General features: G+C 35.5%; 1 protein-coding gene across 2 annotated transcripts; it reads right to left on the bottom strand.

Annotated features, from left to right (window-relative positions):
• Window positions 1-31019: 31019 nt before the first annotated feature.
• PRTFDC1 (phosphoribosyl transferase domain containing 1) lies at window positions 31020-125243 on the bottom strand. Of its 2 annotated transcripts, XM_031939855.1 has the most exons (9): window positions 124850-125243; window positions 111931-112037; window positions 108155-108338; window positions 50988-51053; window positions 39033-39050; window positions 36433-36515; window positions 35878-35924; window positions 32935-33011; window positions 31020-31196 (listed from the first exon to the last, which is right to left on the bottom strand). In XM_031939855.1, exons 1-9 carry the CDS (start codon window positions 125165-125167, stop codon window positions 31149-31151), a joined length of 948 nt encoding a protein of 315 aa, XP_031795715.1. In that variant the 5' UTR covers window positions 125168-125243; the 3' UTR covers window positions 31020-31148. The 2 variants fall into 2 exon arrangements, 1 of the variants encoding a protein (XP_031795715.1); XR_004229784.1 differs by lacking the exon at window positions 31020-31196 and having other exon boundaries at window positions 32999-33011; window positions 38983-39050.
• Between the last annotated feature and the right edge of the window lie 18936 nt (window positions 125244-144179).

Here is a 144179-nt window from a genome sequence, read left to right as displayed (position 1 = left end):
ATCAGATTGCTTGCTGTCTTAGGGAAGTCCCGAGGGAGAAAAAATTTGGAACTCAAAATCTTACAAAAATTAATGTTCAAAACCATTTTTACATGTAATTGGAAAATTAAAATGCAAAATGGAAAAAAAAAAAAAGAACTCCTCTTCTAGAGTAAAAAACAGGTGAGCTCCTGAACATCATATTGCCTGCAGAATGAAGAAGAATGCTCACTTGGTCCTAGCAGCAGCAGTAAAGACCTTGAAGTAATTCAGCGTGGGAACATTTGCTCCATATTTTGCTCCCCATTATTACACGGGGGATTCAGAATGGACAAGTATGTTAGAAAATGGGTTGGTTGCCTTTATAGCAGCCCCAAACTATATTTGTTTTTTCAATAAATCAATCAACAAATACTTATTAAGCACTAAACTTCAAAGGGTACTTTGAGTCTGGGAAGGACCATGGAGGATCCGTGGGTGAGTTAGGAATTCATTGGGATGTCAAAGTGTTGCCCTCTTGGCAATTCAGAATTGTGTTCCTTGTGGTTTCCATATCTATTTATGTGTACAGGTCACAAGCTAAACCTTTGAAGGGAAGACCTACATGAATGAGATTATAGAAACATAGAAGTATGGTCTCTGAATAAAAAGTGCCACTGAAAGTGGCAGTCTTTCAGCATGGTGTGCATAACTGTTCATCCAAAGGACCTGTCACCAAACCTGGGAAATCTAGCAAAGGGCTCCAGAGTCAGTCTTCAGAGGATTTCAGGAAATTCTTCTTGATGACGACGTGTCACTAGATTGTGTGCTACAAATAAAGTTCTGTGGGTGTGGAGAAGAGGATAATACCCCGTTTTACTTTGACAATTCCATTTATTCCTACCTTATAGCGTTTTAATGAGCGTATATTATCACTTAGACCAATATTAACTGGGTTCGAGGGATTTCTGAGCAGTGCAAGATGGGATTGGGGGAAACTCTGGGGAATGCTTCCATGTGCTGACTTGTCTGCTAAGGTCCAGAATGTTTCTTCAGCTCGGAGCTATTTCAGAACAGAACTGTTTTCTCCACTTCTTGGGAACAAACCAAACAGAACATGCTAGTGAATACAGAAAGTTCTTTTCAGCATGTGTTGTGTGCCAGGATCAACCTCCTACCTAATTTTAATTATGGGTGATGTTTTAGAAGTGGATCTTCATGTTTATAGCATGAAGTATTTACTAGGGGGATAGATTCTCCAATGGCTTCCCTGCTTCTTCCCATACCTTACCTTGGCTTTCTTTTTCAGAAGGCTTCAGGCAGAATTCTGCCCCAGGCTTTCAGTAAAAAAATTTGGCTTATCATCTGTACATTGGCACATATTATTTGCAGAAATCCAAATACTCTGAAAACATTAGTAAAATATGTTATTTAGTACCTTTCAATGAAAAAATGAGTTACGGTTATTAGGTCAACATTTCCCCAGATGTCTCTAAGATCAAAGATAAATCATCAGTAAGAATGTTTCCCTTCTGCACTTGAGGAAGGGTTTTGGGTACTATCTCTGGCCACTTGGGTACTTCTAGCTCTGGTCCTGGATCATTAGACTATTCCCAACTGGGACACTAATACACTGTTGGTGGAATTGTAAATCAATCCAGCCATTTTGGAGACCAATTTGGAACTATATTCGAATCTGAGTTCAAATCTAGTCTCAGACACTTAACACTTCCTAGCTGTGTGACCCTGGGTGAGTCACTTAACTCCAATTGCCTCACCAAAAAAAAAAAAAAAAGTTATTAAATTGTGCATACCCTTTGACCCAGCAATGTTTCTATTGGGCTTATATCTCAAAGAGATCTTAAAGAAGGGAAAGGGACCCACATGTGCAAAAATGTTTGTGGCAGCCCTTGTTGTAATAGCAAGAAACTGGAAACTGAGTGGAAACCAGTCATTGGAGAATGGCTGAATAAGTTATGATATATGAATGTTATAGAATATTATTGTTCTATAAGAAACGATCAGCAGGATGATTTCAGAGAGACCTGGAGAGACTTACATGAACTGATGCTAAGTGAAGTGAGCAGAACCAGGAAATCATTGTACCCAGTAATGGCAAGATTATATGATGGACATGACTCTTTCCAACAACGAGATGATTGAGGCCAGTTCCAATGACCTTGTGATGAAGAGGGCCATCTAACCCAGAGAGGACTGTAGGAACTGAGGGTGGTTCACAATATAGCATTCTCACTTTTTTTGTTATTATTCACTTGCATTTTGTTTTCTTTTTCATTTTCTTTCCTTTTTGATCTGATTTTTCTTATGCAGTAAGAAAATTGTATAAATGTTTACATATATTGGATTTAACATATATTTTAACATGTTTAACATATATTGGATTGTTTTCATCTAGGGGAGAGAATGGGAGGAAGGAGGGGAACATCTGAAACACAAGGCTATGCGAGGGTCAATGTTGAAAAATTATCCATGCATATGTTTTGAAAATAAAAGCTTAAAAAAAAAAAGACCATTCCATCTTAATTTGAGGAATTTAGATTATCATTCAACTTGTAACTTACTTCCACTAAGTTGCTCCTCTATTAAATAATCAAGTTGAAGTATTACTTTCTAGTTCCCTTTTCACAAAGAAGGAAATGCAGTTCATGTGGTCTGTGTTGGAAGTAGGGTTAACTTCTAATGAGACCTCAAAGCCTCAGGTGGTTTCTAAATGACTGCTGAGTTTCTGTAAGTCATTGATTGAGAGATTCCAGAATGCTGAGAACTGTTAATAAAATTTTCATTTTGTTGAGTATATTTGGAGGGGATTGTTATCATTTTGAGGTTTGCAAAGCACTTTCCTCACAATAGTATTATGAAGTAGGGAGTATAAGTACAATCATGCCCATTTTGAGAGGAGAAAAGCTCAGAGGATTATGGGACTTTCTCAGGTTCACAGAGCCAGTGTATGTCCACAGTAAGATCTGAATCCAGGTCTTCTAATGTTAAAACTACTGTGTTTTCCATTTTATTAGGATGGTCTTCAATTAATTTGTCTACTTTGTTAGACATGTTAAACATGTCTAATGAGTACATGTTGTTTTTTCCCTTAGTTTGCAATAAAAAATTAGCTTGCACCTCTGTCCCTGGGAACCTTAGAGCCTGAAGTTTAACTATCATAGTCATAATGACTCAGGTCAGTTTTTTTCATCATCTGATAGGAAGCAAAAGCTCAGAATTGTCAGGACATGTGCCAAGTTTGGCTGTAGGTTCCTGATCATGTGATGAGAGAGAATACTTTATTACTTTGTTTTTAAAAAATACCATTCAGTTAAAAAATTTTTTAATGTGAGAAAAAAAGCACAATCTCTCTCTCTATTTTCAAAGGGTCTAGGTTAGCAAGTAAGAGATATTTAATATTTATTAAGCAAAATGATTTTTAAAACAACTCTGCATTATAAAGATCAGTTGGGACTAAACAACAGCAAATGACTTAAAGAACTTGGCTGTCAAGAGAACTCTCTTCTGACTGGGGAAAAAAAAAGATAATTATTGGCTAGGCATGGTTAAGCATGGCTGTAATCCCTGCTACTGAAGAGGAGAAGGCTTTTCTGAACATTGAAATTCTGAGTTCTTGAAGGGCTAAAGTTCATGTGGGGTTCCCCCCAAAAAATCCAGCATCAATATGGTGAGTCTTTTTTTTTCCCTGAGGCAATTGGGGTTAAGTCATTTGGCTAAAAAGCATTAAGTGTCTGAGGTCAAATTTGAACTTAGATCCTCCTGAGTTCAGGGCTGGTGCTCTATCCACTGAGCCATCTAGCTGCCCCATGATGAGTCTTCTGAAGTGTGGAGGTTACCTAAAGAGAGGTGAACCTGTCCAGGTCCAGCAGATGAAAGCTCCCATGCCATGAATCGCATAGGTTAAATAGAGACCAAGCTTTAAATGAAATAAAAAAGGATTATGGAAGAATGTATTGCAAATATTAATAATCTTTCCCACTGTCTTTATAGGAGGCAGCACAAAGGCTAGAAACAAGTGGTATATGCTGGAGAAGTAGTTAACTTCAGACAAAGAAGATACAAGTATTTTTAAGTATTTGGGATTATAAACCAAACACAAGGTCCTTTTGGGAAGGCAGTTAGAATTACTAGAAGGATAATTAATTTTGACAGTAAAAAAATGTTGTAAATTCTCTTAATGCCAAAGTAACAACAGAGAAGGTGAACTCTGAGCCAGAGCTAAGTCCTAGAAGGCTTTCGACTCTAAGAAAAAGCTTAGTGGTGAGTGAATATTTGAAAAAATTCATTCTTGGTAAGGAAAATCAGAGTTAAATTAAGTGCTATTAATAGTAGGAGTACCTATGATTTCATATTTCTTTAAATCTTGCTCTAAATTTTATCTTTATCTAAATTAAGTAAAACAAAATGTTTTGTTAATTATTTGGATATTTAACAGCAAAATCATAACTGGCTGGTGGTCAGGCATTTTGCTATCCATGCCTAGAGAAAGCTCAAGATCCAACTGTTCACCTGCTGTCAGGTACATAAATCGCAGGATTTTATCTAATGGGAAAGAGGCCTTTATAGGTTTGGTTTTGCAAATCCTACTGTTAAAGTGATGATAAATGTCAGCACCAAAGTGTGTAGTGCTGTCAGTAGCAGAACATTGGAATAGATATTTGTTAATAATATAACACTAGTGTTACCAGTAGGAACTTGGAAGCAAGAAATTTTAACCTTGGTCAAACTATTTCTATTATTGCAGATGGGTAAAGTAAAACCTGTTGGTTTTTTTTTTTTTTTTCCCCACTCCTTCATGCCTGGAATTTTTCCTCCTCTTCCTTTCCTTTTATAAGAAGTCTTTTCTAATTCTCCTTAACAAGGTTATTTTCTTTTTCTTTCTTTCTTTCTTTCTTTCTTTCTTTCTTTCTTTCTTTCTTTCTTTCTTTCTTTCTTTCTTTCTTTCTTTCTTTCTCTCTCTCTCTCTCTTTCTTTCTCTCTTTCTTTCCTTCTTTCTTTCTTTCTTTCTTTCTTTCTTTCTTTCTTTCTTTCTTTCTTTCTTTCTTTCTTTCTTTCTTTCTTTCTTTCTTTCTTTCTTTCTTTCTTTCTCTCTATCTCTTTCTTCTTTCTTTCTTCTGAGGCATTTGGGGTTAAGTGACTTGCCCAGGGTCAGACAGTTAAGAAATATTAGGTGTCTGAGGCCAGATTTGACTTCAGGTCCTCTTGACTTCAGGGTTGGTGCTCCAGCTGCTTCTCAATAGACTTTTAAGGAGTTAAATTGATAAATGAGCTGCCATCTTTGCTTTGACTGAAAGTAGGATGCAGCCTGGATTCTTAAGTCAGTAGTTAGTAGTAGGTTATCACTTTAAGAGGAAGACTAGTATATGTCATGTATCCCAAGAGACACCCTCCCAGCTCTGGGCCAAAAAAATAGTGAATGGAGATTCCATATGGAAACTGGGGGTTATATCCCAGAGCCACACCCTGGGAAGCTAGGAGGTAACACAACATCAAAGCAAAACTCAGTTTGCCTGTTTTCGTTGGCCAGGAGAGGAATGTCAGGGAGCCCAGGACGTTCCCGGAGAAATGTAAGGAACTGACTTGGGATAATGTTCAAAAATTCCTTTCTCAGTTAATTCCATTGCAGATAAACTGGCTCTCACACAAGTGTTCACAGCTGCGTGTAGGATGTTGAAGAGTACATAATGGCCGCTGTGTTTGCTAGAGTACAAACAGTCCCACAAAGGCATGTACCTCCTAACTTGGAGCAGCCTGAGAAACAATGCAAGAGCACATATACCAACAGCACCTCAGGCCGACACATCCGTGTCCTGGAATCATATTGAGCTCAAGGAGGCTCAGTCAGACAGCTCCTTTGGGGGCCCCGTGTTCATCAATCATAGAAAGCTCTGGCGCAGGAATGGTGGTGAGCTTTTGGTTTCTCTGTTCCAGAACAAGGTATAATTACAAGCATGCTCTTTTTTCTTTTCTTAAACACTGGGTTAAAAATACCGTGGTGGAGTCGTCCGAGGTATCAGAACAGTAAGTCTTTCTGACGCTAAATGCCCATGATTCACTGTCGCTGATAAAAATACAGGCAATCCGTGCCCAGGGCTTCCCTGCGGTTGTCTGCCAAGCATCTCTCACCTAAGCTCACCTGGCTTCGCACCTCAGGTGATCAACAGTTCTGATGTCAGTAGATTTCAGATCACCTCCTTAAGCCATCTTTCAACAGAAACTCTGATTTTCCTTCTCTTGCCTTTTGCCCCATGTTTCTTCCCCCTCCCTCTTTCCCAAACCCCCTTTTCTAGCAGAACATAGATCCTACGCAAAAACATGAACATCATCACCTGCCTCTGCTGCCAGATTACCCATAAAGTCTCTTCTCTCCGCCCTTCAGGCCTCCAGCTGCTTGGGCAGCCTTTGCTGCTCCAAGGGCCAAGCCAAACAATTCTCTTCGTACTGTTGCCAGGTCCAAGGCTGTAAGTCACATTGGCCAGAGTCTGCTCAAGCCCAGCCAGCGAAGCCCTCTGATGAATCCCTTCCCTGGGCCACACTTCTAGGCAATCTCTATTGATAATCTGTTATGAAAATGGTGCAGACATTCATCCCACAAGAGAGGGACAATTTGAGGGTGTGTTGAGCCAATCAGTTTAGTTTACAGGGGATGAAGTAGCAACTAGAGACAAAAGCCTTGGAGGGGCTCTCCCAGCCCAGAAGCTTAGGTGGACAGCAGGCGCAGCCATAGGGGAGCTTCTTACTGGCTCTGAAGAAAGTTGAGCTCTCCCATCTTTACTTCTACTTATACAACCCCTTTCCCATTATTCCTCACTATGCAGACTTTTTACTTTGGCTGACAATAAGATACCAGTCCTTCTCAAATACCTGTTCTAATTTAATAAGCATTTATTAAGTATTTAATTATAAGATTAAATAGTATCTGCTAGGTATTTTTGAAAAGTCCAAAAGGAAAAACAGTCCCTAACACACTAGAATGCTATTTCTGAGCTTTGAACTGTTCAAACCATTATAGGAAATAATATGAAGTTTAGGGTATCCCTAAAGTAGTCAAATTCTGCATACCCTTTGACCCAGCAATGCAACTACTGGAGATATACCATAAAATAAAGGTTCTTAATCCTTTTTTTTTTTTGGCCTGGACTTCTTTGGAAACAGTTTAGTAAAGCCTATAGACCTTTCTCAGAATAATACTTTTAAATACACAAAATAAAATGCATAGTATTACAAAGGATACCAGTTATATTGAAATGAAGCTATTAAAATACTAGAAAAACTCAAGATCATGGACCCAAGTTTAAGAACCCCTGCCCTAACGAGACAAAAGAAAGAGAGAAAGGATGTAGTTGTACAAAAAATATTAATAGCATAACTTATTGTTGTCACAAAACCCTGGAAACTAAAAAGGGGGGGGGGTTGTCAATTGGAGAAAGACTAAGTGACTGAAAAGAATAGAATACTATTGTGCTATGACAAATGATGAAAAGGCTTGAATTCGGAGAAATCTGGGAAGATTTGCATGAACTGATGCAAACTGAAATGAGCAGAATCAGGAGAACAATTTATATAATGACAGATTACCAATCTTTCCAAATTCTTATCACAACATTACTGGACAATTACTCCCCAGATGATCTATATTATATCACCCTCACTACCCTGCTAGAGTGCCAGGTAGTGCAAAATAGTAGAGCTCTCAGCCTGGAATCAAGAACTTATGTTCAGATCTCATACAGTAACTTAGCTGTGTAATACTAGACAAATCACATTCTCTGCCTCAGTTTCCTCATTTGTAAAATAAGAATGTTAATAAATAGGGATAAAAACAGCATACACTTCTTTGCAGAGTGCTTTGCCAACCTTAAAGTCCTATACAGAGGCTGGTTGTTATTATTATTTTGGAGGCACTTAATATGGCTCTTTATATTTTATAGAGGAAGAAAATATGGCTTAACCTAAACCAGTGAATTTAAAGTATCAATAAGATTAAAGTTATACATATGCTTTAATATATTTAACATGTATTGGTCAACTTGCCATCTGGGGGAGGGAGTGGGGGGAAGGAGGGAAAAAATTGGAACAAAAGGTTTGGCAATTGTCAATGCTGAAAAATCACCCATGCATATAAACTTGTAAATAAAAAGCTATAATAATAATAAAAAAAGATTAAGATTATAGTAGGGAATTTAACTTTAAGGAATAAAATAAATAGCTTTAAGGGACTTCTGGGGTTTAGTTCTACTTCCCTCTATCCAGAATGAAGTGGGATGGCTTCCATTGGCTTTGGGTTCCTGAAACTGGAGTTAGAATGATCAGGAGATTTTCCCCTCTGCCTGTCACTTTTTTTGCTTTGGTGCCAGACCAAAAGGCTTTTGTAAAAGAGAATTTCATATGAGCTTGTGAAACTGAACTGCCTACGCATGAGGAGGAATGTTTGGTGCTAAAAAGATATAGAGCTATTCTAACTCTCCTATTAAAAGTTGGAACTTCTTTCGAAAGCATTGGTTCCAATATGGAATGCCAAAACTAGGTGTTCTTCTCCCTTTTTATTTTATTTTATTTTTTCATTTTAAAGGTCATCTGTTGAAGAGTACGGAAGACTAGAAAGAAAATCAGGACAGTTTTAAAAGCTAGAAGTTGAACTAATGATACAATTGAAAAGCAAACTATCCATAAGGGATATCTTCGATCCTCTTTTTCTGTTTACTTTGTAATGACAATCATAGCATTTATGCAGCAATTTCAGTGATATAAATTATATAATAATAATCTTGGTAATACTTTCTAATAAACTTTAGTAGAAATCATAGCATTTATATAGTATTTCAAAATGTGCAAAACACAATAAATACTACCTTATCTGATCTTCACAACAGTCTTGTGAGATAGGTATTAATATTATTCCCATTTTATAAATGTTGAAACTAAGACAGAGTAAGTGACTTGCTTAGACTCACATAGGAAGTACATATCTGACACAAGAATTGTATTACAGTCTTTCTGGCTCCAAACCCAGCATTCTATCCACTGTGCCAACTGGCTGCCAAATGACCGTGTTATTTAGTGTTTATTAAGTTCAGGATAAAAATAAAATTAAAAAAAACTTTAAAAATAAAATTGTTCAAATGAGGACATTTCCATAATTTCTTTTAACTGGAGTTCCTATTCAGGCTTTTTTTTTTTTTTTTCAAAACAGATTTCTTCCTTTATCAGTCAGTCAATAATCAGTCAACAAATATTTATTGAGTACCTACTACATACCAAGCACTGTAATATTTGAGTTAAATGTTTTTCTTTAGTAGACCGATTTCCTTGTAGGCAGGGATTTTTGTCTTTGTATCTTTATAACCTAGGTTTCTAGGTTCCTGGATGCTTAGTCAAAGTTTACTGAATTGAAGTAGAATGAAATCAAGGATTAGGAAAAAAATATGTGATTGTGGAAATATTTGACAATTGTTTAATCTGTGAGGAGAATTGGGAATTCAAAAGGAATCTGGGCAGAATACTCTAAAATAGATGACAAATTAAGAGGACAATACTGTATATTAATGAAAATTGATCATTTAAAATAATTTATCTTTTAAGAATAAAATTTCATGTTTTTTTTCCTTTTCTTGTTCTATTCCCCATCCCTTCAACCTAGAACCCCGCTCCTCCCCATCTCACCTCCCATCCTCACCTTCTATATTTTTTCAGTGCTCACACACAAAGAGTGAGGATTGGAATTTAGATCACCTGATTCCTTGCCAGTTTTTTTCATTAAACATATCCCAAGGGTCATGGGATAGTCTTGGAATCATTGCTATATCTGAATACAGATATAACAATCCTATATCTGCTAAATGCTAAACGCAGCACCTGACTAGGAATCATCCTAGAACAGATTATTATTGAGAAACTGGCTTCTTTGCCACCGGGGATAGTACCAAGTACTTCTCAACACAGATTGCTTAGCAAATGTAAACAGAAAACACATTGCTTCCTAGGCTACCATCTAGTCAATTAATACACTGGGGAAAAGACTTAGAGACACATCTACCTACTGAGGGAAAATCTCCAGAAATCCATCCTACATAAACTATAACTTTCCTAATCCTACCCTTCAAGACTCTAACCTAAAGCTTGTGAACAATGTGTGTTCAGTTGTTTTTTGTGGTTTTCTTGGCAGAGGTACTGGAATGGTTTGCCATATCTTTCTCTGCCTTATTTTACAGTTGAGGAAACTGAGACAAACAGGGTTATCTAACTTGCCAAGGTCATATAGGTAGTAAGTGTCTGGAGTGGGATTTGAACTCAGGTCTTTCTCTGCATACAACAAAAGTGATCTAAAAGCAGCAAGGTTGGAGTTAACCTAATTATTCACCAGTAGTTGGTAGATGTACTTCTTCCTTAAATAAATATTCCAGTTACTTCTTCCTCTACTTGTTATAGAGTTAATTTGCCTGTAGTGAAGAGGAAGGACAGATACTTACAAAAACAGTCATTTGTGTTAGCAAGGATGTTTCTCATCAAGTATCACCATCTTTCTTTGTTTCTTTTAATAATTTGGGCAGTTAATTATCAGTTAATGACTCAAGACAACACACACACACACACATTTGGGAGCTATTCTACTTTAATCTTACAAATCCAGCAATTATTTGTGGAATTTTGTAACTACCAAAAAAAAAAAAAAATCAAAGAAATACCTTTAGGACCAGCTGCCTGCATTCTCTCCTCTCTTCATTCAATGTGACCAAATAAATCTTACTGAAGGACATATCACATCATATTACTCGGCTGTTCAAAAAATTTCATCAGTTCTTTGTAGTCTGCTACATAAATTCCAAATGCTTTAATATGTGATTCAAGGCACACTGTAGTCTGAGCTTTAGCCATGTCATTCTCCTGTTCCCATCTCTATAGCCTTGTTCAAATTTAAGGAAGCAAGGAAAGAAGGAGGGAGGAGGGTCTAAAGGAAGAAAGGAAGGAAGAGGAAGAAAGAAAGGACAAAAGAAAAGAAAAAAGAATTTATGGAGTACTTAACTATGTGCCAAGCACTGTTCAATACAATACAAATATAAGCAAAAAGAAAAACAGTCCTTGATCTCAGGAGGTTTTTTTTGATGTTATTTAGTCACATTAGTTATGTCTGACTCTTCATAAACCCATTTGGGGTTTCCTCAGCAAAGATACTAGAATGGTTTGCCATTTCCTTCCCTAGCTCTGGAAACTAAGGCTTTAGTGACTTGACATAAAGTATCTCAGGCTGGATTTGAACTCACAAAGATGAGTATTCGTGACTTTGAGTCTACTGTGCCACCTAGATGCTTTCTCCTATTCTTATTTTTAATTAGGTTGTATTATAGTCCAACCTAATTAAAATTAAAATTCTATAAAAATATAGAATTATGATCTTAACCAAAATTCGACTGAGATTACACATCTTTTATTGTTTATCTTTGAACATCCCTAGAACCTGACTTGATGTTTTGTACCTAAGGATATAATAATGATAATAATAATTGACATCTACATAGCATTTTAAGATTTGAAAAGTGTCCTATATATATTATCTCATGATATATAATAAGAGCATTATAATAATAATTATAGCATTATAAATGTTGAAAGTGTTGCATTTATGGTTTGGAGAATGTAGAAAGGCCGTTCTTTCAACTGAAGCAGAAGAACTCATTAATTGGTTGTTGCTGTTAGAAGGGTCAGCTCTAGAAATTTTGTTGGCCTTTATTGGGGTCATGATTAGGAGATTGCCTTAAAGCAATCTGGATCCTGCCCTTTGGTGGAATCATGGAAGTCCAACATCAGACCCAAAATGATTGTGGAACTAGCTTATACAACTGTATAAGGCCACTTCTTTAATACTTGAATATTTTAAATTGATTTGGTTTTGACTTCAATTGATTTAACTGCTTCCTTCCATGAAAGTAGCTTTTACTTCTTTCTTGCCTTGCAAGTTAATTTCATGAGCCTCAGTGTACAAGAAAATTATTCACTATTTTTAGTGAATAGTGAATTTAGTGAATTAGAAATTAGTGAATTAGATCAATGATCTAGGCTATTCCTTAGACAACATGATCTATTTCTGGTTTATTTTTAAATGTTTCAAATGCAATAGAGCTAGATGAAGGAAGCCTATAGTTTCCTTTCAATTTCCATTTTTGGTTCTTCTGGTTCTAGGATATCTGGACAGTTTTCCTTGATAATTTCTTGAAAGATGCTATCTAGATTTTTTTTTTTTTTTTTTTTTGATCATGGCTTTCAGGTAGACCAGTAATTTTAAAATTATCTCTCCTGTATCTGTTTTCCAGGTTAGTTATCTTTCCAATGAATGATCATATGAAAGTATCCCACCATGATTTTGGGCAATGGGATCACAAGAAAATTCTAGAGTTCTACAGGTCCAAGATGGTGGCAGATGTATGAATGAATAAATTATTTAAAAGACTTTTATTATAGATTTGTGCCAAGCACTGAATTTCTAAATAGCAAGACTATACAAGACAATACAAAAGACAGTCTCTGATTTCAAAGAGCTCACATTCAAATGGAAAAGACAATACATATAGAAAGGCTCTATAATCCTTAAGGTGCAGCAATAGAGCCTGTTGCAATGCATTGTTTTAAATGTCATTTTCCCAGATAATTGATGTTAGACCCTTCGATCATTCCAAAGATTTTGGTAACAAGAATTTTTTTCCCCAGGTTTTTAGTAGCTATGGCTATTGAGAAGGCAGGGGCTGTTACACCTGCAGAAGCTTCCTTCTATAGGTGCTCTCCCAGGATGATAGCTGCAATTGGTGTTGGTGGTACCAAGAAAAGTGGTACTCTTCTCCACAGTGATCTCTCCCCTCAGTTATATCCACAGAGCCTAGGAAGGAAGCAGGACTGATATCTCGGAGGTACTTCTATTTCCAGGTCTCTTGGGCTCAGTGTCCTGGGCTATCTCCACTGAAGTCTGAGAGAAGACAATGGTTAAATGAGGGTGGTATTTTGACTTGGTTGGTATTTTTTCCTCCTATTTCTCCCTCAGGGTGTCTTAGCGTTTCAGCCAGGTTGGCTTGTCTGCCCCGTGGTGAAAGCTGGTGAAAAGATACATTTTCTACAGAAAAATATATAATAAATAAGAAATGTGAGATCTCTGTGTGGTCTATTCAAAGGAAAATACTACTCATTTAGACTGTTTCCTGGAGAGCATAAGCAATAGGCAGCCTTTAGTTCTGGGGTACAAAGTCCCCCTATTTCTTGAAGGGAATTGAAAGAATATAAACAAGATTTTAGTGATGACAGACAGTTTCACCCAGTATTCACAGGCTGACCCAAACAGGAACCAATCAGTTTCCACAGTAACCAAAGTGTTCTGGGAGATGTATTTCTCTCTGAATGCCTTTGCTGGTGGAATCCATTATTCTCAAGCTGTAGTAGGAAGAAGCAAGAAGCTTAAAACTAAAACATATTGAGAACTGACATTGAGAGAGCACCTTAAGGTTCACAAAGTCCTTTGTGCACACTCTTAAATAATTACCACTGGTATTCTCATCTTTATTTTCTTTCAGATAAGGAAACTGAGGTTCAGAAAGTGTGATTTGTTCATAGATAAGCAGTTAACACCAAAAGTCTTAGTATAGTTTTGAACTTAAAAGTACTTTTCTAGATTTCAATTGATATGGGAAGAAATGAATGTCTATTTCTGAGTTAACATTAAAGGCATATTGTTTCATATTGAAGTGGAATTTCAAAGCACTTGGGGTATACATATAGATTGTTTTAGTGAGAGGACTTGATTTGAATCTCCTACTTTAATAGCACTTGGAACTTCTGGTATAGAACCTCCCTTTGACAATGTAGATTAACAATTTAACATAATAAGTAGCATTTATGTGGTACTTTAAAGGTTAGGGAAGTGCTTTTTAAGTGTGGTATCACTTGATCCTCACAACAAGCCGGGGAGGAAGTTGCTATTATGATTCTTATTTGATAGGGAGAGTAACATTCCCATTTTACAGAAGGAAACAGGCAGAAAGAGCTTAAAAGGTTTGCCTGAGGCAAAAATTGAGTTCAGGTTTTCCTGCCCAGTTGTGCTGCCTAACTGCCTTATGTGTAAGTTGTTTTAGAAATGCCTGTGGCACCATGATATGGAATGACTTGCATACAGTCACATAGACTTTCTCTCTGCCTGTCTGCCTATCTATCTGTCTGCCTGTCTATCTACCTATTTTTATTAATCCATCCATTCATCCATCTATCCAACCATCTCTCTCTGTTTATCTATATATATATCTGTTCCTCCATCTATGTATCTATGTATGTATATGTCTATCTATCTATATTTACCTATCTGTCTATCATCTGTGTCTATCCATCTCTCATTTATTTATCTATCTTCCTTCCTTTCTTTTTCTTTGTTCCTTCCTTCCTTTCTATCTATAGGTATATCATAGATAGATGTGTGTATTTACATGTCAAATAGATATAGATCTATAGATATAATTATAGATTATGTGTGTTTATATGTGTTTTTGTGTATTTATATGTGTATTTATATGTCAGAAGCAAGATTAGAACCCAGCTCCTCCTATGTTCTGGTCTATATTCATTATACTATGCTTCCTTCTACCCTGACAAATTTCTCCCTCTTACCCCCATAACACAAGTATGAAGGAAGGAAACAATACTCATTGGCTCATGGATGACATTTCATAGTAGATGCTTGTACCCTTTAGACATAGCTTTTGAGTTCTGATGCCAGTGTGAAACATTACAGAAAAGACAGAGTTGAGAAATAAAGGGTGAAATATCTTTGTTTTTTTGACAATCTAATACTATTTTATTTTTTTCCCAATTACATTTAAAGACAAATTTTAACATTTGTTTAAAATTTTTTTTGAGTTCTGAGATTTTCTCTCTTCAAGATAATAAGCAATTGATATAGGTTATATATGTGCAATCATGTATAGCACATGAAACGTCTAAAATTGAACAAGAAGAATTGATTTTTTTTTAAAATTCAAGAAAGGAAAGCCTTGATTTAAGAAAACAATCAGAATTCATGGGAAATTTTGGTTTGGGGAACTCATAAAATTTAAATGCAGTCAGGGAGCTCCTTGATTCTCAGTCCTACACCTACTCCCTCACAAGTAGGAAGAAATTCATCTGTCTGATTCGGGTATCTTGGCAGCAGGTGGGAAATTACTGAACTAACCAGATTTGTAAATGTTGTCTGTGGGTACATGTGAAAGGAGGGATTTTAGTCACTTTCCCTCTGCTCTAAACGCCCACAGAGCAAAGCTGGGCCCCAAAAGCATCAGCTGAGCATGACAAAAGGAAGAGACCCAGGAGAGTATCTAGCAAAGGGATAAATATATATTTGTGACTAGAAATGCACAAACAATTCTATTCTTTCTATGTTGCTTTCTCTTACAGCAAAAAAAAAAAATAATAATAATAATAATAATAAAAATTTTAAAAATCCAACACTTGTTCCCTACTTCCTGAAAACATTCTTTTCTCTGAGTGCATGCCAGTCACATTGCCAGATAGTTTAAATAAATATTATACATAATTTATTTTCTCATTCCTAAGCCAGAGTTCCCATGGTTTGCCAAACTAGATGTAAGAGCTCCTAGCATCTTGTCAGTATTCTGCATTCAGTAGGATTGATTAACATTTTTACTTGGTGTTGACAAGAAATAAATGTGTATATAATTTTTTAGGACATCTGAGACAACCAGCAGGTTGCCATAGATTCTCTCTATCACTGGAAATTCTAAAACAAAACAAATACCATAAATTAAAAACTCTTCCAATCAAATCATCAGTATTTAAATTAAGGCAATATGTTGCTGAGATGAACAAAAATTTAGTATCTTATTGTGAAGCTGGCTTATCAATACTTGGAATAAAGTACATCAAATTTTTTTAAACCTTTGCTTTTACATTAGTCATTTCTCCTCTTAATGTCCATTATAAAATCCTTTCACATAACAAAGAAAAACATTTCGGCAAAGCCAGTCAACAGAAAGATCTGCTGCTGTCTACTGAACAGAGGCAAGTGTCGAAATATCTTTATTGATTTTCCAAGCTCATAATATCCCTAAAGGTATACACACACACACACACACACACACACACACACACACGCTTTGCCTTCAAAAAGCAAATTACTTCATTTCAAATGACTATATTTTTTAAATTTGAGGGAATTTCAAGTGCCAAGAATCTGTCCTTAATAAAATACTCTGGTTCAGTAATAGTCCTTTGTAGTAAGATTTGAAAGAGGAAGTGGTGACATAGCTACTATTAAGAGGTCTCCAAGTTTTTAGGTTGACTTTTTGTAAGCAAGCAAAACACAAGTCTGACTATATCACTCACCATCCTCCAATGTCTCCCTAAATACTTAGGAACAAATATGAATTTTTCTATTTGGCATTTAAAGCCTTTTGCAACCTGATCCTAACCTTTCTTGCCTTATTATATGTGATCACTTTTCCTGAACTCTGACATTCAGCCAGATTGGTCTTCTTAACATTCCGCAGAAGATTTGCCATCTCTGTGCTTTTGAAATGGCAGACTGTGAGGCTGGCAATGCATTCTCATCACTTCTGACCACATAATATGTTTATATCTTATCTTTCTCTTTATATCATTGTTGTTTTCAGGCATTTCAATAGTGTCTATATATTTATCTGTCTGTTTGTCATGTCTATTGAGCCATCCATTCATCCATCAAATTTTCCAACCATTTCTTTATCTATTTATCTCTCTCTCTTTCTCTCTCTCTACCTACCTACCTATCTATCTATCTATCTATCTGTCTATCTGTTTTATTGATCCATCCATTCATCCATTTATCTATCCAACCATCTCTCTATTTATCTATCTATCAATCCATCCCATCCAATCATCTCTTTCTCTATCTATGTCTGTCTATTGATTCATCCATCCAACTGTCTCTTTCTCTATCATCTATTTATTTACATCTATCTATCTATTTATATCTATCTATCTATCTGTCTATGTATCTATGTATGTATGTATCTGTCTATCTTTCTGTCTGTCCTCATGACCCCATTTGGGATTTTCTTGGCAAAAATATCAAAGTGATTTGCCATTTCCTTCTACAGCTCATTTTACAGATGAGGAACTGAAGCAAACAGGGTTAAATGGCTTGCCCAGATACACACAGCTTGGCAAGTGGCTGGGGCCAGATTCAACTCCAGAGCTGGCACTCTACCTACTGTGTCACCTAGCTGCCCTTTTTATATCATACCTCATCTAAATATCTATATCATCTATCCATATATCATCAACATATTTCTGCCTCTATCTCATCTATATATCTATATCTAGATACATATCTCCATATTTTCTGTTTCTGTATCATTTATATCTATCTATATTTCTATTTTCTCTAAATTTATGTATGGACATAATGCCACAGATAGAATGTAACCTCCTTAAGGACAGATCACTGTTTCATTCTTGTCTGAATGTTCCCAGAACCTACCATAGTGTCAGGGATATAGAGGGTATTTTAATAAGTGCTTTTGGGGTGATTGATTGAGTGATTGACTGAAGCAGGAGAAGATGGCACAGTTCCATACAAAGCTAATGACAAACCCAATTTGATCTAACTGAACCATATATAATTCAATTAGGTAAGTTCATACAAAGCTCCACTACATGCCAGGCACTGTTCTAAGCAATGGCAGTACATAAACCAAAGAGAAATAGTCCTTGCCTTCATGGAGCTTATCTATATCATACTAAATTGCATTTTGGATGTCAATGTTGTCTTATCCTTAAACTGAAAATTAAATTAAGTGCTCTGTGTATCTGGTCTCAATTATAGTCTCAGGGGCTGCCAAGTTCGATTACAATATGGTTTTTTACTCACAGCATATCTTATCCAGAGAAATGAAAAAGCAGCAGATGTAGAGTGAGCGACTTGGAATAGCTTCATCCTTTTCCGCCTGAAGAAACAATAGCTCCAAATCACAAGAATCTGATCTGATTTAAACGGATGTAATTTCAGTTGCAGAACATGGTCTCTTTCTCTTTTTTGTTTTCAAATTTAAATTTTAATGTAAGAAAAGATATTAAAACAGAAACATTCAGAAACCTTAGGGCATGTTTTAAGAAGCTTTAGCAGTGTGAATATCATGCATATTTTATGCTGTCTGAAGAGCTGTGAGTCAGAGAGGATGTGAAAAACATCTGTGAAGAAAAAAAAAATGCTCCATGTCTAGAGATACATTTTGCAATATCTGATCCTTATCTTCTTTTCGGTGATTTATCAGAGGGTACTGAGGTTCTGTGGATTTTGCAATGTATAACCACCAAGGCAGTCTCGGGATCAAGATACAATGGGAAAAGTGTGGATTCTGGCACTAGAACCTTTGCCCTCAAGTCCTACTTCCTTATCTTTCTGATCTTGGACAAGTCACTCACTTAACTTATTGAAATCTTTGCTTTCCCACATGTAAAATGAGGGGGACCAGATGATCTAAATCAGGGGTCCTATTTATTATTTTGCTCTGTTAATACTCACAAATACTCCCTGTTTTGTTAAAGCAATACAGCAAAATTAACAGTGGAATTTAGAAACTGATAGTGAATTTAGCAGATTGATCACTGATCAAGTTTTTTAAAAATAAAATTGTGGATTAAATTCTCATATATGTGCATCTTTAGGACAGAGGAATACCACTACGAGTGTACGAAAGCAACTCTGAGAAAAATGGAAGGCAGCCAAATGCAGAAACATGTTGTCCAGAGAGATCACCAATTGTAAAGAACATCCTCTCTCCTTATATAAGCTACCAGATGTTGTTGAACTGATTTGGGGTGGGGGAGGGGAAGGAGAAAGCAAGCTTATGAGTCATAGGGTGCAACCACAGTTGAAAAAAGTTTATTGGTTCTTTTAATTAAAGCATGTTGTGGTATGTGAAATAAACAATGTTATAAATGAGGAGCTGTGGAGCTCTTCAAATAAAAATGCAGTTTTGCATATTTCAAACAATACTTCCAGCCATAAACCACGATAATCCCCGAAATGGATCTCCATTGACTAGACATTTGGTTAGGGAATATACACCTTGTGTGTGGGGGGTCAAAGCTATGAAAGTTATTAAATTAAACACAGTTTAAAATTTTAAAACTATTTTTTCAAAGTACCTACTACATGCCAGGTGCTGTTCTAGAAGCCAAGGGGGTCACAAAGACAAAATGAAATGTTCTCTGCTTTCAAGGAGTTTACATTGTATCAGGGGACGTGATTTGTACACATCAATGAACAAAATATTAAGTTCCTACTACGTGCCAGGAAGCGTGCTAGAAACTGGAGATCAAAAAACAGATTAAGCAGCTGTTAGAAACATTCTAGCTTTTTCATACCAGTATTTTCTGCAAACCAAAGGATGACCTTTCCTCTGCCCCCACCATGTGTCGTTATTTAAGGGTATAAGTGATTCGTGTGTACAGTTATAACCCAGGGAAGAGACGCTGGATATTGGGCATATTGAGGCAAGGCCTACAGGAATCGGATTACTGAATGATTGAATAATAGAGTTAGAAGGATTTCTCTATTCCCACCTTTAGTCAAGGCCAGATATCAAAGAACTAGATCTTCTTTTCTTTTCTTTTTTTTTAATTATAGCTTTTAATTTATAAGATATATGCATGGGTAATTTTTCAGCATTGACAATTGCAAAACCCTTTGTTCCAACTTTTTCCTTCCTTTCCCCCACCCACTCCCCTAGATGGCAGGTAGACCAATACATGTTAAATATGTTAAAGTTATATCTTATTTTCAAAAATATTTTAATTGTACCAAATATGTTTATATGTAGTAATTAACTATACTATTTATACAATACACATATATAGTATTTGCCATATACTAGATACACACACACATATATATATGTATAGTATTTAACTATACTATATATTTTTATATATTTCCCATATACTATATACACATATATACATATATATTGTATTTAAACATACTATCTTTATTTTATATATATTATTTGCTGAATACTATACACACATATATACTATGATAGTATAGTTAAATACTATACACACACAATACATATTATGTATATATGTATAGTATTTAACTATACTATATATTTTTATATATTTCCCATATACTATGTATATATATTGTATTTAAACATATTATACATTTTTATATATAGTATTTGCCATATACTATGCATATACATACACTATGATATGTATGCATATGTATATGGTATTGAACTATACTATATATTTTTATATATGTATTTCCCATATACTATACACACATATATATGTATATATATTGTATTTAAACATATTATATATTTTTATATATAGTATTTGCCATATACTATGCATATACATACACTATGATATGTATGCATATGTATAAATATAGGGTATTTAACTATACCATATATTTATATATATATATATATATTTCCCATATACTATATGTAGTTTATATGTAGTATTTGCCGTATACTATATACACATATACACTATGATAGTATAGTTAAATACTATACACACACACAATACATATTATGTGTATGTGTATAGTATTTAACTATACTATATATTTTTATATGTTTCCCATATACTATACACACACACATATATATAGTATTTAAACGTACTATATATTTTATATATACTATGCATATACATACACTATGATATGTATGCATATTGTATATGGTATTTAACTATACTATATATTTTTATATATATTTCCCATATACTATACACACACATATATATATATATATTTTGTATTTAAACATACTATATGTATTTTATGTGTAGTATTTGCCGTATACTATATACACATCTACACTATGATAGTATAGTTAAATACTATACACACATATATGTGTATAGTATTTAACTATACTATATATTTTTATATATTTCCCATATACTACATACACATATATATGTATATATAGTGTATTTAAACATACTATATATATTTTATATATAGTATTTGCCGTATACTATATATACATACACTATGATAGTATAGTTAAATACTATACACACACACACAATACATATTATGTGTATGTGTATAGTATTTAACTATACTATATATTTTTATATATTTCCCATATACTATACACACACAGATATATATTGTATTTAAACGTACTATATATTTTTATATATAGTATTTGCCGTATACTATAAACACATATACACTATGATAGTATAGTTAAATACTATACACACACATACATAATCTATGTGGACTTCATGTTTAGTGTTCTTTCAACTGTACTTACTGCACAAGGAATGGCATCCAAGAATAGGGCTCACCTGCTGGCTCTCCTGTTTGATCAATCCATCAACAAATATTTATAAAATACTTATTATGAAGTAAGTAAGGATTATTAACTTGGAATCTGTGCATTTGTCTTCTAAAAATACTTTGATAACTACATTTCAACATATTTGATTTCTTATGCAGTCCTATGTATTTTATTCATGCATTTAAAAACATTTTTATGAGATGGAATCCATAGGATGTACCACACTACCAATAGGACTCATGACATAAAGACTGGTAAAGGATCCCTATGCTAGATACTTTGCTAAGTGCTGGGGATAAAAAGAGAAGCAAAAACAGTCATTGCTCTTAAAAAGGTTATAATTGAATGGAAGAAACAATACGACATATGCAATATAATATAATAATACACACAACATAAATAACTATGTCTATATGTGCATGTCTACATATTTATCTATCTATCCTATCATCTATTTATTTATTTATCCTTCATCTCTCTCTGTCTCTGTTTCTGCCTATCTGCTGTCTGTCTCTCTCATTACAAGACTCATTCGGAGTAGAAAGGAACGGAATCTTAGGAGGAAAGATAGAAGTAGCACTGGAGAATGGCAAATGCCTCTTGCCAAAGGTGGCATTTTAATGAATATTGAGGGAAGTTGAGTATTATAAGTGAGAAGTGAAAGTGTTGCAAGTCTGAGAGATAACCAGGACAAATGCATGGAAGAGGGATGTGGAGGGGCAGTAAGCAGAACTACTACTGATGAAGAACTTGAAATGTCAAAGGAGTTTATATTTATTTATATTTATATATTTATATTTTATATTTGATCCTAGAAGTAATGGGTTAGTTAATTAGGGGAGATGATTGATATGTTCACATCTTATATTTTAGGAAAACCATTTTGGCAGGTGTGGGGGATGAACTGACATGCGAAGAGTTTCAGGATAGGGAAACTAATTAGAAGGCTACTGCTTAATAAGTGGGGAGGAGAGAAGAGAATTTGAAATTAAAAATTATTTTAAAAAATTAATGATAAAGTTGTTTTTACTTGTACTTGAAGAAAAATAAAACAAAAGCATTCTTTAAGAAAAAAAGGCTATTGCTACAGTCTAAATAAGAGGTGATCAACAACTGAACTAGAAAGTTATGAGTGAAGAGAAGAGGGCATATATGAGAGATGTTGGAGAGGTAGAAATCACATGATTTTGTAATGGATTGGATATTAATAGGTAAGTAAGTGAGAAGTTAAGAATATTACTGAGATTTCAAGCCTCAGAGCTTGAGAGGGGGTGAAAGGTAATCATGTCTTTGACAATAATGGGGAAGTAACATATATCCTTTTGATAATTGTTGTTTTTATATCACTTACATTTTCCAGTGTATCCCTCCCTTTCCCCTTTCTAGAGGTCCATCTTTCATAACAAAAAATTAAAAAAAAGGGAAAAAAAGTCCAGTAAAGCCAACCAACACTTTGAAAGGTCTGACATTATCTAAAACATTTCACATATGATCTGCCATTTCTGCAAAAAAAATGAGGGAGGGGAAGAATATCTTCTCATAGCTTTTTTGGGGGGGGAGGCAACATGACCATAATTTAATAGCAAGCAATTTAGATGTTTTTATTTTGATCTTTTCACTTATGTGGTTAGAGTAATCAGGCTTTTTGCTATCTCTGCCTCCTTCTTCCTTCCTGGCTCTGTGATATTTCCCTGATTCTACTTACTTAATTTTGCATCAGTTCATGTTTTTATATATTAATTTATAATTTCATCACAGTGACATTGTACCATGCAGAATTTATTGATGTGAAATGATGAATTTGTTTCAAGGGCTTTGTTATTGCAAAAAAAATGTTGCTTTCTCTCTCTCTCTCTCTATGTATATGTATGTATATATACATACACATATATATATATATAATGTGTATGTGTGTGTATATAGGTATCTAGCTATGAAATTTTTGGGTCAAAGGGTAAGGACATTTTAATCACCTTCTTAGCATAATTCTGAATTACTTTCTAACCATTCATAAAACCTTAACTGACGCAGAGTCCAGAATAGAAAATTTCAAAATGCCATTTGTCACATTCCTATGCGTTCTCATGTTGCTGTATGCATACCAGCGCCACTAGTGTAATCATCAGGATTGATACAAGGGAGGTAAATAATCTCCTTCTGGGAAAAGAGAGTATTGTTTGAATGGAGATCTAAGGGAGAGTAAAACCAAAGTCCATCCTAAACCTGGAACCTCGGATTCTCTGGATAGCCAAAATCTAAGGAGTTGAGATCAATAAGAAGCCTTGTGAGAAAGTGGAAATTTAAGCCAAAGGCGTACACATGGGATCAAAAAAATCAAGCTAGAGAGAGCTGATTGATTCAATCTGTTCTCCCCAAAGCTTTAGTCTTTTAGAGTAGGTGACTATATCCCCTAGCCCTGCCCTATGCTGATTCATGGGTTAATGTAGGCAAAGGACAAAGGTGACATACTTTCTTATGACTCAGTTATACTAATAAATCAGAGGTTCAATCATACCTATTTTCTAGGCCCCTTGTTTTTGATATAGATATATTATATTTCCTTCTATTTTTTTCAGTCTTTTGGTCTTGTTTTAATTTTTTTTTATTGTCTCATGAAGTCATTACTCTTTGTTAGGACTATTCTAATCTTCAGAGAGTCTACTTCTGGGGTAAGTTTTAAGATTTGTCATAAGCTATTTATTCTCGTTTTCTTTCCTTCCTAGCATTTAACTCTACAATCTGTCTCTTGCTTAAATTCTTCTAGCTTCTTTTATAGTCCTGCTGCATCATCTTTTTCTGATGCTTTAATTGAACTCCTTATGGTGTTACTCCCTTCTCAGTTTACCTCTTAAGCTTCTCTCTATATCAATAGTACTTCTTCCTTGTGTTTTGGGTGATTTCTTCTGCTTACGTACATCTCCACCTCCCATTTGTGGATTGGGAGTCAATTCTGTTTCCTCCTGTATTGCTAGTTGGAATGGGCTGGCCCTGCTTTATCTTGGAAGAGATGATTAAGTTTAGGTCCACCCTCTATAGGAATTTCTTGATTTTAGATGAATCTCAATGACTCAACTTAGGTTTTAACCTTAATCCCTTTTCTATCCCTTTTTTCTTGAACAGAAGTTGATTCCATTCCTTACTGTGACTTTGATGAACCCCACCATATATTATCAATTGTGTGAATCTCCTGAAAGATCTCAGGTGCTTCCTTTCACCATGTTTTTTTTTTTTTTTTTTTTTTTTTTTTTTTTCTGGCTGTGGAAAATATATGGGCTGCTGCAACTATTTTTTTCTGTGGTGAGAATGAAAGCTTTCTGGGTAATAGGTTAGGCATAGGCTGCTTAGGTCTGAACTCACCCAGCCAGAATTTTGATCAAGCTACCAGATTGGTTGCCAAGATTCTGGTCTAGTCTAATTTTTTGTTATGATTCTAAGTTACCAAGTCTTCCATCTTACTCAAGCTTGTGTACACTTAGAGTCTCTGTAGATATCTGTACATCTTTTCATGTAGTCCTTGACTTGATGGAGAAGTTTATGGGGTTTTCTCTTAGGTTTTCTTTATCATTGTTTCTTCTGGTGAATTCTGAGTTTTCCTAGAGTTTTGTGGGGTAATCTACCTTCTTCTAGGTTTTGCCATGATATAATATTACCTGGAAATCAGGATGATCAGTTTATTTAGGTGAATGAAATTACTGAGTGATTATTGTAGAGACTTAGTGATACAGTGCTACAGTGAACATAGGCAGTTAGGTGGTACATTGGATAGAGTACTTTTCTGGAAGTCACGAAGACCTGACTTCAAATCATGTTTCCTGTACTTCCCAGTTTTGTGAGTTTGGACAAGTCAGAATTTCTGTCTGCCTCAGTTTCTTTCTCTATAAAATAGGAATAAAAATTAGCATCACCTTCACAGATTCATTGTAAGGTTCATATGAGATAACCTACGTTAAGTACTTTATAACTTTAAAATGCTATGTAAATGCTAGTTATCATAATGACAAGTCCTCAAAGGTGGGTAGAATTTTGATGAGTGGAGATTCAGAGTTATATAAAGAGATCATTCCAAGGTTGTGTGTGTGTGTGTGTGTGTGTGTGTGTGTATGTGTATATATGTATGTGTAGAAGGTTCAGTAAGAATAGGAACATGGAGACAGAAAAGTAGGTCTAGATTATGCAAAATGGTGGACTTGATAGATTTAGAGACAGGTTGAAGCTATATGGCAAGCTGAAAGGATGTCTCTGGAGGAGCACTATAGGGCTCTGTCCTTGGTCCTGTTGCCAAAAAATTTTCTTAATGACTTAGAAAGAGAATTACTTGTCAAATTTGCAGATACCCCAAAACTGGGAAAGGGAGCTGTGTTAACAAGGGATAACAGAATCAGATAAAAAAAAATTAGCTAGAACAAAGGATCAAATTTCTTCAGCTGAAATATAATAAAGAGAGATAGATGTTTGATGGCTTGGATTTATAATATAGGATAGGAGAAGACAGGAATAGGCAGCTGTTCATGTGAAAAGGATCTACAGGCAAGATCATTTAAGCCGCATTAATAGAAACAGAAAAATACAAGTTATTTCTCTTCTTTGCTCATGTCAGATTATATCTAGAATATTGTGCTCAGTTCTAGGCATCATGTTTTAGGAAAGATATTGTTAAACTGGAATACCATTGTAGTAAGTTAAACAGGATGATGAGAGAACTCTAAGCCATACCACACTTTCATTAGGTGAATGAACTGATCATTCTTAGCTTGGAAAAGAGAACACTTACTGGGAACATGTCTTCACATATCTGAAGGATTGTTATATGAAAGAAGAGTTAGCATTATTCTGCTTGGCCCTGGAGGACAGAACTAGAAATGGGGCAAGTTAGAAAGGCAGATATTTGCTTGATGTAACTGTCCAATAGTGAAATGTCTTACCCCAGGAGACAGTGAGCTCCCTATTACTATAGTTCTTTAAGAGAAGGCTGGATGAATACTTCTCAGAGAATCTTACTCAGTTATAAGCAGACTAGCTAATTTATCAATCAAGTAACATCTAAGATTCTTTTTTAAAGATCCAGGATTTTACTCTTTTCCTTAAAAAAATGAAAAAGAACCCCATTCTTATTAGCTTTGGACAACCCAATTTAACACTTCAGTTCTTCCATTCAAAAAAAGGCCTCTATTTGCATCTTCTACTAGAATTCATCTTGGTAGAATATTCTAAACACACCCGTTTGCTTAACCACTTAAGCATAATAGTATATACGTAATTAAATAGGTATGTGCATACTTTGTATAGTTTTACTACTTCATAATCAGCTTGTTAATGAGATGTGCAGAAACTTATTACAAAATGGTGATTATACACCAACCACACACTATTTTTTATGACCCCAGGGTTCAAAAACACTTCGGGAGATTCAGGTAATTAAGATGAAAAACAAATCCTATTTTTGCCAACATTACCCAGATAATTGAAGGAAGAGTGTGATTTAGAGTTTGAAATTCAGGGACTGGCTACTTAATTGGGCTATTTTTAGAAAGAACATTTCATAGGAAGTAGCTTTCTAGTAGGTGGAGAACAGCTCTGCCACTCTGGAAATATACAGACTATCTCACAGGTAAACCTGGTTGATTTCTGGCAGAGTCCAATCTCTAAAGGACATGTTTTCAGTGTTTTAGAAACCATATCCAATAAATGCTTTGTAGACAGACTATATCAGTCAGGTTTTGATGATTTGTAATTCTGGGTCAGAGGACAACATGTGGTCCATCCTATCATATCATTTGAATGAGTAGTTAATGGTTTAGATAAATCTCCTAGAAGCTCTTTACAGGTAACAGACCCAATCTTCTCAGTTTATAGATGGCAAACTGGGGGTGATAGACATGAAGTTACTCATCCAGTGTCACATAAACCATAAGTAGCAGAGCCAGAATTCTATTACAAGTCATGTAATGTGTTTTTCCCGCCAGTGAAAGCATCGTCATTTAGGTTTTATCCAACTTGTCATGGCCCCGTCTAGGATTTTCTTGGCAGAGATACTGCAGTGGTTTGCCATTTCCTTCTCTAATTCAGTTTACAGATGACAACATGGAAGTAAACAAGGTGAAGTGACTTTCCTAGAGTCACATAGTAAGTGCTTGAGATCACATTTGAATTCAGGTCCTTCTGACGACAAGGCTGATCCTCTATCCACTGTACTACCATGCTGCCCAGTGGAAGAATATGTTATATCATAATAATGGTCATTGAATTTTGATAATTTCCAAATGTTGGACATTTCCATTGACATTGAAATACTTATCAACATTATTTTTTGTCAATGTAAATTGAAAAATCGTACTGTGAATCAAACTATTTAGCTTTTTGTTTATTTATTCATTCATCTATTTAATGACTTTCTTTCTCTCTTTCTCTATCAGAGCTGGCCTTAGAGCCAGAAAAACTTGGGGTCATGCTCTGCTTCTGATCCATATTGGCCATGTGACTCCAAAAATGTCACTAAACTCTCAGTGTTTTAGACAAATAGAGTTAAACTCAAATAGAAATGGTGCACAGTAATCCCCAGTGGCAAGGAATTGTGACTTAGAAAACCGCATTAATTTTTTGTGTGTTTTATTGCAGGCAGCTAGGCGACACTCTGGTGCACAGAGCACTGAGGCTGGAGTCAGGGAGACTCATCTTCCAGAGTTCAAATCCAGCCTCAGACACTCACTAGCTGGGTGACCCTGGACAAATCACTTCATCCAGTCTGCCTCAGTTTCCTCATCTGTCAAATGAGCTGGAGAAGGAAATGACAAATCCCTCCAGTATCTTTGCCAAGAAGACCCCTATGGGATCACACAGTCGAACACAGCATGTGTTAAATCCTGAGTGGGGAAATAAAATCCACAAAGCCAGTCCCTGCCCTAAAGAGCTTGAAGAGTTAAAAAGGATCAAGTCTGCCTCAGGGGAGGCTGGATGTTGCCTGGGGCTCTATGCACTATGGCGCCACCTAGCAGCCCTGGTTACCCAGCACTTGTCACAAATGGCCCTGGAACTCAGGTCTTTCTCATTTTAGGGCTGGTCCACTATCTGCCAGGAAAGGGAAATAAGCATTTATATAATATCTACTAAGTGCCGGGATTGATCCTTACAAAAATCCTTCAGGGCAGGTGTTATTATTGTTCCCTTTTTGCAGATGAGGAAACTGAGTCAGAACAGGTGACCCATCCAGAGTCACAGAATTAGTAAGTATCTGAGTCTGGATTAAAATTCAGGTCTTCCCAGGCTCATCCCTCTTATCTTCTGTACCACCTGGCTGCTTCCCAGGAGTTTGTGAGACTCCTGATGGAAACTTTAAGGAATGGCTGAATTTGTATAATTACTCATGTGTGCACCCTCCCTCTCCCATATATTATATATGTGTAACTGCGTCCCATAATTTTGTCAGACTACTGATATTTTAAGGAATGGCTGAATTTGTATAATTACGTATGTGTGTATTTATCCACATAGATATGTATGTAACATGTACATTATATATGTATAAATAAAAATATAAATGTATAAATAAAATCCTTTACTTTTTGCCCATGTTTATAACTATAAGCCCAAATACTCAACATATTAATTTTGTCAAGCTGACTAAAACTTTAAAATTCTAATTAAACTCCCGACCCCTTGATTTTATTAATGTTGAATAATATAAAAGTACTTTATAAAAATAAAGTCTTTGTAATGCATACTGTATGGTTGTGTCCATGAATAAAAGCAATAGTTACAAAAAGGAAATGTGCTTCTATATCCTCTTGTGGCAGCTGATGAAGAGGCATCATTACAGATAATTACACTTATTCTATTTATTTTGACACAGCTGTCTCATTTTACATCTACTACTGATATTCCATGAAATTGGCCAAATGAGCTCGGTCACCATCAATTCACAACTGAGACACAAATACTTCTGGAGCTCAGGATGGGGAGGAATTCCCATTGCTGATTTCTCCCCCTGGGATCCCTGGGTGTGGTTTGTTTTCTTCTGTGACTGGAACAAGGATACACAGGAAAAAAAAAAATCTTCTTTTACAACCTAAATTCCATGTTCTTATAAACAAACTTAAGCAGCAGGGAGGTCCAGGAAGGAGGAGAATGTATTCTGCAGTAAAGCTTTGCTTAGGTTATTGCATACACTGGAACTTGTCCAGGTTGAAAAATAAAATAAAATAAAAATAAAGCCATAGACTGGATATATGTTGAAATATATAATATATAAGTCATTGGCTCAAACATATATTTTGTTAAAAGACTGGAAATGTGTATATACACATATAAAATATTTACATATTATATAAAATATATTATTGTGTATATGATTATATTTATATGAAAAAATAAATGTGATATAAATATAAAATAAATATATAAAATGTAAAGTCTAGAATATATTTCTGTTTAATATAAAATGTATGTGTATATATAGGGATATATATTTTATATGAAAACAACACAGAAATGGGAAAAATCATAAACAACTAAGAAATTTAACAAGTTTTCTTATTCTTTATTAGTTTAAAAGAAGCTGGAGCTTAACAATAATATGCCCCATAGGGTTCTGAACAAAGCAAAGGCTACTCAGTTATTTGTGCTGAGACAGCTTCTTTCAGGAAGTGAAGGAGAGCAGGGTAAGACCTATTGGCACTCCAAAGCTTATTTTCCATTAAACTCTCTTGTAAATTAGGAAAAGATCTTGTAAAAATGGCAGAAGTTGTGAAGTCAGCTCTCCTTTGTGATCCCTTGCTTGTTGTACCGTTTGCACAAGAGAATTTCTTTTATTCTTGTATTCACATTTATGACAGTGGGAGGGGGGGGGAGAAGGGGGAGGGACCAGGGAAACACCCTCGGACATAAAAGAGAGGAAAATTGAAAGTAGCATTGGAATAATTTCAACATAAGCACAGACTTCTACTTGATTAGCTCCAAGCATGGGAATATATATGTGAAAGGAGCTGTCCTCCCTACTCTGGATCCAGTCATTTGCTTAGGGACCACTCAAATCAAGGGACATAGCTTAAAAAATGAAAGCCTCCCCGGCATTGTGTTTTTTTCTAATTAAAATTCAGTGTATTAAACACAGTTGAGCACGTCTGTGCATACTCAACATGTCACAGTCAAGTCCTGGAAGCTCAAATCAAGAGTACCATGTAAAGGCTCATTTCATAGTGTCATTAAGATTCAGCATACCCTGAGGTTCTGAAAGGTTTTGACAAAGCAAATGATAATGGGCTGTCAGAAATGTGCAAACACATAAATATATATTAAACTGCCTTCCCCCCTCCCTTCCTTTTGGGCACAGGAGCATGTGTGCATCTCAGTTGTGTGGGCTCAGATCTCAGACAAAACGATTCATCTCTCAGTTTGTGACCAAAGGAAAAAAAAAAAGTCAAGTAATTATTAGGCAAAAAATAACAGAAACCAAAAATAAACAATTGAGGAATGAGAAGGGGGATGGGGAATTTCAGGGAAAAGTAGTGAGCGCAAAGGACTCTCCAGACCAAAAAAGGTGTAGCATGGGAGTATGAAGGTAGACAGAAATCATGAGTCACCAGGTGGAGTGTTTGATTTGGAACAAATCAAGAAAAAGGCAAGCTGTGTATTTCATGATGAAGATGTCACGAGCCCTGAAAAGAATGCTTTCAGATGAAACCACTTTTTAATGTCCTAATCCATGAAGATGCCTGCAGAGCCGACTTTCACAAACAGACAAACTAGCTTCTTGATTGTAGTCAAAGGCAAAGAGAATTAGGGAATTGAAGAAATTCACAAATTTTCAGGTAGTGAGAACGGACTTCTTTAGACGCGATATTTTCCTTTGCCTTGTTCACTGATCACGCATATATGCTGAAATAACAGGATTTTAAGGTAAATTAGGCACACAGTCAATAGAGAAGCGCAGTTAAACTTCTTCCATAAATAACAGAGGCGGGAAACTTATAATCAATATTCATCATTTTTTAAAAAATATGTGCAAAATCTGCACATATGAACCACTTAATTGCCAAATGACTAATGTTTTCTGTTCTTCCAGCTTTGATTTCTGGTTGATCCTGATCTCTGACAGCAGAATATTGAAAGGTCCTGGTGGAGATGGAATGTATCACTCTGTGACATTTATGACATCTACTCTTCCTGAAATCCCACCTGACAGGAAATAATGATGTTGAGTGTAGCATGGACTCTTGTCCAACCCTTCTCATGTGGAGAGCATGTGCCTCAAGGGCAGGAGGGAAATACCATGTTATGGCCATCATTGACAAGAGCTGAAGAAACTTGGTTATTAGGATAAACCAGGGGGCAGTGGACACAACTATAAGGAAAGAGAGAAAATACACCAATCCCTAGTTTACCTCAGTGTGGCTATTTGCCTAGCTGTCAAACAAAGATAATAATGATTTCTGTATACCTATACTTCTAGTATTTTTTCTAGGTCTGTGACTTTTATTAATATAATGAATATAACATTATATTATCTTTAAATAACATTGATTACTAATATAACAATAATGTTATTACATAATATATTGCATGGAATAACAATATAATAATAATAATATATTAAGATATAGGGAATATCAAATACGAGAAATCCTTTACCAATGTAAACCAACATCCTCTCTAAAACATATAGATTTAGTTATCTGGGACACTGAAAGCATGTGATTTGTTTGCTAAATCACTCAGCCAATATGTAGATCTTCCTGACACAGATCAGTTTTCCATTAATGATGCCATATTGCTTTTCATTAATTATATAAAATATCTGACAAGTTTTTAAAGCTTTTTAGGGAAAAAAGGAGTCAGTCAATTAATATTTATTAAATACCTAGTTTATGTCAGATACACTGTTAGGCAAGGGGGAATATGATGACAAAAATATATTTGTTGAATTTTAAATCATTAAAAAAAATCTGGGCCTGTGATTTCATTGGTATGGGAAAATTTCCAGTGTGGAAATTATGTTTACTGATATATTTTAATAATTCCCCTGTGACTTTATAGTCTTGGAGATAGTATGGTGACATGGAAAATGCAGAATTCAGAGTTGAAAAAATTTGGGTTCAAAATCCTGCCTCCAGTAATTACTAATGGAATGTTCACAGGCAAGTCACTTAACTTTTAAACTTTAGTTTCTTCAACTACAAAATAGTGAAAATAATAGCATCTGCTTCCCAAAAATGGGCCGAATGAAATTATGTATGTAAAGTACTTTGAAAATCTACTGCACTATACAGTAGAGCAAATATCATCATCATCATTCATCAATTTTATTATTTTTAAAATTTCATTTTTGTTTTTTCTAATCTTTAGTGTCTAGTACAGTGCATGACAAAAAGCAGATATTTAACAAAAATACTTGTTGAATTATTATTGTTGTTGTTTCTTAAGGGCTTATCCATATGATTTACCCACAGTTAAAAGTTAATATATGGCAAAATAGCACTTGAACACAAATTTCTCTGGCTCTAAGGCTGACCACTAGTACCTCTCATATTTGTAATACTTTTCAAAATATTTCTGATAAATGGAACTGAATCTAAACATTTTCAGTAGGTTAGGAAATGAGCAATAAAAGACTTACATTGAGATCTCTGAAGTATTCATTGTAGTCTAAGGCATAGCCCACCACAAATAAATCTGGAATCTCAAATCCAGTATCTTAGTAGGAAAAAAAAAAATAGATTAAGTACAAATCTATGAACTAAGGGGACTTTGTGAATTCATTCTGTGTCCATTTATTCGTTTGGCCAGAAGCAAGCTAGTGAAGTGATAAGTAATACACAAGCCTGGATGCAGTTCAGTAGGAACTTAGGTGACATGGTATATTTTGTAAGCAAAATCATATTGAAAAGTTTCTCTTAACAGATTCGAGGAGCCAAACACCTTTGTGAATACAAGCTGAATGTGAATTTTCTGATTTAATGTGAAAAAAGCAAGTATGATCGAATTAAATAATTGATCAAATTAAATAATCTCAGTGCGAACCTCTGATGAGTTCTACAAATGGCAGCCATTATTCTTGGAATACTGCATGCATCAAGAAAAGGCTGGAATGCAGGAACTGTGAGATAATCCCACCATTGTACTTGGACAGATTCAGGGGAGAGCCACCCAGGTGGGGGAAAGAGCTGCAAAACAACTCTGATGGAGCAAGGTCAAAGGAAATGGGAGGATTCAGCCTGAAGAAGAGAGTTCTGAGCATGGGATTTATAAGGGTCTGCAAGTAGGTAAGAGGTTAATAGGCAGGGCAGTAATTAGTGCATTATCTCTCCAAAGGGCAGAATGAGAGGAAACTAGCTTCAACTGCAGCAGGAGAGATTTTAGGTAAAGAATAGGAAGAATTTCCTGACAGGGAAGGCTATTAGACACCAGATTGGGTCACTCCAGTCTGGTTTGCAGAATCTCCTTCTGAGAAGGTCAAATGTCCATAGTCTTGCCTGAAAATGAATTCCCATGGCCTCCATCATTCCTACTGACCCTAATAAGCATGCAACTCTGCATTGCAACCTAGGAGAAGGAATACATAAAGATAAACGTGAGCAATCTTACAGGTTGGAGCACATCTGACCACTGCTGGAAACAGTGGTGACTCTCAGTTGGCTGCTTAATGGGATTACAGCGGATAGGGTGCTGGTTGGGAGTCAGAAAGACCTGAATTCAAATTCTAGCTCAGACACATTAGAGCTGTGTGACCTTGGGCAAGTAACTTAGTCTCAGTTTCCTCATGTATAAAATAATGATAATAATAGGGCCTCAAGTGCAATATAAATACTATCAAATGACCTATCAAAAAAAGGCCCAATCTTAGGCGAGCTTTGAAGGTCATCCATCTTAAGGTGACAATCTAGTAATCCAGCAATTGCAGCTTTTCATTGTGCCCTTTTTCCATGTTGCATCCCATACTTCAGCCAAACAAGGCTCTCCATCATTCCACAAGCATCCTGAGCCCTCCCGCATTCATGCCTTAGGTCACACTGTACCAGCCACATTGAATGTCCTCATTCCTCATCTCAGCCTGCTGAAACCCTACTCATCCTTCAAGGCTCAGCTCAAAAGTCACCTCTTTCAGGAAGCTTCCACTGATCCACTGTGCCCCTCGCCTCCATTTCAGATCTCTTATATTCACTAATATTTGCACTTTTATTCATCACAATCTATTTCACACTATTTTATTTATGTTTATAAACATATAAATGTTATATTTTTATATAACATTTATATGTTTATAAACATAAGTAAATTTAGTAAAATATATATTTATTATATTTAATATTCAAATATAATAAATATATATTATACTAAAAACACAAATGTACATACCTTATGTCTCCTATTGGTTAGTAAAGTACAGGTCTTATTGATCTTTGTCTCAATCAATCCATCAATAAGCATTTATTAAGCATCACCTGAATGCTAGGCACTGTGATGGATAGTTGGAATCAGGCTCAGCAATTTGTGCAGCGTGCTCTTAATCAATGCTTACTGAACTAGAATGCTATGTGATTGTACTTTTCAGAAACCCTTGTTATTTTTACTAGCACGTAAATAAGAAAATGTTTTAGTCTTGGAAAAAATTGCTTTTGGTCTAAAGGGAGTTACTTGATGTCACTGGCATGCTCCCCATCCATACCGTACTTCCCTTGCTCTGATGTTTATTCAGCTTGCTGACCAAAACCTCAGCCAAATTATTTCAGGGACTTCACAGCAAGCATAACTTGTGAAAATCAAGTCATGGCCATTTTGCATTATATAACATTCCAGATACCATACAACCGAGGGGAAAAAAGGTCACTTTTACAGATAATACAATAAATCACTGGACTGTAGGTTTATTTTTTCAGGCTTCTGCTCTGCCTGTAATTTGTGGAAGAATTAAAGTTGCATCTCTTGGATCGCATGTTCTGAGAGCTAAGGCTTGTGAGGATGCTTTCTAGTTACTTTTTTCCCTTTCTCTGATTTTATGTAATTTTAAAAAAATTGGCCAAATGGTCAATCTGGAGGAATTCTTTCTCTTCCCAAATTTTATCAAAATATAATCAAATAATACTTTACCAAGACTAATTTTGAATTGTAATATTTTCTGAATTTGAAAAAACCTTCCCACATGTACACTTTTCCCCTTATGGGTGATCAGTGGAGACATGTGGGTGGGGCTCTAGTCTGTATTGTTCAAACAGGCAGCATCCCACCAGCCCACCTGAATGAAGCTCTGGGCAGGAATGTGTGGTGGCAATCATCTGAGTTATTATCACATGACCTCCTTGGAACAAAGTCACGCTATAAAACCAAGAATAATGATAAATAACCAAGTTCAACAGCCCCCACAAAGACTGAAGTACACAAACTGGGAATCTGCTGCTGAAAGGATTCCCCATCATCAGGTCGTGAGCACATCCTCCTGCTAGGCAGTTAGAGCCATCACCGGGACTCGGTAGTTCTACCAGTCCTACATTACCTTCTGGGGGAACATGAACAGAGAATATCATCAACTGGTAGTCAAAAGATTCTCCAGAAGAGTACTTACAGTCAGGTCGAAAGCCGTCACTTCTCGGGGTTCTTTTCACCAACAAACTACCATTAAAAAGAAGTAACATATTATGAGTAGCTGAAATCACATCTCTCTGGAGGGCCAGTACTTTTTGAAATCTTTTAAGATGCATTGGCTGTTATTCCATAGCTGAGAACCTACACAATTACCATGGTTTTCTTGGAGTCACTGGATCCTGTTTTCATTCTTTTTAGTGCTTGTAACACGACAACAATCTCTCTGGTGAAGGAAGGGGATAGGGTATCATTTTTAGGGCTCATCTAAGCTACTTCTAGAAAGGGCCAAAGAGTGAGGGGTGGGTCGAGGGAAGGCTCCAGAAGGTACAGAATAAAGATTTCCCTTCCCTCGCCTCATCTTAGCCTAGGAGCCAGGAAGATTAGGTTTTATTATTATTATTATTTTAACGTTATGGCCAATCACAAGTCTTCCTGAGATGAGGCTCATGAGTAAAGCATCCATATTTTGCAAAAGGAGCTTGGTTTACTTTTTTAAATGAAAAAGAACAGACTTTGACTGTGAATTTCAACTTACCTCACTACCTTAATCATGTTGGGCTTGTATTTTTCTATTTTGCCAAGCAGAGATTTCATGGTCCTCCCAGTTCCAACAATATCCTTTGTAAAAAAGACATAGATATATTCAACATCAATCTTCCCCAATAATAATGTCCATGATTAAGACTATTATCAAGGGAGGGAGAGGGTGGGGAACTGGCTGGATGGTGTATTTCTAGGCTTTCACTTCTCCTGGGGAGCTGAGTGTTGATGAAGCTACTCTTTGAAGCCTTCGGCTGTTAGCTGGAAGGGCTAAATTCAATCTTTGGATATGCATGTGTGGTTTCTCTCTGATTAGAATTGGAGCTGTGAGTTTACTTTCAAGGGCTAAATTTGGCCTGGAGGTTATAGGACACAATACAAGGCACATGAATTTTCATGGACATAGTCTTTACATCTGAATACCCTTAAAATATAAACAGCTCCCCCCTTCTTAGTCCCATTTAGGGAGGGATTCTGTGACTAAAGAAGTGAAAGATCTGGAAAGCAGCTGGTGACAAGGAGTGAACTGAGAGGTGGGGGTGGAGGGGACACAACTGCACTAGACAAGGCTTCATCACTGAGGGTTGAGCCACAATTACAGCAAAAGAGGTCACAGAAATTTCAAAAAACAAAAACAAAAACCCAAGCTTTTAAACTCAGTTGCTGATTCGTGAAACAAAAGATTTACATCCCAGAAAACATAGTTGAGCAAATTTCTTGAATGGAGGGATACTTCCTAAGTTCTACTGAAAAATAGCAGATTAATATACATGTGACAGCTCAATATGTTAGAATATTCTGTCAACAAAATTTGTTTGAGAACTATATGTGATTAATTGAAAATTTCTGCTTATGTTTATTCTAGACAAAGGTTTTTAATTGATTTTTGATGTCATGTACTATTTTTGATAGTCAATCTGGTAAAGTCTGTATCTTTTTGCAGAATAATATTTTAAAATGCATAAAATAAAATACATAAGAGAGAATCTTTTTATAAAAACAAAATGGCAAATAAATAAATAAACCCCAAACAAGTTTGCAAATCAAGTTAATAATCCTGCTCTTCCTTTCTGGGTAAGTGTGCAAACTTCCATCACTTGCCTAATAGATAAATGGCTTTTCTGGAACTGTTGAAACTGAGTCTTAAAGGAATGAGGATGTGGTAGAGAAGCCACAAGTGTAGACGTAAGGACTGTTGCTGTTGTTTGTCTGACTATGACATCAGGAAGGTGATGTTTTAACTTGAAACTTGGATGTAAGTGGGGCAGGGCTGTGTAATGTCACTAGCCTCCCCCTCTCCTCCAGAGCCATCTGGACCCAGTGGCAAGATACAGATCAGGACGACTGTAGATAGCCTCCTGCCTGTCACTAAGTCTCTGAGATTATACAGACATGTCTTCAGCTGTAAAATAGAGATGAACTCACCTACCTCACATTGGGGCAGTTAGATGGCATAGTGGATAGAGCACAAGGTCTGAAGTCAGGATGACTCATCTTCCTAAATTCAAATTTGACCTCAGACACTAGCTGTGTAATTCTGGGCCAATAACTTCACCCTGTTTGCCTCAGTTTCCTCATCTGTAAAATGAACTGGAAAAGGAAATGGCAAACCACTCCAGTATCCTTGCCAAGCAAACCTCAAATGGGATCACAAGAAGTTTGAAAATGACTGAACAACTTACATAGTGTTGTAAAGATCAAATGAGTCAATAGAAGGCCAAACCCTTAGGAAAAAAAAGATAAAGTGACCCATTTGCTATTGGTGTGACCTTAAAAATATCCCTTAAGTTCTTTAGCTCTCAGTTTTCTCATTTATAAAATTAGGGACTTGGAAGAAATGATCTCTAAAGTATTCTCCGGCTCTAACTCCCATGATTTGAAAGCAAAACATTCTTTTTGAAAAAAAAAAATAAACCTGTCTTGCACATAATAATTTTTTCTTCTTTTAAATTAAATTTGATTTTATTTTCAGAGCTTCATTTTCTCCCATTCATTCTTCCCCTCAACTGAGAAGGCAAGAAAACCACACCCTTGTTACAAACACATACAGTCAAACAAAACAAATTCCTATTTGAAAATGTCCAAAAAGTCTCAATCTGTATCTGAGTCCATTACCTCTGACACACTAGGTTGATAGCAGCACATCATAGCCATTTAATCGATTTTCTGATAAAAGAAACTTGCATTTGTATGACATTTAATCATTTACAATGCATTTTCACATTCATTACCTCATTTGGTGCTACAGATATGCTATTAGTCAGGTAAATTGGATATTATTTCCCCTGTTATTTGATGAGAAAACTGAGGATAAGTAAGAGTAAATGACTTATAAAGGCTACTTGGGAAGTTGTGGAACTAGGACTGCCAATCAATAAATCGACTGACTAAAATCTAAGTCTTCTTGTTCCCAAGCAAACATGAAAGATTCTAAGCTATTTAAGGAGAGCAATTAGATCTGCATCATCCTGTAACAGCTAGTACACAATGGGAATCCAAAAGCTATTTGGACATGGAGACACTGAGTACTAATTTAAAAACTCACCGTAGCAATCTGCCAACTATCAAAAATTGGATGGGGACAAACCAGCTTACCTCCACAATGAGCACATTCTGAAAGAGACATATGACACACAATTATTCAGAATACAATTTGAAGAGTTATCTAGCATTTTGGTTCTATTTTAAAACCCACAATTTGCTCTACCTCTGTCTCTAAAGCAGAAAATCCTGGTAAGTGAATGGGTCCATGACCCAGTTACTCTAGTCCTAGCAATGGCCATTCTGGGAGTTCCATGGATTCATGCCAATCTGAATGAATTCATCTGGAATAGGTAGGAATATGGTTTTCCCAGGTCCTCAGCAGGAACTTTTCTTTCTTTCTGCTTGGTACATAGGTGCTTAATAAATTCCTGTTGACTTAATTGGACTTGATTTGTCATCATATGCTCATTTTTATCTTATTTATTTTTTACTTTTTTATTTTTACTTATTTTTTATTTCATTTTTATATTATATATTTTACTTATTACTTATCTTTCATCATATACTCTTGATATTAAGTAGATTTATATAGTCTCAGAGTTAAGAAGGGACCTCAAAGATGACCTAGTTACCTTCTCCAATTTGCACCTGAACATCATGACCAGTCACCATTTATCCTCCAGTGTACAGCTTCTTAAACTGTGGTTGTGATCACATATGGGGTTTATAATTGAATGTAGGGGTTGTAAAATTATGACTGATTAGCAGTAAATGTTTGATTTGTATACCTATTTTATATACCTATATATAGCACTAGACCTGGAATTAGGAAAACTTGAATTCAAATCCAGCTTCAAATACTTATTGTGTAGTCTTGGGAAAGATCACTTAACCTGTCAGCCTCAGTTTCCTCAATTGTAAAAGGCAATAATAATAGCACCTGCCTCCAGGGTTGTGAGGATCAAACGATTCCACATTATAAGAACTATATAAATATTATCAACTAGTAATAACTGTCATCATTTAGCTCATATCTTTCCAGTTTGCTTACAACTTCAACAAGAAATCTGTCAAATGTCTTGCTAAATTCGGTTAAATTTTGCCTATGGCATCCCTCTTAGCTGCCAATCTGATAATCCTGTCAAAAAAGAAAATGAGGTTAGGCTGGCATGACACTTCAGCAAACATATTTAGTTAAGCATGTATTTGATGAAGCCATGCTAGCTCCTTTTGATCACACTTCTTTTTTGAAGTCTCATAAGCCATCCCTTTAATAATATGCTTGAAAGCAGGGGTTCTTAACCTTTTCTGTATAATATCCTGGACCCTGAAACCTAAGAGCCCCTTCTCAGAATACTAGTATATTGCATAGCTGCATAAAATAAAATACAGAGGATTACAAAGGAAACTGATTACATTGAGATATAAATAATTAAATTAAAAAAAAAAATCAAGGGCATAGACCCCACTTGGGAACTCTTGTTCTATAGTTTTTAACCAAAAATCAAAGTTAAGTTCACAGAAGATTCTACACTTTTCCTTATTTTTTAAAAAAATGAATAATATTTGACTATCTCCAATATCATGGCACCTCTTTCAGTTTGGCTTTTTTAAAAAAAATTGATGTATTTTGTTTTTATATTTCCTATATTTTCCAGTTACCTCTTATGAAATATTAAAAAAGAGAAAAACTAAACAACACATTGAAAATATCTGATGAGTGTAGTCTTCCATTTCTGTCAAGAAGCAAGGGAAATGACTTTCTCTAAGTCTTCTGTGGGGCCAGACTTGGTCAATATAATTTTAAAGCATTCAGTTTCAATTGTTTTAGGGTTTCCTTTGACACTGCTGTAATTATATATACACACATACACATTATATATATAAATTTATACTCATATTCATATATATATAGACACACACATACACACACACCATATAGCAAGTCACAGTACAGTATTGTTTTAATATCTTCATAAATATAAACAACATAAACATGCAAAAATCATTAAAAAATTTGATTATTTAGATTTTTTAATTCTTGTCTCGCAAATATGGAATAACAAATGAAAAATTTTAACTTAAGTGTCTCAATTTGAAGATGGCAAACATGGAAGAAAAAAGTCAATTACATTCTCTGGGTAGATGAACTCAAGTCCACAATGTCAATAAGAAGAAAATTTGCCTCCCATTACAAGAAGAATTTCTCCAGAAATTTAATTAATAATTGGATTTAAAAAATTAAGAAAATGGTTCAATTCATAACAAGGCTAGATCTACGAGATGCCAAGCTAGTGAAGAGACTGTGGCTGAAATTGGGAAGCCATTTGAACAGAATCCCCTCAAAATTAGGGTACTCTGGGGTTGACTGACTTTTCAGAACATTCCAAATAACCATTGTGCTTAGAATTCTGAATCTCCAAAAGTATATTTACAAAGTTACAATTGTTCAGATACAACAAAGAGAGTCTTACTTTGCAAAATCAGACTTCTGTCTGCTGATGTAAAAAATGGAAAATTCCAATAATGTTCTTGACAAGTTGCCTGATGAAGCAACTTTCCACTTAAGGAGCAAAGTTAACTTTTGAGATTGGCACATGAGGGCCAGATGAAAGGCTTAGTAGCTCTGGCAACCTGAGATTCTCCAAAAGTGAATATTTGGTGAGCCATTAGAAAATCTTACATTATTGATGACTTATTTTTAAAAGAATATGTGGTCAATGGTGAATCTCATTCACCAATACTAGAAAATTTTTTTCATTCTCAAATAGTAGAAATTAAGTTAACATCACTAAATAACATTATTTTTCAACAAGATGGAGCACCCTTTTATCATTAATTGTCTATGACACTTTCTCAGAGCAGCAGATCAGTAAAGGTCTTGGACTCCTTGGTTACCTGTTCTATCTCCATCAGACTTTTTCTTGTGAGGTCGTATTAAAATGGTAATATATGTATGAAAACATCATTCTTTAAAAGATCTTAAGGTTGGAATTACAAATGGAATCCAAAATCATGGAGCAGCAGCTAATGAAAGTTTTCACAAAGTTTGCAAAACAAAACAAAACAAAACATCTAGCAATATATAGCACAAGGTCATGGTTATGTTGAATTTTAATAAAATATCAATATTTTAAAAATTAAAATGACAGATTTTTTTTGTTAATTTGTGGCATTTATGTTTCTGAAATTAAAGTCCAAGCTGCACTAAGATTTTTGGAACACTCCCATATTGTTTTCTTTGTCTTATTTCAATTTGTATCAGTTAACATGTGTTTTCCCAAAGTTCTTTATATAAATTATACTTATTATTGCTTATAGGATAGTAATTTTCTATTGCCTTTATGTATTATAAGTTGTTGTCATTTCTCAATCAGTAGGTACTAGGATGGTTGGACAAGTTCACTGCTTTACCAACAGTGCATTAATGTATCTATCTTTCCACAATCTCTCCAACATTGACTATTTTCATCTTTTATCATCTTTGCCAATTTGCTGATCTTGATTACTGATTCAGAGCATTCTTTCATATGGTATGAGTTTTCAATTCTTCTCTTGAGAAAACTTTTTGTTTTTGTTTTCATATCTTTTGATCACTTGGGAATGATTTTTGGTCTTGTCTATTTAAGTGCCTATATATTTTCCATTATGAGTTTCCATTCCCATTCCATTCCATTATGAGTTTCCAAAGATCATGGACCAACAGCAGATGCTCTCATGCTGAATTCATTTAGAGAATAAAAGACTACTGAGATTTTGTTATTTAGAAAAATAACCAAGATAAATCTATGTAAGTAATGTAGATCGTGCCTTTGGTTTTATCAGAAATTTAGATATAAAAATCCCTAAATATCAAGAGATAGTGAGATTGAAGAGAATTCAATTTAGTATCTTTGATTCAGTATCTTAGAGAAGAAAGTCATACAGATATGTAGAGACCAGATTTAATTGGGAAATTATGGGTAATTAGTATATAACTGATTATCTTTGATGGTAGTGGGAAAAAGTGAAAAAGGTATTCTCTTTATCTTTCCTCCAAGTCTTTAATTTCTTAGTAGTTACTCCATGTTAAATATGTTCACTGCCCTCAAATTATAATGGAATTATAATATACCATTGCAGCTAATTGCCAGGATCTAACTGGTGGTTAGATCCTTCTAACCTTCCTACTCCTGTCCTTTCCAGTTTTCTGATTAAATCAAAAGGAAAGCCATCTATGAATGAGATGGCAAGAGCATTGGATCAGAAATCAGAACAAGTGCGTTCTTGTTTTGGATCTACTTCTCAGTTGGCATGTAAATTTGGACAAGAGACTTAATTTTTCTGAGTCTCATCTACAAAATGGGGACAGTAACACTTACTCTACCTGTCCCACACAGTTGTGAAAATCAGATGACAAAATGCATGTAAATTGTTAAATGCTTTATAAATGGAAGCTATTATTAGCTTTCACATTCCAAGGGGCTTCACATGACTGAGATGAAGTCATAATTTAGCAAGTGATGTGTCTTCATTTTTATTCATTTCCTCCAGTAAATAATGCTAGTAATTCCCTTCATATTTTTTGCTTCTCCTTAACATTTTTCCCCTCCTCAGTCTTAACTACAATCTATTTTCAGTTATTTTTTGAAGTTCATTTCCAAGGCTCCTAATTGTTTTCATTTTTGAATGGACTATATTTTGAAATTCTGTTCAAAACCTACTGTACCTTCTCCCACACTCCCGACCTGATAATATTATGCTTACTGTATCTCAGATTTTGCCAGTAACTGACTGAATCATCTCATCACACCTAGCTCATTTCCTCAGAGAAAACCTAGTAAAATTGCCAGCCCACTGGCTGTAGGCAAAATTTTCTGGGGAACCAAAAATATTCTCTCTGAATTTTTCCTTTTCTTGCTATTTCAGGATCCAGACTCAAACTTTTTACTACAAAGTAAGTATATGTAGATCACAATTGTTTTCCTGAAAATAGGTTATTCAAAAATGTTTGAAGATTTTGAAGAATTTCTTACATTTGATTTTCTTAATTTAATGTACCACTGCTGTACCTCATTCAGCTGGTGTAAAACTGTTTACAATGAGGCTGTCCAGGAGAAAAAAAAACCACTTTTTTTTTTTTTTTGTAGGGGTGAGGAAGGCAATTGGGAATAAGTGACTTGCCCAGAGTCACGTGGCTAATAGGTGTCAGAGTCCAAATTTGAACTCAGGCCCTCCTGACCACTCCACAGCATCACCTAGTTGCCTCTGCTCTCTCTTGAATCCTTTATAACCTTTCCCAAACTCAAATACACTTCCCTAATTTCTCTCTGTGTCTTTGTTTCTCTTTCTCTCCCTCTCTCTCTTTGTCTCTCTCCCTCTCTCCCTCTCTCTCTCTCTCTCTCTCTGTCTCTCTGTCTCTCTGTCTCTTTTGTTGTTCAGAGTTAAGTGACTTGTTCAGAGTCCCATAGATAGTAAGTGTCTGAGCCTGGACACAAACACTTTTAAAGTTTAATCTGCAATATTAACATTTTATCCATCACTTTCTAAAGTCTAGACAATCAATAAAACAATAAATCAAGCCCTGGTTTGCAGCATTTGCCCATTTCTCAAGCTGTAAGTGCTCACACTGAAAGTTTAACAACCAGATTTCCAGAATGGGTTTGAACTTGTTCCAGCATACCCCTGTCTATGACAACCCATTTTAAATATGGTGAGAAAACTCTGGTAGTTAGTCGCACACAAACAGGAAGAACAATTACCATTGGTCAAATTGCTTATAAATACAAAAGATAACTTTAAATATGTATGGTATATTATCATATATTATGTAACATATATATTTATATATAAAAATTATGGAAAAATACAGATCCATATTATGTTTCTGATAAAGACTCAGAATTGTAAGAATTATATCAATAAACATTTATTAAGTATCTATTATGTACCAGGCAATGTGCTAAGTGCTGAGGATAGAAAGAGAGACAAAAGCCCTGGTTCTTGAAGAGCTGAGTGTTTGTGGGGTGTTCCTATCAAGTTCTCAACCTAGTCAGGGAAACAATGAAAAGGAATGATTGAAATAGTTACTAACACTAGGGCCAAAAAAATTTGGCAGATTCAGAAGCTTCATTCTGGCACTGGATTATAAACTTGCTTGAATTAATTAAAAAAAAAAAACCCTAAACCCAAACCTGACATTTTGCTCTTAACCCATACATCTATGCTTTGAGGCAGCCAGATCTATGCATTGCTTTCATGCATTGAGTTTTATCCTTGATTTTCAGAGTTTTTTTTCCCCCCTTAAACATGAACATGCTTTTCTTGCTTTAATGGATGCAATGGTTTTGCAATGTGCTGTAATTATACTCACTCCTAAAAACATACAAATGATTCTCAGGAGCTCATTGTGCAGACAGTGTGAACACATAAAGAAAAATGTTTTTTACCATGGTGAGCTAAAGAGGCCATTTATCTGGATCATTAAAGACTCCATTTCTTCAACAACACTGACCTATTTAAACCCATGACTCAGACAGACTTCCACGTGAGCATCTTTTCCATAGTGTAAGAAAAAAAGCCTTGTACTTTACAGAGCTTTCTTCTTCCTAAATATTTACCCACTTTATTAGAAGCCTCATAAAGGGGATGTATTAGTGCCTTCATATAGTAAGTGTAAGATTTATGATCATAGCATGTCAGAGTTGGGAGGGATCCCAAGGGTCCATGGCCTGGACGAGACTTGTTTTTTCTACCTAAAAAAGAAGATTCTCTTCTATTTAAATTTCCCACATTTTTAAATTTAAAATTTTTGAATTTCAGATTTCAGGAAACTTTTAGTAATTCCCTTCATTTTTTGGGAGGTGGGGGAGGGGAAGAAGCCTTTTCCTATTCTTGGCTGGTTCTCACCATTGGTTCTTTTAGCCACTTATAGGGGCTCACATAGGCTAATCTATTCTTATTTGTAAAGCTGCCTTTTCCATCCTATGAACCTAAGTTAGCCCACATGGTCTAAGCCATCATGAGCCTGAGCAAGATATTTCCATGCTGCCTCCATCATGGGTCTCTTATCAGATGGTGTCTTTATTCCACAGGATGGAAAAGAAGATTCTAGTGAGCCATTTTCTTGGGCATTTTTTATCCCAATCAAAGAAAAATATTGGATTGTCTTCTGTGTGGTCTCCCCCAAATCCATTTACTTTTCCTTTGAAGCTTTCAGTATCACTTTCTCCATCATTTTTATATATTATTATGATAGCCTATGTTGCATTTGGGAAATTGTAAAATTCCTTCAATGATCTCAAACTACTATCTCTCAACATCTATCTTTTTTTAATGACAACATTTTCCTGGTGATTCCTATGAATCATGGAACAATCTCATAAAAATCAAAACTGCAGGTCACTCAAAGGGTATCAGAGGGACTGATAGTGGTTGTATAAATGGGGTTTGACATATTACTAAAGTTGACTTGCACATATGAAGTTGATGCAAAAAACAGCATTAAGGAAATGAATCTTTGGAAAAGGAATGAAGTTAAGATTTAGTTGGTTCATTCAATCAATGTTTATCAAGAACTTTCTATGTGCTAGGAACTGTGCTATGAACCAAGGATATAAAAGAGGCAAAAAAACAGTCCCTGCTCTCAAGTATCTTGCAATCTAATAGGGGATACAACAGGCAACAAATATATACAAAGTAAGCTATATACAAGATATATAGAAAATAATTAGGGGCAGCTAGGTGGTGCAGTGGATAGAGCACCTGCTCTGAAGTCAGGAGGACCTGAGTATAAATCTGGCCTCAGACACTTAACACTTCCTAGCTGTGTGATCCTGGGTAAGTCACTTAACCCTAACTGCCTCAGCAAAATAATAATAATAATTAGCAATGAAATTGGGGTTGGGAAAGGCTTCCTTCAGAAGGAGAGATTTTAGTTGGTACTTAAAGGAAGCCAGGGTGGTCAGCAGACAAAGGCTGGAGGGGGGAGCCTGTTTCTGACATAAGGAGACAACTAGAAAGAAGGCCTGGAAATGAGAGATGGAATGTCTTGTTTGTGGAGCAGCATGTAAGGCTGGAGTTCTGTAAGTCACCCCCAAGTTGGGGAACACTGACATCTAGATCACTATGTGTCTGACTTTTTATTCTTGTCCCTCATGTCTGACTCACCTTTCTAGTCTTGACCTTGGAGTCCCAAGTTTCACCTGAAATCCTGCCTTCCAAAAGATGCCTTTTCCACTTTCTCTTAATACATTTCTCTGAGATTCTCCCATTTACCCAGAGTGTATCTTGCTTGTACATAAGTTTTGAATATTGTCTCCTCTGTTATAATTCAAGCTCCCCAAGGGTAGGGGCAGGGTTTTTTAGGTTTGGGGGTTTTGTTTTTGCTTTTCTTTGTGTCTTCAATGCTCCTGGAGATTTCTGGAACATAGTAAATAATTAACAAATGCTTGTTGACTCAATTTGAGTTGGTACTCTGGGACTAAGGGTGATTGATTGTATAACTGGTATAACACATGCTCTTGTTGCATATCACGTGTCTAATTAATAATCTGATTTGACCTATTAGTGGTGGGGTGATCTCTACATTGGTTTATCTTTGATTTAGGGGGGTGCTGGGTAGACAGATGTATCTGTGCTTTTAAGCTGTAGTATAAACATTTCCTCTCTTGTCCTTTTCAATCCAGTTCTAGACTGGCCTAGATATGTCAATGACTGGGGCATGTGCCAATATGTGCCAATGACCTGGGCAGTGGCAGGGGATAAGTGATGGGATCAGAGGTTCTAGTTAGCTTAAAATGACATTAACAGTGATGGGGTCCACTTGTACTCTTCAAAGAGGGATTTGTTTTGTTTTGAGGAGGAAAACTAATTTGGGAAAATGTGACATCCTCCTAGTAGAAATGAGAGTAAAACAATAGCTTTATGGGATCATGAGATTTTAAATCTGGAAAAGGCTTTTGGGGTCATCCATTCCAATCCTCTTATTTTTCAGGTGAGAATAATGAAACCTTGGGAGGGAAAGTGATTTGACCATTAAGGTATTCAGATCAATTCAACAATTCTTTATTGTTTAGTTTATGCAAAGTATTGTGCTAGGAGTCCAAGGAGAAATGAAATAGTCCCTGCTCTCGATGAACCCTATAGTTTATTAGGAGATATAACATCTACAAATATAAATATAACAAACGAACTGGCATTTATATGCCACTTTAAAGTTTGCAAAGAGTATTATGCATTTTATCTCATATCTGAATTCTCACCACATCCTTGGGAGATATTTTTATTGAGGATACTGAGGCTCAAAGAAGTTAGTTAAGGACTTGCCCAGGATCACACAGATATTTTTTAACCTAATAATGAAGCATCTGGGTGGCACAGTGAATAGAATGCTAGAAGGCCTGAGTTCAAACTCAGACACTTCTTGATGTATGATCCTGTACATGTCATCTAACCTCCTTCTGCCTCAGTTTTCTTATCTCTAAAATGGGGATAATAATGGCATCTACCAGTACTGCATGGTTGTTGTGTACATAAAATGAGATTTTGTAAAGCATTTTGCAAACTTTAAATCACTATATAAATGTTAACTATTATTAATATTGTATCAGTCCATTATAAAAATTTTATTTTATTTTCAGGTTCACATCTTTCATCACTCACTTGGTAGAAGGTGAGAAAAACAAAATCTGTTATAAACATGTATAGCAAGCAAAACAAATTCCCTCAATGGCCACGTCAAAACAAAAAAATCTCAATATACTATGGCAAATTAATTCAGGCTATTCACAAGAAGGTCAGTTACTGAAGCCAAAGTTTAAATACTTTGGTCACATAATGAGAGGATGGGACTCCTTAGAAAAGACCCTGAAATTGGGAAAGATTGAAAGCAAAAGCAAAAGGGGAGGGTGGAGGAATGAGTTGGAGAGTGTCATGGAAGCATGAGCTTGTACAGACTTCAGGAGGTGGAAGACAGAAAGGTCTGGTGGGCATGGAGTTATCAAGAATTGGATGTGACTGAATGACTGAACAATAACAGCTATTGAAAAAGCTCATTGATGTTCCATCATCTGTAAAATGAAGGTGGTTGACTGGATGATCTTTCAGATTCTTTTCTGATTTAAAATCTATGAAAGTAGGAATGCTGATCTTGTAATCAAATTATACTAATGATGAAACTTTCATTTTTGATCCCCATTTCCTAGTGTGCCGACCACACATGATGGAAGCTTAATAAATGTTTGTCGATTGATTAACAGATTAATGCAATTTCTAATTGAGACTTAATTTATGACAGGGAAATAATTTTGGCATTTGGCGATGGGAGGGACTTTGAAGATGCTCTTTTCCAAGGCACTCATTGTTCAGCTAAGGAAAATGAGGCACAATACAAGTGATTTGCTCAAGGTCATTGAGCTAGGAATTAACTTGACCTTGAACTTATGTTCTCTGACTCCAAATTCTTTACTCTGTCCCACATACTATGCTGCTTAGTTCATTCATTTGGGAGATGAAGGAAGAAAGACTAAGCTGTTTTCAATCAAAACCCTTGATGCTTTGTTGTTACTCTAATATTATTATGTATTTTCAAAATATTAAATGTGGCTGCTACTTCTTTCTTCCAGTGGTTATATAACGAGAAAAACCACAAAAATGGAAGATTAAGCCTTGGGTATTAGTCTGATCCATTTTGCTTAGAAAGCTGAAGTTGTTCAAGGATAATGACTACAAGGTATAAGTCAGCCCAGTTTAAAACAAACAAAGACTACATTGCTTCCATTCACAGCAAGCTAGCATTATGGGTCACATTCCTCAGAGACCATCTGCTTTATGGAACAATTCTTCCTTCCTGTTTGTATATTTGTGCTGGAAGCAAAACAGCCTTTTCACTTATTGCTAAGCATAAGAAACCAAAGCAACCAGGTTTGAGACTCCATCTCCAGGCTCAGGGTGGTTCTCCCATGATCTCATGGTTGGCATACCACCCCACCTCATACACATCTGTTTTGTTTTCTGGATTTTTTAAGGGAAGAAGAGAAAGAGAAGAAGTTGGATGATACTCCCCCTCACTCAGCTGACAAGGCAGAGAGCTGGTAACTTTTCTTATATCATCTTAACCCTATGTAGAATTGAATTTTTTGTATTAAGAATAAATGCATTATTAAAGGCTTCAAATGCTTTTTTTTTCCATGTAAGTGAAAACTGAGCAGTTAAGTGGGGCAGTGGATGGAGCTCTGGGCTTGGAATAAGGAAGATTCATCTTCCTGAGATTAAATCTGGCTTCACACATTTACTAGCTGTAAGTCACTTAACCTTGTTTGCCTCAGTTTCCTACTCTGTAAAACGAGCTGGTGAAGGAAATGGCAACTGCTCCATTTTCTCTGCCAAGAAAACCCCAAATGGGGTCATGACTGAAATCATTTAACAGCAATAACAATCTGAAATATGCCTATGGTAAGGTGCTGACAACATAAATAATAGATGAGAATAAAGGGAAATGTCTCCTTTTCCTTTGCTCAGCTAAGGATGTGACTTGAGTACCAGTATCGAAGTGAGAGGACCTAGTTTCAAATCCTTGTTCTGTAACAGTATGATCTCGGGCAGGTCTTATACTTCTCTAAGCCTCAGTTACTTCCTCTATCAATTAGAAGGATTGAAATAAAAGATCTTAAAAGTCCCTAAAACTCTAAATCTATAATCCTACAAACAAAAATAATTCCTTTTGTCAAACTATTTGAATGAAGAGAGGAAAAAAATCTTAGAAAGTCAAAGGTCTGCATCTTATCCTTGAAGTATTCTATAATAAATGCATTATAAAAGTGATACCCTTGCAAACATTCGTATCTCGTTTTACAAGAATTTTTTTTTTTTTTAAACTGGGAAAAGGGTGTGAAATTTAGCTCAATAAACATTTGTGTCCAACCTGAACATTCTGAGCTCAAAATGGTCTGATCAGCCATGCTGGATACACTGTAACTTGACTCTAACATAGTGATTTCATTTTGGTCCTCTTAAAGAACAAAGGACAGCAGCCAATCAACTTTTCTATAACACCAGTATTCAGAGAGACAAGTTAAATGGACATACCTTGCCAGCTAGTTTAGAAAGATCATCGCCTCCGCTTATCTGCATATCACCCATGGATTGGTCATTCTTTAAAAAAAAAAAGAAAAGAAAGAAAAAATATTTAAATTAACAAGAAACACCATTTTTGGGGGTTATAAGTTAATGATGAGTCATGAAGGAGTAAGAAGAGTTGATCCTCCATAGTTCTAAAAAGGTAGAAATCTTCATTTTCCATCAATTGGCTTGGCTCCATGAACATCAGATCACCTCAAGAAAAAGCTCATCCCCTGAAATCTCATTACCATCTAGATTGACTCAGTTTTTGACATTTTAAGATCTTCTAGTTCCTTCAGTCCCCTCTGACTGAAAGGTTGGAGGGAGAATTAATAAACTCCTCTCAAAACTTTCCTTTATAGAGGACTTGGAACTTTCCAGGTAATGTCTTTTTCTATCAGTGCCTTTACTCAGTTACCATTCCAAGAACATTATTGTGCTCCTGGCCAGGTCCCCTTTGATGACCTTCTCTTTTCATCTTTCTTTTGTATATTATCTTTCTCCATTAGATGGTAAGCTCCTTGAGGGCAGGAGCTGTCTTTTTCTTAGTTGTATTCCCTAATGCTTAGCACAGTGCTTGGAACATAGCAGACTTTTAATTAATGTTTATTGAATTGAAATTTTATAGAGATAAGACATGTCTTCCTTTTGATGCAATAAATTTGGCTACTATTTTAAAGAGCAAAGATTTTATTTGGAATCTTTTTGGAATATAATAAATTTGGAATAAGGGTTCCAGGGATGTATTTTGGGGTTTCTGAATTTTTTTAATTGATAAATATATTTCAATATAAATGGTTTCCTTTGTAATTCTATGTATTTCATTTTATACATTTAAAAACATGATTTTGAGAAATGGTCTATAAGCTTCCCCAGACTGCTAAAGAGGTTCATGACACAATAAAGATCAAGAACTTGTGAAAGGAGGCAGCATGTAGGTGTAGGCAAGGTGAGAACAGGAACAGACATACACTAAGTTTGGAGAGAAAGGGCTGTGAGGGTATCCCAAGTCTATTCTGGAGCCCTCAAGAAGCGGTTTTTTTTTCTCAATAGAATTTTATTTTTCCAAATACATGTAAAGATAGTTTTAAAAATTCCTTTTTTATAAGACTTTGTGTTCCAAATTTTTCTCAAGACAGCAAGCAATCTGATACAGGTTAAATATGTGCAAATCTTTAAAACATATTTCCATATTTATTATGTTGTGCAAGAAAAATCAGACCAAAAGGAAAAAACCATAAGAAAGAAAAAGTAAACAAACAAAAAAAGGTAAAAATATGTTTTGATTCACATTTAGTCTCCATAGTTTCCTCTCTGGAGGCAGATGGCATTTTCTATCCCAAGTCTATTGGAATTGCCAAGAAACATTTGTTAAGCAATTATTATATTCCAGGCACTGTGTTAAGTTCTGGGAATACAAAATAAAGGTAAATATGTAAGAATCTTTGCTCTCAGAGACATTCCATTCTTTTTGCAGGAGATAACATGTAAATAAACAGGCACATGCTAAATACATAGAATAAAGGAAGATAACTTCAGAAGGAGAAATTCACTTTGGTCAGAAGGACAAATGGAAGAGTTGGAATTCAAATCTGTCTTCATACAATTACTAGTTGTGTGATCCTGGGTAAGTCACTTAACCCCTATTTGCCTCAGTCCCTTATCTATAAAATGGGGACACATTTTAAACAGAAATGGCAAATCACTCCAGTATCCTTGCTAAAAAAAAAAAAATTCCTATGAAAGTAACAACAGCACTCACCCTGAAAACTTGTTATTGTATGCTCTAATGAGTGATGGGAGTTGGGGTTTGAGCTAGGGTTGAAGTTTATAGTTCAGAGGAAAGATCCCTAGATTTGGAATCATATGACCTTACCAGTTTTTCTGATAACTGCGCCTTGTGTGACCTTGGACAAATCACCTAACTTATATGGGCCCACTTCATCTTTAAAATGAACTAAATTGAACTAAGTTTGAACTAAAATAACTCTAAGGTCCATTCAAAGTCCATGTCTATTTTCTAGTTGGGAGGATAAAAACAATGAGAGAGTTTTAGGGGAAGAGAACATATAGGCAATAAAAACCAAAGTAAGTTATATAGATTTAGTGAAATGTTCAAGGAAGTCACAAAATTTAGTCATATGTCCAAAGGGATACTGAACAAAACTCACACAAATCATACAGTAATGAGACACTGGCAGTGGTCATTTTTCACATATTAGACTGTACACTTCGATAAAAATTTCAAAAAATAAGAACCATAAACAAAGAAAATCTGTAAATATTCTGTCCCTTTAAAGATCTAGCAAAGCAAAAGGAAACAAACAAAAACAGCACTCTCTAAATCATAACTTGTTTCCAAAATGACAGGAATTTGCATCAAATCCAAACACACAAGCAGCTCCTCAAGCTCTCTGTCTCTAAAGACAAATTAATTTGCTGTTTTACCTCACACAATTCTAGACTGTTCTCAGAGTAATTTTTTCACCATGTTTATACTGTCAAATACTTTTTTTAAAAAGGGGAGCTAATCACTTTGTTATGTTAATGGACAAACTAATCTACTCCTAACCAAAATGGTATCATCTAATTGAGCTCATCCTTCTTCCCCCTTTATCTTTAGCCTTTGCTAATATTCTCTACAGTTTCTAATTCAGAAGTCAATATATGTAAAACATTGTGATTGGAGGGTTCCTACTAATTCGGATGTCTCTTGGAGATTTTTTTTTTTTTTTGCCAAAACTAGAGTATGTTGAGTTAGCTTTTCTGATTTTTTTCAGGAGACAGAAGAAAAATGTAGAAGGAAAAAGAACTAATTGCCCAAATAGAAATTATTAGAAATTAGGAGCAAATGAACATATTAACTTAGAATTTTTAATAAATAAAAGGGGTGGGGAAGGGAACTTCAGACAAAGTCTGACGACATTATTAAGGGGAGTTGATTTTTTTTAAAAAAATTCAAATACACAGTGGATAGAGCACTGACCCTAAAGTCAGAAGGACCTGAATTTAAAACTGGCCTCAGATACTGGATACTTTCTTGGTGTGTATCCCTAAGCAAGTCACTTAACCCCAGTTGTGCTTCTCCCCCCTCCCCCCATTCAAATAAGAGATACATAGGCTCCCATACTCAGTTATTGGGAAAATCATAGGGAAAGTCACCTCAAGCAGATAAGAGAATCCCAGGGGAAAAAGTTTTGACAACCCAGTTACAAATGATTGTAATGTGGAAGGAAAAAGATAAGTATCTTAAGGAGATGTAAAATGACAGCCCCAGGAGCATCCTGATAAGGTTAGATTTTTAAAGGACAGGTAAAGGAATCGAATTGTGGACACTTAAATGAACATTATTATTAATTTTTTTTAAAGTAGCATAGTCCTTAAGAGTTGGGAAGGGTAACATCTAATATTAGCTGAAATTTGTTATAATGCTAAAAAAAACCCAAGGACCTTAAAAAGTAATATGATTTAGGACAAAAAAAGGAGGAACAAGAAAGAAATAGAATTGCTATTTGGGGGGCCTGTAAGGTAATAATGGATGACAGAGAAAAGACAATGATTTAATGCTTATTTTTCTTCTGTTTCCATCACCAAGGAGATTGATCTTTAGACTCAAGAGGATTAACCAAAAATGACTAAGAGGGAACTCTATCCCAGTATAAATAAGGTGAAATGGCAAAGGAATGTCTCAGTTAATTCAAGTCAATGCGCCTAGAAGAATTTCATCCCAGGGAACTAAAAGAACTTGTGGAAGCCATTGCTGGATCGCCGTCAATAATGTGAGAAATTCAAGAGACTGCAAGTGCCACCGAACTAGAAATGTGGGAGCAATGTCCGGAGCTTTCAAAAGAGAAAAAGGTAGATTGTCTAACTATAGACTTATGAATTTTACTTTAATTCATGGGGGTAAAAATAACTGCATCTGTTCTTAAAAGAGTGATTTTAGAATATTTAAGGAAGAGAAGAATAATAGCTGCTGACAAGAATTATAGGCATGTTATGAGCTTAATTCATGAATAATTCAAACTCAGAGAAAGTAGAGGTAAAAACAAATAAAGACTTTAAGAAAAAATCCAAGAAGAAATGTGAAATTAAAATCAAATACTAATGGAGACACGAAGAGAAAATAGTTCAAAGTTTACTATGGAACTTTTGTATAAGCTCTTCCTAGTTTAATAGGGAGCCTCATTGTGGGCCATGTGAACAAATATGCTTGGGCTGGTCCCAAACATCCATGCTGCTTGTAACATTATGTCCCAGACTCAGAAGACTGAGGCAGGCTATCTATATCACACCTAATAACTGAACATAGGGATTCACTAGACTTGGAATCAAGAAAGCCTAAAATACTTATGAACTGTAAGACTCTGGGTAAATCCCTTAACCTCTCACTTTCAATTTTCTCATCTGTAAAATGAGTGTAATAATGTTATTGTGAGGGACACATGAAATAGAAATACACACAGTACACATATATATGTATATGCATATATTTTATACTATATAAATATTCCACATGTCTTGGTGCATATTTTTATGTACACATTTTTTTAATATTCTTATATACAGATACATATATAGGCAGCAGAGCAAATAGAACATCAGGTCTAGAGTCAGGAGGAGTCATCTTTCTGAGTTCAAATCTAGATATATGACTATGGGCAAGTCACTTCACCCCGTTTTCCTCTGTTTTCTTATCTGTAAAATGAGCTGGAGAAGGAAATGACAAACAATCTTTGCCAAGAAAACCCCAAGTGGGATCACAAAGAGCTGGACACAACTAAAAATGCCTAAAAGAAATTCAATAAAGGTCCAAAAGAGCAGATAATGGAACTAAACTCCTGCCTCATGATACAAAGGCATACAGGTACAAAATATTATGTACAAGGTCAGATTTAATTACTTTATCCCTATATCTGCTGTTTTTGTCTAATTGTTTTTCTTTATCCCACATCAAGAGTGCCACAGTATTGATTTTAATGTAAAGAAAAAAGGCATTAATAAAGCATATTTTTAAAAAGTATAAATTAATCCCATTTTTAAAAAAGTCTAATGAATAAACTAAACTAATGGATAAGGGAAATGTTTTAGATATGGTATAATTAGGAAGGCATTTGAACAAGTTTCTTCCCATATCCTTAAGGACTAAAAAACAGGATAACCAGGTAATAATTAAAACTGGAAGACTGATCAGACTTAAGAGATAGATAGGTAATGACCTAGAGGGAGCTCTGTAATGGAATATCACAGAACTTTTTCCTAGCCCCTGTACGATTCAACTTTTTTTTTTCTTTTTGCTGAGGCAATTGGGGTTAAGTGACTTGCCCAGGTCACACAGCTAGGAAGTATCTGAGACCAGATTTGAACTCAGATCCTCCTGACTTCAGGGCTGGTGCTCTATCTACTGCGCTACTTAGCTGCCTCACAATTCAACTTTTTAATAGTCAATTGAATAAAGACAAGATAGCCTACTTAGCAGATTTTCAATGTCATGAAATTGGGAGGTAGGGATAATTCTTTAAATGATATAAACAGAATTCACAAAGATCTAGCCTTCCTGGAACAATGGGTCAAATCTATTACTATAATACTGAATTAAGGATAAAGGCTTACATTTTAGTTTGAAAAGCTGGATAAATACAGTAAAAGAATGATATTAGTTCATGGATGTAGGGGGAAATTTAAAAACCAGTGGATTTTTAGTTCAATAAGAGTCAAGTGTGATGTGATTACCCAAAAAGATAATGCCAGAATATGGTATATTATTAAAAGATTAGTACCATGAATGGGTAAAATGAATATCCTCTCTTCCCCCCAACCTCTCATTCTACTTCTTGGTCGCAGAACATACTAAGTATTGTGTTTAGTACAAAATGTTACTTTGTAAGTTGAAATGTGTTGGAGGGGGGGTTTTACCAGAATAGTGAAGGATACCATACTATTCTATTTGAAGATCAGATAAAGAAAATGAGAATTTTTAGCCAAGTAAGAGGAAAACTTAGTTTCCTTTCCTTCCTTAGGGAAATGGGGATTGGTCAATGTCTTTAGATATTTCAAAGATTTGCATTTGGAAGAAGGATCAGCCTGGTTTTATAACCAGATGTCAAGGGAAGAAGTAGGATCAATGAGCAGAAGTTAAATGACATTATATTACTGTTCAATATGGGTTAAAACTGCACTAAAACTTTTGTTTTATATAAGGAAAGCTTCCTAAATAGTTAAGAATTAAATAAATGAAATAAACTACCTTGGAAAATGATGAATTATTTATCATTGAAGATTTTCAGGTAGGAAGGTGCTTGATGATCAAATGTGAAGTGGGATGTAGAAATAATTTACTTCTTAGGGTCAAATGGTATCAGAGTTCTTACTAAGGTTTTATGGTTCTATCATACTTACAACCTCTGAAATATCCCAATTTCAGCAAAGATCAAAAAGAAAAACATTCTTAAGTATAATTAAATGTCCTGTCACTTCAATGCTTTGATCTCTATTTTTAAAAAACTGTAATTGCCTGCATGTTTTTCTTTGACCTCAGGCCATTTTTAAGGCTTCTTATAAATCTGTTGTAGCTTGTATTCAGCTGCTATTAGAATATAATGTATTGATTTCCTGTTTAATAGCTCTATTTACTTTAAGTACTGCATATCCCCCAAGTTACTCTTATTTTCTTGGAGTCTAAACCATCTCTTCTGCAGTCTGCAATTCTCAAGGAACTGACATTCTGATAGAGAAACTCAGGACAAAGAGATCACAAAAATAAACATAAATGATAAAGGGAGACACAGACAAGACTAATTGAACTCACATAGAGACAGAGATGGAATCACTGGACAGATGGGAAGGATGGATTCATTACAGCTAAATAAACTTTTATAAATTACCTCCCGGACACTGCCTATGTGACCCTGAGCAAGTCACTTAAACCTGTTTGCCACAGTATACTCATGTATAAAATTAGGTAGAGAAATAAATGGCAAAAATGCTCCAATATCTTTACCAAGAAAGCCCCAAATGAGGTCATGAAGAGCCAGACAAAACTGAACAACAAAGACTTACAAGGTACTGTGCTTGGGAGGTAGAGAGCAGATTTAGATAAGAAAAAGTATCTGACTTTATGGAGTTTGTAGCAGAGTAGGACAACATGACAGATATATAAAAGATTCTAATATATGATAAATACACGAAGTCTAAAGTGAAGAAAGGAAAATTGACTAAGGAATCAGGGAAGACAATGGAGGAGTTGGTATTGGACACAACTTTGAAGGACAGGTAGGATTTTAGTAGTCAGTCAGTAAATATTTATTAAGGATCTACTTACATGTCAAACACTGTATGCTAAGAGCTGGGGAATACAAATAAAGGCAAAAGACAGCCCTTACTCAACAGATAGAAAAGGTAAGGAAGAAGACCATTCTAGGTATAGAAATAGCATGAGAAAAGAAGGAATGTAGTTCACTTTGACTGGAGTATAGATTACATGAGTGAGAGCAGAAGAGCTAAGACTAGATAGGTAGAGTATTTCCAGATTATAACTGATCTTGAATGCCTTTCTCAGGAGTTTGAAAATTAAGGACAAAGCAGTGATACAACTTATCTGATGAATAGTGGAGGATCTCCTTTCTGTACAAATTAAGAATCTCAGTACTAATTTGATAGTATAGCATCATGGATCACAGGATTTAAGACTCAAATGAGTTCTTAGAAGTCTTCTGTATAGTCAAGCCATACTCAAAGATCTCCCTTATAAAATTTACCAGATAACTGGCAATGCAGGAGATGTTGGGGGAAGGAAGGAGAGAGAACCCACTATCTCTTGAATCAGCTCATTTTACTTTTGAATAAATAGTTCTAATTATTAGTATGTTTTCTCTTGCTCTGAGCAAAGTCCCTGCCTTCATGGAGTCCACAATCACTGTATGGAGTGAATAAGACACAATTTTTGGAGTCAGGAAGATCTAAATCCAAATTCTACCTGGAACAGGCATGCCACCCCAGGCAAGAAATTCAACCTCTTTCAGATTCAATGTCCTTGTCTGTGAAATGGGAATAACATCACTTATATCCAGGGTTGTTTGGAGGAGCAGAGATAACGTATGTAAAGTACTTTACAAACCTTAAAGTGTTATAAAAATGCTAGCTAGTATATTGGATAAGGGTCCTGTCTTGGACTCAGAGCAGATTTCAAGTCCTGACTGTATATATTTAGCAGATCTCTTAACCACACACACACACACACACACAGTGTCCCAGATAATTCTGAGTTACAGATGAGTTGCTGATCAGCATCAACAAAGGAAGTCTCTATTTAGGGAGCTCCCTACCCAGATGAAATCACATAGACAAAAAGATATAAATATAAATAGTTATAATTTATAATAATACATATGTGCATACACACAAATGTATGTGTGTACATAGCATATTGCCACACATATACGAAATTTTGCTTTGTACTTCTGTGATGTTTATAGTGATTCCATTCTGAACTTCTATAATGTATGCGTATGTGTTTTTGTACATATATATGTATATACACACACACATATATATATGCACACACTCAATTTATACACATTACAAAGGTACAAAGCCCATTTTCCTATGGATTCCAAAGGGAAAGGTTATTTATCATAGTTTTTTATACTTTTTTATTAAAGTTTTTTATTTTCCAGAACATATGCATGGATAATTCTTTGATATTAATCCTTACAAAACCTTGTGTTCCAATTTTTCTCCCTCATCCTCTACCCTCTCCTCTAGATGGCAAGTAGTCCAGTGTATGTTAAACATGGTAGAAATATATATCATAGTTTTTTAATTTAAAATTTCTTTAAATTAAAAAAGGAACCATTCTTTCTTCATCTTTAAAATTTACATGAAAAATACATGCTTGTTACCTACAATTTAAATTTAAAAATACAAATACAAAATGTCAAGATCAAGACTTTCACAGATTTAATACAATATGTTTGCTATAGTTACACAAAAGAAAGATAAAGTTTCATAGACAAACTAATATTTTAACTGGAAAATAAATGTTAACATAGTATATAGGAAGTGTGAGTTTGTTTGTTGGTCACATACAGCAGGTATTTCCTGCCTTTGGTATATCTGGCTGTTTAACTTTTGACACAACTTTCTGTAAGACAGAATGGCTTTCTTAATGACAGTGATGTATTAAGCCATTGTGAACAGGGCACTCTCTATCCCCCCTCCAATACCTCCTAGGCCCTGGGTGACTAACAGTAATCTCTACTCTCTTATCCTCATGAGAAATGCAGAAGAATAAGGTCAGGCAAAGGGAGCAGTGATGCCAGGGGGCTGGGTACAGCTGTAGGTCAATAGCAAAAAATGAAGGGGCACGGAAAAATGAAAAGATACATCAGGCTACACACATGGTCTGTTGGTGCAATTATAGGTGCAAGGAAAAAAGGAAAGTCAGGTGAAAAACAAATAAAGAGACTGCTTTTTACTTCAACTTTATTTGGAATCTTGTAGCAGGATATCCTTCTGTTCAGACCTTGGGATGGGACTGTTATTTTGGTTTAGGTTGTGTTTGAAAAGTGCAAACAAATTGGATTCTTTCAGTATATATGTGTGATTGACCTGAAAAGGTTTCAGTAAGACAGTCTGCTGCATCTTAGTGTGAATGACGCCCCAAATGATTTCCTGGAACATTTTTTCCCTCCATAAAAAAAAAAAAATTATTATATTTTATTTTAACAATGATTTAAAAAATTCTGAATTCCAAGTTGCTTCCTTCCACTAATCCTTCCCCCACCCATTAAGAAGGCAAACAAATATGATATCAATTATAAATGTGAAATCATGCAAAACATATTTCCACATTAGCCATGGTGTTAAAAAAATGAGAAAAAGTGAAAAAAGTGTGCATAAATCTGTACTCAGAGTTCTTCAGTTCTCTCTCTGGGTTTAGGGAATATTTTTTCTTTGTGAATCCTTTCAAATTGTCTTGGATCATTATATTGATTAGCTAAGTTGATTATCACCATAATACTGCTGTTACTGTGTACATGCTCTCTTTGTACTGCTTCATTTTGAATCAGTTCATAGAAGTCTTCCCAGGTTTTTCTGAAATCATTCCCTTCATCATTTCTTATAGCATTATAATCATATACCACAACTTGTTCAACTATTCCCCAATGGCTGGGCACTCCATCCATTTCTGATTCTTTGTCACTACAAGAAGAGCTGCTGTAAATATTTTTTCTAAATATAAATCCTTTCCCTTTTCATTGATCTTTTTTAGATAAAGACCTAGTAATGATATTACTAAGTCAAGGAGTATGCACAGTTTTATAACCTTTCAGACAGTTCTAAATTGTGTTCCAGAATGGTTGAATCAGTTCACAACTCTACTAACAAGGACATTAATGTCCCTATTTTGTCCAAAATTCCTCCAATATTTTATCTATCATATCAGATAATCTAATAAGATGAGGTGGTACCTCAGAATTGTTGTAATTTGCATTTCTCTAATCAGCAGTGATTTAAAACACTTTTTCACATGACTATAGATGACTTTGATTTCTTTTTCTGAAAATTGCCTATTCATATACTTTGACCATGTATCATTTGGGGAGTGACTCTAATTTTTATAAATTTTGAATCAGTTCCCTGAATATTGAGAAATGAGGCCTTTATCAAAGAAATTCAATCCTCCATTTCCTACTTTCCTTTTAATTTTGGTTCCACTGGTTTAATTTATGCAAAAACTTTTTAGTGTCATATAGTCAAATTATTCATTTTACTTCCTGTGATGCTCTATATCTCACTGTTAACTTAAAAAAAGTTAAAGTATATTTCTTCTTCCAATGAAGGTGTATGACTGTAATTAAGATTACCACCATGCTACAGTGGGAAAAGCACTGAAATTGCAGTTATAAGAGTCTGAATATGAATACTTTTGTTATTTACTGCTAACTTGATTTTTGGACAATCACTCAAGCCCTCTTGGCTCCAGCTGCAATTGAGATTAAAATAAGGGCATTGGACTAGATGATCTTTTGGGGATATTTCTGGCTCTAGAGTTCGAAGTATATGAAAGTGCTCAGATAGTCAACTTTTCATTTTCTATAGTTATGGGAGAAGAGCAATAAAGTATTGAGAGCTAGCCACAAGATAATGGGAAGAATTCTGATTGAGAAGACACCTAGGGTTATATCCTAGATCTGGTGGTCCTATCAGTTGTGTGTAAATTAACTGAGAAAAAATATATCAAATTTATTGACATACAATAAACTTAACAGTTAAAAAAATCCCTTTTCATATGTAACATGTTCCTTAGCTACATTCACTTGTTTTCATGATTTGAAACTGAATTCACAAAATTAATACATTTTCTTTCATTTTTCATGAAACTACTCATCACATTCTCTATTAAGCTTTTGACAAAGTCCACTTTTCCAAATCTAACCTTAATTATAGCCCTTAAGTTTTCACTAAGGTTTAAATCATGTGAGGCTCCAGGCTACTCATAAGTATATTTATCCTTATTCATTGAATATATTTCTTATCTATCATGATTTGTGGTAAAAATATAAGGTTATATTACAATATTCCACCTTCATTTGGGAATTTTTCCAATTCTGGAGCAATTCTGTTTCTCAATATATCAATATATTTACCAGATGTCATCATTTCCTTAATACATTTATCAATGTCATAATTCCCCCAATATGGGCAAGACTCCCAGGCCCATTTGAAGTAAAAAAAAAAGTACAAAAAGCAAAACCCCAAAAAACTCCAACTTTTTTGGAGTAGTTATTTTATAGACAAGTGAAGATTCTCAGATCTTATAGATTAATCTGGACTACTAATGATAACAGTTTTGGTACTTGAATGAGAAATAAGTTTCATCAGTAAAAAATATCCCTACTACTACCCTCAGTTTTTAGTACTTGTTTTTTTATTGTCTTGCCTTTGACAATAATATTTTTTTCTTCATAACAATGGTTTTCTTCCTCCCTCCCTCCCTCCCTCCCTTTCTTTTTTTCTTTCTTCCTTCCTCCCTCTTTCCCTTTCTTCATCCCTTCCTCCCTCCTTCCCTTCCCTTCCTTCCTTCCTCTTTCCTTCCAAATTCATAATGCCCATATCACTCTGTAGAGGAGTCAATAGTAACTCCTCTAGTTTCCAGATCTCTCTGAGAATCTTTGTTGGTTTCCTGATAATTAATTGGCTTTTCACAGTAATAGTTTGTCAGTTTTGAATTTTCAACCATATTTTCTTTTGGTTTGGGAGTGATTGTTTTATTGTGGGCTTGAATATCCTTGAAATGTATGAATTCCCTACATATCAATAGTTTAATTCAAATACAACTTTTTTCATGACCTTGGGCAAGCTGCTAAATGAGTCCCTTTGAGCCTCATTTTGTGGATTGTAAAATGGAGAAAAAAAATACTTACACTATTTAGCTCAAAGGGTCATTGTGTGGCAGGTATTTTATAACTTTTTGAGAACTACAGAAATGAAGACTATTAAACTAGGATCATTTCACTTTATCTTAAAAACATGTCTTTGTACTTATAGCTGCTTGGTATTCTGGAAATTTATAAAACTTTAAAAGATACTAATAAAACCATTATAAATCTGGCTAAGAAGAAACTGGAAAACTTTTCCAGCTTCCTGTTTGCCCAGAATGCTTACTTGTTTCCTATTCTGTGTGGAGAGTGTCACCTCTCAGCTCAATGCAAAATACTGCTCTAATTTTTCTGAGATGTGGGGTAAGGAGAAGGGTAGAAATAATTAAATGTTTTAAATTTAAGAGACTTCCTCTTAGGTAATTTGGAGTAAAAATAAAAGATAATGAACTGTGTCAATGTATGACTTTAGGTCTTTCTTTAATTAGTTATGTAATAAGAATTTAAAGTAAGATTTCCATGAATAATCAAAAACGAATATAAGATATAAGGCACCTATCTACATGTATAATAGAAGTATCTACACAGTGGGGCATAGTGGAAAAACGGGTGGGGGCCCAGTTTCAAAACTGAGCTTTGAGGGATGCCAATAGCTGTGGGACTATGAGCAACATTTAGACTCAGTTTCCTCAGCTGTAAAAATATTTGGAAATATACTATTTAACTCACAGTATTGTGAGAAAAGTGTCTTGTAAATCCGAAGATATTGATAAGGGAGTTCTTATTATTTGAAAAAGTAATTAAGATTTGCCAAGACCCTATACAATTGATGGGGGACAGATATTACCTTATTTTTGCTAAATATTTTGTCACTGGAATAAAATCCACAATTTTGCTTTACTTAATTGAACTACAATGAATCAATCAGACATTCTGGTGACCCTTGCTTTTCTGTAGAGCTATATGACTTTGGTCAAATCACATCCTTTTTGGACCTCAGTTATTTCCTATTTGTGTGAGTCTGAATGGGCTTTTTCATCTTTCAAGGTTTCAGTTTCCTCATTTGAAATATGAAGGAATTGGTGCAGAGGACTGCTGAATCCCAACTAATGCAAGCATTCTTTGAATTTGAGTCTGTTGCAATAACCCACTTTTTTATTACACCAAAAAGCATCACAACATAGCACTCTGAGAAGCTTGAATTCTAGAGCTGGAAGAGCAGCCCAGAAAGATGAGTTAATTCATATAGGATCACACAGGTAGCAAGTGACAAAGGCAGAGTTTGAACCTAGGACTTCTAGTTCAGGGTTTCTTAAACTATAGGTTGAGACCCGATTTTGGGATAATTTTTACATGAACTCCAAAGAAATAAATGACAAAAATATGAGTATCATATACTCAAATTTATTAATTATAGCACTTTTTTGTAGTGGCAAAGAATTTGAAACAAACTATTAATCAACAGTATCAGTAGCTTCAAACTCAAATAGAAACTGGGTACTAAGCCATACATACAGATTCCCTATATAATGTATATTAACTTAGAAAACCACAAATTATCATCATGTATTTTTTTTGCATTTTTATTTATTTTGTTAAATATTTCAGTTACATTTTAAATTTGGTTGGGTGGCACTAAGTGGTGTTGAGTAGTCCTGCAACTCCCACCTACATTTGCCATCTCTGAACTATAAATTATATACATGTATCCATACAACATACATGCATATATGAGTATGTGTATGTATATATATACATATATGTATCTCCATACACATATTTATATATGTGTATATATCTGATAAATGGATATAGTGAATATTGAGTTGTCAAAAATGATAAATAAAGACTTCAGAAAAGCATGAGAAAAACTGTATAAACTGATATAGCTTACAGTAAGCAGAACCAGGAAAGCAATATACATACAGTATAAATGGCAAGAACAAAAACATAAAATTGAATATTGTATAATTATAATGAATATTCTTAGTCCAAAAGAAGATAAAAAAGAACCTCTCTTTTCTTTGCAGAGGTGAGAAACTATAAATATGGAACACTGTACCTATCCAATTCCATGAAGGTGTTGTTTAATTTTGCTTGCCTGCTTCCTACCCCCACCCTCCTTTTATAATTATTTTTTTTCTAAAGGATGATACACTGGTAGGGAAGGGGAAAGATATATTTGGAAAAAAGATAATATAAACACAAAAGATACAACATAATTAAAAATAATAGTAAAAAGAAAGTGATGAATTAGTGACAAAAGTGACAAGATCAACAAAAAACAAGTAAGTAAAATAACTTTGCCTCAGTTTCCTCATCTGTAAAATGGGGTGTGGAAAGGATGGATAATATTATATCTGAGGTCTCTTCTCGATCTAATTCAATGATCTTAATTCTTGGCATTATTAATCAGATTTCTTAGTTATAACACATAGCTGAACAGAAAAGGAGCCATTCATGTGAAAAACCAGGAAAAAGAAAGGAAAAAAATATGCAGAAGTAAAAATTTTCTACAAAGTATTTCATTTGCTGTATTGAATTTCAGATTTATATTTTTATCTAAAGGCCCTCAATAAATTATTATGAGTAATATTCAAAGAGGTTAGAAATTAGAATGATTCTAAAGTCACCTTTATTTATCTTTTTAAAATTTCATTATTTATTTTAAATATTCTTTTCTTTTAAAATTTTAAGTTTCAAATTCTCTTTCTTCCTCCCACACTTTGAGAAGTCAATTTCAGTTATATATATGAAATCATACAAAACATATTACCATATTAGCTAAGATCTCCTGGTTCTGCTTGCATCACTTTGCATCAGCTCATATAGATCTTGCCATGTTTATCTAAAAATCATTCTTTTATCATTTTTGATATCCATCACAATCATATGCCACTGTTTGTTCAGTCTTTCCCAAATGATGAATATACCTTCACTTTCCAATCCTTTGTCACCAAAACAGCTGCTCTAAATATTTTTAAACATATAGATCCTTTTACTTTATCTCTTTGGGGTACAGACCTAATACTGGTATTGCTAGATCAAAAAGTTTTGCACAGTTTACAGCCCTTTGGACATTCCAAATTGATTTTCAGAATGTTTGGTCCAATAAACTCTACCAGCAGTTTATTAGTTTTTCCCTCATCCCTTCCATCATTTGCCATTTTAAATGGGTATGAGGTAGTATCTTATAGTTGTTCTTAATTTGTCTCTCCTTAATTGATAGTGATATAGAGCACTTTTTCATAAGCTCTCCTAGTCTGCTCTCTGTTCTTTACTCAGGAAGGGCTCCTTCTCCCATGCAGCCACACAGACTAGTATTCCTCTTGGCCTTGGAACTGTGATCGGGATCCCTGCTCTCCTGGGAGTGCTTGTCCCTTTTGGTCTTGGAACTGCTACTGGGCCGCTGTTCTATTGTGATTGATGAGAAGTACTCCTTTTTGCTCAACCCTAGAAGAATGGCCCAGACATCTCTGTGCTCAAGGCGCCCAAAGATGCTGCTGCTATTGCTGTTTCAACTGCCTCCAAGGCCCACCTCTGGTTCAACTGCTCCTTTGGACCCGGTCCCACCCCCATGTCACAGATCTCTCCCCTATTGATCTTTTAAGTTATTTTAAGCTGGAAAAATATCTCACTCTGATCTTATGGTTCTGCTGCTCCAAAATATGATTTGAGGAGTTATTTTAAAGTTGTTTGGAGGGGGAATCTTAGCAGAATTAGGCAGGGTTGCTGACAATGTTCCACCATCTTGGCTCTGAAAGTCACCTTTACTTTTTCCAAATAAGAAAGGATACTTTATTTGATGTAGGAATGTTGATTGGCAGGAGAGGGTTGCCAATTCTTTCTAGATTAAGTCATGTCTTCAGAACTGGGTGGGGCAATGAGTTATTATATTTTCTCTTCTCTGGAGGCCAGGACTTGGAAGTAACTGAAGACTCCATGTGAAATGAGTTGGGTGGTCTCAGGAAAATTTCTTGTAAATAGTATTGCTCATCTAAAAGTAGCAGAAAACAATGCACATCTGTCTGTTCAGATTATACAAACAGAATCTGGTCTCCATTAATGTGCCTATTATTCTTTAATAAATAATTCTTTAATTGTAGTATAAAGGAAGCTCAGGGACCCTAGAGGAAATGAGATACTGCAGCCTCAGATAGACATTGTAAGGCTCAAAGAAAATAGAGAGATAACTGGATCATAGCTTTGAAGTTGAAAGGGATTTTAGAGATCATATGAGACTAATCTCAATTTATAGAGAAGAAAACTGGGGCACGGAGAGGCAAAGGCTTGTCCATGATCATCTGCGAGGGGGATTTTAACTAAGGCCCTCTGACTCTAAAGCTAAGAGCTCTCTTTCCAATACAGGCACCCACTCACTCACTATAATAATTATCCATTGGAAGTAAACCAGCATTACACCTGATTTAGCAACTCACAATTCTTTCTTCAAAAAGTCAAATTAACAAACATTCATTAAGTGTTTCCTATGTGCCAGATACTCTATATACAAAGCTAAACAACCAGAAGTTATCTTACTATTCAAAATGAGAGGCTAGTTAAGAGTCTTTTATACTCGGATTACTGACTTGTCAATCAAGCATATGAACAATTAATCAATCTTTCCTTAAACATTTATTAAATACTTGCTATGTGCTAAATAGGATGATAAGCACTGGGAATACAAAGACAAAAAAACCAAAAGAAATGGTTTTTGTGATCATGCAACTTTTTTTTATCAGAGGAGACAATATGCACATTTATAAATATAAACTAATCTATCTGTCTGTTTTTTGTCTCCATCCATCCATTCATCCATCCATCCAACAAATACATAAATACAAGATTGGGAGGAGGTAGCTTGGGGCAATCAGGAAAGACTTCATTTAGATGATGATGTTTGAACTGAGTTGAAGGTAAGTAGGGATGCTATGAGGCATGGGTGAGTGTTCCAGGCTTTAGGAACAGCTTATATAAAGGCATGGAGATTGGAAATGGTACATAGTATGTTAAGAACCAGAAAGAAGGGCATGTAACAGCATACGAGGATAGACAGATAGTTGGATCCAAGTTGTGAAAGATTTGCAAAGTATACAAGGAAATTTGCATTTGACTCTAGGGGCAATACATAAATGAATGAAAAAACACTTATAAATCACTTATACTCTGCTTTGTGGTGATGATACCATCAGAAAAGTTCCTGTCCCTCAAGAAGCTTATGTTTAAACAGGAACCTACTGGGATTCACTGGATAGGAATTTATTGACTTTTAACAGTGACATAGGAGTCCATGTCCCCATGAAGATCTCCTGAATGTTGCCTCTTATCATTTTTTTCTCCATATTAATCTAATTGGATCATCTTTGTGTAATTCTGTGAAATGAATCCATACTGAGCACACTGTTTGGGAACTTTGTTCTTGAAGGACATCCACATTACCAAAACTAAGGCAGCTTTACAGAAAGTGAAATTTGGAAACATTAGATATGTAGCTGATTAGTCTTTAACTTTATCCAGTTGTCTTCCCTTTTCTATTCACTCATTTTCAGTCATGCCCAGCTTTATGAGACCTCATTTGGGGTTTTCTTGGCAAAGATACTGGAGTGGTTTGCCATTTTCTTCTCCAGCTCACTTTATAGATGAGGAAAATATGACAAACAGGGTTAAATGATTTTCCAAGGCTCACACAATTAGTATCTGAGGCCAGATATTATTAACTCAGGAAGCAACACCTTTTGACTTTAAGTCTGGCACTCTATCTGCCACTATCTGGCACTACCCAGCTGCCCTTAACTTCTCTATTTGCTTCCATGTAATGGTCTTTTCCAACTTCAAAAATTCAGTGTCTCTATTGTATTTTTAATATAATGAACTGTATTCTTATTGAGCTCATTTACAGGGATAAGAACTTAAAATTCAGGTGCCTATGGAGAGGAGTTCATGACTTACTTCCCCCTTTTAAAACATTGTATGCCATGGACTTAATTTTTAAAAATAAAATGGAATTAATATAATTTTAAACACTTGCAATTTTCTAAGATGAGAAATAGTTAATAAATTATTACAGAAATTAATCCTCATTATCTTTCAAAAACAGAACTGGACCTCTTTTACCAGTCACTTTTAAGATAAGAATGCCTGCTGAAGGATACTTTGGAACAATGAAGAAACCCCTTAATGGCCAATTCCAAGAGGAAGAGCCACTGACTTACTGGATCTTTGAAAGGGAGAGCTCTGTCTTCACTCTCTCCCTTCTGTTCTTTCTATAGGACATGTCAAAATTGTTTGAGTTTATTTTGGAGGAGAGAGGGTTTGTGCCCTTACCCCTATGCTGAGAGAAATAACAAATTGTGAGCATTTGTGAGATAAAGCACACGTCAGGGCTTAGACAAACATAAACATGGGCTTTGGACATTGACTTCTGTTTTATTTCTTAAGAATAGGCAACCTAACAGTTATCCTGAAATAGATATTCTAGTTTAAAGAGGCAACTTTATGTGTTTAAGAGGCCCCAACCTTCTGGATCCTCATTTAGTTCTAGCTACATTTAATAATGGAGAACCTGAGTTCAAATTTGTCCTCAGACACTTAAGAGCTTATGTGACCCATGGAAAGTCATTTAACTCTACTTGCCTCAGTTTCCTCACCTGTAAAAAACCAGCCGGGGAAGGAAATGGCAAACCTTTGGCAAATCTTTGCCAAGAAGACTCCAGATAGAGTCATGATGAGTTGGATACAATTGAAAAATGGTTGAAGAATAATACAATTAATAATGTTGATGACAATGATGATGATGACAGCTGAGATTTATGTAGCACTTGCTATGTGCTGGCACTGTATCAAACAACTTTATGGATATTATCTCACTTGATCCTCACAACAGTTTGTGAGGTGGGTGTTCTTACTACCTCCAACTTATAAATGAGGAAACGGAGGTAAATAGAAATTAATTGACTTGCCCTGGTTCACAGTTAGCTAAGCCTTCAAACCTTTCTCACTACTGGCCCAGTGCTCTGTCCATTCTGCTACCCAAATAGCTAGAAACAGTGCTTCTTGAGGAAGATGGCCATCAGCTGGAGAAAGAGACTGACCTCCCTACTCAGACTTTCCAAGAGACGTGGACCTGGATGGAATTATTTGGAAAGTGCAGAGCAGAGATGAAATCTGAAATGCTGATTTAGCAATCTTACACAATGTTTTTATGTTTGGATGGTTTAAAGTCTGAATTTCTGGGAGAGAATAAGAGTAGTTCTAAGTTTTAGTATCTTAATTTAAATCTTTCCATCAAGGCCCATTTGTGGGTTTGGATGTGTTAAGTATTTCTTTTGTGTAGAGGAAACATAAAGCTTTCTTACACCTGATTCACATTGTACACTGAAAAGTTTTTTACTCTTTCCTTTTGAGGTATCCCCAGACAGGAACCAAATCTAAGTTCTAAGCAAATTTCTTCCAGATTGGTGAAGGTGTAAAGAGTCAAAGAATGTGAAAAGAGAGTCTAAGTCAGATTCTTATTAGAGTTATTTGAACTCAACATTGTGAGAAGCTTAAGCACATCAACAGCCAGGGAATAAATGCCCTTGTAGGCATTGAAAACTTTTTTTCTGTACAAATAAATAAATATTTAATGTATTTTTTAAAAAGCCAGTTCGACACGAAATGTTGTTGAAAGAGCACTGAATCTGGAGCCAGAGGACCCGAGTTCAAATCTCAGACCTGCTACAAGGAGACAATTGGGGACTGCCAGGAAGACTACTGGATGTGGAGTCAGAAAACCTGAGTTCGCATCCTTGGTCAAGTGATATATATCACCTCTCTGGGTTTCAGTTTTCTCATCTAGAAAATGGGTAGATTAAGTTAAATGACCTCTAAGCTTCCTTCCACACCTAAATATATGATCCTATTTGGACAAATCACTTTCCCCTTCTTTGGAGCTCAGCCTTCCTTTCTGTAAACTGGAGGAAGCATGGGAAGAGTGGAAGGAACACTGACTCTGGACTCAGGGGAATGATATACAAACTTTATGAACTTGGGAGTTATTTAATTTTCTTGCGTCTCAGTTTTCTAATCTGAAAAATAAGGGAAATATCTTCCAATTCTAAATCTATGACACTATGATTACATGATTTCTATCTCAAATTGCAAATCCAGTATTCTTTCCTAAGTATACTATTGAGAAATCAATTTGCATCCTTAGATGCATTCTATTGATTCATTCACTGTTAGGGGGCAAAATGACTAAGTACCTTGGGATTCCATATTTGCAAGTATTTCCACCATTGAAAGATATTTTTCACAATAGCTTAAAAATATTGTTTTCTTTCCCCTTTGAATCACCCAAATAAATCTCTCTTTCTATCCTTCTAGACAGCCAAGAATTTTTTTAAAAAGGAGAAAGAAAAACAACTCAGAGAAACTAATCAATGCATGCCCCAAATCTTATTGGGTGTGCAATGTTCCACACCAAAGTTCTCATCTCTGAAAAGGAAGATGGGGAGTGTATTTTTTTTCTTTTCTTTAAATAATAGCTTTTTATTTTAAAAATCTATGCAAAGATAGTTTTCAAAATTCACCTTGCAAAACCTTGTATTCCAAATTTTTCTCTCTTCCTTCCCTCCAACCTCTCCCTTAGAAGCAAATAGTCCAATATATGTCAAACATATGCAATTCTTCTATACATATTCCACATTTATCATGCTGCACACAAGAAAAATCATATCCCAAAGAAAAAAAATGAGAAAGAAAACAAAAAGTATAGCTTTTTATTTTTCAAAATACATGCAAAGATAACTTTCAACATTCACCCTTGCAAAACCTTGTCTTCCAAATTTTTCTCCCTCCCTCCTCACTTTCCCCCTCCCTTAGACAGGAAGTAACCTGTATTGGTTACAGGTTAAACATGTGTCATTAGATATGTAATCTAGATATAGCTCCACATTTATCAAGCTGTGGAAGAAAAATCAGATCAAAAAGGGAAAAAGGAAGTGCATTTTCTCATCTCTTCTCTGGGGCTAAGTTCATCACTGTAATTACAGAGCATTTAGTCTTTTTTTTTTTTTTATCTTACCATTTACATTATGGCAAGCAGAGAATAACATTTTATTACAGCAACCCCCAAACATCTGTCAGATATCAATATTCATTTTCAAGTCAATCACCAATGCTTTGAAAAAATAACTTCTTACAGAAACCTCTGGTCGCCTTTCCTTCCTTTATTATTACATAGTTCTCCAATATGTTTATCTTTGCTTCTCTTTTGGCCTGATTGGTCATTTGCTATTATTTTCCCCATGTAAGCATCATAAAAAAGTGTATACCCCAATTTTCCTTAGGATAAATACTTTAAAATATTTACTTCTTATAGACACTATATCAGTAATTTAACATATCCATATCTTTCAAGTCCACATACGATGACTTTGGAAGATTTAATAATAGATCTTTAATTCTGATTAATACACTGGTCTTCAGAGTAAAGCACTTCTTCCTGGAATGTGTGCGGAGAAAAGAAGTATTCATTACTACACCACTGAAATTTTGGATTACGTGGAACTGTTATTTACTGGGCCCACTCACTTGGGCCAATTTTGGCTAATACTAGCATATTGAGACTATATGGCACAACTGTTTACTAACAATATTTGTATTCTGCAAGTAAAGGAGGAAAGCTACTCAATTTTAACAAAAACACACTTTAGTTGCCACTGGGAAATAAAAGCTACCAAACCACTGATTATATGGAACTCATCTTTGCAAGGCCATGTTCAATGAGAATTAAAGACAGACCCAGTTTGCCCAATTTTACAGAGTACTTTTATATCTGGAAAAGAAATCTTACATGAATTTTTAAAAAGTTCACAAGGAAAGTACCCAAACTATTAAAACTGTTTTTTTTTCAATAAGCTCATCTTTTTGGCTTGACAGATGCACAATTCAATCTATAGATTTTGAGATATCACCAATTCTTCTATTACCTGGTCATGAAAAGAACATCATCTTCCTTGAAGCATCAAAAAGGAGTGACAATTCAATATGAAGAGTTTGACTTTTCTGATGGCAGCTTTGCTCACATAGAAAAGGGCACAGATTCCAATGTGGAAAAGTTTGTGAAATGGGGATTTTGGGATGGGGTTTTCCCAGAGCTGGTAAGAGAAAGGAATTGTGGACTAGGATTCTAAGTAATCTGTACCAGTGGCTTCTTATTCATTCAGCAAATATGCATAGAGTGCCCACTGCATGAAGGTCCTGTGCTCATTGCTAAGATAATAAAATATGATTTATATCCCTAAATAAGGCAGATATATACCCCAAAATCTTGTATTATGAGGTTTAATGTAATTTTTAAAAAAGGGGCTAAAATAAAGTTCTGTAGGGGCAGCTACATGGCATAGTGGATAGAGCAGTGGCCTGCAGTCAGGAGTACGTGAGTTCAAATCTGGCCTTAAACACTTACTGTGTGACCCTAGGAGAGTCACTGAATCCCAGTTGCCTCATTAAAATAAAATAAAATAAAATAAAATAAAATAAAATAAAATGTTGTGGAAGAACAGAATTTGGAGAAGTCACTTCTAAATCAAGGAAATCATAGAAGATTTGATAGACTAGGGAGTATTTTAGCTGAGCCTTGCTGGATGGAGAGGGTTCTCAACAGATTGAAGAAAAACGGCTGGCAATAGGGTGTAAGTGTGGGAAGGCTCGAAGGCAGGAAAATTGGACATATTTTAGGAAAAGAGTCATTAGATATGGCTATAGCAAAAATGATGAAGTAAAGGGGAATATGAGAGAATCAAAATTTAAGAATTGATTGCGACCTTACCTAGTCCAATTCATATCTAAGAGAAATTCTCACTATAATATACTTGACAGACCTCCACAAAGGGTGAAGCCATAGTCTCTTGAGGAAAGCTACCCCAAGTGCGAGAGCTCTGATGGTTATGAAGCTTTTGCTAATATTGAGCCAAAATTGACCTTTTTTGTTGTTCTTGCTTTTGTCCTCTGAGATCTAATAAAACAAATCTAATACCTCCTAAACAAGACAACTCTTCAAATATTTGAAGAAGTGATGGTCCATATTACATCTCATCTCCAAAACTGTTTGGTCATGTCTGACTCTTCATAACCCCATCTGGAGTTCTTGGCAAAGATGCTATACCAGTTTGTCATTTCCTTCTCCAGCTCATTTTTACAGGTGAGGAAACTGAGGCAAAAAAAGGTTAAGTGATTTGCCTAAGATCATACAGCTCATAAGTATCTGAGAGCAAACTTGAACTCATAAAGATGAGTCTTCTTGACTTCAGCCTGGGCACTCTATCCACCTTGGTTTCTAGTTGCCCCATTTCCAGACTAAACATAACCAATTCCTTCAACTCATTCTCAAGGCACTGCCCCCATCCATGTTCCTTTTCTCCAGATGCTCACCATATCACCAGTGTTCTCAAAGTGTTATCTAGTGTTCTCTAGAGGCAAATTCGGTATTAGGGGATCCAGTCATGAAAAACAAAACAGATAAAACAATTAAAAACACCTCCCTGATGTACTCAGTTCCCATAGCTTCATTTACACTGATCAATGTCAGCTCCTTTTTGGAGTTCCCACCATTAAAAAAGAGACAAATAACAATATTGCTCCATCAGTAGATTAAGGAAACATAAACATTTGCTTCTTGGGAAGTTCCTGACAAATAAATAAACAAACAAATAAACAGATAACTAACTAACTAAATAAAAAAATATATATATTTAAAGGAAAATCAAAATAAGAAATGAGAAGATGGATGATTTTACATCAGTCTTGGCCCCTGCTGCCTGATTTCCTTTTGGACTTGGATATGTGGCTCCATACTTATTTTACATGGTGAGGCTAGCAGACTAAGCAAGAGACTTCAATGCCAGGAACTCCGGATACAAATCTTGGCACTGTGGCCAAGCCCTTATGTAACCTCAGACAAATTGCTCAGCTTCTTTGTGACTGGATTTCCCCCATCAACTTTTGCTACTGTTCCACAGGTATGATGGCCCTCTTGCTCTGGCAGGCCCACAGAAAGTTAATACCTCAGGCATTTCTTAGAATCTTCAGTTAAGAAAGAGAAGAGATAAAATGCAACCTAATTACAAAGGCTATTTAAGAGTCTGAAAGAGTAACCCAGTGATTGGTCATGATAGTCCCTGACATTTGAATAGCACTTCAAAGTCTTCAAAGTGCTTTTGTGTCCTCTGACAATTCTGGATATTAATCTAGTAATCGAAAATCAATGAAGAAAATAAATCCCTAAGACAGTCCTGCCAGGCCAGTTAATTTATACTTGGTGCTGATTTTTTTAGATGCTTATTTTTAGAAGTTAAAAGAAAAACAAACAGGTAAAGCAGAAGTTGTTTATAAAAGATTGGGGATGAATATTTTATATGTGGAGGTTCATTTAAAGATTGTGTTTAAACAGGAAGAGACTTTTTCCTGTGCTCGTCTATTAGAAATGATATTATTTCTCGAGTATGATGTCAGGGATAGTTGCTTAAAAGAATATGGGCTTTGAGTTTTGAAAAGATGGTCTCAAAGTTGACCTCTCTAAAGTTGAATGAAGAAATCCACATTCCACATTTGAGTTTGAAGTCATCACCAAACACTGAAAATCTCTGTCTCTGGGACTGTTTGTAAGCCAGATGCCCCAGGAATCCCTATAAATCAGAATTTCTTATGAATTAGCACAAAATTCCCAACTCTGAAACATACTGTACGATCTTGGATTACTCAACCCCTAAGCAGCTGAACTACCAATTGCAAAGATCGTGCCCAACTGTATTGGAAGAGGAAGCTCTTCCCCAGGAGGTCTAGTATAATTGAGATAATAAATCCAGTTCCTGTTCTGAGCCCTGTGAATTTGCCAAGACTAAAATTGTTCTTAAGTAGCTTATTGACACCATATTGGTAGAGTAAAAATCGAGATTCTTTGGTGAGAAGTAAAGAAATGATGATGTCTTTATAAAAGCCTGTGATTTTAGAGATGAGGTATCTCAAACTCAGGATTTGAATTCAAGCCATCTGAATAAATCACTCTATCATGCTGCCCCATCCCCGAGGCAACTCTGAGAGAGCTTTGTAGTGAAAGAATCAGGGCTTAGATCCCACCACTGACGACATATTTTTGTTTAGTCATGAAACATGATTCTATTTTGGAGTTTTCTTAACAAAGATATTGGAGTGATTTGCCGCTTCCTTCTCCAGCTCATTTCACAGAGGGGCAAACTGAGTTAACTGACTTGCTGGAGTGAATTCATGAAGATGAATTCTTCCCCTGTGTCACATACTCTGGACAAATCACAGAACTTTTATGGTTCTAATACCCTGTAATAGAACTAAAAAGTGAAAGGGTTGGTTTAGGCAACTTCTAAGTTGGCTTCTATCTCTGAATTTGTGATCCTATAATATCCTATCATAAAACAATAAATAAGACAAACAATCAGAGGGAGTCTCTTTCTTGGCATTAGATCAACAAATACAGGAATAGGTGAAATGAGTGCAGATGACTGTGTCCTTACAAGTGGTGATCATGAATTATATATCTTTATATTTAAATATAGAAAAGAAGAATATGGATAAAAATTATTTTTCAGAAGAAATGATGAGGGTGTAGTCCAGATGACAAATAACTGCTTCCTGGCAGCAAGATGAGAGTAGTTTTATTTCTGATCTTTGACATTATAATACTCGCGTCATACATAGTATGTCTCATGGCTACACCCACGCATTTTGCATTTACATTCACATTTTCTTCCTGAACATAAATCAATGCTCAGCCCCAAAGCTGAGCCATGACAAGGGTGTGCCATGGGTACGTACTCCCTCGGGGAGTTGGAACCACACTCCGTCTGTCTCTCTTATTCCCGCTGCCATTTAGCTGTAGGGTGGATGGGGGTTAAGAAGGAACTGAGCCCTGATGGAGCTGGTCACAGTGGGAGAAAGGGAAAGGGGTGTGTGCAGTTAACAGCCTTTGCTCACTTATGCTTCCTGCCCTTGTGGAAGATCTTCAACTTTACTTCAGGAAAGGGAGGAGCGCTGAAAAAGGAGGAGGTGCAGGAGGATAGAGAATGGAGAAGGACTGGCCATCACTACTGGGGACACTCATTACTCATCCTCGATCAAGTCACCAGTATCTTGGCCCGATGACCGACTGTCACTTTTGCTCAGGGCACAAAGAGTCCCCTCATCTTTGTATGGTCCCTTTTCTGAATGCTACAGTAGGATTCCCTTCCACTCAAGCATCAGCCTGTGACTGACTACTCACCTGAGTTGGTTAGAATACAGTGCCAGTATTTCTTTTAAGATCCTATATTCCTTCTTTTCATGGCCCAGTTAACCTTGATTATTATATTCCATTATTATTTTTTATTTTATTATATATTTTTATTAATTTATTGTATTACAATAACCTGTACCCTAGATTTGGAAATAAGGAACACCATTGGCTTTGCAAAGAGACAAGTTTAAGTTAAATAACAGCAAAAGGCTACTAACAATTAGAGCTGCCCACTAGAAGAACAGGCTGACTCAGGAGAGGGTGGGGAGTCCCCATAAATGGGGAGGTTTTCAAGCAAAGGCTTCTTGTTGGGTATATGAAATCAAGATTCATTTTGAGTGTGACTTCCAACTCTGAAATTCTGTAATTCAAGGGGACCTCGATTCAAATTTCAACTCTGCCACTGCCTGTATGATCTTAGGGGGGGGGGAAACCCCTTAATTTACTTGGAGCTCAATTTGTTATATAAATGCCTATTCGTTTCCCGTTTCAAATCTGTGATCCTACTTTAAATTTATGATCTTTATGTTTTCTTTAACCAATTTTTAGAAAACAATGTCTTTATAATCATAAAGATGAAAGTAGTTATACAATCTAATCTTGATATACTTTGAATGAGGAAAATCAGATCTTGAGAGATGAAACAATTTATTGCTATTTAAGAAAATGGTCAAGGCCAGATTCAAGCCTTGTGCTTCCTAGTCCCGAGCTTTTTACTTATATGCCATAATGTCTCTTTTCAAGAGTGCTGTGTTTGGTTCTAGGTTTTTATCTCACACATCAAATCTGTTGGCAAGTCTTGCTGTTCCCTCCTCCACAATACGCACCCTCTCTGCACTCAAAAAACTGCTAACCTGGTACAAACCACCACCATCTCATGATCTGGATTACTGCAATCGCTTTCTGGTTGGGCTTCCTGCCTTAAATTTATCCTTTCCCTAAGTGGTCCCACACAACTACTGTAATTGTCCTTGTTTTGTTTTTTAGAAAGTTTCTACAAAGGGTTATTTATTTCAAAGATGAAGGATGAAAAATATACAAGCATTTCCCCCAACACATCAGAGACACTCTTAGCTCAAATCCCACATAACAATGGTTCTTCCAAGTTCCTAGAGGTGCAGCCTAACCATGGGATGCATCCTCATCCCTTCTCCTACTGGCCTACGTCCAGAATATCACTGAATTGCCAAGAGTTCTGGAGGATCTTGAATTTCTGTCATAGAAAGGATGATAATGAGAGCTGGGAAAAGAATGGTATTTAGCTTATGGAAGAAAAAACTGAGAAACTGGACCTATCTGTTGTCTTCAACTACACAAATGTCTGTCACTGGGAGAGGGAACAGACTTCTGTATAGTTCCAGAAAGGTAGAATTGTGACTAAGGTGTGAACATTTTATTTTACATGGAGGCATATTTCAGACCAACTTAAGGAATCACTACCCGAATAGGAGAGGGACTGCTTTGTGAGACAATCATTAAATATAGTCAAGTTAGATGGCAGAGATATTGTAGGAAGAATTCCTACATTGGGAAAGGTGAGAAATTACATTAAATGGCTTCTGAAGTCTCTTCAAATTCTAATATCCTATGGTTCTCTGACAATATCACATAACGTCCTATTGCTTTTAGTTCAGTCCCATTCCAACTAATTTCATAATCTTACAATTCCCATATCTGAAATGTTTTACTGAGATGATTCTTTCCCCACCCCCCACTTAACAGAATTCCATCCAAATTACATGTACAGATAGCTTTCAGCATTTACTTTTATAAGATTTTGAGTTCCAAAATTTTTTCTTCCTTCCTTCTCTCTCTGCAGATGGCAGCAATCTAATATAGATTATAGTACAATCATATTAAACATATTTGCACATTAATCATGATGTGGAAAAAAGGGGAAAACCCACAAAAAAGCAAAGACCAAAAAAGTGAAAATAATTTGCTTTGATCTGCATTTAGATCCCATGGTCCTTTTTCTGGATGTGAATGGTATTTCCTATCATAAGTCTTTGGAATTATCTTAGATCATTGTATGGCTGAAAAGAGCTAAGTCTATCCAAATTGATCAATCCACAATGTTGCTGTTACTGTGTACATTGTTCTCCTGATTCTCCTCACTTCACTCAGCATCAGTTTATATAAGTCTTACAAGGTTTTTCTAAAATCTAGCTGCGATCATTTCTTATAGCATAATAGTATTCCATTACATTCATACACCACAATTTATTCAGCCATTCTCCAATTAATGAATAGCCTTTACTGAGATGAATCTTGCTGTAATATCAAGATAGTGAATTATCTTTGGGATTTTGATGTCTCCCTCATCCCTTAGATCTCAGAACTCATAGTAACAATTCAACTTGGGACCTATTCAGACTTAAACCAATCTTACAAAAAACCTCTACACAAGGGTCTAAAACCTGTAAAGACAGAACTATCACCTCAGAAACTCTCTTTAATTAATTGTGTATTGGTGTATGATATACTTCAAGATGCCTCTTGGGCTCAGTATATCTCATTCCACTTTTAACCAAAAAGAAAAGCTTTTAAGTCTAAATAATGTCTATGATCTTAGCAAAACCCCTAAAGTTACTCTAGTATCACAGTCATTTCAACAATATACATATCTGGTGGAGGAGTAGACATTTCTTCCATTTTCTAGTCATGAACAAAGATAAGTAGAGGTAAAATGTCACTCATTTAAGTACACCAAGTTCAGAACCCAGATCTTTGGCTTGGATATCCAATTTTCTATTCATTAAAATAATTGGCCCTCATTGCTGAGCACATATGGGATGCCCAGATGGAATACTTATATGTGGTAAACAGTTGAACCACTCTAATGCCATCTTTTTTTCTTTCTTCTACTCTATATCTCAAATAAGTGATAAAATAGAAAAAGAAAAATAATGGTAAAGTACCTATAAACTTTGCCAAATAACTATGACCCAAAAGGCCACATGAAGGTTAATTTTCAGACATTCCCTGATATCTGCTAGATTCAGACAGTGAAATTGGTTCCATAGAAAATAAAAATAAAAATAAGATTTCCACTGACCTCATTTTTCCAAAAGGGATGATTGCTGTCAGTTCTAAGCCTTTCAATCATTCATAGGTACAAACATGTTTTTAGATATTTACTTCACAGGTAAGAAGCTATTTCCTCTCAACATTTTTTCACTCACAGTAGATTATAGTTTTATACTGTAGATATCATTTTCCCTACTGATGAATTAACTGGGTTGAAGATGTTTAAAAACTAAATCACATAGAAATTTATTTAGAGAATTTACTGATTGCAGTATAGATTATATTGCATTTTTAGAGGTAGGATAACAGAATGAAATGAATGCTAGCTATGGAATAAGAAGATCTGGCTTCAATGCTTGGGCTACCTCTGGAAATTTGGATAAATTCCACTTCATCTGAGACTCAATTTTCTCATCTGTAAGTAAAATATGAGAATGGACTAGAATCTGGTTTCCCCAGTAGTAAATCTATTCTTTCCCATGGTTCTTTATCTCATTGAATAATTCTGCCTAAAGCAGCATGATAATGCCACATATAGAGAGGGAGCTATGGCATAATGGACAAAGAATTGGCCACAAAGCAAGGAAGATCTGTGTTCAAGTTTTACTGCTGATAAATACTAGCTGTGTGACCCTAAGAAAGTCCCTTAACTAAGTTGCTTTGGTAAGGGAAGGGTTTCCTTAGAGGGAACTTGCTGCAGGGAGGAAATTGCACATTAAAAATTATTATATAGTTAGTAACATGGAGGTAGGGTGAGATATTCCTTTGAGTAAAGCTTCAGTGTAAGCAGAGAAGATAAACTTTTAGATCATAATGACACGGATAAGGGTTATCTATCAGCTAGAATGTCAAGAAAGCCCTGGATTTTGAACTATAAGATTATCATAAAACTATAGTTGCTTTAATTTTAGCTAATCTTAATTAATTAAAATAATAAAATTCATACTTTGCATGTATATGGAGTTTATGAATTTAAAATTATTTTCAGAGATGATCTCGTCAGACCTTTCCATACTCCTGTATGGAAATTGAGTTGTTAACAGATATAGTCAGTAGTAGAGTCAAGAAGATTCCAGCTCTGACTCCCATTTTAGTGACTTTCCTGGTACCACACAATTCCTGAGCAATAGGAAGATCTGTTATTTCTGTCAATATGGAAGCATAAGCCTTTCACTTCAGAGAGTTTCGTAGACTATTGAGCTGGGTAGAAAATTTTCTTTTTCCTTAACTGGTTTCTGAAATGGCTGATGAAACTGTTCCTGGCATCACATTGCTACAAACATGGCATCTAGAACTCGGGGAATATAATGGCCCTTATTGTTTGCTCTTTTGGACTTGAAAATGCAAATAAAAACATTTCGACTAGAAGTATTCTAACTACTATAAACAAAAAACAATCTAATAAAAGAAAATTCCATTCTAGAGCAATTGTGACAAAATTCCATGACCTTTGCTCCCAGAGTTTATGATTTTCAGTGCAACTTCTTTATAGTGTTTTCCAAGGGACCAAGTGTTTCTGACATCAGATATGGGAAAATTTTACACGAGGGCAACACTGATTTCTGGGACTTGGTCCAATCCTTTAAAAATGAATGGTGAATGGGGCTTGTTATGATGAAGCTCTACTCAGTGTCACTACACCCACTTTATAATCTCTATCTCAAACACGACTGAGAACTCTCAAAATGGAAACATTCTATTTCATGTAACCTGGTTAATGCTTAAAACTTTCTTTGTTATTTATACATTTTTCTTGCCATCTTGCATGAAGGAAAAGGTATCTTTATTATAGTATATTTAAATTATCTATTAGACATATAATTAGCTAATAAGTAGACTAAAAAGGTGGAGGAGACATTAAAGAATCATGGAAGGACAGCATTGCATTGTGGATAGAGTTAGGTTTTGTCAGAACAACAATATATCTTTGAAACTAATCATTGGTTTTCTTTGTAATTTTATTTTATTTACTTTTATAACAAATTTTATTTATTGGTAAATAAAAATAAATTTAATAAAATTATATATTTTATTTATTTTATGCCTTTAAAATATTATTTTTGGGAAAGTATCAATGAACTTCACTGGGCCACTGGAGGCATCTATGATCCCCCCAAAGATTAGAGACCCCTCATCTAAGCCACTCTTCTATTTGAATGATACTGTCCCGAGTTCAAATAACTTTTCCAAGGGCAGATGGAGTGAGTTCATCTGTTTCCTGATTGCTTCTTGGCTATCATTTCATCACTCAGTAGCTGTGATAGGGTGGGTGGAAATAAGGAGGATTGTTTAAGCTAGCACTTCTTCATTAAGCCCCTTGGCTTTAGCCATTTAGCTGGGAACAGAAGCAAACCTGGTCTAGAGGTGGGAGAAAAGGAGGAGGTCAGCAACTCAACTGTGAAAATCCCATCTGGGGATTCCAATGAAACACAAAAGTGGTGGCAGGAATTCAGGTCATCAAAAAACAAAGAAACAAAAATGTGATAACATGCCAGGAAGACATCCTTTTTACTTCAAGTGAGTTCTGGATATACCTCATCTTTAATCTTTATAATCCAACAAAAGGAAGGCTCTTTTGTTAATAACATGAAAATTTTAAATCTTCACCCGGCACTGAGTTTGAATGTCCAGATTTTCTGTTCCAGTTTTTCTCCTCACCCACTGAAAATCATCACCTTTTGCCTTCCCTCCGCTACCCCACTTCTTACTGAAAAGAGCAAAGCTTTATGTTAGCTTCAGAAGGCATAGGTAAGAGAGAAAATTTTATCATTATTATTATAATCTCCTTAAGGACAGGGACTATCTTTTGCCTCTTTTTTTATCAGTACTTAGCAAAGTGCCTGACCTATAATAGATATTTAATGTTTGTTGAACTTATTAAAGCGAATTATTAACAGCTAGCATTGATATAGGGTTGCAAAGCACTTTATATAACTTATTTCTTTTGAGCTTCACAACTCCCATTTTATTGGTGAGGAAGCTAAGGCTGAGATAGATTGTGACCTCGAACCCAGGGAATAGCTCGCTTTAAAAATGTCTGAGGTTGGATTTAAATTTAAGCCTTGTTGACTCAAAATCCAATATTTTATCCAAGAAAAGACTTAACTGCCCCAGGAGCCAGAGGAAGACAGTGCACCTTACTGACATTGTTGGTTGGTTCCCTGGGCAGATCTATTTAAAAAAAAAACATCTAAATCCTGTATCTCTTAAAATTCTTTAGGATTCATAGTACAGAAAATAGAGGTGCCATGGGAAAGGGGGCACTTTCTACTTCACACTAAGCTGGCGTGACACCCTATCATACAGTCTTCCTCCTCCTACCAAAAGCCAGAGTCAGGATCAAGGGGACCTACTGTCAAAACTAATTCTAGAAATTCCTTCTCAGATATGGACCCCTGAACTTGCAGTTATGGAACCCGAGTTAAAATTCCAATTCTGCCTACTTCCTGCTCTGATTCTCTTTGACTTGCTGTTTAACTTCTCAAGACTTGGAGTAGATCAGCAACTTTTCAGTCTCAAGACCCCTTTAAACTTAAAAATTATTGAAGTTGCCAAAGAGCCTTTATTTATATAGGTTATAGCTATTGATATTTGCCATATTAGAAATTAAAATGTTTTAGTATTATTATGAAAATAATACTAAGACCTCCTGAAAATATCTTGGCCCCCCCCAGACACCCCCTCGAAAACATCAAGGACTAGGGTTCCTGGACCATCTTTTGAAAATTGCTAGACTGGATGAATTTCTTTAAGCTCTGGAGCTGTAATTCTAATTTACTGCTGCTACCATTTCAAAACTGAGCAGCCTAACAAAATTTCAATCCCCCAAATACTTAGGCAGAGTTTCTTTTAAAAAGAACTTTGGTCCCAGAGAAACTAGGTTGAGGAATCATTGTAATGGTGATTAAATAATGATGCAGAGGAAGGTTAGGAAGAAGTCAGTCTTCTCCTTAATAAAGCCAACCCATGAATCCAGATATTCTATCCTGCTAGAAGTGGTTGAACTAAAGAATTTTTCATGTTACCTATTCATATTCAGGTAGCTTGAGTCTAATTGTCCACTTTTGAATAGGTGACTTGTGACGATGATTTCAATGTAGTGAAGAGGTTTGGTAAGGATCGTCTAGGATTGTCTTATTTACTTTAGCCTTACTACTGACTCATTGCCTGGATGTGTTTCCCTGCATAAACACTCTGAACTGGGAAACTTTAAAAAAAAATGACTTTCTTTCTCTCTCTCTCCCTCCCTCCCTCCCCGTCTGTCTCTGTCTCTGAAACTCAGCCAATGTCAAGCTAATTTTAATTAAAACAAGGAAACGTCTTCTTACTTCATAATGAGACAACATGATATGAGCCCATATTAGCATTCCCTTATCTCTGCTACATGACATACTTACTATTATATTATTTGAGTTGGAAATAAATATTCTGAGTAATTTCCTCTCCTCAACCCCCTTAATTTAAGTTTTTTAGTAGAATATATTTATTGCTTTTTTTCTCAGATTTAGTATTCATCGGTATAGAAAATGGTAGAGCCTTCCTACATTAACGAAGATTGGGGAACTCTTCACTACCTTGCAGTATTGTAGCATCATGTATGTAGAGCTGGATGGGAGCTTAGAGGTCATTTAATCCAACCTTCTCTTTTTACATTTAAGGAAATTGAAGCCCAGAGATATTTCAGCAACTTTCCAGTCCAAGTAGCAGAAACTGGATTGAATCCGGGTTCTATAATTCTAAAACCGTGCTTCTTTCTACCATACCAATGATGGTTTTAGAAAGTTGCCTCGATCATTAAGAGAAATTATCTGTAGTCAGTCACATACGCCTGTGGTACTGTATGAAGGCAGGAATCGATCCTAGTTTTCCTGATTCTAGGGTTAGCTATCCATTCTCTAAGCTCTGTTGCTCCTCACTCCTCAAGTAAGTGTTATAAAGTATTTATGAGGAGATTAGAAAGCCAACAAAACACCTGTCAGTTATGGCTTACTTGAACAAATCTTCAGATTCAACCATAAATGAGTGAAATTTCCGTAGTTTCCACTAGAATTTCATAAACAGGAGACGTTTGAATTTGGTGACTTGATGGAATTAATTCTATTTTGGCCTCTGGGGAAATCAACTGATTTATGCAAAGATCTGTTTTGCTAGACATCTTTTATTTTGATAACTTTAATAACCATGAACTATAATTCTGCAATCCAAAACTAACACTATACTATGTATCTCTTGGGGTAAGCTTTTCCATACCTCAAAATTCCAAAGCCAAGTTTGCCAGAAAAAAAACCCTTTCCTAGAACCCCGAAATCTATATTTTAATAACAAAATATTTTAAATTATAGTTGTAAATGAACATTTTATTAAGACAAAGCACCTATTTACTACATTTCTAAGTATCTCATTCAAAGGAGAGGAATGCAAACATTTCCAGCAGAAATATTCCAATTTGGCTTTGACTGCTGTGAAAATAGATAGAAAGTCACAATGGAGCTCTACAAAATCATTCCTCATGCATCTGCTATTCCCACTACACTTTGGAAGCCAGAGAGTGAAACCAACACCCACTATGTACACAGTGTTATAAATTAAAAATATATTAGGGTGAAAATAAAAACACCAAGAGCCAAGGCAATCTTAAGGCCATTTAGTACTTAGGAGAAATGCAGAGGTGTTCTGTTCTACCTTCAGCATTCCTGGGGTGTGTCCTGAGTGGAGAATTACACAAGCTCTGATCTATTTTAAATGGTAAGGATTAACAAAAGCCAGCAGAGTTTACTCTAGAATACTCAAAGGAAATTAGGGCCCTTGGTCTATGACAGGTAACTTTGGCTGTTGCGGGGCTTAGTTATGTTAGATGCCCTCGAAAGGAGTTTCATCCTACAGATATCCCCATCTCCACAGAGACTGATGCCAGCAAATAACTATGCTTAATCTTTATGTAACAACCAAAACAAGTTGCTTTCTTAGCTATGTCTAGAACTATTTAATTTTGAGTCACGGAAACAGTCCACCTCTTTCTCTTTTAAAGAGCAATCAGCGCAAGGAAGAACACTACAATCCTTACAATGCAAAGAGCAGGGCTGCTTGTTTCCCTCCACAAGCTTTCTACAACCAGAAGGCTAGGGGGGATTTTATAAAGCCCGTCTGTGGAGGATTTATGGGGATTCATATGGTCAAGAACCACAAGAAGGGATGGAGGACTGTGACTGAGTACCTACACTGATGAATCATGGCTCTTTACAGCATCAAACAAGTCTCAACTCATGAGCAAACTAATCTGTCCACTCCAGTTGCTATGGGAGATGATGAAACTAATGGTATTAAAGAACTCTGTGCCTGATAGGGATTCTGGGTAACAGAACAATATTTCTTATACTATTTCCCTGATCTCATATTCTGCAGTAGCCCTTTCCCGGTCCCTCCCTGAGACAACACGTATATATAGATATAATATTAGGAAGAGTGGATGGAAAGTTATCCAAGAAGAAAAAGCACTCTAGTTTGGTATGTCTCTGTGTGTGTGTATGTGTGTGTGTGTGTGTGTGTGTGAAATCAAGAAAGATCTCCTGGAACATTGTATATAGTAATGGCAACTTTGTGCGATGATCAGCTATGACTGATTTAGCTCTTCTCAGGAATACAGCAATCTAAAACAATCCCAAAGGACTCACAATGAAAAATTCTATCCACATTCAGAGAAAAATCTGATGGAGTCTGAATGCAAATCAAAGAATAATATATTTTTTCTTGTTTTTTTTTTCTTTTGCAAACTGTAATTTTTTGTGCAAATTTCACAATATGGCTAATATAGAAATTGTTGTTATTTGTCCCTTATTCTTGAAGAGGATCATGACATCAGGGAGGGGATGCCATGACATGCAAGAGAATTGGATTGAAGTGAGGGAGGGCTGTGCAAAGCCACCTACCTCACTTTCTCCTCCAGAACCATCTGGGTACAGTGGCAAGATATGGATCAGGACAACTGAAGAAGGTCCTAGATGCAGTGGAAGACCTTGGCTTTTTTAAGCTAAGGTCTTCGACAGGTCTCAGCTTAATTGAGGCAATGACAGTGATTAAGATTAGGTAGGCCCAAGGAGAATAATTTTGAGATTAAAATATGTTTTATATGACTGTACATATAAAGACTACATCAAACTGCTTATTGTTTTAGGAAGAAAGGAAGGAAGGGAAGGAGAACATTTGAAACTCAAAATTTTATATTAAAAAGAATGTTCAAAATTGTTTTTACATATAAGTGGAAAAAATATAATACTAATAACAAACAAAAGAAGGCCTCTTTAAAAACATGGTGGGAGTAATAGGAGTCTCTCATTTTCAGAACTCAACATAGTAAGTATCACATCTAGATCTTACCTAAGGAATCCTCTTTTCATTTCATAAAATCATAGAGAACTGATAGGTTTTCTCTTATTTTATCACTTAATCTGACCATCTCTTTCTGTCTTGGTGGCCACTAATTTAGTTTAGCCATGTGCTATTTCTTATCTAGTCTTGGGCCATCTCTTTCATTGCCCCAATATGCTATTCTCCACTCACCCTTTGTTATTATTGCTCATTTATTTCATTCCTGTCTGGCTTCTCATGACCCCATTTCAGCTTTTCTTAGCAAGTATATTAAATTTGCTTCTCCAGTTCATTTTACAATGAGAAAACTGAAGAAAACAGGTTAAATGATTTGCTCAGTCATACATGCTAGTAAGTTTTTAAGGCTGGATTTGGGAAGAAGAGTATTCCTAATTCAAAGCCCAGTGCTCTATTTACTGCCCCCACCACCTGCCCCCTTAACTGACACTTAATTTTATCTGACAAGGCCGACTTCTTTATATTTTTATTTCAGCCTCCCTATGGACCAACAATGATTTCCCACCAGGGGAAATGTCCAAAGTTCTTATGTTGTATTCCATATTTAGATTGTTGACTGTGTCTGTGTATCTTAGACATGTGCATGACAGTGTGATTTGTTTTTATTTATTTATCTATCTAGTTATTCATTCATTCATCCATTCATTTATTTATTGGTATGTTGAGCATGGATTCCAGGAGTTTGCCTTGTTTTGCACAATGTCATATTTAGATGGAATTTAAAATTGCTTCTGATGTTAACCACCACAGTAAGAGTGAGACAATTGATATTTTAAAGTCTTTTTCCATTCTTCAGGTTACTATTACTTTAGAAAAAAATTTCATATAAGGGGAACGAGTGTCAGGAGTTGGAGTTGGCAGAGATCTGTGTTCAGATCCAGTCTTATTGGTAATAGTCAGGTGGCCATGAAACATCCCTTAAACTGTCAGCATCTTAGCTTCCTTATGCAAGAAAAAGCGAATATCTATACTATAGATTCTATAGTTTCAGTAGACCATTTATTGTGTGAGTTGTATGAGACAGTAATTGTCTTTAGCTTTGTATCCCTTGCACATAGCACATAGTGGCCTGGAATGCCACTTAATAAATGTTTATCAATGGACAGGATTAAATGAATTATGAATATAAACACTCTGTAAACCTTAAGGCACTGTGTAAATGTCAGTTATTACTTATATTCTTGTTACATATTAAATAATTACCTATTTTACAGAAATTTAATGTTTCAGTGGTCTTTTCTAATAGGGAAACTCTAGGGGGAAAATCAGTTATCAGATTTGGATTTATTATAATAATGAGGATTTTTTTAATTAAAAAATTCCTATCTTGTGGAGGTATATATCATATTTTACTGCTCATATTCAACAACAAAATAAACAATTCCACATACATTTACTAAGTGTCTACAATGTGCAAGATGCTGAGGCTATGAAGACATGAATGAATAAAAGTCCTATGTTCAAAAGGAACTAAGTAACAGAAAGCATGCTTCCTCTAGACCCAGAGGATCCAGGTTCAAATTATACCTCTTTCACTTACTGGAGAGGCAGAGCTACACTCTCTATATAGAGAAAGCCATGGGCCTGGGTCAGCAACATCTGAGTTCAAATTTGGCCTCAGACACTAACTGTGTGATTATAGGTAATTCATTTAACTGCTACCTGATCCATAAATTAGAAATAAAATTAATTTTTTAAAAATGAAAAAAAAATGTGGACATAATAGTAATTTAATTCCTAGGGTGCTTTTAAACTGAGATAATATTTATAAAATGGGGATATAAACGGTAGTTATTATTATTAATACTACCTTTGTATTACTCTGGACATGTCAATAAACATTTCTGGGTCTTACTTTCCTTTGCTGTAAAGAAAAGAGGTTGAACAAGATAGTCTCTGAGGTCCTCTCTAGATCTAGATTTATGGATATTTTAATAGATGTGTAAATATAAGATAAGTCAAGAATAATAAAAAAAAATAGGACAAACCACCACAAAAATGAGGGGAAGATCTGCTGCCAAAGACCTTTAACTAAGATAACACAGAAAATTAGAAGTTATTTAGCTATAATTAATAAAATATGGACTGTGTACATAGAGGACTCTAAAGTTCCATGGGAATAACATGAGCATGAAAAATAGCTCATACCCTGAGTCATCTGCTACACTTTTGTTAGATATTACCCAGTAATGCTTTTCAATGTGGCTGTTTTTGCAGTTTAAGAATCATCCTCACTATTAGCATCAAGGCCTGAGGTTTTCCAATTTTTAATTTCTCTTCAATATCTGTTTTCCCCAAAGCAAAGGATGTGTATGAATCAAAAATATTATTTACAAAAGATGTGGTAATTTGTAAACTTGAAAGACAAAAAAATTTGAATAAAATGAGGTTAGAGAACATATAAAATTAAAAGATCTTAGTATAGAAAACTCTGAAAAAAATTGCTTCAATATACTCTGGATCGTATTATGGCTGATGTTACAAAACAATATTTTTAAGTACCGCAAAAATGGAGATACAGAAACTACATGTGACAAAGATTAAATAATGAGGTTTTTGACTTTACAGTTGCTTTGGACAACTTTTCTCCCTTGACTTGGATGGAACTATAAATCTCAAAATAAACAAGCTTAGACCAAATCTAGGCCATTTCCCTTTCACTACACTAAAGATGTTCTATGTGCCAAGCATCCTAATCCATCCACAGCACTGGTTGTAAATATATTTCAAAACCAGAGGTCAAAGGAAAAACAAGGAACGTCAACACCTTTTGTTTGAGTGAACACAGGAATTCAGTAAAGATGTTCCCATCTTTGTGTCCAGATGTTGCATTTTTTTTAAAAAAATGGATTATATTCTGGTTGTCATACATAGATTTGATTTATTTTAAAGGATTTTGTGGATTATTTTGAGATGCCTAATCCTACACATGAATTGGTCTTTAGTAAATAATTCCCTTTGCAGTGTGCATTAATAGTTTAGAGATATTGAGAATGTTTTTGATACAGCAGTTGGGGAAAAAAGTTCCTAGTATATATACCATATAAAATTATCATGTCAATGATGTCTGCCTAAGAAAAAGAGGTAGTTGACCATAAACATAAGAAAAAAAGTCTTAGTTTTTTAACTACTGTTAGCAATAGTACATGTTAAGAGATCAAGATTGTATGCAAAAAAATGCTTAGCGTAGTAGAATGTGCTATAAGATGTGCAATGAGAGCAGAGCTTTCAAGATCCCAGAGTCCTCCCTAATCATGATTAGGCGATCAAAACGTAGGAGCATATTGTCTTGGAAAAGGTAAAACTAGCATGGAGCAAATAGGGCTTTCCCTTTGGATACCAGCCCACAAAGGAGCAATCTCTTTCCCTTGTGTCTCACTTCATTTCCTTCATCAGTCAAATCTGTAGTGTGCACCTTCCCCTATGCTTCCTTCCAAACTCTTTAGAGCAATTATGTCTTAAATGCATAAAATAAAATAAGGATTATTATAAAGAAACTGATCATAATGAAATAATTATCAAAATGTTAAAAATAATAAGTTCATGTATCATAGGTTAAGAGCCTTACCCTAAAAGATGAGACCTTTCCTAAAACATACCCTCTCTTCAAGTGTAATTATACCCACACTCAGACTGTCTTCTGTGTTTTACTCCATCTTACTCTTAAATTGCCCATTCAAGAGTTTTTGCTCAAGATGAAAAATTTTCTAATTATTTCTCTGGATCCCAGTAACAGACTATGTATGATTTCTGAGACTATTGTGATTTATGTAGTCACTTAGCTGTAAAAATTCATTAGCCATGAATAGAAACTCACGAAATAAAAGAAATACAGAATGATTCTTGGTTCTCTACTTTTGTAGTGATGGTGGGTGATATAGTAGAAAAGAGGACAGAGTTCTAAAAATCAAGCAAATTTAGAATGCCTGTAAACTTTAACTTACCTCATTCCTCCTTTAAATGTGAGATCCTTGTTGGTACAATGACCAACAATTTAAAATACCATTAGAGGAAATAAATAGCATAAATATCTTCCGAGTAATGAAATCAGAAAATAAAAGGAAGTCACAGTTAAATGGTAGAATGACCCTAGATTTTGCTTGGAAAGGTAAATAAAGGAGTCAGTACAGTATGTGTCCAAAGGCAACAAAAAATATCATATGATGAGACACTTGGTGATTTCACTGCAGTACTCATGACAAGGCTGAACAAAAGAAGCTTTACTAAAAAAAATAAATAAATAAAGGGCAGCTTGGTGGAACAGTAGAATGCAGAGCCTGGAGTTCCATCTTCCTGAGTTCAAATCCAGCCTCAAACACTTACTAGCTATGCAACCCTAAGTAAACCAATTAATCCTGTTTGTCTCAGTTTTCTCCTCTGTAAAATAAGCAGGAGAAGCAAATGGCAAACCACTCCAGTAATTTCACCAAGAAAATTCCAAATGGGTTAATGAAGAGTTGGACATGACTAAAATGATTGCACAACCACCACCACCACCACCACCAACATATAATTGTAATTTATCTGGTACCTTGTTCTTCAGGGGATGAGGGAGGAAAGAAATCCTATCAAGAATTTCATGAAACTATCCACATTAAACCAGACTTGAATAATCAATCTCTTAAAAGCAAAGATGAAGAGATAGGTAGATGGTTTAAAACAAAGTTATAAAATTTGACCCCATGTTAAGAAATTAAAGGTTTGTGGTCTGTAAAGCAAAAAACCTTAAACCTATATATAATGATTGTTTTCTTTAAGAAAAGATTTTGGAGGCACTGGATATGAGGAACTCCAAATAATATCATAAAAAATAAAATTGATCAAATCTTAAAAAAGAGCCAGATGGTTACTGAGATGAGAGACTCTTCCAAATTAACTCTTCATACATATTCAGACCTTCAGACTGTCAGATCAGACAATGCTAATACCAAATTAGAATGCTAATACCATATTAGAAAAAAGAATTTAAAATTATATACAGAATATATTTAAATTATCTCAAACTTCTCTTATAAAAATTGTTATATAATTATTATTAATTATCATATTCAGATGAATATGATTGGTGATTTCACTGCAGTTTTCATGACAATTATCTGTGTGTATGGTTTCTCTAAGTATATTAATGATACCAATAATATCTAGTACTTTATAGCTTTAAAAAAATATTTGCAAAGTGCTTTACAGATCTCATGTAGCTAATAAGTGTCTGAGACCAGATTTGAATTCTAATCTTCCTGACTCCAGGAACAGTGCTCTTATTTACTGTACCTTCTATTTTCCTATTCTCTACTTCCTTGCCATTTTTTTTTTCTTTCTGTTTTAGACCTACCAGTTGTAGCCAGACTTCACTTAGCCTTCTGAAAGCGACTAAGAACAAGGAGGTAGCAAACTTTGGGGCTAGAAAAAGTAGTGAAAATCCCCTCATTAAACTTTGTAATTTGTTAAATGCAATATGAGATTTCACAAAGGAATAACTAAAATTATTGACTAAAATAAAGCCTGAGGATATTGTGGAGATTCAGTTTATTCTCATTCTAAATACCATGGATATATAAGAACTGATTATTGCTAAGATTAATATTTCTCTATGATTAAGGCAAAAAGAGTTAAAAGGGAGACTGAACAAAGGTCATTTAAGGTCACCATATGGGCCAATAATTTCTCTCATTTCCCTTGAGAGTAAGTACATTGCCTATACTTAGTTCTGACTAGGCTCTTTAATAAGGCTGCCAACTTCTCTGCTGGGCTCACATCTCCTGCATGGCAAGTATTTCTTTCCTGCCAAAGTCGTGCTTTGGTATTTTTTTGGCATTCAAAATCTTTCTCAGTTCTGCCAATATGCAGGAATAGTTAATTAATAAAGAAACATAGCCTACTTTCAAACTGTAGAGGCAAATGCTTAAGGGCAAATATGGTCTGTTAGATTTTTTTTTTTTTTAGTCTCTTCTCTAATTTTACTTTCCTTACATATTATCTTGGACTAACCTCATGGAAAACAGACGTGTCAAAATAATGCAACCTTAACCGAATTTAATACTTAGGCTTGTTTGCTTGAAAAGTGAGTCAATTCCAAGAACTGGGTCAACATTTCAGCTTTAAAAATTTGGCAAATTAAACATCCCCATCTAGGGACTGGGCTTGCAAAACTAACTGACACATGAACAAACAGTTCTCAAAAGAATTGCAAACTATTAACAAGAATATGAAAGAATGCTCCAAATCACTATTAATAAAGTAAATGTACATCAAAACAGTGCTGCAGTTTGTATTTGCATCTCACAATCAGCAATTGGCAGAAATGACAAGACAGAACCAAACAACACGTTAGGGGTGGTGGAAAGATGGGCACATTAATGCATTGTTAGTGGAGCTGTGAATTGGTTCAATTATTCTGGAAAGCAATATGTAACAATGACAAAAATGTCCATACTCTTTCACTCAGCAATTCTACTGATGGACACATTCTAAACAGGTCAACAACAAAAAGAAAGGTCTCATATATGCATCATGTATTTAGAATAGCTTTTAAGTAGTTAGAATAGTAAGTATTTAGAGTAGCTTTTTGTAGTAGAAAACCTGGAAAACAAATAGATGATCGGCAATTGATGAATGACTCAACAAATTGGTGTTTGTGAATATATTGGAATATTTTTGTATTCTAGGAAATAATGGATATGAAGAATACAAAGAGACATGGAAAGATTTACCTGAACTGAGTTAAAGTTAAATAAGCAGAATCAAGAAAACAATCTGAAATGAGACTGTAAAAATGGACAGAACAACAAAACAATCGAAATGGAATGCTGAGCAATTATCATGATTGTTTCACTCCCAAGAGCTTAGAAAGTGCCTCTCCCATTTTCTTTGCAGAGGTGAAAAACTATAGGTATGTGAGAAGGTATTCAAGGTTAGATTTTAAAAAATTTTATTTTGATACAGTGGTTAGTTTTGCTGATTTTCCCTTTCCCTTCTTCCCTGACATTTAAAAAAATTTTTTTTTTGTTCTAAAGACTGTCTGGGAATGAGATGCTATGGGAGACATTAGAATTATATAGACAACATAAAAGATATCAATAAAATTTATTTTTTAAAAAGACAAGAAATTAATTTCCAAATTTGCTAGCTCCTAACAATATTTGCTTTACTGTCTTCTACTTCTAAATCCTTTAGATTCTTAAAAAATGCTTCTCCCTTTCTTCTCAAATATTTATTCGAGTGTTCCAGCCCATGGGGTCACAAAGCAAAGCTTGTTAGTTTCTCTTTTGTACCAAATTTGGATTCTCTAAACAGTTGGTAAAGGGATTAGAGTTCAGCAGTCTTTTGCAACCCTGCCAAATGTTGCTTCTCAGTAGCACTGCAGCATTATTTCTAGTGGAGTGAAGGATGCTATAGTTGACCATGTCTGGAGCAAAGTTTGTATGGTGTAAGGGCAGAAGGCCAAGAAGGAAATCCCAATTTCATGTGATTTATAGAAGAAAAGAAATGTCAATATTTGCCAGCCAGTTTCTTGGAAGGTATTTCATATTTTATTCATATAAATTGTACAAACCCTGCCATAAAAATAAGTAGCTAATGTTCTTTTAAAAAACACTGCCAATCCTCTAATAGCAACCAAGAAAAAGAGATTTCTGCCAGTGGTGGTAGCAGCTGGTACAATCTGAATAAGTGAACTCCTCAAAGATAACTGTGGGAAGAGATAATGTGACTTCATTAAAAAAAATTCCCTTGCTGATCAAATAATATATCAGCCATAATTCTAGCTGGAGACAAAATGTTCATTATTCAGAGCCACCAAACTACTTTCAAAATAAAGATCCTAGATAATTTTCATGAAGATACAATACATAATATGTACACAAGTGTTAATTATTGCAATTATATTCTCTCTGCTTATGTTTCCATAGTTTTATATTGTTTATATATTATCTTCTCTCACCAATCCTAATAAAAGACTCTATATTACTGTACTATAGAAACTGGTCAATATAAAAGTACAATTATATACAGATTTATGTTACAAATATTTGTAAGATGCTAGAGTCCAAAAGAAACATAAAAATCTAAGACCTTCATTATTAGATCTTCACCAAATTCAATAGATCTCATTCTCCCTTCCATTTCTTTCATTAATTCCCATCTTATTTAGCCCTGAAGAAAAGAATTATTATCAACCTATAAGAGAGATGGCCTTTGAATATTGTGTGAGGTGTATATGTATATTTTCTGTTAATCATGTTCCTGTAGAAAAATATAAATTTGAATGATATGAAATAGTGGTTAAGTCAAATCTGTTATTTATCAAATAACAGATATTTGGCTGTGGAACATGTGTGTTTATATATATACCCATATATGTGCATGTGTGGCTGTACATGTATACATACATATACAGACAGATATAGATATATAAAAATATATAAATTTTATTTTTAGCCAAATGAAAATACAGCATAAAGTTCTTCTCTGAAAAAGGCAAGGAAGTTATTTTTCCCCCTTGACCTCCTTTTATGCAACTAATAAGAATTTAAAGAAACTACAATGGACCTCATCATCTCATCAAGGTTTGCCTTCGTTCCAAAGAAACAGTTTGCAAATTACCTATATCTGCAATTTTCACTCATATATGTCTATGAGTTCACTATAGTGGGTTCTTCCAACATGTAAGGAGCTTTCCTTTAATTCTTTTGAGAAGATGACCATCATTTTCCTGACACTCTTGGCATATGACCATCCCAACATCCTCCCTGACCATACATTTCACTGGTGACATCCTTTATATCACTTTGTATAATTCCTTCTTTGTAAGATGTCACAGCATGTTCATCCTCAACTTCGATTCTTTGGAGATTTTCCATGTATGAACCGTATAACACCACCAGAAGAATAGTGATGAAAAAGATTTAGGGAGAATCTTGAGGTCATTAAACAAACTATGCAATTTATCAATCGCCAAAAAGCTCATAATAATCCTATTCAAGAGGATATCTGTCCATGATGTGTTTTGTAGGTTGTTCACTCAATTGCGTATCATAATATGGACAAAAATCATTTTTCATTTACTAAAACTTTCTTGTCTGGCTAGTTAGGTCAAAATTTCATTTAGGATACTTTATAATATTCTAGGGCTTCATACAATCATCATATTATTCAAAACAAGAACAGCTAGAGGACTTCACCATTTCTAAAGAAACCTTCCATTTGGACTCTATGCTAGATCTCTACCATAATAACAATGAACTCCATGTTTTTCTGAATTTTATTCTTTGATTAGTATTAACATCAGGGGACAAAATAAAATTATCTCTGTTATAAAAGCTTTTGAGGAATCTTCTGTAATTTTGACATAAAAGAACTAAAGGTAGAAGAGAGCCATTGAGGCTTCTTTTCACACTACTGAATCAAATGCAACTCAATCTTGCAACCCTATAGGAAATATACTGTCCATTTTCAGGAGAATTAAGAGGTTTTCCCCATCTCAATCTTTCCCTGGACTAGAGGTCAAGGTTTAAACATTAAAATTCCTAAGAGATTCTTTATGCAAAGTAGAAAGATTCAAGATAGATTAGGTGCTATCAATAAAGAGTGCCTTAAATACTTACTATTTAGGTACTTAAAAGAATCGATCTCAAAAGGAGATACCTCAATAAACTTGAAAGCAACATTAGTTCATTGAGGTGAATCCTCTAGTCATTACCAAAGAATAACCATTTAAGAACTGTATATTATAGCTACCATAATTAATTCATAAATTATAGAACTTGGTCAGAGAGTAAGCAAAATTAATCCAAGGGTACTTAGGGATGAAGTAGGAAGAGTAATGGACAAAACTTGGAAACATCTGAAAAGGGCTACTGTTTATTTATTTTTTTAAAATAACACTCTTTTCAAATAAACTTCCAAAAGAGCCATGTTTTCCCATCTGAAATCTAACATTATAGTCATAAATGTGCTCCCTGAAGAAATAAAAAAGGCATGGAGGGAAACAAGTTTGGGAAGAGCAGCTACTCTAGGACAATGATAGAGAGGAGAAATTTCATGCTAGACATGAAAAAAATCTCAGGTTCTTTAAGAATTTTAAGATATCTGAATGAGGACCATAATTAAAAGGAATGGAAAAAAGTTAAACCTTACTATTATTACAAAATTCAGATAATATAAATAACTGTGGACCTATCTATTTCTTTGATTATATAAAATGTTTATGAAAAATTCACACATGAATTGTGGGAACTACTGATGAAAGAATGAGATGGGAACAAATTATTTTACAGCAGAATACATCTATACAGTCACAGAATTAACTAAAAAATATAGAGGTTCTATACCTGGTTTAGTCTGTTTCTTTCCCCCACCTTTTATTTTTATGTTAGGGAATATTAAGTTTCCATGTTCATGCTCCCTTAAATTCCCTTACCTCATAATTCCTTAGGGCAACTAGGTAGAGTAGTGGATAGAGCACTGGATTTAAATCAGGAAGACTCATTTTCATGAATTCAAATCCAGTCTCAGATATTTATTAGTTTGTGTGGTCCTCAGTGAGTCACCTAACTATGTTTGCGTCAGTTCCTCATCTATAAAATGAGCTAGAGAAAAGACATGGCAAACCATTCCAGTATCTTTGCCACAAAAATACAAATAAATACATAAATAAATGAGGTCATGAAGAGTCACCCAACTGAAACAACTGAACAATTTCTCAGTCTTGTTAAATCCCAGGACCTCCTTCTTCACTTCACCTCATCCTCACAGAGGGATAGTCACACACTGAATCTTATTATTGTCCATAAGTGCTTGACTTCTTTAATAAGGAACATTGATATTCCTATATCAATAATCTCCTATCATTCCATCTCTTCCTATGTCTTATCCTTCTTATATTTATTCTTTGCTCTAATCAGATCTCTATTCCTTCCCCTCTCTTTATTTCCTCAGGCCATTAGCCCAGTTCTGATCCTATTTTTCCTTCCTTTTTACTCTTAATCATGTACTTAGCTATTTCAACTCTACAATTCCTCTGCTGTCAAATTTCTCACCTTCTTGTCCTTTCACTACTCATTTCTCTAAACGGATCCTTACATTACTTTCACAAGCCTCTTCTTCCATTCTTATTCAGAAGCTGCTGAATTGAAGGAAAATTTCATAACTACAAGCAAATCAAATAAGCCCTCCCTGCAGCAAGAAGTCCTTTTATTCTGTTTCATCCTAATTCATTTCTAGTATCATTGTCCTCCCTCCACCAAAACTATTTATCTTTTCTATTCATGTCTCCCTCTCCTTCCCTTCCCTATTTCTTTGAGCTGAAGATATTCCTTTTTTAAATTTATTATTTATTTTTTTAACATCCATTAAATTTTTTTTGAGTTTAAAATTCTCTCTTTCATCTCCTCCACATATTGTGAAGGCACGAAATGGAATGTCAATTATACACATGAAATCATGCGTGCTAGTCATGTTGGCCTCCCTCCCCCCCAAAAAAACTCAACTCCAAAACACCCAAGAAAAATAAAGTAAAAAAAGTTATGCTCCAATTTTCATGGAGACTCTTTCTCTGGAAGAGGATGACAATTTTCATTATAAGTCCTTCAGAACTGTCTAGGATTATTGCCTTCACTGTTGATCATTATTCAATATTGCTTTTAATGTGTATAATGTTCTCCCAGCTTTGTTTGTTTCATTTTATATCAGTTCACACAAGTCTTCTCAAGTTTTTCTGAAATTGTCTCCTTTATCATTTCTTATGAACAATAGTATTCTATCACAATCATATACTACAACTTGTTCAGCCATTCCCCAAATGATGGGCACTCCCTCAATTTCCAATTCTTTGTCACCATAAAAAGGATTGTTATAAAAAGTTTTGTCCCGTTCCCTTTTTTGATATCTTTGAGATATATACCTAGTAATGGGTCCAAGGACACACAAAGTTTCAAAGCCCTATGGACAGTTCCAAATTGTTGTCCAGAATGGTTGGATCAATTCACAATTTCACCAATAGTGCATTAGTGTTCCAGTTTTTCCATATCCCCTTTAACATTAGTCATTTTCCTTTTCTGCATTTTAGTTAGTCTGAAAGATATCAGATGGTACCTCAGACTAGTTTTAATTTGAATTTCTCTAATCAATACAGATATAATACTAATATAGAGCATTTTATGTGACTATGGATAATTGACAACTTCTGAAAACTCCCTGATCATATCTTTTAACCATTTTTGTCAGTTGGAGAATGACTCATATTCTTATACATTTGATTCCATTCTCTATATATTTGAGAAATGAGATATTTATCAGAAAAATTTGCTGTAAATTTTTAAAGACATTCATCTCAATGTACTGAGAAATTGAGGCCATGAACGTAAATCCTCCCACTTTGTTCATTTGAAAACCCTTTGACATCATTTTTCACTATTATCTTATTTTCCCCAGTCTTTGACAAAGAGGTGGTTTTTTTTCCTGTGTGCTTGATCTCATCTCTTCCTGTTTCCCCTGGAATCTTGTTAATTTCAATCATCCCTTCTTTCTTTCCCAAATCTTCACAGTCTCCTGAACTTCTAGTCCCTTCCCTACTGCATTTAAATTAATCCAATTTTCTTCAATTCTTAAAAAAAACTTTTATTAATCTCCATCCTCTCAAACTATCATTCTCTCCTTACTTTCTCAGTCATATTTTTAGACAAAGCTCTGTATATTAACTGCTTTCACTTTCTAATCTCTTACCCAAATCTTTATTTTTGCAACCTGTCTTCTGGCCAAAGCTCTCTCTCCCCATTCAAGTCTCTCCTACAATTTGCAGCCAAAATTTTCCTTAAGCAAAGATCTGATCATGTTACTTCAGTACTCAATTCCCAAAATTTCCTATTACTTCTAGAATAAAATGCAAATGCTTGTTTAGTTTTGTTTGGCTATTAAAACTCTTTACAACTTGATCCCAACCTATCTTTCCAGACTTGCTAGACACCACTCCCTTCCCTTGTTCTACAACCCTGCCAAATAGGCTTTCTTTTTCTATTCCTCACATATGACACTATATCTCACAACGCAGCATTGACTGCGTCATGTCCAGAATGCACTCCCTCTTCACTTATGTCTTAAGGAACACTTCTTTGCTGATGCTCATCCCGTTCTAGTACATCCAAAGTATTTTGTAATTATTCTCTTTATATATCAGGAAAAAAAAATATATATATATATACAGATATTCATATATATATTATATAAGGGCATATATACATTGTGAATATATGTATGTATGTATTACACACACATATAAGTTTATCTCCTCCATTAGCTCTTTGAGAATTGAGATTGTTTTATTCTTTGTAACCCCAAGAACTGTTCCTGGCACAAAGTAGATGCGTAATAAAGGCATGTTGACTGATTCTCATAGTGCTTAGTATTTGTGGATTATTTTTTTAAATCGAGCATTTGATTAGGTAGAACAACTGTTACTTTAAAGGCTTTACTCCAACAACGTGTTATTGATGTAAAGGCTAAATCAAAGAAGATTCATGATAAGATGTAATAATAGAAATAATTGCTGAAGATCATTTGGCTATTTAGCCAGGGACAAAATCAAGCTATTACTACCGTCATGGAGAATGATCAATATGGAGTTCAAAGGAAGATGTATTATTCTCTATATATAATGAGGTGCTCCAGATGCTCCTGCTTGCAGAAGACATTCTACTCTGTGCATCAGACTCCAGCATGCTGAAGAGTTTCCTATATTAGATTTGTAATCACTCAAGAGGTCAGCCTAATAACCACACAAGACCAAGTGAATGAACAATAATTCTCAAAAAGTCTTAGTGCGATTTTATACTACGAAAGCTTAAAGCTACTCTAAGACTTTTGGGACTTTATATATGTATGTGTTAGGGCTGAGGGGAAAGGTTACACAAAGAAAGGTTATTTTCTCATAAAAAATATATTTGTCTATAATTAAAAAGAATATGGATCACTCTCTCTGTATGTGTGTGTATATATATATATATATATATATATATATATATCTTAAATAGATACTGAAAATGAAAAAAAAAACTGGTCTCAGAACTGGAAGGTAGTAATCTAAATTTCCTCTGGAAAAATTGGAACAGTTCTATTAAAGGCCCCAAGCTTTCTCCTGAAACAAAGGCCTGAGTTTTTTTTTTTTAATACTAATATTTTTCCCCCCAATGGTTATTAGTCATGAAATAACCCATTCTTTAAAGAGTTGAGGTTTGAGGATTACTCAAAGAACAATGAACTAGTACAAGCAGGCTGATAGTGAAGCAATGTAAAAGATGTTTTCAGAGAAATGTATGAATAGGGAAAAAAATGTGACCATATTGTGAGAGCAAAGGATAACCAATGGATGTTCTATAACTCAATTAATATCCATGGTATCTCAAAAGACAAAAAGGGAAGTTCATTCTATTAGGTGGCGTCCCAATGACAGATTCGCAGAAAGACATGGACAAGAGTTTTACAAGGTGATCTATACTGTTGGAGGATATAAGAGCAACAATAAGACCACAGATTCATTAAGATACCCTCAAAATAAAACTGATTTAAACTCTCTTTTATGTAGTTGAAGAATGGAGTGCTCAGTATAATTGAATATTATGAGTAGTAATGGATTCCTATGTTTCACAGATAATTGATTTTCAAAAAATTAAAATTTTAAGATTGTTTCAATTTAACAAGCAATTATTGAGTGTTTCTTATGTCTGACATTCTGATAAGTAATGGAGATACAAAGACAAAAATGAAATAGCCCTTGCCCTCAAGAAGTTTATATACTATTAAGTTAAATAGTATGTACACATATAAATATTTACAAAATACATAGAGAAAATGAAAAGTAATTTAGAAGAGAGGAAATCTGGGAAAGCAATAATTGGAAGGACTCCTTTAGGAGGTGCTGCCTTATCTATACTTTGAAGGAAACAAGGCATTTTACTACAGCTGTAACAAATATAATTGAGTTAAAGCCAATTAAACTATAGTTAAACCAATCATAGAATCATAAGATCATAAATTTAAAGCTGAAGGAATATTAGAAGTAATATAATCCAAAGACATCATTGTTTCTTAAAGGGTAAATGTATTTTAATTAAATTATCTCTTTTTTACCTTCAGGCCAACATTCCTTTACCTCTTCTTAAATTCACAGTTGTGGCAAAAACAAAATAAAAACACAATCTTTCTATTTTTAATTAGACAAAATTTATGAATTATTGTTGGGGGAAAATATCACTGGACCTCTTTATTGCCAAGCTGCTATTCCTAAGAATGAGAGAATGATGTTAGGGGGGCCTCCTTCTCTCTGAGACTGCAAATGGTGCTGGGAAAACAGATCTCCATTCTTTGCCTCTTTCCATTTATTCTTTCATGTTTTAAATGAAGGCGACTGGAGATGCTTATGGCCTTGTGATCTTTGAAAGGTCAGGAAAATGAGAAACCAGAAGTTCAAGAACTGGAGTCAAGCTGGGTTTTATAGCCAGTCATCACTAAGGTATAACCTGTAGGACTCAGAAAAGCAATATCTGAGATTCAGTCATTCCTCCACCCACCATTCGGTACTTGGAAATGAAATTGGTTGTGTTAAATCTGAGTCTATTCTCCCCAGGGACTGAGGTAGTGTAAGAGAGAGGGTACCTCCAGAAGTTGGGGGAAAATATTTGTAACTTGTTCTTGCTATATTTTCATAGTAAATATCTCTTTTGAAAGAAAGAAGGAAGAAAGAGGAAAAGAGGAAGGAAGGAAGGAAGGAAGGAAGGAAGGAAGGAAGGAAGGAAGGAAGGAAGGAAGGAAGGAAGGAAGGAAGGAAGGAAGGAAGGAAGAAGGGAGGAAAAGAAAAAAAAAAACACCTGCCAGTCTCAGAGTTAGATCTCTTTCTCCTGATGCTCCCCTTTATTATCTATATGATCTTGGTCAAGGCAATTAATTGCTATGAGCCTCTTTTTTCCTCATCTAGAAATAGTTCTAAGGTCCCTTCCAGATCTAAAGTTTGTGATTCTAAAGATTCTTTACCTGCTGGGCACTTTCTGGTGGCCAGCCTCTCTGAACTTAGGTAGCCTGATATTCATTCCATTCCTGAGTTGTATTCAAAGCATTTCTAGTGGGGCAGGACCTTGCAAAGATTGTGCTTATCCAGGCCATGTCATGATGAGGAATTGGAAGAGCACTTCAGAGAATCAGCTTTTAAAATTATATGTTTATTTTTAAATTTCTAGGGCAAAATGGTTGAATTTTCTGACTAGAACCATGTGATGCTTGGACAGCAGCCCTTGCTTCTCTCCAGCCTCCTGGGTAACATGCTGACTTCTAGAACTGTTCATGGCTCCAGGCGAGCCATTTTTCAAAAGGCTGCTCCCAATGACTCCGTTTGAGAGGTATGCAGAAGCCCCAAACACCCTTAGGGAAACGAGCTGCTTTGGTTACCCTTATTTGGTTGTGTTTATTTAGTATACATTCTTTAATTAGCCTGTGCCCGGGAGGTTAAAGAGAGAGGTGAGAGCCTGATCTGACACAGAGACGCTCTTTCTTTTGGGTGGTATCCATGACTTCCCCACAAGTCTTTGCTCATCACAACCCAGCCTGGACCAGCTTCTTCCACCCACTTCTAAGGATATTTAATTAGAGGTCAAGCATACTTCGAGTGAACAGCTGTGCCTTTACAGGAGTTGTTTTGGAGTTTCTCATAGGCACTGTCTCGAGTTGATCTGTCTCATCTAGTTAGTTCCCCTTTCTTAGATTTGGTAGCAAGAAGAAGGTCATCATTAGCCAAGCCTCTGTCTTGGGATAGTGAATAATTATAGGTTAGAAGTTTGAGAATGCTGCTGTTGAGCTTTGGAAATGCAAGTGTTTGTTCTGAATTGAGAAATGGTAAAAAGTGATTATTCAGACAACCACTAAATTATGTTCACCTAATAGTAAAAGTGGTAATGATGATGATGATGATAATGTAGTACATATATATTCTGAATATACTCATCCCAACTTCCAAACTCACAGATAAGTTGAGTCCCAGAGCAAGGCAATATCTTCCCTTCAAAGATCTAGAGGTATCCCTGAGGCGTTGGGTATAATCTTTTAATACTATGAACTTCCCATAGATATATTTCATCCTAAGATTATTCATTGAAAATCATTATAGAGAATCAACCTTAGATTAAAGAAAGGAGTATTTACTACTACTACTACTACTACTACTACTACTACTACTACTACTACTACTACTACTACTACTATTACTGCTAAGAATAAGAATAAACTATCACTCCAAAAGTCAGACACACTCTCCTATAAATACATAGATGGTGCAAAAGAAAGGGGAATTCATTGCTAAAGAGTATATGTTGCTGGAAGTGCTTTCAATGGGGTGGTCAAGAAATTTCCCTTAAACAAGGAAAATCTGCATCCAATCTATCCTTGGCTGCTAATGCAGACACTAACATTTAATGTTGTCCTAAAGGGGGGAGGAGAAAATGCTGGGATAGTAACGAGAAGATGGGAAGTCTAAAATCTTCCAGATATTTCAAACCTTACAAGGTTATCCTCCAACTAAAAGGAAGGGGGGAAATCTGGTCAAAGCCTTTTCTCTCTCCCTGCCCCTATTCATTTCTTATTCAGGAGCATAATGGAAAGTCATTCTTATTCCAATTTGTGGAATTCTCCAATTCTAGTTAATTTTTTTTATAAAGAATCCAGAGAATACAAAGAAATCCCTAATCAATTGGCCATCATTTCATTTCATCAAATTACTTTCAAATAATTTTCATACTTAGTCTAAGACCTATGCATGTGAAATTGATTATTCATCTTCTCACTTTCTTTTAATGGAGTGGATTGACTTAATTAAGCAAATATCAATCAATTCTATTTTTATAATAATAATAAAAATAATAACTACCATTTTTATAATGCTTTAAGGTTTACCAACTACTATAAAACAGATCTTCTTAAACCTTTTCCACTTGTACCCCTTTTCACCTGAGAAATTTTTACATGACCACCAGTATATAGATATATAAAATAGGCATATAAATCAAACATTTACAGATAATAAATTATAATTTCATAATCTCAACACATCCCATAAAAGGTCTTCACCCACACAGTTTAAGAAGCTTTGCAATAATTTTCATTTCAATCTTACAACAACTCTGCAAGATTATATCCATTTTTATAGTTGAGAGAACAAACTGGGAGGGATCTAGAATCAGTCTAAACTCAAACAGTAAAATTACAAAGGAAAGATTCAAATTTTGATCTTCCTTACTCCAAGTACATATTATGCACCATGTTAATAAAGTACCTCAGTAATTAGAGACGGGGGGAATTTTGTTTTGGAGCTAAGGGGTCAACAAAGAACTGAAAAATTCAAAGACTGGAACTAAGAAAATATGTCCTTTAACTTGGGACTGAAACTTTTTCTTGTGAAATGGCCCATGTTTAAGAGAAAATTCTTTGCTATGGAGTAAAATGATGACAGTGGAATCATTAGCAAATTATTATTAGCAAATCTCTAAGCAAAGAGACTTTGGAAGAAACTGAAGGGTGTGTCTAGCTATCAGACAGAGAGACCCATAGGATAACCTAGTGCAGTCTAACACTCTGCTGGTTATCCAATCTCAAACTATTATAGCTTGAACCTATGTGTTATTTCTCATGTGACTCTCTTGGACCTTCTGGGGAGATTCTTGGTTTAAACTTCTGTATGCATTCTTTCTTATTTTTATCCTTTTAGAGTCTATAATTCATCTACCAGCTTCCTGATTTTTCCCCATGATTTGGACCAGAACTCAGAGTAGAAATATTTTCATATTGGACAAGAGGAGAGCTTCTATCCAATTTTTGTGGACACAAAGATAGTCCATTGAGAAGAGCATCACAGCAATAGGACCCTGGGGAGACAGTGACCATCTCAAGATGGTTGTACCAAATGATAGTTTGGGCAATATGAATTATAGAACTATCATTGGCTATGGGAAGGAATCATGTCCATTGGATGCTGGCATCTTGTTGGGAAGAAATTCACCTCCCAAATGATGTTGGCAGTCTGGGGCAATGTTCCATTCACTCCAAGCTAGTTACTGTCCTGGTTGTGACTTGTTTACTTGAAATGGAATCTTTCCACCACACACAACTCCATTTCCCAACCTGAACTTCATTGTAGTCCTTCATGATCTTACCCTGGGGCAGGACTGGGCGTGAGAGAAAAATGGTGCACAGTTGAATCTGGCATATAGAGTAGACTATGCAACAAGTTAATTTAAATAATAAATCTCCATTCATAAATAACCAAAAGCACACACACATATATATTCTCTTTGTGGATATGTGTGTATACACGTACATGAGACAGGGAGAGAGATGGAGACAGAGAGACAGATTTCCTCATACAGTATCAGCATAGCATTCTAACCAGTTGACTTAAGTAAATACACAGAATACAACATGATGAGGTAGGTGGGAAAGTATAAGGAAGAAGTTAAAGAAAGAGTAAAAATCCTAAGGATGTTATCTTTGGAAAGGAAAGTCCCTTTCTCTTTTCATAAATCACTAGTTTGAGGGAGCCTTCATTTGGAGTTGCTCTGAGCCTGCTTAGTGATAAGGTATCCACAAATGGCTTCACTTCTTCAGTTTCTGGTCATCCCTGCAGGCCAAATAAGAGAGTATTCTACTAGGACCAAGAGTAGCTACTAGGGGATGGAAATCCTAGACCACCCTAATGTGGTATATCAAGGTCAAGCCCTAGAAAGTAATCATGTGGAACTTACACCTATTTTTTTTTTAAATGATAAAACTCCTTTGAGTTGAATCTTTTGATATTCACACAACAAAAACAGTTTTGGGGAAAAATAAAAACAATTATGGTACAGTATAATGATTTTTACAAAATTAAGAAAAACAAGTTTTTTTTTTCCTCTAAAATACTCCCAATCTACCAAGCTACCTCATTTTTTTTCAGAATTTTTCATTTTTGGAAATTTAATTTTTCTGCCCAGTTTTATTTGGCTCTAGATAATGTAATTGAAATGGAAAATCTGCTTACTTACCTGGTAACTCTTTAGTCTGATGAAGTCAACCTTCATTGAGACAAATGTATCTGAATTTCGACTGATATTTTTTAGATTCTCCACAAGGTCAGCACAGAATTTGTAGCTTCCTTTAAGCACACACAGAACCACCATGTCACAGAATCCAATATCATTCATGATATCCTTTGCCAACTTCTCAGTTCTGGAAAGGAAATCAACAAACAAAAAATAAATAGCCACAAATTTCTTGAGGTCACAGCATCCCAACTACAACTGACCAAAGCACAATATGTAGCATTAGGTTGTACTTTTGGAGGAAAAGCATTTAATTTGCAAAAAGGAGCTTCAAAATATGAGAATTATGTGATTTCTAAAATTAAAAGTTAACAATTAGCAAATGTTACTAAAATTTGTTTTTGGTCAATGGGAAATAGCAACAATTGACATGTACCTAATGCTTTAAAATCTTCAGCTTTACATGCATTAACTCATTTGAGCTTAAATCCTTCAATGTAAGCACTTCATATACTGGAAGTATTATTTTACAGATGAGTCAAGTCAACAAGATCTAGTGCATTGCTAAACACTGTGTATAAAGGAAGAGACAACTGGAAAACAACTATTTACAAATAAGATTTATATAGCGTGAATTGGAGATAATGTGAGAAAGAAGACTCTGGCATTGAAAGGGACCAGAACAAGTTTCTTGAAAAAGATGGATTTTAAGTGAAATTTAAAGGAGAGGAAGTATAGACAAGGAGGAAGGACATTTCACTGAGGGACAGTCAGTAAAAATAAAGAGTAGGGAAATGGATTGCCTGTGCCAGGAACAGTAAGGAAGGTAAGGCCATTGAATTATAGAGGAGGGAAATAAATTGTAAAAACAGCCAGAAAGGTAGTAGGGACTAGGTTATGAAGGATCTTAAAAGCTAAGGAGAATATTTTATATTTGATCCTGCAGATTATACAGAGTGACTAGAGTTTATTGAATGTGCATAGAAGGGAATGACATGGTTAGACCTGTACTTTTTTTCTCCCCACCTCCACTTAATTATTTTTTCCAATTATATGCAAAGATAGTTTTCAATATTCATCTTTGCAAGATTTTTTTAGTTCAAATTTTTCTCCCTCCCTCCCTTCCTTCCCCCCCCAACCCAAGACAGCAAACAATCTGATATGGGTTAAACATGTAAAATTGTATTAAACAAATAAGTTGTATTGTGAAAAAAATCAGAACAAAAAGAAAAAAAACTACAAGAAAGAAAAAACAACAAAAAAGTGAAAATAATATGCTTTGATCTGCATTCAGTCTCCATAGTTCATCCCCAGGATGTGGATGGCATTTTCCATCAGAAGTTTATTGGAATTGGTTAGACCTATACCTTAAGAAAGGTTATTTTGACAGCTGAAAGAAAGATGGAGTGGTGTAGGGAGATACAAGGCAGGAAGACAAACCAAAAGACTTTTATAATTGTCCTAGGGTAAGGTGCATAAGGGGTATACCAGAGTGACACAAGTGTCAGGAGAGAAAGGGACACATACAAGAGATGTTACAAAAGTAAAATGGATATGACTTGGCCACAGATAGGACACAGTGGGGTAAGAGAACAGAATTCAAAGCTAAGCCTTTAATTTGTGAATTAGAATACTGGGAACCCTTAACATGGTGCCCTCAACAGGAACAAGAAAGTTAGCAAGAGAAAAAGAGTTTTGAGGGAAAGATGATAAGTTCAGTTTTGTACATGTTCAGCTTAAAATGGTGATTAAGATTCTGATAACTTTGGAAGAAGTCATTTCAGATGAATGATGAGCTTGGAAACCGGAATGAAGAATGAGAGGGAGAGAAGAGCAGGCATCTTTTATAAATAGCCTTTTCAAGGAGTTTAACCACCAAAGAGAGGAGTGATACAGCATGACAGGTAGGGGGGATGTCTGGATCATATGAAGGTTTTTTTGGAGGATGGCATGTTTGTGAACCATAGAGAAACAGTCATTATACACTGAGAAACTGAAGATTAATGAAAATTAAATATTAATATAAGAGATGATCAATGGGAAAAACTGCTAGAGAAAAGAAGATGGCATGGCATCACTTTGCATTTACAAAGAGTTCGACTTGGCAAGGAGATGGGCTATCTCTTCATTGGAACTACTCCAAAGAGTAAACAAGGTTCAGAAAGAGGAAGTGACTTGCCTTTCTTCAGAGATGGGAAATGTCAAAGGAGGGAATTTAGCATATATTTTCTTATCTCCAAAGTTTCAAACATGCCTTAAAATTAATTTTGCCAATTTGATAGATACAAATGATACCTCAGACTTTTGATTTGATTCCCCTTCTAATCTTCTATTTAGGTTATCTATTTCTTTTGTTGTCTGTTTTTAAAAAATTATTTTTACAGATATCCATTAATTTCTTAAGTTCTCAAATTTATTAACACCAATCAAGATGTGATAACCAGTGATGTGAACTAACTTGAGTTTATCATTTTTTCTTTATAAGATTTGGGTAATTTGAATTAATTCTCTCCTTTTTTGGAGTAAATTTGCAAGCTATTCATTCAATATTACTAATCCTATTATTAAAGCATGATATGATATGATATGATATGAGAAATTTCATTATGCTGTCATTGTTTATACTGCAAATGTCCCAGTAGCCAATGCCCTTATTATTAGTTGTGAAATGTAAACTCAAGCCAATAATTGGCATGTTTTGGCTTATTTAGTCTGAGGGGAATGAAAGAAGGTAGAGACTAGACCAAGTAAGGGAATTTCCATGAATAGAACAGGTGGCCAATTCCTCTCAAATTTCATTTTATAGAGAGTCACCTAGAGCAGGGTTTCTTAAATTTTTTCTACTTGCAACTCCTTTTTATATCAGAAAGTTTTATGCGACCCATGGTTTATAGGCATATAAAATAGGTATACATCAAAATATTTACTGACAATAAATTGTAATTTTATGACCCCAACATTCAGTAACAAGACCCCATATGGAGTTGTGAACTACAGTTTAAGAAGCTGGGATGTGGAACACCAAGAATAGAGGTATGATGGAGCTAGCAAGCTCCAAACAGTTGAATTGTTAAATTTTCACTGCCAGCATGTATACCTCAGAAATCCACAATTGCTATAAAGCTGAACTTGACATTATTATTTTTTTGGTTGTCTAGATTTAAGAAAGAATTAGTAATGTAGATTAAACTTAAAATAAGTGGTGAATACATTACTCCTCTCCCCAGCATTTATGAGCTCACCCTGAAGGAGGTCATATGCTTTACCCAGGGTCACACAATCAGTATGCATTAACTTGAGTCTAGTCTTCCTAGCTCTAAGGCCAGTGGTCTGTCCAATATACCATGAAGCCTCTTAAAGAGTAAATATAGATAATGATAGCAATGAAACCTTTAAGTTTTTTTTTTGTCATGTCATATAAAAGGGAATCCATTGACTGCCTGTTTGGTGACATCATGAAATAAGAAAGGGAATGGAAGATTCTAAAGTATAGATAAATTTATCAAAAACTCGGAGCTGGAAGGGAGCTGGTATGTTCAGCCCCTTTATTTTACATACAAAGAAATTACAGCTCAGATAGTGCTGTGATCAAATATAGCTAATAAGATAATCAATTCAATCACAGAGCTAGCTATTAACAGGAAGGGTCAAGAAAAAGCTTCAAGTCCTCTGACTCAGTATTTTTTTGGTTAACATATCTCCTTTCAGAACATGCTTTAGTCTGCTAACTGTTAGCCTGTCAAACTGAACTAAGCATGTAAGGAAAAAAATATACCTACCTGTCCACAATGACACCATGGGGTATAAGCACGCGATTCAAATCTCCACAATAGTGCTGTGGGTAAGTGAATAAATCCAAGTGATAGCCTGGCCAGTCATCAGAAATCTGAAAATAAAATTACTTGGGTTGAAGTTATTTTTAATTGGATAATATAGCCTAAAGTGTATATATAGATCTAGCAAACAACCACCTGAAAACATAATCTGTGAATGTCTATAAAGATCCTTCTTATGTGCCCTACGAATTTGTGAAAATTCCTGCAGTTTGTGGGAGTATGTTAAGTAACCCCCTCCTGGAGCACTCACTGCCTTGTCGTGGTAGAGGGACTTGTATAACTCAATGAAACAGAGCTCTGCTGTTCAGGGTTACCCCAGAGGAGCAGGTCATAGGGGAGAATTCTAAGAAAAGGTGATTTTCCTGGAGAAGGAAATGGCAAACCACTCTAGTATCTTTGCCAATGAACCCTCATGAATAGAAAGCCCATCACAGGGTTATGAAGAATTTTATTTTATTTATTTTTAATAACTTTTTATTTACAAGTTATATGCATGGGTAATTTTACAGCATTGACAATTGCCAAACCTTTTGTTCCAATTTTTTCATTATAAAGAATTTTATGAAGAGTTGAACATGACTGAATGAAAAACATGTTATGACTTATTGAACATTGATAAACTACTGGACAAACTACTCTATTCTAGAACCAGATTGGTCTTACGTCTCATGAATGTCCCAAACTTCATGTTCTCTCTGTGCATCGGTCTCCTTCACCTCTGAGTCTGATCCATTTCTAAGACTCAGCTTGAGTTTTGTCTTTTCCATGAAGATCTCTCCAATTACTCCTGGTCTTGTTGAGGTGGGATTTGGAAATTCTACAGCACTACATTGGTGGGACTGGGAAGAAAAGGGGCACTGGACTTATGATTTCATTGGGAATTATCACTGGGGAAAAAACACAACTTCTTTTCTCCAAGTGGGATTATTCTACAGCTTATGGTCTTAGGGAACTGCCGTGGTATTGAGAGGCTGTGACTTGACAAAGTTCACATAATCTATTTCAGAAGTTGATCTTGAATTCAGATTTTCTTGAGTTCAAGGCTGGCTCTCCATCCACTATGCTATGCTAACTTTCCAGCTCTAAATACTATTTAAACATTTGGGTTTTTTGTGTGTTTGTTTTTGGTCTAGACCTCAGTTTGGGGGAATTCTCTAATTTGGAAATTTCCTGCATTGATAAAGGTGGCCATTTGTCTGTAACTCATAGTCTTAGAGGGACTATAGTGGAGGTTCATAGAGGGTTAAAAGACTCGCCCCTATTCAGAACTGGATTTAAATCCAGATCTTTTTGACTACAAAGGTGGTCATCTATCCATTATGTCATGCTGCTTGCTACTCGGCAATATTCATACGCGTGTACATATTTGTGTGTGCGTGTATGTACATGTGTAATCCAGTAAGTATTTATTAAGCACTCTATGTCAAACACTGTGCTAGGAAGCAGACATATAAATAAATAAGCCTTTCAAGGTGCTTACATCCTTCATATTGATTGATATCAGGTAGTAATTGGATATATCAATAATGTCTCCTCTATTAGACCCTAAGTTCCATGAGGGAAGCATGACTTATGCTAGATCTGCACATTCTATTGAATCCACTAAACAACAGGACATTTTTAAAAACAGGTTTTTTTTTCATATGAATTTAGATCATACTAATTTAGAGTTCATGATCATCTGAATCCCTGTCTGTGTTGAAAATGGACATGAACATTACTAAGGATATACTTCATCTTTTTACAGAAAGCAAAATTTAGAATTATTTTGATGGACCCATGATCTCATTGATGGAGATGAACTTTCAAATAGAACAGATTATGATCTATAAAGGTAAAGACCCTCTCATCCTTTGTGATTCTTTTCAGTGTCCTGCAAATGTTCAAGATTATATCAAATGAAATGTGGGCTTCCTCCAGATCAGGGATTCTTAACTTTATTTCTGTTTCATGCACTCATTTGGCAATCTGATAAAGCCTATGGATGCCTTATCAGGATAATAAATTTTAATTGATAAGACAAAATACATAGGATTACAAAAGAAACCTATTATAGGGAAATATACAGGGAACAGTTTTTTAAACTTTGTGGACCTCAGGTAAAGGACCTCTGCTTAGACCTCTTTTCATTGAGTAGATGCCAATGGAACAAATGGGCTACCCCTTAATAATCTATATTCTTTTTTAAAAAAAGTTTCCATTTTTATTTCAAATCATTACTGAATTTCCCTCTGGTACTCTGCCTAATAACATCATATCATTCTAGTAATCATTGGTAGAAAAATGGGAAATATCCTCATGTCTAGAATGCCCTTCTTTCTCACCTCCACTTAAGAGAATCCCTTGTTGTTGGATTCAGGTCTTTTTTTTTCAATCATATCCAACTCTTCATGATTCCCTTCTTGGCAAAGATACTGGAATGGTTTGTCATTTCCTTCTCTAGCCCATTTGAGAGATGAAAAAACTGAGGCAAAAAGGGTTTTAAGTGACTTGTCCAGGCTCAGTCAGTGTCTAAGGCCACATTTGAACTCAAGAAGATGAATCTTCCTCATTTTAGGCTTGGAACTCTATCTACTATGACACCAATCTGTCCTAGAAAATCCCCATCAACCCTCAAATTATGGCTTAAGGGGCCGCCTTTCTTGAAGCCAAATGTTTGTTAGTGCTTACCGCTCCTAAATTATTTTGTATTTACTCTGGATATATTTTGTACATATTTAGCTATGCATCTACTGCTTTTTTCCATTAGAATATAAGCATCTTAAGAACAAGGGCTACTTCATTGTTTGTGCTTTTATCTCCAGAGCTTAGTATAGAGTTTAACTCATATGTGATAAAGAAATGATTGCTAAAAATATTATGTCACAACATAGACTAACTTTATGTTCCAATTCATCTAAATTAGGTTTTTACTCTGAGGGTAAAATTCCTAATGAAAGAAGAAAAAATGTATAATGATTATTGGGGAGTTTTACTATGGAGGAAGAATAATGAGGAATTTATGCACAGGAGCTAAGAATATTCACTTGCTACTAAAAAAGACACAATAGGTCGTGTGAGATGATGTATTTATTATAATTTCTGCTTTTTAGAGGACACTGAGACTATTGGATTTTGCTTGAATTTGGGAGTTCTGAGTTATAACAGGGCTAAAACTTAGTACCCACATTAAGTTCAATGCCAATATGAGGAACCACCAGAATGGGGTTGGTATGAGGTTATCTAAGGAGAAGTGAACCCAAAGATCAAGTTGAAAACATAGCATATCAAAGCTTCCATGCTAATCACCAGTGGGAGTGGGCCCTGAGAGATCATTCTACTCCACTGGGCAACACAAGGATACCCAGTCTGAAACACACATGAATGTACACACATATACATGCATACATATACCAATGAGTAGCATTTTCATCCACTTCATCCCATTTGATCCTTGCAATGACTCTGTAGATGGTGTACAATTTTATAAAAAAAAAAAAAAAAAAACCAAGAATGCACACAGCTAAGAAGTTATAAAAGCAGGATTTTAACCCAGAGTCTAATTTCCAAATTTCTTGTTCATACCGACTCTCACTAATTACAGGTAATTGTCTTCACGGGTTTTTTTCTAAATTTTTTTATCCCTTTTCCTCAAAGAATTTCAGTATCACTTCAGCTTTAACATAATACTCTGAAAAAATAAGCTATATTACAATACATTTTTCTTTAGTTCCCCTCCCCCTCATAAATAATGTGTTTTCTTTTCAAAAAGGACCAAATTTTGGCCCAGTTGAAAAAATCATTTAAGAAAACTAAGTCACAAGGCTAAGAGTAACCTGAATCTGTTTTTCTCTTAAATGATGGGAAGAACTCTGTAATATTCATTCTGAGTTATTAAAAATACCTGGTTCCTTAGATTACTTTTTATTTTCAGATAATTTTAATAAGAATTATTAAACAGCATAGACATATATACACACAACCATGTAGAAGTTTGGAAACAAAGATGTTTATTTTTCCCCCTCTCCTAACTTCTAATTCATTTAAACTTGTGAATATGTCACCATTTTGAAAAAAAAAATCACATAGAGTTAGGCTACATGGGGATGAGTGTTGCTTCATTATGATACTCACTAAAAATATTTCTAGAAATTAAGGGCAAAGAATGCCCTTAGGAATCTCTCTGAGATCCCTAATTTACCTAATAACTCAGACTGTTTATATATTAACACAGAAAGAACCACTTTCAAATTTATTAATTATGTTAAAGCAGAATATAAAAAAGGACAACTTTGGAAGACTTAAGAATTCTGATCAATGAAATGACCAGCTGTGATTTCAAAGGACCAATCATGAAACACGCTACCTACTTCTTAACAGACAGGTGAGCACACAGGGTACAAAAAGAGAAATGCCTTTTCAAATACTATGGAGCCAAAGTCCAAGATTTTAACAACTACTATTATAAAGGAGCAGAGGGCTTAGGATATGATATTGTGGAAGGCAAAGAAGCTAGGATTACAACCAAAAATAATCTATTGAGCAAAACATATCATAATCCTACAGGGGAAAATGAATACTTAATGAAAAAGAGAAATTCTAGGTGTTTCTGATGAAAAGACCAAAGCTGAATGGAAAATCTGGCATTCAAATTTAAGAACTCTCAAGAAAGGCATAAAAATAGACAAACATAAGTGAGAAATCATGAGGGATTTAATAAGGTTAAACAGTTTATATTCCCAAATGGAAGGATGATACATTTAATCCCCAATAACTTTATTGTCAGTATTAGTATTAGAATAGTTAGGAGACTACTTAGATGGAGAGATGAGTATGGACTGACTATATTGGGGTTATCTCAAAAGAAAAATGAAGAGTAAGAAAGAAAGATATAATGGCAGAAGTGGAAGGGAGGGAAAGAATCCAAAAATTCCATAAAAGAGGTACTCAAAGAAGTTTTTACATGGCAAGGGGAAATGGGAGGGAGGTGACAAAGTCTGAATCTTATTTTCACTTTGAACTGGCTCAAAGAGGGAAGAACACATGAGATTGTATGTAACACTTATGCACATGTTTGTATGTACATGTATTCCCATACATAGTAAAATGGTTATTATACAAATCCATCTTACCCAATAGGGAATTAGGAGGATAAGTGACTAAAAGAAAGGGAGAGGTGATGATAGGAAGGAAGAGTAAATTAAAGGAGGCAATAATAAGCAAACAGACTTTTGAGGAGGGGCAAGATTTTAAAAAAGGGAGAGAGAAAAATAAACAGAAAATACAGAATGAATGGAAATACACAATTAGCAATCATAACTATGAATGTGACTTGGAATGAATTCACCCCTGAAATGGAAGTAGATAGCAGAATGGATTAGAAACCAGACAATATTTTGTTTACAAGAAGCACATTTAAAACAAAAAGACACACACAGAGTTAAAATAACAGCTGGAGTAGAATATATTTTGCTTCAGCAGAAACACAAAAAGGAAAGGGTAGCAATTGATCTCAGACAAAGCAAAACAAAAAAAAATTCCCAATTAAAAGTGATAATCAGGGAAAATACATTTTGCTAAAGGATACCATAGACAATGAAATAGGTAATATGAAACATACATTTACCACACTGCACAGCATCCAAATTCTTTAAGGAAAAGTTGAATGAATTACAGGTAGAAATAAATAATAGAACTATACTGTTGTGGGGGTCGTCTATATGTCTCTCTTGAAACTCAGTAAATCTAACCATAACATAAATTAGAAACAAGTTAAGGAGATGAACAGAATTTTAGAAAAGTTAATTATGAGAGACCTTAGGGGAAAATGGAATGAGAATGGAAAGGAGTCCAACTTTTTTCCCCCCAACCGTACATAGTACCTTCACAAAAACTGACCATGCATCCAGGCATAAAACTTCACAAACAAATGTAGAAAAGCAGAAATCTTAAACTCACCATTTCCAGAGCACAATGTAGTTTAAAAAAATATATTCACTTAAGAAAAGTAAAAAGATAGGTTAAAAATTAATTGGAAAGTAAATAATCTTATTCTTAAGAATATATCAGTCAAAGGACAATTCATCAAAATAAGCAATAATTTCTTTAAAGAGAGTGACAATGAGACAACATATCAAAATTTGTGGGATATAGCCAAAGCAGAACTTAAGGGGAAATTTATAGCTCTAAATGCTTACATTGATGAAAGAGCAATTCAATGAATTGGGCACAAAACTAAAAAAAAAATTAGAAAGAGAACAAATTAGAAATCCCCAATTAAGTACCAAAATAGAGAATTCTGAAAATCAAAGCAGAAATTAATTGAGAATAAGGAAACCATAGAACTAACAAATAAAACTAATTTTATGAAATAACCAATAACTTAAATAAGCCATTGGTCAACTTGATTTAAAAAAAAGCAACAAAAAACTAAAATGTCAATATCAAAAAGGAAAAGGGTAAATGTATCACCAATTTAGATAAAATTAAAGCAATTATTAGGAACGTTTCCTAAAATCATAGAAACATTTTGACCCTTAGTCCTATTTCTTACATACTAAATAGCATTATTGAGGATTTATTTTTGCAAATTGATAAAATATATTCAAATTTGGTACTTTTTTGGGAGTGGTTGTAAAAGCTTGCTCAGAGAGTTGAAGGAATGACTTTTATATACACGACAAAAGGTGACCCTTCAAAATCAAGATGAATTTGTAGAATCACAGAATAACAAAGCTGGGGTGCTACAAGGGAAAACGGTTGTCTTCCAGGCCAGTCCATACACAAAAGATATCTCTGATATAAACTTCCTGATAGGTGCTCATCCAGTCTCTACTTGAAGACATCTGAAGAGGATTCCACAAGTTGAAGAAGATTCTACAACTTTTTATCAACTCTATAAGGATGTATCTCCTTGACATCAAAACTAAATTTCTCTGCAACTTTTACTCTTTGCTCCTAATTCAGCTCTCCAGTGCCAAACAAAATAAAAGTAATCTCTCCCTCCATATAACTGCTTGTAAGACTAAAGTTCCCATTTCCCTCTAATAGGGGTTATTTCCCTCTAAAAGGTAACAAAGCTGTGCCTGGAACTTGATTGATCTTTTCCTTTATTAACATGTTTGTTAATAAAGCTGTTGCTTCCTAGTCACCCAAGGGTATTAAAAAAATCCCTTTCAATGGAATCAGGATTCCTGCCTTGTAATTTTGAAGACTAACCTGCCCTGTAGACCAGACACATTAATATGTGAATTTGAAGGACAAGGGGAAATCATTCAAGGAAGCTTAATGTCACTGTATCCTTACAGTGTTAGGATAAAGTAAATTTCCTTGTTTCACTGTTCAAAGATGTTAAGATGCTTTATACCTAAACAAGTTGATGGCATTAAGACTATCTCTAGCAATTACCTTTCATATATTTAAACAATAATCATTTAATTGTGTTATCCTCTTTATTTCTTCTTTTCTCTAACCTAAATATCCCCAGTTCCTCTAGCTTATCCCCATATGATGGGCTCAAGGCCTATCACTCCTCTGGATAAATTTATCAATGTTCTTAACCCGTGACTATTATCATTCCCATTTTACAGGTAAGGGAACCAAGGTAGAAAAGTAATTTGTTAGGAGTCAAATAGTTGATAAGGATCTGATAACCAGGTCTTCTTGACACTAGGCCCAGGAGTCTATCCATGACACCACTTAGTTGCCTTTAGGTTCAGACTTTATCAATATGAGGGACTCCAGCTGCGGAAATTCCCTTTGCTGTTGCACATTCACATAGCACAGTGATATATAGTTATAAAGATGTGCCTGGGCAGCTGAAAAGCTGTCCAAAGTCACAGAATCAGTGGTTAATAGGATGAGTTTGAACTCAAATCTTCCTGACCAAGCTTGGTTCTCCATCCACTGGTTCTTGCTGTCTCTCAATAACAGGATTATTTCAGAATAACATACCAAAACCTCTTCCAGTAATAATCAAGCCAGACTCTGGTGTCATCTAAAAAATGAAACACATTTGAATTTACAATCCTTAGATCTTAAGTTCCTATACTGCCAAAAAAAAAAAAATCTGCCTAATGTTATAATGAGACCAGTTTCAAAGCAGATTCTATTTTGCAAATACAAATGATTTTGGATCATCTGCATGGGGATTTTCAGCAGTGAATTTTTAATTCCTTTTCTATGCCTGTGAATAATCAAGAGGAAACTCGAATCAGTTTTTAAGTGTTAAGGAGCAGGTGCTCAGATTAAGGGTTTTCAGCTTTTTATTTTCCTTTTAATTACATACATGGGGGGGAAAAAACATGACTTTTCTACTGTCTTTCCCATTGCTTCTAGTATATGATGCACACTCCTCAACCTCCAAAATCTAGCCCCAACCTATCTTTCTAGATTTTTTTCATATTACTACTTTCCCCACACAATATTATAGTAAATTATCCCCTGATTTCAATGTCTTTCCGTCCCCCCCATCCAATACATTCCCTAAATTGGGGGTTCTTGATTTTGTGTCATTAATCCCTTTGATAGTCTGGTAAGCCTGTAAACACTTTCTCTGAATAATGTTTTAAATGCAAAAAAAAAATTTTAGGATGACAAAAGAAGCCAATTATGTTGAAATAGTTATCAAAATATTCTTTAAAAGTTCACAGACCCCAGGTTAAAAACACTTGTCTCAAATCACCCAAGAATAAAGAGCTATTAGGGCTGCCCACTGAATTTCTTCCACCAACCTGAGGTCTCGTCATTCCTGACATTCATATAATGGACTCACTGTGACATGACTCTGATTAGATGGCTCCTCCCAGAACTTCTTTTTATGAATAGTGTCTAGGTCAACCGTGACTCATTTTTCTGCAGGCTGTATTCAGGATTTCTTCTACCATGCTCAGGACAACACAAAGGACCCTAGTGTCTCCCCTGACCTTTTCAGCTTCTTTTTTGGTATGGTCTTCTCCCATTAGAATGTAAGCTCCCTGAAGTACAGATAGTCCCAGCTCAGGCATATACTAAGTGAATAATAAATAATCATTGACTAACTGATTACCTCTCAGAATCCTTATATTCCTTAAAGCTCAATGAAGATACTCCCCTGTAAAATCTTCTCTGACCTCTCCTCTCATGCTTAATGTTATTCTCCCCCCAATTCTTATAGTTTCCCCTTCCTCAAATTGCTTTGTTTTATATTTATATACTCCTATTTCCTCATTAGAATGCGTTCTCTTCATTTTAGTCACTATTCCCAATACCTTCCCTGCACTTATTATTGAACTGAATTGATTATGAAGCCTTCCCAATTGCTGCCATACCTAATAGAACATTTTTCAAAGGGTCAAGTATTCAGAAGTTACAGTATCTAAACAACAAAAGGTGTACAATTCTGACATGACATCTTAGCAATACTGGCTTCTTAATGTCACTTAATTTCTATCTTCTCTAGAATACAAATTACACTTTTTTTCTATCTTCTTTGAACAGTCATTTTAATATTTACATGACATTAAGGAGAGGGAGAATATGATATAATAACTAATATTAATCAAGCCTGCACTATATGCCAAGCATTGAGGCAAGTGCTTTACAAATATTTCTCATTTGATCCTCGGGACAACCATAGGATATGGGTTCTATTATTATCCCTGGATAATACAGAGGAGGAAACTGAGGCAAAAGTAAAATGACTTGCCCAAGATAGTACATTGCATTTGCACACATAAGTAAATATCTGAGGCTGGATTTACACCTACATTTTCCTGCTATCCTGGGCAACTTAATGATGGAGTAGATAGAGTGCTGGCCCTGGAGTCCAGAAAACTCATCTTCCTGAGTTCAAATCTGCCTTCAGTCACTAGCTCTGTGATCCTGGGCAAGTCACTTAAACTTGTTTGCCTCTGTTTGCTATCTGAGGAAGAAAATGAGAAACCACTCACTCCAATATCTTTGCCAAGAAAACTTCAAATTAAAACAAGTGAACAACAACTTTCTGACTCTAAACCCAGCCCTATAAACACTACTGTGCCACCTAGCTCCAAGTGGTAGTGGGTTGTAAACCAATCTTGGAGTAAAAAAAAAAAAATCTGGGCTCCTGCTCTTAATATAACCTGACTGAGTGATCCTAACAAGTTACTTGACTTTTAAGATCCCCAGGACACTCTGTAAAACCTTAAATTGCAGAAAAAGTGTTGATCTGGACTAATAAGAGTATTTCCTCATCAGGCGCACCGTAACATACAAATTTACATGGTTCCTCTCCAAAAGGCAATAAAAATCATAGGATTTCAGAGTTCAGTGAGACCTCAGAGATGATTCAAGGCTATCCCCCATATTTACTTAATAAAGTGAGACTGAGGGAAACTTCTTGAGAGTGACACAGGTTAGCCCAGTAAATATCTAACTCTAAACAGTGCTGGACTTTAATTCATGATAAATCTAAGTAGCTAAATCATTTAATTATTCTGCACTCCAGTTTTCTCATTCGTAAAATGGAGAAAAACATTCTTAGGTTTAATCCTAACTCCACCACTAAACTACTTGTAAAATACTGAAAAAATCAAATTAACTTCCATAGGCCTCAGTTTTCTCAATTGTAAAATGAATGGTTCACACTACACAATTTCTAAGATTTCTTCCAGCTCTAAATTGAAGATTCTATCTAGTAGCTACCTTACAGGGTATTTGGGAGAGAAGCACTTAAATCAATATTTCAATATGATCCTGACTCAAGCAGATCCATTATAGCCAGTAAGTTCTAAACTGTGAGAAATTTTACCTATCTGACCTCCCTTCTTTGTACTGGTTTAATTTTGTGATAGTCGAAATAGAAGAACCCAATAACAGTGCTATAATCTTATCTCCTTTAGGATTGTTTCAATTATTTCTTGGTCAAGAAAATTAATTTTGGGAGAAATTTCTCAGTGAATTCTCTGTTGGAGGGAAAAACTTCAATTCAGTGATTTAAAATGTAATTGCTTGAGACAGAAGCCATAACATTCCAAACAATTATTCTCATAAGCATCCAATTTTGAATGCATTTGCTTTTTCCTGAAAACATATCCAAGTGAGTGAAAATGTATATTACAGCATATTTTAATGCCAAAGCCCATGAACCTCTTCAAGTGGAATAATACAAGTAAAACATTTTTGCAACCTAAAAGCACAATAGCTAAAAGCAAAGGAACATTATCAACATAAATGAGATCTTAAAAACCAGGTACAAGAAAAATCTAAGTTACTAAAGCTTAAGACTTTGGGATACTGCTATCATTCAATTTCTTTAGGAAGTCAATAGGAGTTGGTATTGAAAGGGATCTTTAAAGATCTTATTATCCAATATGCCCATTTTATAGATGAAGAAACTGAGACCCAGAGAAATAACTTACAATTTAATACAATAATAATAAGCAGCAACGCCTAGGATTTCAACTGGGGTCCTCTGACTCCAAATGGAGGGATTTCCATTAAAAGCCCGCTATCTTTCACTTTCACAATCTCCTTTGTTAAATGAAAACTCGAACATGTTCTAAATTGAAGAATCCTAGAAATCCCTGCCTCTCTCTTTCCATTTCCATTTTCTTCTCACTCTATCCATGTAAATATTACCTCTTGTTAACTTGCAGATTCCATTCAATTCCACAAAAATTTACTGAATTGACCCAGTAGTTTAAAAAAAAACCAAGATTTTTTTTGGGGGGGACACCAAAACCAGTATTTCCACTCTTAATAATTAACACTGAATGATATTTTATAGGCCACATGGCCCATTATAAAGGATACTGCAGGGTTTTGCTTAGCATTGGAAACTGTCTTCCACTTCACTTTAATCTGAGGAAATGCTGGCTCACAGGGGATAATTAAGAGTGGATAACTATTATAAAAAACACCAAAGCAAACACCTTTAAGCACTACGGGGGGCTCTCCAGGTAAGGATTGGGGTTCAGAAGTCAGTTCCCTAAATCTCAAAATCCCATAATGATCCTGTGGATTTTTTCTTTTCATCTTAAAAGTCATCCCAAACAGCCCTTTTTGTAGTGACTAGAAACTGGAAACTGAATGGCTGCCCATCAGTTGGAGAATGGCTGGATAAATTGTGGTATATGAATGTTATGGTATATTACTGTTCTGTAAATGACCAGCAGGATGAATACAGAGAGGATTGGTGAAACTTACATGAACTGATGCTGAGTGAAATGAGCAGGACCACGAGATCATTATATACTTCAACAGCGATACTGTATGATGGCCAATTCTGATGGACCAGGCCATCCTCAGCAAGGAGATCAACCAAATCATTTCCAACGGAGCAGTAATGAACTGAACCAGCTACGCCCAGCGAAAGAACTCTGGGAGATGCCTAAAAACCATTACATTGAATTCCCAATCCCTATATTTATGCCCACCTGCATTTTTGATTTCCTTCACAAGCTAATTGTACAATATTTCAGAGTCTGATTCTTTTTCTACAGCAAAATAACGTTTTGGTCATGTATACTTATTGTGTATCTAATTTATATTTTAATATATTTAACATCTACTGGTCATCCTGCCATTTAGGGGAGGGGGTGGGGGGTAAGAGGTGAAAAATTGTCACAAGAGGTTTGGCAATTGTTAATGCTGTAAAGTTACCCATACATATAACCTGTAAATAAAAGGCTATTAAATAAAAATAAAAAGAAGTCATCCCAAAGCAGTGAAGGTAGGCGGAAAGAAGGGTAGGAAAGTCCGGGGAGAGGTTATAAAGGACAAACTCTCAGGCTTCTCCCTTACCTGCACCCTCCCCATCCCTAACCCCTCTCCCGTTTCTAAGATCCAGGCCCGGAGTTGCAAGGTCGGAGCCGCGGAAACAAAAGGCAAGACCCCCCCCCCCCCCCCGGAGTGGGGGGCTGACCTCTGGGGGTGGATGATGAGAAAGAGAACAGGCCGGGCGCGGGGACGGAGAAAGGCAGGGGCAGAGGCTGGGCTGGCGATGTGTGCAAGGGTGGGGTGCGGATGGAGGGGCTCTGCGGGAAGGTGGGAACAGTGGTCTCGGGCAGAGCCGGCGCTTCTGGCTCCATCGCGAGGATGGAGGAGCCGGCCCGGGCCGCTCCGTTAAAGTACTCGGTTCTGCCTGGAAAGAGGCGGCCCAGGAGAGGGGCCTGGAGGGAGGGATGAAGGAGAGACAGAGGGTGTGGGCGCTCACTACTGCCCGGAAATCAGGAGCTTCCATTTACCACGACCCCTCGCCCGCAGTCTCGCGCCTCCTCTCTCTTCCCAGCCATGGTTCTCCTGGAGGAAAGCAGGAAGGAAGGAAAGAAAGGCAGCCCGCAGCTCCCAGGCGGGGGGAGTGGGCAAGAGGGGCGGGGGCAGCGGGGGAGGGGGATGCGCCGCCGGGTACCGGCCGCGGGGACAGCTCCGCCCCCGCCCCCAGCCAGCTGGCGGGAAAGGCTAACCCGGCTGCCCCCGGCTCCCATTGGCCGGGAGCCAGCTCCTCCTGCTGCTGCTGCTGCTGCTTCCCTCCCGGCGCGCGGCTGCGGGAGGATGCTCCGGGACCCGCAGCTGCCTCCGGGAGCCTTCGCCTTTCCCTGCGGCAGTGCCGTGCTGGGGCGGCTGGCTCCTTCCCCACCCCCACGCAGTGAGTGCTCCTTCCGAGCTGCTGGGAGCCCCTTCCCCACCCCGCCCAGTGTGTGCTCCTTCCCCACCCCGCCCAGTGAGTGCTCCATCAGAGCTGCTGGGAGCCCCTTCCTCACCCCGCCCAGTGAGTGCTCCTTCCCCACCCCGCTCAGTAAGTGCTCCTTCCCCACCCCACTCAGTGAGTGCTCCTTCCCCACCCTGCCCAGTGAGTGCTCCATCCAAGCTGCTGGGAGCCCCTTCCCCACCCCCGCCCAGTGAGTGCTCCTTCTGAGCTGCTGGGAGCCCCTTCCCCACCCCCCCAGTGAGTGCTCCTTCCCCACCCCACCCAGTGAGTGCTCCTTCCGAGCTGCTAGACTGGGGGCCTCTGGGCGCTTGTATCCCTGAGGTGTTAGACACCGAGAAAAAGGGAGAAAACGTTGTCCATTGCTTCTTTTGAGTTCTTTCCCCACCCCCAACATTCTCTTTGTAAATCTGACTTTAATCTTCAACAAATATTTCAATTACAGAAAAACAACAACAACAACAACAAAGGGATTGTATAAAACACTAAACTTTTACAGGTTTGGTTTGGTTTTAGAAAATTGTATATATTACAATTAGCACGAAAGTGACACAATTGCTCTATGTTCTTGTGTCTCCATTCTGGAATTCTTTTTTATTTCTTCTGTGAATTTTAAAACATTTTATTGACCCTTCCTTTCCCCTCCTTTGCGTTGTTTATTGCTACTTACTGCAGGACCTTCCTCTCTATAGAATCTCTTCCTTGTAACAAATATGTTTTGTTAGAAAAAAATAAAACAACACATTGGCCAAAACAGATTCCTAAAAGAATAAAGTGGGAGCGGGGAATGTCCATTCACTTTTATCCTGCTTAGTTCTCACTGTATTCCTCAAAGAAATGGCTTCTAAGATCATATCCTAGATATATGAATACTTGTGATGTTTTTCCCTTTTTATTCATGGTCATGGTTTTCCACATTCCCTCAAGTTGTGGAACTCAAAACTGGACACAATATTCCCCTAAGGGTGTGACTTAGGTCTTTCTCAGATATGACCTGGACTAGACATCTCAGATCTCTGCAAGCTCTGAAAATGAATCCATTCAGGACCCCTCTCAGCTCTGAGACTCTGTGATTCAGTGATATTTGCACTGACACCATGAAAACTGAATCAAACTGGTACATTTTAGAATAACCCAATTCAGGCCTGAAAGAAATTGGAGAAAGGGGTCAGTGTAACTTCTGGCTTGCTAAAACATTCTTAAATCATCCCTAGACATATGAGAATCTATAATGTGTGTTTTATCCCTTTGTATAAATCTATGAACCCCATCTTTGAACTCTCTCCAAATTCTTCACACTCCCTCAAGTTATGGAACTCAGAACTGGACAGAATACTCCATCAAAGGTCTGACTCAGAATTCTCCCCAGGGATGACTGTTTTATTCTTCAGATTTGGGTAGAAGCCATGAAAAAGAATATGACCTTTGCCAAGCTTTTAAAGGAGGAAGGAAGGATAGTCATCAATTAATTTTTTATTGAACACCTAGATTGTGAGAAAACATATCAGCTCCATAAACTGTCTCTTGAACACAGATAGCATGTTTAAAAATGATCCTGAGTGTCCATTAAATGTGGTTTCTAAACCAGCAGGGTTGCATAATTCAACTTAGTGAATTTTGGTGCTTAAAGTCATGTTTAAGATCATTTCACCTAAAAGGGAAAACATCAATATAACAAAGGTGGTCAGATTAGCATTATCACTCCAAAATAGTGAAAACTAATCCAACTAACATTATTCATTGATTTCACAAAAGCAAAAATCTATTTTTGCAGATTCTTCCACTCCCATTGTTGATGTACTGTTATAATTATTTGCTTATCTGTTCTCATATTGTATTCTTTCCTAGAATGCAAACTCCTTAAGGAAAGGTACTTTGTCTTTGTATCACCAGAGACTAGCACAGTTTTTATTTGGAATTTCATGTTTGCTGAATTGCATTGAATCAAAGAAGGTAAAGTAATACTTTATGGGAAGTTAATTACAGGAGAACAATGGATATATGTGGGCAGCTAGTATTTAGTGACTTTATTATAGGTTTGGGTTATAATTCATTTACAATGATTTAATTTGATATCTTTTTTTTTTTTTTTTTTTTACACCACCAGACTATGTCTTGCAGTATCCCCTTTCTTATCCCTTCCAAGGTGCTATCCCATATAGCAAACAATATTTTTTCAAGAAATTTTTAAAGAAAAAAAAGACAGCAATGCTGAAAAGTAGGAAAATACACAGTGTACTATAGCTACAGAGCTTTCAAATCTTTATTTGGAATGGGGTGAAGATACCTTCTCACTTTCTTCTTTAAGACCATGTTGTTTGGTTTTTATTTTTAGTTTTGCAACATTTACCTTTTACCTATTCTGTAGGGTATTTTCCATTTCCCTTAAGAGTGATTTAAAATTTTTTTTATTGATGCTTTTGTTTTTTCTAACACAGTAATTTCCTAAGAAAATCCCTCTCCCCCTGAACCTTCTCTTGTTACAAAGAAAAAGTCAAATAAATTTAACTAACCCAGAAACTGATAGATATACCAAAGTATTCAACACTCATATCTATACTTTCCCTACTTCTTTATCAGTTGTCTCATTTACACTATTGTAGTCATTGTATATGTCATTTTCATTTTGCTTATTTCATTCTGCATTGGTTCATGCAGATCTTCCCATTTCTCTGAAAATCCTATATTTTGTAGTTTTACCAATGCTATTGCAATGCTACATGGAGGATATCTGTACTAATTGACCAAATTGACATCATTAGGCAAATTATTATTTCAACTGTGTAGAAATCAGGGGAAGAAATACAGAGATAATTGTTCTGTAGATTGTCATAGGAGGGAATGGAAACTATATAACTACAGCTTTGGCAATATCCATCTCATCCAAAGCAAAAAGTGCTTACTAAGCATGAAGAATAAGGAAGAAAGAGTAGACCATATTCATTTTATTATTTTCTCCCACTTCAGGTGTTTATTTACAAGATAATTCTGGCATATTGTCTTAATATATTAGAATACAGTGCCAAAGGTTGAGAATTGGTACATGCAAATCGTTGTGTAATACTTACTAGGTAGTTCATATATTTTTAAGGAATAACACTTAATTTAGGTAACTAGACTTTATCCCTATATTTGCCACTGGCACATTGTATAGCCTGGAGGAAAGTGCTCTGGGATTTATCTGTCTCATTGGTCTCACTTGGAAGAGCTCTTGACTACATGTTGGTAATTCTTTGTTCCTGTTCTAGTTCTACCATTAACTAGCCATGACAATTCATATCACATAGTCAAGTTACTAATCATCTCAGTGCCTCAGTTCTTGTACCTGAAAAATGGGGAGAGTGAAGATATGTTTTATCTTACAAGGTTCCATGATATGTGTGTTAAGTGAAATAATATTTATGAAAGGCTCTTGGAAAAATGCTACAAAAATGTAAGGTGTTATTAGTATAGGATGTGGTGAAAATTAATGAGATAATATTAACAAAGCAAAGAGAATTACCTTTTATATGGTCAAACACAATTAAAGAGTAGCTTGAAATTATTGCCCAGAGACAGGATAGGACTGGCCTAAGAAACTATGCTGGATATAGAAAAACTAGAAAACTATAGAATTTGGAGCATAAATAGATTGTATATTTAATTCTATTCATGTATGAGGAGAATGAGATCCATAGCTCTGAAAATCTAAGGCATGGAGAATGCATTTAACTTTTTCTTCTCTTTCCCTTATCTTTGTTATCAAGTCTGAAGAGAGAGAGCCATGAATCCCACATTCAGCCACTTCAGTGGGTTTGGGATCTGAGGTCTGACCCTACTCACTTGTAGTTCACCCAACTTGGGCCTGCCATTTTACTTCTTATTATATATTTAATTTTATAGATAGAATAATTTACTTCTCATTAACCAATTTGTGATCTTTCATTAAATCATTAGTTCAGCCCCCACAATAATTATTATTTATTTAACGAAATAGAGAGCTATCTTTTCTCAATAGTAATTACTTTTTAATCTATATTATTAATAAATATAAAACTACACTAATTAAAATTTCTGAATACATACTTTTATTAATGAATCAAAATGATAAAAAGCAGTCATGTGTAACAATTTTGAATAATTCTTCAGTAATCATATAGTCCTATCATAGTGAAAAACATTAAGATACACAGATGCATTAAAAATAATCTTAGAATTTAAAGACCTTGAAGGTCACCCAAACCAATCCTCTCATTTTTAAGTGAGGAAACCAAAGCCCAGAAAGGTAATTTATCCATAGACACATGGTTAGTAAATAGACAGAATCACTATTTGATCGTAGATCCTCTGATTCCATAGGCAGTCAAGTGACACAAGAGGATCAGCTCTGGAATCGAGAAGACCTGAGTTCAAATCCAGTCCCAGATACTAGATGTGTCTACTTGTATAAGTCATTTAACCCTATTTTCTCAGTTTCCTATCTATAAAATGAGCTTTGCTGGTAGGTAGTAGAAAATAGACTTAAGTCCACTATTAAGTTCAGAAACTTCATTTTAAAGCTTGGCTCTGTCACCTATTACCTGTGTGAAATCAGGAGGGTTGCTTCACTTCAGTTTCTTCATCTGCAAATTGAGGAAGCTGAACTAGGTGATGAGGTGATGATTGTCCACCCTAAGGTCACTTCCTTCCTACATCTTGATCACTCTCAGCCTATTCCATCCTCCACTTATGCAATTTACACGTGCAAATATTTTGCTAGTTGAAGTTTGTTATTGGGTAAATGTCATGTACAGAACATAGAATTTTTTTCCTCTCCTGAGATTTGAGACAGTCACTTGGTGTCAGCACATGCTAAATTCAGGATGATGTCTAACTGTTCATGAGTACTGACACATGAAAATAAATATAAAATGTTCAGCCTGGGAACCGCTCAGAAACACACAAACATATGGAACCTGGTGATTCATATGGTTAGTCACTGAGTCACTGGTTAGAGTTTGGATGAAATCCACTGGCCAAAAGCCAGTAAAAATGATCATGATATTTTTCTTTCCTGTAGTTCAATATAGAAAATACTTTTAAATGTCAGGTGAACAAAAAGAAAAAAAATTATAGTGTAGGTTAAGGATCACCCTCCATTTGAGGAAGCTGATTTCTTTTTCTACATAAGGACGGAAGAAATTGGGTGTCTGTCACTGGAATTATGATCTTAGAACTGTTGGTACTCCTTCCCAGAGGGTAAATTTCAATCCATCTGTGCCTTCTCCTGCAGAGCAAGAAGTCTTATTTACAACTTCCTGAAAATCTTCCACATTGAACGTGATGAAGGACTTTTGGAAATTTTGGGGGTGGGGGTAGCAATGTAGCATGAGGTTAACATCTCACTAGATCTCATATGGGACCATCTCCTTTTCTGGTAACCTATCTCTCTGGAGATATCATTTGGGCTGTTTTTTTTTATCTATTTCTACCTATCTACCTATCTATTATCTGTCTATTTATCTACATACATATACAAACACACACACACACACACACACACACACACACATATATATAGTATGCTACAACCTTATTACAATCCTTATGCTTTTCTCTATTAGCTTTTGAGTAACTTGCAAGTTGAATTCCTCAGAAACTGTGATATGTCTTGATTTGTCATCACAGGGAGAATTTTGATTTTTACAAAGATAATCTTTTGTTTCAAGGAGAAGCATGGATTGTTAAAAGTACTGTACAATATCCCCAATGCAATTCAGTTCAGGAATGTGGGTTCTTTTATTCTCTATCTGAAGTATCTAAGATATTTATATTATACTGATGGACTAGTTCTAAGGGCTATACATGCAATTTATATGCAGCATCCAAGGAGAAATATAATAACCAAATAACTGGAAGAGAAAATTTAAACTAATTCAAAGTTTATTGATTTTGCTTGTGAAGGTGACTCTCTTTTCTTGGTTATAGCATCATGGTTCAGGGAAAGAGAACTATTTCACATAGGGTTTGAGGGATATGGAGGTATCAGTAGTCTGGGGCAGATCTTAATTCACACTTGTTTGTCCATTTAACTCAGTGCAAGTTTTTAGACTTCTATTACAAATCAGGACAGTTTGACACTATTCTTTTTTTCTTTTTTTATTATAGCTTTTTATTTACAAGATATATGCATGGGTAATTTTTCAGCACTGATAATTGCAAAACCTTTTGTTCCAACTTTTTCCCTCCTTCCCTCCACCCCTTCCCCCAGATGGCAGGTTGACCAATACATGTTAAATATGTTAAAGTATAAGTTAAATACAATATAAGTATACATGTCCAAACAGTTATTTTGCTGTATAAAAAGAATCGGACTTTGAAATACTATATAATTAGCCTGTGAAGGAAATCAAAAATGCAGGTGGACAAAAACAGAGGAATTGGATATTCTATGTAATGGTTCATAGTCATCTCCCAGAGTTCTTTCGCTGGGTGTAGCTGGTTCAATTCATTATTGCTCTATTGGAATTGATTTGGTTCATCTCACTGTTGAAGAGGGCCAGGTCCATCAGAATTGATCATCATATAGTCTTGTTGTTGAAGTATATAATGATCTCCTGGCCCTGCTCATTTCACTCAGCATCAGTTCTTATAAGTCTCTCCAGATCTTTCTGAAATCATCCTATTGGTCATTTATTACAGAAAAATAATATTCCATAACATTCATATACCACAATTTATTCAACCATTCTCCAACTGATGGGCATCCACTCATCATTTCCAGTTTCAGGCCACTACAAAGAGGGCGGCCACAAACATTCTTACACATATGGGTCCCTTTCCCTTCTTTAAAATCTCTTTGGGATATAAGCCCAGTCATAGCACTGCTGGATCAAAGGGTATGTACAGCTTGATAACTTTTTGAGCACAGTTCCAAATTGCTCTCCAGAATGGCTGGATGTATTCACAATTCCACCAACAATGTATCAGTGTCCCTGTTTTCCCACATCCCCTCCAACATTCCGCATTATCTTTCCCTGTCATTCTAGCCAGTCTGACAGGTGTGTAGTGGTAATTTAGAATTGTCTTAATTTGCATTTCTCTGATTAATAATGACTTGGAGCATCTTTTCATAAGGCTAGAAATAGTTTCAATTTTTTCGTCTGAGAATTGTCTGTTCATATCCTTTGACCATTTATCAATTGGAAAATGGCTTGATTTCTTATAAATTTGAGTCAGTTCTCTCTATATTTTGGAAATGAGGTCTTTATCAGAACCTTTGACTATAAAAATGTTTTCCCAGTTTATTGTTTCCTTTCTAAACTTGTCTGTATTAGTTTTACTTGTACAAAAACACTTCAATTTGATATAAAGTTTGACACTATTCTTGGCTGCATACAATTTCAAGCAGAAGTGAGTCAAAGTGACAAAATGGCAGGTGACCAGCATAGTCTGGACTAAAAGAATTCTTCATCCACTTGGTATTTCATGAGTGGATGGTTCCTAAGATCATAGACTGAAAACTGAAAAGGATCTCAGAGGCCAATCTTTTCATTTTATTGAGGAGAAAAATCGAGACCCAAGGGAGATTAAATGATTCATCGAAGTTACATAGATAATAAATATTACAGGCGAGATATGAAGTTAGATTCCCTGACTCCCACAGTGACTTCTTTTGAGGCAATATAGGTTTCTTTGGAAGGCTTGCAGTGTTCCAGAATTTGATTTAATTAACACAATACTATATTCAAATAGCAGGAATTTGGAAAACCTCACCATCTATGAAGAATTTCTTTTTGGATTTCATGTTGGACATTTGCATGATAGAGGCAGACATCTTTGACAAGCATATGTTTTCCTGCTTTATGATTTCACTTATTTCATTTGCTAGTATAGGATCATTTATTTCTTTCAAAGAATGTTTTTATGATTATAACATGGGATATACTTTGTTGGAGCAAAGTCTTTAAGAAAGGCTTTTATTCTATGTAATCAAATGATGTTAACAGTCAACAAAGAACAAGTTAAGAGAAATTTTGTATTCGCTGCACTTTTCAGTCAGTTGTGTGATAACTAAGATAAGGTTAATTTCAAATCTTATTGCAAAAACCCGCATTTACCTGTTCCCTAGCCAAATTCTCAATAAGTATTTAGAAGTGAGAAATTAGTTATGTAAATAGGTTGTTGGTGATATTCTCAACTCCCATTGTCACAAGTTATTTTTCCCACACACATAGCATCATATATTCTCAGAATTTCAGATTTAGAAGGAATGTTAACTGCTTCTATATCATATCTGAAAAATCGCTCCTTCCCCAAACTATCTGGTAAGTGGTCATTTACTAAGTGGTCATTTATTTGAAGACTTCCAGGGCAGGGAAGAAGATATTTCATGTTTGTACGACTCTGATCGTTGGGGGAAAAAAATCATGCTATCAAGTCTGGATTTGCCTTTTTGAAATCCTCACTCATTACTCCTACAGCTGCCCTCTGGGCTCAAATAAAACAAGACTAATTCCTCTTTCCCTTGACAGACCTTCAAATATTTGAAGACAGCTGTTAAGTTCCCCTTAAGCTTTCTTTTCTCCAGGCTAAATATCTCCCGTTCCTTCAAGTGATCCACCTCTTCTCTGCTGTATGAAGTAATATTGCCAGAAAAAGTCTTATTCTTTTTTAAAATGAATTTATATCATAAAGATGTCTTTTATTGACATATTTCTTCAATTAGCAAGGAGAATATGTGTTTATTTGTTGAGTTGTGTCTCATGGCCTTCTAGTTGGGGGAAATACATTATATCAATTGCTTTATGTCCATTCCTTTATCCATTTCCTTTGGTGGTGGTGGTGGGAACAAGGCAAACAGAGTTATGTGATTTGCCCAGGGTCACACAGCTGATAATTTCAAGTATCTGAAACTGGAACTCTCATCCTCTTCACTCCAGGTTGGTGTTCTATCTAGCTGCCCCTCCATTTCCTTTTTTAAAAAAGGTCAATAGCCTGTTAAGATCAGATTAGAACTTTTAAATTATTTAATCATATATATTTTTCTCATTTTTTCTTCTAATTTGATATGAGTTTTGATCTTTTCTGTCATTGTTCTAACAAATTAATTGATTACATAGATGACTGATTTGGAAATGACTTCTGTATCAGTAACCAGTTTTGCTTAAGTACAACCACTTTACATTTTTGTATTGGATGCCTGGGAGTTGTATATAATTGCAATAAAAATTAAAATAAATGTGTTTTCTTTTTCTATTCTTTGTTTAATGAAATTTTCATGTTTAATATTTGTCAATTCCCTAACAAAAATAAAAAGCAACAAAACAGGTTTGTGGTTTGGCAGAAAGAGTGACAAATTTGAAGTCAGAGGCCCAGGATTCAAATCTTGGCTTCTGCCAATTACTACTTCTCTGATAAATATGTGTTAAAAATAAAAAGGGTGGGGCTAGAGTCCAGCTTCTTAAACTGTGGTTCATTCAGTCTTGCAACTGAATATGAAGGTCATGAAATTAGGACAATTTGGATTTGGATACCTTTTTATATGCATACATACATGGGGTCATGTAAAAATTTCTTGGGCAAAAAAGGGGTTGTAAGTGGAAAAAGTTTAACAAGTCTAGAGGACTCCCCTCCAGCTCTAAATATAAAATCCTAAGTAAAAGCCTTCATTAGTATGCAATTGACATAGTAACTCTCTCTTCCTGGCATAGGGTACAAAGAGAAGAAAAGAATGTCTCTGCTGTATCATGCAGTGAGTTCCTGGTGTTAGAATATCAATAAATTTCAATCAGGGATAAATCCAATGCATATCGGTGCTTTAGAGTTTTACCATTTTGTCTGCTATCCTGAAAAATGCCAGATATAAGTAATATCAGAAACAATGAAAACTGGATTGCTTAAGAGATGTCCTTCCACTGTTTCCCCATCTGACCGGAACAGGAATTGGATAGCTTCGGCATACAAGAGCAATCTGTCCATGTGTTCTTCCAGATCCTCTTGTCTGGCAGCAGCGCTCAACTCTCTTGGCCACCATAAAGCAGTCATTGAGAGGACACAGCTGCAAGAGCTGGGGGTCTGAGCACTAAATAAATCCTCAGGGCGGGATGCAGAAATCATGTGCATGACCCTAGCACAATACCTTGGGGTTATGAATGAACAGATTAGCATCTAATGGTGATATGGCAGCTTATGCAAAATTAATTGATGCATCAGCCAGTGTTATAGCCTAATGGAAAGATGTCCCCTTCCCAAAAAGGCCTCCTTAATTGACAGCACCATTGACTGAAGTAGTAGAGATTGCAAGAATTAAGTGGCATGGGGATTGAGCTATTCTCTCAGCAGCAGATGGATTCTCTCCAGATCAGACTTGAAGTACATTACTCTCTAGTGACATCCCAGAGACTGACAAACCACAGAATGCTGTAGAAGCAGATCCATTTTTGGCTCAGTTCCTTGGTTACAGGTCTGAAATAGGCAGAACTTGCAAAGAGAAAAAGGGAGGGATGTTTTACTAGACTGTGGTTCCACTAATAAGGGAGGAAGCAAAGAGAGTTTAAAAAAAAAAAGGCATTGAACCTTTGTGGCCCCTTCAGCTTGGGTCCACATTAATTCCAATTAGGTCTCTGGTAGTCAGTCCCTTGTTCCATTTTGGAATGTCTGAGATTTCTCTAGATATGCCCCTGATATTCTCTATTTACTCAGCAAATGATTTTATCTGCAGATCAGAGCAAATCCCACCTATGAAGTTTCCTTGTTTTCCCAAACTTGAGATAAATTTTCCCAAAGACACTTTTAAAAGTGGAGAGGTGGAGGAGGTATTTCTGGGGATATTCACCTTACTATGAGAAATCCTTTTTTAAATGTCACTCTGTCACTGTACAGGTATCACCAAATACAGTTTGGGGTCTTAATAAGTAAGAGCAAATGTCTATATGGGCCAGAAATCAGTGACAGAGAGCATCAAGAAAGGGGTCCTCAAACTTTTTAAATAGGGGGCCAGTTCACTGTCCCTCAGACTGTTGGAGGGCCGGACTATAGTAAAAACAAAAACTTTGTTTTGTGGGCCTTTAAATAAAGACACTTCATAGCCCTGGGTGAGGGGGATAATCGTCCTCAACTGCCGCATCTGGCCCGCGGGCTGTAGTTTGAGGACCCCTATGTCAAGATCATAGGTACAATGAACTCCTGCCAAGCTCCTTCCACATATACTCTCCCCAGTTCAGACAGCAAATGCACTAATGGCTGTAAGATTCATACTCAGAGAAATTGATTATATTGTGTTTCTGGATCAATCCTCAGTCATGGAAATTATTTGATAAAAACTTTCATTTAAATAATACTTTTAAAGTTTTAGAGAGTTTTTTTTTTTTTTCACATCTTATCGTGCTTGAGTTTTGTAATAACATTGATATATAAATAGTAGGGAATTAGGAGGTGGCTGGCACCTGTAGTCAGGAAAACCTGAGTTCAAATCTAGCCTCAGATACGTATCATCAAATCACCTAACCCTGTTTGCCTCAGTTTCCTCATCTGTAAAATGAATTGGAAAAAGAAATGGAAAAACCACTCCAGTATCTTTACCAAGAAAATCCCACAATGAGTCCAACAAGACTGAGCAATAATTACCTTCCCTTTTCATATGAGGAACCTGAGGCAAAAAGAGCTTAAAAAATGCTTTGCACAGGGTCACACAACTAATAAGTTGGCAGAATTCTCATCCAGATCTTCTTGACTCCAAGACCATCAGTGTTTCTAAAAATATTTCTACAAAATAAAAGTTGCTTCCCCCCCCCATTTGAATCAACAGGATGTTGGGAATCAGATTTGATCTCTTTACAACAATAACATTGGGAGGTGAAAAGCATATTAGATTTGGTTCTAAGTCATGTCTCTATGATTGCCAGCAGATTAATACTTTTGAGCCTCAGTTTATTCATCTGTAAAATGGAGTTAGTAATAACTGCACCACTTAGCTCACAGTTGTGAAGAAAGAGTATTCAAAACTCACATTGGTATATAAATATGAGCTTTTAATTTTTAATCTTTGGAGCAATCTGTTAACTTCTTGGCTTACGTTTGATTTTATATTATAGTTGTTTCAGCTTTTGAAGGGAGAGAGACATATATCTTAACTGTATAATTTGACTGGAGTCAAAGACTTTTTAAGGGGGACAGTGTGAAAATGATCTCCGAATTTAGAATCAGAGGAGTTGAATTTGAATCCAAGATCTGCCATGTCAAAAATGGATAACCAAGTGATTTTTCCTCCCTGAGCCTCAGTTTTGTATTTTTGAAAGTGAACATGTTGTCTTAATGTCCATTCCTAGAAAGAATTTTGAAGGAATAAAATACATAGGAATACAAAGAAAACCAATTATATTGAAATGCATTTATCGACATACTTAAGAAAACACATTTATGGATCCTAGATTAAAAACAGTTGGTACTGATCCAAAGCAAAAGGCCAAGGAGAAAATTAATAGTGATGGATCGAAGATAACAAACCACAACAGAGGAGAGACTTAAAAAGCAGGGTATAAGCAGGGTATTGGGAACAAGGAGCCCTGGATTTAGTAGCAAAAGAAATAGGTTAGAAATCTATCTCAGAAAAAGATCCACATATGCAAAAAATGTTTGTAGTAACCCTTTTTGTAGTGGCAAGGAACTGGAAACTGAATGGATGCCCATTGGTTGGGGAATGGCTGAATAAGTTATGGTATGTGAATATTACGGAATATTATTATTCTATTAGAAATAATGAGCAGGTTGATTTAAGAAAAGCTTGGGAAAACTTTTCATAAACTGATGCTGAGTGATGTGAGCAGAACCAGGGGAACATTGTACAATATAACAACAAGATTATGTGATGATCAACTGTGATGGACTTGGCTCTTCTCAACAATGCAGTGATTCAAAGCAATTCTAATAGACTTGGGATGAAAAATGCTATCCACATTCAGAGAGAGATCTCTGGAGACTGAATATGAATCTAAACACAGTATTTTCACTTTTTGTTTGTTTTTCTTTCTCATTGATTTTTCCCCTTTTGGTCTGATTTTTTTTTTTGCACAATATGAATATGAAAAATATTTTTAAAAGAATTGCACATATGACACAATAATCAAGGTCTATAATAATCTAGTATTCGAGAAACCCTGAACTCCAGATTCTGGAATAAGAACTTATTATTTGACAAAAATGCTGGGTATTCATATCCCACACCAAAATAAGGTCAAAATGGGTATATGATTTGGGCTTAAAGAATGATACCATGAACAAATTAGGAGAGCAAGGGATAATTTACCTATCAAATCTTTGGAGAAGAGAGAAATTTATAACCAAGGAAGAACTAGAGAACATTATGAAAGGCAAAACGGACGACCTTGATTACATTAAATTAAAAAGGTTTTTGTCAAACAAAACCAACAAAAACAAGATTAAAAGAAAGTACAAAGCTGGAAAAAATCTTTATAGCCGGTGTTTCTAAAATATTTTCTAAATTTCTAAAATATATAAAGAACTGTGTCAAACTTATAAGAGTACAAGTCATTCCCCAATTGACAAATGGTCTAAAGGTATAAACAGCAATTTTCAGCTGGCAAAATTAAAACCATCTATAGTCATGAAAAAAGGCTCTCAATCTCTATTGATTAAAAAATGCAAATTAAGAGATATCAATTTATACCTCTCAGACTGGCTAAGACAATAGGAAAAGATAATGATAAATGTTGGAGGGAATGTAGGAAAACTGAGACACTAATGCATTGTTGGTGGAGTTGTGAACTGACACAACCATTCTGGAGAGCAATTCGGAACCTTTGACTTAGCCTTGCCACTACTGGGTCTGTATCCTAAGGAAATCATAATGGAGGGAAAAGGACTCACATGTGCAGAAATGTTTGTAGCAGTTCTTTTTGTGGTAACAAAGAATTGGAAAAGTAGTGGATGCCCATCAGTCGGGGAATGACTGAACAAGTTGTATATATAAAGATAATGGAATATTATTGTTTTAGAAAAAATGATGAACAAGCTGATTTTAGAAAGGTCTGGAAAAATTTACACAAACTGATACTTGAGCAAAACAAACAGAATCAGGAATACATTATAAACAATAACAGCAAGAATATGCGATGATCAACTGTGAAAGACTTGCTTCTTCTCAGTGGTTCAGTAATCCAAAGCAATCCCAATAGATTTTGGACAAAAAATGCCATCTGCATCCAGAAAAACAACTATGGAGATAGAATATAAATCAACACTTTTTTCTGTTTTTTTAATCTCTCCCATGATTTTTCCCTTTTGTTCTCTCCCAACATAATTCATAAAGTGATGGGTATTAAAAATAAATAAATTTTTAAAAATTTAAAAGTTAAAAAAAGAAATGCACATATTTAACCTATATCAGATTATTTGCTGTCTTGGGGAAGGAGGAGATAAGGGAAAGAGGGATAAAAATTTGGAAGACAAAGTCTTAGAAAAATGAGTGTTGAAAACTACCTTTACGTGTATTAGGAAAATAAAATAGTATTGAAAATTAAAAAAAAAAAAGAAAGAAAGAAAAAGAAAGAAAGAAATCTACCTTAGCAAGCTGAAGTACCTGAAGTCACTTAAATGACTTTGCTTAATTTCTTTGAACCTCAGTTTCTTAATCTGTAAATCCAGGGCTTTGGATTAGCTATCCTCCTATGATCCTATGATGAGATGACCTCAGTTTTTTGTTGCTGCTATTTTAAATCCTGTGATTTAACTCAGGCAGGCCAAAATAACAGGCCTTTAAGGAGCATTTAGACTGAGTCCAGGATCAAAGGCAGAGATTACTGAGTGTCAGCACCCATGGGCAATTTATGCCCCTCAATTTGACAGTGTCTGCTCCGGCTTTTTGGAGCTAGCGATAATTGTGTTTCCCCATTCAACTCAATGAACCACATTTGTGTTATTGCAGGTGGTCTTGTACAGAAAGGGAAAGAAAATTTAATGTGAATTTTAAAAAAAGACTAAAACATAGACTACTTTTTTAAAAAATGTAGCTTATTACTCTCAAGTTCATGTAATAATATCTAGATTCACAAAGAATTTCCCAGAATTCATTTGGAATCAAGTTTGACAAACAGATATTTTATAATTAATTAGCATATTGTTTCCAGGTAAATGATGATTCTGAAATTCTTGAAAACATCTTGTGGATTTAATTAGTTTAATCATTCTCTGAAGTTTAGTTGCTCTATTAGTTTGCTTAGCAAACCTTTTCTTTCCAGGCTGAGCAAAAGTAAATTTTATCTTAACCTCCCTTGCTGATTTGTAAAAGTGTAGTTTACTAATAAAGTCCAAATTAACAATGTCTCACTATTTCTTATTGAATTCTGTTGGTAAAGAAGAAATAGTGTTGTGTTGGGGACAGATGGATAGACTGGATAAAGTCTGGGTCTGAACTGGGTCTGAAGTCAGGAAGACATATTCATGAGTTCAAATCTGGCTTCAAACACTTATTAGTTATGTGATCCTACACAAGTCACTTAACCCTGTGTGCCTCAGTTTCCTCATCTGGTAAAAGAAATGGCAAACCACTCCAGTAACTTTGCCAAGAAAATCCCAAATGGGGTCACAAAGAGTCAGACTGAAACAACTAAACAGCTATTCCTCAGCTTCCTTAAACTTAAAAATCCCCAAATATGTTATAACTATTCATTTAGAGAACAAAGGATATTCATTTGCACCATTGTAAAATGAAACTTTTCAAAAGCATTCTCTTTATTTAAGTCATAGCATAACAAATATAAAATGCTTATCTCTTGTTTTTAGTATTTCATATTTTACTTTATGGAGGATGGAGTAAAACTAAATCAAAACAGAAGCCATTCAACATGCTATTTCTTGTCTCATGTCTCAATATGGAGAATTAGAAAGAAATGTTCCTCTACAGAAAAGTGATTCATTGCATGTGGTATTTGATTCGACCCATGTATAGCTTCAGGTGCCTATTAGAATGCAATGATGCTATTACAAATTCAAGGCCTTTTCACATTCTCCCTGCCTATAAAATTAACCTGGCCAATAAATGACCTTGTTTGCGTATTCCCATAGAGTTGTTTTTACAATTTCTAAACAGGGCTAACTTTTTCAAACTGAAGTTCGGGCTATCATTATTAACAATTTATCTTTCTTGGCCATAGGTATATTTAAGTTGGTCTGTAGGCTTCAAACAAATTCTGCCAAATGTAAGGGAAACTAAAGGTCACAGATTCTTCAGTTTATCTTCATATCGTGAGCCAGAGAAGATTGTACATAGTAACTGAAAGTAGTCTAAAAGTCATGGAGACCAGATTTAGTCTGTTATATAGAAAAACTTAAATCAAGAAACCAAGACTTCTGCGCTCTGAGAAGGTTTATCCTTGTTTTTAATGTTCAGACTCTTTAGTACAGACAGAACTCACTTTGACATTCAAGGTTCTCCATAATTTTTTTTACCACTCTGCCTTTTGACCTTATCTTATATTTCTCCCTTCACAAATCCCTATAACAATAAAAAATATTTCCATATCTTCATTTATGTCCCACATTTTCCTCCTTTTTTTTTTTTTTTTTGGCCTTTTTTCAATACTCTATTAAAAGTATTCTAAACACTTAACACTACTCCAAACGGATTCCCAGTTTATTGAAATCCCACATTTTAGTCAGTTAACACACCTTTCTTAAGCATCTTTTATGTGTCAGGTACTATGTTGAGCACTGATTCTAATAATACTAAAAATGTCAATATTATCACTTCCCTAAGGATGGAGAATAGGGAAAGGGAGGTTACAGAGAAATAAAACTTTCTCCTACCTACCCTCAGGGGCGATTCCTTCTCTGGAGAACTCAACTGGCCTGCTCCTAGAATGTGCAATTCTAAATTAGGTTCCTATGCTATATTTAACTCCAGAGGTGCATGTGAAGCCAGCAGAGAGCTCCACAGAAGGGCAATTGCAGGTGCCCCCTGGGAAGAGGGAAGAGCATGTCCAAGAACCAAGACCCGTCAGTCAATCAGTTGACTATAATTGCCCCTCACTCTCTTCAGGTATTTTATGTGTGAGAGATTAAAATGTACTTCTGGCTTGGAAGGCCGTTTCTGCAACAACCATCCATGATACACACTTAACAAATAAACTTTTTAAGGGTTAATTAACTCTGTTTATTAATGAGGAGTATAATGGTAGAAGCTTGTGAACAACAGTATTAGAAACCCTGAGAAGGGAAGAAGAAGTGGTCAGTCATCCTTTGGGGACCTTGTCTGACATTTCAAGATGGACTTCAGGAATTAGCCTTGGGGTGAGAGGGGAGGCTGCTACAACTTAAAGATTTTATATCTGTCTTTTTTTGGTTCAATTAATTAATTCTATTCTCTATCAAGAGAATCAGTTATAGACTTTTTTTTTTAAAGTACCTATTATGTTTTAGGAACCATGATAGGTAATGGTGATGCAAAAAAATTAGAATGGTTGCTGCCCTCAAGAAAGGTGACTGCATCTGGAGCCAAGAGACCTGCATTCAAATCCTGCTTTAGACTCTTATTAGTTGCATGATTATAGGTATGTTCATCCGCAAATTATGGGCTTGCTCTGAAGGATCATGTATCGTCAGATGGCGGGTTGCTGATCTCTCGTGAGTGGAGGATAAAGGTATTCCTAAAGTTGATGATCTGCTAGAGGAAGTAGCTTTGTTGATCTATATTCATGGATGTAATGTCCATCTAAAGTTTTTCAGCCTCAGTTTCTTTATCTATAAAATAAGGGGGTGGGATAGATGAACTCTAACATTTATTCCAGCTCTAAATGGTTTCCTCTCGTGAAAGAAACAGGGAGAAAGTGCTGGATTAAAACATACAAATATGCTCGTGTCATTCTGGTGATGAGTCAGGATGTCATCTGCACATAGAAAAGGCAGCATGATTACAGAGAGAAAGCATGAGATTTATAATGAAGTAATGAGGTAAATTCTACACGCCACAAAATAATTAGCCTCCCTGCTTTATAGACACAACTAGTTATTATTACCACTATTATTAATGGATATTTTATGTAGTCTTTTTCAGTTTCCACAGTATTTACTTTTGATCTACTCTTTGTGACCCCATTTGGGGTTTTCTTGACAAAGATACAGGAATGGTTGGTCGTTTCCTTCTCCAATTCATTTTACAGATGAGGAAACTGAGGCAGTTGCTTAGGAAACTTGCTCAGGGTCATACAGCTAGGAAGTGTCTGAGGCCAGATTTGAATTCAGGAAGATGAGGCTTCCTGATTCCAAGCCCAGTGCTCTACCTACTCTGCTACCCAACTGCCCTTTTGTTACATAAGTTACCTCCTTTTCTTGTAGGTAGGCAGGAGCAGGCAGGAATCATTACTCCTAGTTTACAGGTGATGAGGAAGCTGAGACTCAGACAAGCTAAATGGCTGGCCCATAAGGGTCACAGAGCTAGCAAATATCAGAATGTCCATCAACCCTCAATCTGCCTCCAAATCTAATGGTCTTTTTGCTATTCTACAGCCTCTGTTTAGAAAAGGAGACACAATCTGGAAGGTTACCCATATCTTTGGCTGAACTATCCTCCCAA

This window comes from Sarcophilus harrisii, chromosome 5 (genome assembly GCF_902635505.1).
Source record: "Sarcophilus harrisii chromosome 5, mSarHar1.11, whole genome shotgun sequence".
Lineage (NCBI taxonomy): Eukaryota > Metazoa > Chordata > Mammalia > Dasyuromorphia > Dasyuridae > Sarcophilus > Sarcophilus harrisii.
Note: the sequence above shows the minus strand (reverse complement) of the source record. Positions and strands in the feature narration are given on the sequence as shown.

Excerpts from the sequence above, each read along its gene's own strand:
- PRTFDC1 (XM_031939855.1), bottom strand. The coding sequence starts at position 125,167 with ATGGAAGCTCCTGATTTCCGGGCAGTAGTGAGCGCCCACACCCTCTGT. Across the intron at positions 33,012-35,877 it reads TGACGGCTTTCGACCTGACT|ATACTGGATTTGAGATTCCA; the intron begins GTAAGTACTCTT and ends TTTCCTACTAAG. Across the intron at positions 31,197-32,934 it reads AATACTTCAGAGATCTCAAT|CATATATGCGTGATCAGTGA; the intron begins GTAAGTCTTTTA and ends CTGTTATTTCAG.